The sequence below is a fragment of the Neolamprologus brichardi genome, chromosome 3 (genome assembly GCF_056152115.1).
Source record: "Neolamprologus brichardi isolate AB-2024 chromosome 3, ASM5615211v1, whole genome shotgun sequence".
Classification (NCBI taxonomy): domain Eukaryota; kingdom Metazoa; phylum Chordata; class Actinopteri; order Cichliformes; family Cichlidae; genus Neolamprologus; species Neolamprologus brichardi.
In genome coordinates, this window is record NC_142106.1 from 26,143,210 (window position 1) to 26,258,036 (window position 114,827).

The 114,827-nt window shown below is 39.6% G+C and overlaps 2 protein-coding genes across 2 annotated transcripts; both read right to left on the bottom strand.

The window, feature by feature from the left end:
- Positions 1-7,835: 7,835 nt before the first annotated feature.
- Positions 7,836-89,932, bottom strand: tnfsf10l (TNF superfamily member 10, like). The gene is made up of 7 exons (XM_006806897.2): positions 89,431-89,932; positions 56,219-56,368; positions 19,841-19,877; positions 19,634-19,741; positions 16,273-16,436; positions 15,819-15,929; positions 7,836-15,706 (listed from the first exon to the last, which is right to left on the bottom strand). The coding sequence occupies exons 1-7, from the start codon at positions 89,671-89,673 to the stop codon at positions 15,521-15,523; spliced, it is 999 nt and encodes a 332-aa protein (XP_006806960.1). The 5' UTR covers positions 89,674-89,932; the 3' UTR covers positions 7,836-15,520.
- Positions 89,933-105,519: 15,587 nt separating this feature from the next.
- Positions 105,520-111,157, bottom strand: LOC118453526 (uncharacterized). The gene is made up of 2 exons (XM_087839256.1): positions 111,127-111,157; positions 105,520-106,875 (listed from the first exon to the last, which is right to left on the bottom strand). The coding sequence occupies exon 2, from the start codon at positions 106,867-106,869 to the stop codon at positions 106,006-106,008; it is 864 nt and encodes a 287-aa protein (XP_087695382.1). The 5' UTR covers positions 106,870-106,875; positions 111,127-111,157; the 3' UTR covers positions 105,520-106,005.
- Positions 111,158-114,827: the final 3,670 nt, after the last annotated feature.

Here is a 114,827-nt window from a genome sequence, read left to right on the forward strand (position 1 = left end):
AATGTTAGCCCTGGACAGACTGGCGATCTGTCCAGGGTGTACCCCGCCTCTCCAGCCCCCCACAACCCTGATAAGGATAAGCAGAAGAGAATAAATAGATGGATGGAAATATTCAATTATAAATAAATGAGACTGAAAGAGTTTGCTACATCTTCAAAGAATGCACTCGAAGTTGACATGACATGAGTTTTAATGCTTTGATAATGGTAACATCAGTCTTTAAGTTGGTAGAACAAAAAGTAATACTGACACTCTGGGATTCAGAATAAAATACAGAAGAAGAATAGCTGTAGTTGAGTATGTTAAAAGTCTGGCATGAGTTTCATGAAGTTACACAAAAGGCTAGATTCTTGCACAAAATGGAAAATATTTTAGCCTGGGGACAAAAATTGGCTCTGCTGCTTTCAGTGACCTCAATTTAGATTCCAGTGTCCAGAGAGGAAAATTACGACAAACTGTTTAACACTGGAACAACATGCTGGATAAAAACCAACATGATTGCAACCACAGGTCTATTTTCTGGCTTTGTCACGGAGGTCATCACACGATGGCGTGACCCAAGCCCCTCAGTGATCAGGATTCCTGTATGTTATGTGTGTAGGGTTCAGTAAAACTACCTGAGAGAACAGAAACTCGTTCCACCAGTACATTTAGATCACTTCCAGAGTACGTGTTGGCCGTATGTAGGATTTCTTTTCCATTTCCCACTTCTCTGGATTCAATCAAACTTTTTTTCACCTCTTTAACCTGTGTTTTTGATCAGAAGTCTGCTCCCCGCAAGCTCTTAAAACAAAGAGGCGCCGGCTCGTGCCATCTCAACACAGCTGTTCCATTTGATAAACTATGAGCGGAAGCCTAGAGGCTACAAAATATCTGATCCGTGCATTGCTGCAAGAGACTAATTCAGCACATAAATATCAGTAAAATAACACTTTTATGGTAGCACTTGCACAAGCTGCGAACACAACCCGGGGTTAATGGTGTAAGGCATGCTTTTGTGTTGAAAATATAATCATACAGGCTCATAATTCTGAGGTGCTCCCAGTCCTCCTCAAAAGCTTCTTAAAAAAAAAGCAGCTTCATGGAGCATAAATAGTTTGACTCCTTCCTTATCAGGAAGTAAATGTTACAGAGCATTTTAATGTCTCTAAGTTGGTTCCCAAGAAGTTGAATCTGTTCATTTGGATGTTCTCAGTGGGAGAAATGTTTCATCGCTCATTCAGGTGACTTCTACAGTCTCATCAACTTTTTAGGATTTCCTTACCCGGATGATTGAGCACGCATCAAGACACTCTAAGCTGGTTGTTTTTGGTTGAGCTCAAGCTTTCTTGTTTCAGTTGCCCTTAACACTCTCATCAATGCAAAGTTTGCACAGCCAAGATAGCATGGTTGTTCGTGCCAAACTTGTTGTCAGGTGATCTGCTGGGATTTTCCCACTCAGCCATCTCAAATGTTTACAGAGAATGATCTGAAACAGAAAATGTCCAGTGAGTGGAAGTTCTCTGGGTGAAAATGTTGATTGTTGATTTTAGAGGTCAGATAAGACTAGCGAGACTACTTTGAGCCCCCAGGGCACTTTATATTCTAAGAAAAGTCCAACAATCAAACAACCCCTATGAGCAAGCATTTGGCAACAGTGGGAAAGAAAAATTCATTTTAACAGGAAGAAACCTCCAGTAGGACCAGGCTGAGGGGGGGTTGGCCGTCACAAAGGCTCATCAAAATTTGGAAAATGGAAAATTGGAAAAATGTTGCCTTGTCTGATGAGCGTCAGTTCCTGCTGCAACGTTTGGATGGTAGGGTCGGAATTTGGTGTAAACAACATGAACATTTGGATCCATCCGCCTTGGATTAAAGTTTCAAGATGATACTGTGTGGGCGATATTATCTTGGCACACTTTGGGCCTGTTAGTATGAACTGAGCATCATTTAAGCCTAGCTGAGTAATGTAGATGACCATGTCCATCCCTTTATAACCACAGCACGACATCTTATGGTGGCTTGGCCTCCGCAGTCACCAGATCTCCAATAGAGCAACTTTGGGATGTGGTGAAACAGGGGATTCACCTCGTGGATGTGGAGCCGACAAATCTACAGCAACTGTGATGCTGTCATACCAACATGGAAAAAAAATGGAGGAATGTTTCCTGCACCTTGCTGAATTGCTGAAATAAGCCACGACTAATGAAAGCACCTCTGAAGGCAAAAGGCGGTCCAACCTGATACCGATAAGGTGTAACTAATGAAGTGTCCTGTGAGATTATATAGTTTGTTCTCATAGTTATAAAAATATCAAACACATAATCTGTGTGTGAAAAAGCACTTTCTCTGATGCACACACTTTTTTTATTTTCTCATTCTCTGTGGGTAGTTTCCTGCAGCTTCCTGTGACAAACCCTTTGTGTGCCAAGGAGGGCTGCTTTAAAGGCCTTATCAAAGGCCTAATAATGTTTGTTGCTCCGATGCAGGAATAACTGCATTGTTTAGGTGCCCTGTAAGGTATTCTGATAGCACCACTCCCACTGATTCTGAAATTCCCATTTCCAATGGCCGGTAGTCAGGGCAGCGGGGTTGAAGCAGTAGTATTGTTCTTCCAAAAAAAGTGTGTGTGTGTGTCAGGTTGAACGCTTGTCTGGCCCCACTTAGTCTCTTCAGGATGTTTGGGATTTTCTGTGTGTGTCTGTGTGCATGTATAAGTTTGTGCATGTCTGCTTTCCAGCTTTATAAAACTCATTTCCTGGCTGGCTCTTAGGAAAACAGAGTGTATGTTGGGCAATAATACAGGCGACATGGAGAGAACGGCAGCGCTGCTGATATGAAGGCTGTGCTGCAGTGTTATGATGGATGTGTGTGTGTGTGAGAGAGAGAGAAGATGGAGGGAAAGCGGGTCCAGTATGAGGAGAATGCTGATATGACGATAACAGTAAGTAGGTGACTGCACAGTGCGTGTGTGTGTGCTTGTGTGCGTGTCAGGAAGGGTGGTACTCTATGGATGGGGGCAGGTTAGAAAAACCAATAGGTCTTTTGTTAACACTCCTATGCAAACACAGCAGGTCAGAGAAAAAGCCGTTTAAGTGTTTAATATGACCAATGTCTCCATTAATCAAAACGTCTGTCTGGTCTCTGGAGCTGCTTGTATGCCTGTTACTGTACTGGTAAAAGCAGTTTGTTGGTTAAAATTGGCACAAAAAGAAAGTATTTCTACAATTTCTACATTCCTGGTACAACTTAGGTAATGCTAATGCTTCAATTATACTCAGTTTTGGACACAGACAGGTGGAGACCCAACAGACATGTAGTTGTTTCTGTTATACTTCTTTGAAGTCTGCTTCTAATGTAAATTCTCCACAGATGAGTCTGTTTAAAAAAAAAAAAACGGCAGGGTCAGGTTTAAGCAGGTAGGCCTAAATCTGCACGGATCCTCTGTTCACCATCTGATAATGAAATTTACATGGCATGGCTATATGCAGACTCTAGTGGACTCATGGATATAGAAAGTATAATACTCGTCAGACAGGTAGCCAGGAACTGCTTGGTAATCAAGGATCATTAAGTCCCAATTATTATTATAAAATGAAAACCACCTCCACCTGCTTCAGTTCGGTTGTAGCCTCACCAGGTGAAATCTCATGCTCAATCTTGAAACTCTACACCAACAATGCAATAATTTATGTCTATGTTTGACTTTGAAATGCACTCTTCTGGTCAAACACGTGCTTTCCTTAGTTTCAGATTAGGTCTTTATTAGTCTTGGAGCCAGTTATCACTGATGGATCTACATGCTGTCCAAGCATGCTGAAATTACACACATTCTTAGCCCTTCTGCAGGGTAATGAAACTGAGCTTTCCTTTCATTTACCAGGATGCACACACTGTCCCTTTGTCCACACGGTCTCAGGGGGAATTTACACTACTCGTTATGCGTCTTTATGAACCAGCCGTCTTTGTTATTTAACCAGTTTCTTTTGTCTGATAAGTTTTCTACTGTGCCCACTAAAAACACACATAAAGCAAACCTCTTGAGTTAGGAGTGACTTATTTCATGTGGGTTTCCTCAGATTCAGGAAAAGAAAAATGTCTATAGTTGGCTTGAGTTGAATGGTTCTGGTTTATGCTAATAGTCTTTCAAACATCAGCAGGACGTTAAGCAAAGCAAGAGACTATGTAAACTGAACATGAAGCTCAGATGTTAATGCGGTTTCCCTCAAATGTTTTGTGTCACCGTGGCTGTCCTTGCTTCACCCTGGTGGTCTGTACAGAACCATCATGGTTTCTTTATTCATGTGGCATGCAGAGAAGATCAACAGGGAAACAGCTTCATCATCCGCCTGTCAGCAGTTTGCCTAAAATGTCCATCAGTCGTTTGAACCCATGTACAGGCAGCAGATGTTACCAACTTTAAGAGCCTCCAAAGAGCTTTAAGCATCACAAAAGTGTCCATGTGTTTGTGCTTCAGATGACAAATACCACTAAGAAAAGAGAACAGCTCTTTCTGCTTCTCATGTTCAAAAGAACTCACCGGTTACTTCGTTAACTGAAACTGGCTTGTGGTCCAAGCAAGAACCACATCTTTGGTAACTTTAAATTTACGTGGCAATTTTGAACGGAGACCTTCCTTAGTTAAGCTCCACTGCTCTGTTGATTCAGATCACAGGGCATCATCGGCATTTCCTGCATCTAAGATGAAAGAGGAAGGAATGTTGGTGTTGTCTTTTTTTTTTTCTTAAAGGTGGGGCAGTCAGAAATTAGATACTCTAAAGCCATCCCCAGAGGATAAGATGGGCATGCACAGCATAACTTCTCATCAATTAAGTAATTTTAATAAATAAATAAATATTCTGCTTAAGAATGAGCCGTCTTTTGTGATGTGCTGACATGGTACTTGTGGCCCATACAGTCCTAAAGCACCACACACAAATACACACTGATCTTATTTGGATTGGTGGATGTGTGTTTGGCTCATTGGTTCAGAGAAACAATGCTGCTGGTTATTATCTCTCTCTGACATAACACAGAAATGAATCCAAAGAAACTCATATTGAGTTTGACAGGAAGATATCCATGCAATTCTGGCCTGCTCCACATCTCTGCTGCTTCCTGCTGTTCTTCTTGTTCAAGCCGCTTCACTGGCTCAGTGATGTATGGTTTAGAAAACAGCAACGAAAATTACTCCATAACGTCAAAGAAAAATGCATTACATAAGAAACCGAAGGTACCAAAGTTCAAACCAGCACAGCACAAGACTTAGGTATTGAAGTGGCTTATGTTACATAAGGTTAGATTCTAAGGTTACAATTTTAAGTCTCTTTTCTCATGAAACAAACAAACATACCAAATACATTTTGGTATCAGTCACATGTGATATCTAACATGCCTAACAGGTACATAAAAAAGAAGGTAAGAAACAGATAAATAAAAACAATAAAAAAGCAGTTATATTAAATATTTGTATGGAGCTTTTGGGCTTTATTTCCCAGTGTTTCACCAGTGTATTTCATTGTACAACAATGTACAAAGGTCTTCAGCCATCTCTTGTCCTTAATTCTTTATATCTTACTTCCAAGCAGCCAGAGTTTCTTCTAACTTCTAACTCTGTTAAATTTTCATAAATTCTGTTTTCATGGATGCCTGGATGTTAAACTTGATTGTTACACACTCTGCGAGGCTCCTGACTACAGTATCCGTAATACTCCAACAGTCCATCAAGTGGTGCAGCTTTGTAGCTTACCAAAGTCGTACTAAAACATTTTTTGACACATTTTTGATCTTGGTGTACCACGTAAAATCAGTTCAAGGTCAGTAAGCACAATCAGAATTCATACATAAAGCGCACTGTCGACTTTTGAGAAATTTGAAGTATTTTAAGTGCAGCTTTTTGTCCAAAAAATAGGGTAATTTTCAGCCTGGAGGAATGTTCAGATTTTTCTTTTGGTTAACACTGAACTATTAATCATTTAAATATAACAGAAAACCATTTCTTGAGCTGAGAAACATCTGGCCCTTCAGTAGACCCATCTGCTGTTTGCTGAACTCTCATCAGAAATGGTCTCATTGGAAGAGTGGCTGTAAAAAAGCCGGAAGGGAAACAGGGAGAAAAGGCTGAGGTATGACGAATTACACAAGAACTGGAATGAAAATCGGTGCAATACCATCTGGAAAACATCTGATTGGCAACACCTTCATTTTTGTAGCATGACAATGATCTCAAAAACACTGTTAATGGAGTAAAAGCATACCTGAATAGAAAAATACACAATGGAATGTTATCTGTCACGGATTGGCCTCCCAAGAGCTCGGACTTCCACATTACTTAAGGGCTGTGGGATCATCTTGACGAAGAACAGAACAAAAGGCAGCCAACATCCAAAGAGTTTTGAATGTCCTTGAAGAAGCCTGGAGTACTATTCATGGAGACTGCTTCAAGAAATTACAACAATGATTGCCTAAGAGTTCAGGCTGAGCTAAAGAATAAAGGTGGTCATACCAAATATCAACTTTCACACACATTTTCCTAGTAAAATATAAGAAATAGGGGGTCGCCCAAGACGTTTGCACAATACTGTAAGATGCCATGTTAAGATACAGAAGTTTAAGTTGAAGATTTCTTTGTAAAGTAAAACCAAAATTTCCTTTGGTCATTAATTTCACTTCTGTGGCTGTATTCCACTTGATGTATCCTGCCAAAATCCAAATTACAGCTGCAGTTACAAAGTGCTCAGTTTGCACAGGATCAATATTATCAAGAGACCATCGTGAGGAAATTATGGTGGGCAATTTGTGTTGGAATTTGTACTTGACAAACTGGAGACATTTTGAATTCGCAGAGGGTTAAAATTACTGATAGAGTCAGCAGTTATTACAAATTACTGGATATCCTCAGGTAATAAAATTCCTGTGTGAACAAAGGTGAGCCTTGGTTCTGGATTAACCTTTTAACCAGTTGGACAGAGGGAGCAGTAAACGTGTTGTAATTACACTAAAATCTTGTAATTACAGTGCCAAAGAGTTTACGTCTGCAGCCGATCAAAGTGGCAGGCAAGATAGCTTTGAGAAACTGGGTCTGTTGTTTCAAGACAATCAGACAATTAACTGTAAGAGTTTTAGATCATGAATGAACAATTGGTATAGGTTGCTGGTGTTACCATTATAACACCAGCAACTTATAACATCCATACAAGACAGGATGATTCATGCTTTTGTATTTTTTTTACACCAAATTCTTACCCTACCATCTAAATGTGGCAGTAGAAATCGACCCCCATGAGACAAGGCAACGTTTTCTGTTGTCCAAATTTTGGTGAGCCTGTGTGAATTGAAGCATCAGTTTGCTGCTATTATCTTATCAGGCAGGAGTGGCACCTGCTGTGGCTTTCTGCTGCTGTAGCATGGCTGCTTTAAGTTTTTTGTGCATTCAAAGATGTTCGTCTGCATAACTTGGCCATAACGAATAGTTTTTTTGTTACCTTCCTGTCGAGTTTGGCCATTGTCCCAGCACGTTCTCACTCCTGAGCGTACATGTGTAGATTCATTCCAAACAGTTCTCACCTTTTCATTTTTTCTGATCTCGTAATGTAGAGACATGTTGGGTGCCTGGAAGCGTAATATATCGACGATTTGTCACCTAGCGTAAACTGTTACGCTTTGGGAGTGAGAACGTGTTGATTCTCCTCACCTCTGAAATCAAGAAGGCATTTTCAGAGCATTCTCTGTAAATCCTAGAGATGGTTACGTGGAAACATCCCAGCAGATCAGCCCATGTGACAGCAACAACCATGCCACATTCACTTACACAGTCACTTACATCTCTATTTAAAGCAAACAACTTGGCACTGATATTCCTGTTTGACAGTAGGCACTTTATTTGAGCACAAAATAACACAGAAGAGCATTATTTTTTAAAAGGCACAAGGCAATCAGCAGAACTTTACATGTACATTCTTCAGTTGGTATCAAATGTGATTTTAAGAAAAGCAAAAGGATATGTGTTGAACAGTATCTACATTCATAAACCGCTTTAATGGAGAACTGTTTGTTTCACTGATCCCTGTGATGAGAATCAGTTTGTAGTGTATTAACATGTCATTTTTTATAAACTAGAAGACATATATGAGCAGAAACAATCATGAACGAAAATCTCCACCTCGTGACTGTAGTGTACCAGTGACCTCATAATCTCAGATTCAGACAGTGATAGCTTCATATGCTGCAAGCCTAAGAAATCAATTCATCAATGTAGTTGATTTATCAGAGTGGGGAATTGGAAACAAGCTTTATCTAACACTAACAACACACTAGAAGCTGTTTCATAATGAAGTCTACGATTTATGTTGTATATGTGCACTTGATTCATTTCAGCTCAGTGTAAGTTGCTCTCTGTTTCACCGAGTATGTCCTCTGCTAGACTGTGTGTGTGAAGCAGAGTGGAGAAAAGGAGTGAAAACCACAGTAGACAACTTGAGGACAATACAATACGCTACTGTGACTGTAATAAAAAGTTTCCAACTAGTGCTAATCCACCTAAATTCTTTGCTTGTGATGATAGTTTGCTACAGGAACTGTAAACATTTTCATGCGCTCAGGGAGTTTTTTCTCTACTCTGACGGGCAGGAACAGAATACTATCTCTGTTATGGGTCTGTCTGATTCACAAATTCAGCCCTGCATTTTCTTCACACAGTGGGGTCTAATGCTGTTCTTGTTTGTGTTCAAAGAAATCTTGTGAGTGAGTAAATGAGTGAAGCCTCCGTGAGCCAAAAGGTGAGGTTGGGGCTAATTTACATATCTACTGAGCCATGAATAGTAAAAGTGTTGTTTACTTTCTAAAATTCTAAATGTGTAATTTGGTGGTAGAGTGGGTCACCGGAATTCAAAGCACATTCACTCTTGTAGTCTTAGTTAAGCTAGCATTGGAAAGGAAATGTGTTCATTTTTGGAAAGAACAGAATTATATGTGAGGTTTTGGACCAAAGCTTAGGCAGCCAGCTGATTATGAGATTGCTTGTTTCACATCCTTGGAAAACACAGGCATGCAGGCAAAGCATAAACAGCATTTGTTCTGCTTTTGTGCAAAACATTTAATGTTTAATTATGCAAGCGGTGCTGCTTAGTGACAACTGATATAAATCTGCATAGCGGTACACATCAAAGTCAGAAATAGAAGCAGCAATTTAAAAAAAGCACTCTGCTGTTTTCAGATGCTTGTTTGGCATATGTTCGACTTCTTGCGTAACAGTGATTGTCTTTTGTTTGTAAGATATTCAAATATGTACACAGTGTCAATCCTCTGCAGTGGGGGAAATTTGCCTGTCCTCGCCTCCTCGAGGGCTGTTTCAGTGCTTGCAATAGAATATAAATGTTTGAGTTCTGACAAGTATGCCTGTGCAGATATAAAGACATTTGGGGAATTTGGTTGTGTTTGTCCTCTTCAGTTGCTGTGTTCAATAAATTTGCCAAATAATACAAAACAGTATTTATCATTGTGTCAGTTCCCTGCAAAAAATGGCAAAAGGAAAACTAATCTGGTCCTGGTGAGTTGATAGAGTTGTTTCATGTCGGTGCCAACAGAGCACTGCCGCATATTTGCTGTGCATGTGGTACTCCACCAACATTTGGGGGTGTATTTCAAAATCTGCCAGTCACTCGAGCTGTTAAATAGACTTAAATTTGATTATTTCTTTAAGTGTCCTGCAACATGCAGCTATGTAATAAGCAACAGATGTTTCTTAGAGCTGGTGTTGAAACCAAATATAATGGCTGGGTTGCACCTGGGGAACAACTTGAACCATAGAAAATTAGCTAACTGGCAGGAACTGTGGTCAAATTATAACATATAATGGTCTCACTTGTAGTTCTGTGCAAAATCATTATGGTAACATGTTAAGATATGTAAGGTAGATGGTTGCTATGAATTTAAAATGTATGCTTCAAGTTCTTCCAAAATTTGGCTCTCAGTGTGTGTTTTATGAGAAAGGATGCATTCAGCTTGTTTATTAGTGTCCAAATGGTTTATTTTGTCGGGGAATCACGACCTCAGACCTTTAAATACAGCTACATCCTCACCGGGATCAAAACAGGAGCTTGAAGGTGGTGTTTTTCCCACCCCGTGTAAAGCCAAGACTGGAGAAGCTGTTGTGTTTGGACACCCAGTTTGTCAAACTGAAGCTGGACTCGTGAAGCACTCCCCTTTAAAATATATATCTATATTCCACAAGCCACGCTGCTTGCAAAATATAAACACAGCATGAATCTTGGATGGAAGCTCAAAACAGAGCATAACTGGAAAAGATCTCAACGCTGACTTACATGAGGTCTAGATTTTAGAGTGCCCCACGGTGATGGCTTAGTTTCTCTTTCCAGGTCTTGTAGAGAGCAAGAGATGGACAATTTGTCTGACTCGCGGTCTGGCAGTTTCAAGCGCAATGCTTTCAACTGTTGTCCAAAACCACTTTTGTGCATTTTTGTGCATAACCACACACACACACACACACAGATACACGCACAGGAAAACAGACAAGATCTGATTTCAAACTAAAAGCAATATTTTACCAAAACACATCAAAAACAGGCCTTGCTCAATAATAAAAACTGAACTACAAAGCTAAACATCGCTGGGTGGTGATGTTTTATCATTCACAATCCAACAGATTTAACCAAACACGTGTTGGATTCACAGCAGACCACACATATATTTGTACTCTTGCTATCTCACAATACGACCCTTCTAATTATCATCTGCTGGATGAGCAGCATTTACATATGATAAACTTTGGTTTTACTTTAAGTTGCCTCATCAATTTAACTTTATGCTCTCGCTTTCTCATGCACTATACTTTCAATCTTGCCAATATAATAGCAACAATTTTGTATTTAGTAAGGCTTAGAAGTAGTAATTGAGACCATAAACACATCAGCAATGTGGTAGAGTGGCTGCAGATAAGTTAAAAAGTTAGACCTTTTGCTCATTGGCCTCCATACAATCTGACTTCTTTTTGTTGCTCATCAGCCTAGTAAAATCCAATGATTTGGATTTATTTCACCCCCACCAAACACCATCTGATGTAGATGTTTTGAGTTACTTGGATGATTTGTTGTGACATTACCCCACAGTGTGCTGACAAGCTTATGTTTTATGTTTTTAAATGATAAACTTAAGCAGCATGTATCCTTATTTATACATTATCTAACAGAAAGTGAAATGCTGAGAGATGAACACACTCACTCTGCAGGGTACTACACATGAAAAACATTTTAGCTTTAGAAATCTAATTAACCAACCAGCAGGAGTAACGAGTGTGTACACAGAAATGTAATGAAATGATCTGTAAATCAAATCATAACAGAACAACTGTCCAATTACTTGCCACATATGGATCTCTGTAAATCTTTGGCTTCAGTGTAATGAATACATCTCAGAGGACAATTATTTATGGATGGAAAAGTTACTTTACATGACATAAACTTCTCAGTTATTATCTTGTGACTCTGTGACACATTGTGAAACATTTTAAATCACTAAATCACTATGTTCAGCGACCCCAACACAGCTAAATGCTGAAATGTGTTATTTTATAATCATTTCTATTAAATCTGGAGCAAATTTGTAACATTGTTTTTACCTGCAAATTGTAAAAGCTAAGTTAGCCTAGCATAGCCCAAAAAATAAACATGGAAGCCATTACCACGACTTTTCCCAATGCTCACTAATTGCTCACAAATAGCCTGTCTTCTATACTGTGAATTTAATAAAGCTGCTACTAGTAAACATTTGTTTCAATGTTTCTTCTTATCAATTCTACTGTTTCTGATACCTATGCTAATCTAAGCTAATTATCTACTAGCTATTGCCAGCTACACCCCAGTCATACAGGCCTAGAGAATGACTGCTGTGGCAGCAACAAGTAAAAGTGTGAAGTCCCCAGTATGTTATTGAGTGATTAATGGAGGTTACTGGTAGTCACTATGTGAAACTGGCTACCAAGAGGATGTTGCACCAAAAACCTTGTTAGCAGATTTCTGCTGTTGCATGAGAAACACTGACTTGTCTACAAACCCTCGCCAATTAGTCACCAAAAGACAATGAAATAAGGAAAGTACAACATGAAGACAGTTCTCCATCAAAGTAAAAGGTGCATCTTTTGAAACGCATTGATTATAGCAGCAAAGCACAACATTTACTTAGTTAACTTTCTAGATTTCTGGTTTGAATTGTATATTTTTAAGTTTTACTAAGGTTTGGAACATCTTTGCAGATAATTCTACAACTTTCCTGCAAATTATCGGCAACTTCAGTAATTTGCTAGCAACCAAAGCAATCACACAGGTTTTTGTGTCTGGCTAACAGTTTAGTTGGCAGAAAGTAAAATTTTAGCTTTACCACAAATACCTTTCCACATCAAACCAAGATACTACCAAATCTTGGTTAATGGCTGACCTACACCTAAATCACCAGATGAAAAGGTGTTTCTCTGTTTGTTTGTTTTTTTCACTCAAAAAAATAACCATTTAAACTGCAAAAGGTAGGAAAACTTTGTATATGTGGTATAGAGATTTACAGTTATAATATTATTGCACATGTTGCATAATTGTTGAAGTTACCATTTATTATTTTAACGTGAATATAACTTGACTTCACACAGGGAGCGTTAGAGCAACAGAAACATGTGCAGGTGCGTGCCACCCAGCAAAAAATTGAGCTTAAAACAGTAATTTAATGCAATATGAGATTTGCCTTTAATTTTGTGATTTGAGCAGAAAATAAACCAGCTCTGTTGCTGTGTTTTCATAGCATGCCTGTGCGCACCCTCGCTGTATGCCAGATCACTGACAATTACCAGATGGCACAGGGAGGCTAGACAGCCCAGATTAATCAGGGCATATGTCTTCACGCTGGATGTGACATTGGATGATGTGTGTGTCTACATAGCACAGGCTAGCCTGGATGTAGTGTGAGGTGATGTGTGTACTTTTTTTATGTGCACACAGAGAAAAAAGCATGTAGGGGTTGTGTCTGTGCTAGGCGGTGGATGGTTTATCTCTGCAAATATCCTCTCTCACTCGTTCCAAATCTTGGGTCTTTGTTCGCTTGACTTGGTGTGGGATCCTGTGTTTCAGATTTGTAGCATCTGAGTGTGTTTGAGAATACAGTTTCTGAACTGCTCATAATGTTTGCAATTGTTATGTGTATGCACCAGTGTTACTAAGTGACTGTCAGCCAATTTTAGTCAGCTGTTTGTGTTTCTGAACAAACAATTTCAGCACCGATGCATTAAATTAGTTTCCATACCCTATTTCTTTCACTGTCACTGACGTCTACAATAATAACATAGCTGAGGTTACATAATGAAAGTATTGTTTATCTTCCCTTAACATGGGCACAGGCTGCTTAAAAACCAGCCTTTTTGCCAAGTCAAGTGCTTTACATTTGTAGTCGTTCTCATAACCAGCAGGGGGCAAATCTCTTGTTGCAGAAACAGGTCTGATCATGTAGAAGTCAGTAGGAAAATTATCTCACATGACGTCTGACCTCAGTAAATAATGTCCTGATGAGTAAATGTTTGCAGACGCAAGCTAAAGATACCGACCACCACAATGCTAAACTCAAAGCTCGAGAATGTCCACAAACCAGTGGGTGACTGTGTATTCAAACTATCAAAATGTTCCTTTGAGTTTTTATGCTAAACCTATGTTCTTGCTTAAGGTGTGGATTTTTTGCATTCTGAGTGTCCAGATGGTGGTTAAAATGTTTAGCACCAATCATTTTTCAGCAAGTAGAAGGACAATATGTTCCACTCTAGCTAGCACAGAGAAAGCTTTTATTGGCCTTTATTTAAAACGAGTCGCCACAGCGGATGCATCCACATATTTGATTTGGCACAGATTTTTAGGCTGGATGCCCTTCCTGTTGCAACCCTCCCAGGGATCTCCACCTTCTCTGTGTTAGCTACTATACTAGAGGATTTTTCTTTTTTTAACTGAAGCATTGACATTGCTAGAGGCTTGACAGGTTTTAAACTTTCCCCAAATGCAGAAGCTAGACCAACAATTACAGTGAAAGAAAGCATAGAAAAAAGTGCTCATGTGAATGGGTGAATGAGGCAAGCTGTATGAACCGCTTTGAGTGCACTATATAAGAACCAGTCCTTTTACTAAATGCTGCAGTCGTTTTAGGTAAGTGCACAATTTGCCATGTTCAAGTTGAGCTACTACCCTGGAAAGATAATGCAATACACCAATAACTATGTTAACTCCATGTATCCAAAATGAGATTTTTATATTATGGAACCAATGATCATTGCAGTGAAAACAACAACTCCATGTAACCCAACCTAAATGTCACTTTAATCCATGCTCTCTGTGATTGTGCAACTAGACTATTTGCATGTGTTTCTGTCATCTTCTTCTCACATTGTTGCTTTGTGGTTGGTTGCATAACTGCTCCATGAACTCAAATATAATGCAGCTTCACAGGTTCGACAAGATAGATAAAATAGTTAACATGAAAAGATAAGAGAAGGAATCAAGGGAAAGAGAAAGAAGAGACATCAACCACGCAGAGTGGTCAGGCTGCATACTACCCACAGCATCTCTCTGTCCTTTAATCTTTCAGTGCCGGGCTAATTCTTATCAAGATTTCTCCCTCCTTGTTTTCACTTCTTCTTGGCTTGCAGACTCCTCTTCAAAAAGCTCTTGGCTCTTTCTACAGTTTGTCACAGAGGCAATCCTCTTCCTCCACTAAAGGTCTTTACATAAAATCCACAGTTTTAGTGTTTCGCGAGTAGGAAGTCTTTAGATTCCCCAAGTGGTTTTAAGTCCAGTCAAAGGTAAAATAAAAACGAATTACTTTTAAAATCACCACAGTCCATTGTGTAAATCTCATTCTCAGCCATACATATGTACAGAACTCCCATCGCACACTTAAAAAAGAAGTTTTTGCTTTGGTTTGATTGTTTCATTTTCTTCTGCAGCCGTTGATGTAGAGAGTAAAGTTTTTATTTTTTGTAAATTCTTCAAATCCAAACCAAGGGTTTAATTTTTTTCCCATAAAAAGGTCACTGACATATTCACACATGTAGGGTCGTGTTATATCGAGATCTAGATAGCATGGTGGACTAATTTCGGAACTTCATCTAGAAGGTTGTGATCTTATTTTTTTCCTGTGGCAAATTCCCCCTTAAGAATCAACTGTAAATCAAAGTCCTCACATTTATTTATTTTTCATAATTGCACATGTCTTTTATCTTGAAGTCTTGCTTTCTCTTAATCAAGAGAGTAGGAAAGGCAAATCCACTATCCTCCTGCAGCATTCTTCACCCATGTAGATCTTTCAAACCCCAGTTCTTCCATCCTTCAGTGCATCTGCCCAAGCAAACACTGAAGATCCAGACCTCCATCTCTTCTTCTGTCTATAGGACCATTCCCCCCCCCCCCAGTCAATGGATATTCAAAAGGCCCCAAGCTCTCCAACCCATCTGTTTATCCATCCATTGTCCCATCTCTTCTTTTTTTTCTCCAATCCTTTTCTCTCAGAGGTCCAGACGGAAGGCGCCAAAGTAGCTAGCAGATTCTTCTGCATTTACCATGGTGGGGGAAGAGACAGAGACGAAGATCTCGTCACCGGCCCTCAGTTCAAAAAGTCCTCCCTGGTAAACGGAGTGTAGGGCGTACTCAGCGTCTGGAGCCCAGCACTTGGTTCCCACACCTTTCAGGAGCTGGAAAAAAGAACAAAGAAGAGAAAATCATCCCAGTGCTAATGAAAGTGCTGAAAGGTACAAATACTTCAAGGTGATCTTTGATTGTTTTAGGAAAACAGAGATGCTGTACCTGTATGGGGCTTGGGTAGGAAGTTTTCTTGTAGACGCACTGCACCAGTTGGTGGCTGACGCTGCGCTGGTCCCCCTCATTTGCAGATGGGGATGGATAACGGAAATACACCTGGACAAAGGTGGAAATAAGTTAATGCAGTGAGCTGTTTTTTGTTTTTTCCTCTTTGACGTGCCCTTGTTTTTGACAGAAAAGCAGGTTTCCTGCAGTCTACCTTACAGGTAGACCCTACTTGTAAGGTAGACCCTACGATAATAAATCCAATCATCCAATCCAATAATAAATGTTGTAAACAACAATTAATGGTTAATAAAATTGAATATACAACAGTCACAGACACCTTTATTCGGCAGCTATCACTACAAGGTTTTGACAAACTTGTCATGTTAAAACACACAAAAATATGGCTAGCAAAGTGCCTGGAGGATCTCCTCCATCTGCATAGTTTTCTCACCTGTGAGTACAGATAGTACCTCCCATCTTGGGGCACTCGGAGCTTCCCATTAGACAGGGTCATGTTGTGCAGGTGAGCTCCTAGGCTCTGATTGGCCCATGAGCGGACCAAATGACGGCAGGACTGATGAAGACCAGGCATGGTGCTCAGGGAGGAAGAAAACCCTGTTGGCAAAGATTAAAAAAGTGTCAAGAGACAAATTCTAAACAGAAGAGGGAAGAAAAACTGTCACATGGGGATGGAAAATAAAAGGAGTGGGGAAAAACAAACCAGCTAAAGCCTAGAAATCATAGATTGGATGTAATAAAAAAAAAAAATCAATACCAGCTTTAAAAACTAAGCAAAGACACATATCAGTGAGTGTTTGCCCAAAGCTCAAAAGCAGCAGCAGCTGGCAAAATGAACCTTGAATAAATACAGTTTATGACTCCAGAGTAGTGCTTTTCTTTCTTACAGCCGCCAAAGTTGAGCAATAGTTTGCCTTTTCCCTTATAGCCCCTAAAATATTGAGAAACGTCTGAAATACTGAGTTAAAAAAGATAAAATCCTGTGATAAAAAAAGCACTTTTAATTACAGTATTATTCAAAATTTTGGTGAATGATGTTTACTTTACACAGTTGAGCCAGTTGCACCATGTCTATTGGACAATGTAGGTGATATGAATTTTCCTTCTGAGTACTCTGTAACAGGGCACTCTGAAGTGCACATTCAAACTTGTACAATGGCCACTTATAGCAGAAGTGGCGATTTAATCTTTGGTTAAGCCTGTTTCACCGGTAAGAGGCACCAGCTTGAAGCCAAAGTCCTGTAAGATGCAGGAAATACTGAATACTGCTGACTAGAACCATGTGTAGCAGTTTTCCTCATGGCAGAAATTAAACATTTAACACAAGTGATTTCTTGTGCATGCTGGCTTTATTTCCTCTGCAGCGTGTACTTGTGTGACTAGTGTGCAAATCTGAAACACTGCCATCAACAATAGAAGCTTAAGTCTATAACACTACAATGTAAATGCTGTGATTTATTAGCACATAACATTCACAGAGACCTTAACTGAATAAACTCTTCCATCTGATCCAACGCTATTTACAATCCAGAAGTGCGAAAAACTGCAGTTCCTTTAGTGGCCACTTGAGGCTTCAAAAACAAGTCAGTTTCCAAAGACTTGCATTAAAAAACATGTTTACAGCCTGATACCAAAAACTGTGCTAGCTTTTCTCTTCATAAGAACTCCATGCTGGGTCATTTTTTATTTTAGAACACATCCACCTGGATACTGAAAGGATGGGGGGTACATTCACTTTAAATGAAAAGTTTTCCCAAAAGAGCTTCACCTCTAGTCAATGAAGTGGACTGCACCATTGTGTACGTGCTGTTTTAGCAGGTACTATCCGAAAAATAATATGACTGACTGTATGGAACAAACCATCCAAGACGTGTGTTACTGACCTGTTGTCTGTGTGACAGTCGTGACAACTTGGTCTTCAAGATGCACTGAAACTGGAAAACGGTAAACGGAGATGGTGTGCCTTTAAGTACAAGTTGCATTTTTTGAAACTTGTTGGCTGCACCTCTGCAGTGCAACTTTTACTTTGAATGTAAAAGTAAATTTATTGTACAGTTTTTCAAGTTGCACTGCTGCTCAGCTAATAGTTAGCAAGTATTCGCAGACAAAGATGAAAAACAAGAAACTGAGGCAGTTTGTTACCAAACAAATCGATTGCTTGGAGGTTTTTGGTGCAGCAACTTCCGTGCAACCAATTTCCAGCCAGAAACTATCAGAAACCCTAACAGCCAGTCAGGAAAGACACAGTTGCAACTAGCAAATGGTGATGTCCAACATGGCGATAATTCACGGCATAGCTCTTAATGTCTGCAAAATGCGTGCAAGCTTATCTTCATTAACTGATACGTAAGCATGCTGTGCTTTTGCTGTGCTTCTGTCCACATAAGGTACCTTAGGGCTCGAAACAAACCAACGCAGCAGCCAAAAGGCTAACTCCGAAGCTTCAAAATGGACAGTCCAAACCCAGATGGCGAAGTCATGGTGACTACTTCAATTCTTTACACTTTCAGTTGTAATTAGTTGGGTCATAGCTTGTGTGTGCCAGCGTGAAACAGTTTTCTTCATGTGTAGGATAACTTCTCTTTCTAAGAAACACCCATCGCGGATCAAAGTTCCTCCTGTATTTCCTTATGAGAAATCCAGGCTTAATGTGTGAACCTCACCCTCTTACACACACACAGTCTTTCTAGCTCTTGCACACACACACACACAGCACATTTCTTACCCTTTGTCAGCTCAGTGGAAATAACATAAGGAAGGCTTTGCCAGATTGTGAACACCCTTCAGTTTGCACGACCGATTCAGATGAAACAATACCAAAGTCATGAAAAACACATTCCAACTTTAAATTCCATGTTTTATAACGTGTGTGATTCTGATCTGTGAAATATATAAATATCTACTTTACTGCCACATACAGCATACTGGTAGACCTCACAGACTCAGCTTAAAACTTCAGTGTTTCTTAGTAAATGCCTCGGGCACACAGGAAGTGGTACGAAAAAGAGCAGAGTAGACTTTAATGTGCTTCTAAACATGCTACACAGGAAAATGGGGAAGAAACTGTGATTTGTAACTTTAACAGATAGAATAACTTAATAATCCACCCATTCATCTTTTTTAATTGGTTATACAGATAGGACCAGTGGAAGGGCTGGAGCCAATCTCTGCTCTCATTGGGCAAAAAGTGGGGTACAGGCTGGACAGGTTGACTTCCATCACAGTTCACTACTTTTGATTAAATAAATAATCAAACGTACATGTTTTTGGTTTCTGGGAAACCAGTGTACACCAAAGAACTCAATAATAATACATTTTATTTCTTTGTGAATAATTTTAATAAACAAAGCTTTCTAAACAGGACTGTAGTGTGTGTAAATCTGAAAATAGCCACAGGGTGTGCGTGACAGTCAGGGATTGTAGCGCTACATTTCTGTGATCTAAGGAGCTTGGAAAGAAAAGCTCTAGACTTCTTTAAGTTTCTTGAAGATTTTTTATCTTTCATCCGAGAAGCTTCTTCAGATTTTTTTCTTTAGATATTTTTAAACTTCATGAGCAGCTGCTCCCAATGCTCCTCAGTGTTCCTTAGTCTAATATTCAGTCCAGATGTCTGCACCATGTAGGAACCAAAACTGTTTAGCTTATCGTTGGTTTTATCTATTCAACCCACAGTTTTGTGCATGCTCGGCACATGCAGAACATACGGCTCAGCGGCAAAACTTTCATTTTCCTCTCCGACTTCCCGAAATCTTTCGCCTAGATTAACGATGACCGCTTAAACACAGATGCCTCACCTTGAGAACTGGCGTCTCTGAGGGTCAAGTGGGCAGATGGCCTCTGGGTCACGGGGCTCATAAACTTTGACCCTGAGTTGTTGAAATTGTGAGGCATGGTTCTCGCCTCTAAGGGAGAAAGGGGATCAAAGAACATTAAAAAAGTTAGTGAGAAGGTGTGTGTCTGTCTGTGTTTGTGTGTGTGTCTGTAGACAAAGGGGTGCTCACCAGTGAAGATGCGCTTTGAGATGATGCTATCTGCCACCTAAAAGAAAATATAGAAAAACATACAAGTCAACAAAAATGTGAGAATAAAAAAAAAAAGGAATTGTTCACTTTATGCTGTTAAATTTAACATCTTAGCGTGACCTAAAAAAAAAGAATGTGCAAACTCACTGCTGGATAAAAAGTAGGTTAATGTAACATGTTGAGCTAGACTAGCTCGTTTCATCTGAGTAACGCAAATAACAAAGGATTATTCACACAGGGCTGGATAGGATACAGCTGATTCATCTAATGCCATCCACCAAAATTACCGGACATGTAAAAAGATATAAAATTGTGATATTTGTGTAAAAATCTCACATCAACTTTTGTTGATAAGTAAACTAAATCAGCAAAAATAAAGTAATTTTTAAAGTGTATTTAATTTATTTTTGTATATTTTGTATACTTTTTGTTTTTTGTCCTAAATTAAATCTCTATATACTATTTACATGTTTTAAATACATTTATTTATTTAAATGATTATATTTCTATTTTTTCCAATGCTTTTTGAAGCATAATAAAACATTAGCAATAAGCAAATAAAATATAATGGTTAACTTAATTCTCTAATGCCTGACAGGAGGTCAACTTAGGTCTGATGACTGTTGTAAATACACGAGCATAAATCAAAGTTACATGAACTTTCCATAGTGTTCCAGAGAGAGAGAAAACTGCTCATTTTAAGTTAACTACAGTACATATTAAATAACTGAGAAAACGGGATTGTAAATTGAATTATTTCAGGAAATCAGAGTATCTCCAGTCACAGCTCTACATTGCATAGCCACAGGAGCACAACATCCTTAAACTATGCACGAAATCAGTCTTTAATTAATCATTAAAGCAATTAAACAGCACCACAATAAGGTTTTGAACTTGGGAATTAATGGTCCCATAAATCACTCCCTCACAAATGTTGTCTGTAATTGGATAAAGTACAAAACACTAAGTGTATGTAAGTCAATTTAAAGATAAATGCACTGTGTTGTACTGTAAGTGTTGTCTGTCAGTCCATTTTTACAGCTTTGTAACTGTTAATAAAGATGAGCTTGTCCAGCTAAAGTGAGAGTCGAAGGTGTTATTTAACTCTGACTGTAAAGTGAATCATTAACCTGCAGTTGTTTCTTTGGGCTCCTCAGACAGCCAGAGCCAGTTTTATGGGTGTGAAGTGGCTGCAGTGGACACAGTTGTTTTGTTTGTGTCGACTGTTCTGTAATGAATTTATTGATTCTATAGTTGAGTAATATTTGTACAGCCCTAAAGCAGAAATGTGTCATGGTTGAGCTTCGTGATGTTTACGACACCGTCCCAGCTTTGATTCACATAGGGAAAAGAAAGTTTGCTAAGAGAGGAAACCTCAAGGCAACAAAGATGTAAATATTAGGTTTTTTAAGTTTAGTCGCTAAAGGTAAAAGATATTTCCTTTTTTTACAGGAAAATCTTCAGTTGACCCAAAATGCTGCACTGATAACACTAACTGGGACTAGAAAGAGAGAGCATATTTCCCCCATTTTGGCTTTGTTTTGGCTCCCTGTTTAACCCAGAATCAAGTTTAAAATATAAAGTCTTTAATAATCAGGCCCCATCTTATCTTAAAGAGCCTTCAGCTTTCAGGCCCCTCATCTGTAGAAACAGCTCCAATTTGGAGTTGGTAGACAGACTCTTTCAAGATTAAGTTTTCCGTATAGTTATGCTGGACCAGGTGACCCTGAACCATCCCTTAGTTACGCTCCTAAAGACTGAGACTGCTGGAGGATTTCCCATGATGCCATTAGCACTTCTCCTCCAATCCCTTCTTTCTTCCTTTGTACACCACTATTGCATATCATTAACTTTTGTCCCAGACTGCCTTTTGTCCTGTTTATTGCCTATGGTCTATTACCCCCTCACTCCCAAACCAGTTGCAGCAGATGGCTGCCCCTCCCTGAGCCTGGTTCTGCTTCTTCCTCCCCGCCATCGTAAAGTACTAGTGGAGCTCTCCCTCTAAGACCTTGCAGGTCTTCACGTCACAACAAAGTGCCTTGAGATGAGTGTTGCTGTGAACTGGTATAATTAATCTGAATTATTTTATCGTAGCTCAACTAACTTTACTACACTTCTCTCAGTGAGAATGAGGGAGAAGGACCTGATCCTGATGAATAATGACTACAGGAGAAAGAACATTCAGGACATTTTCATCAGCAGAGAATGTGTGGAGAGGTTTCAGACTTAGCTTAGTTTTAAAATTGGACAATACACTACATGCTCCTTTTTTCTTTCATTTTACACTCTCCTGTCTTTTTTTGCCTTCTTCCATCATCTCAACTCTAAAATACAAACTTTCCTTTTCTTCACTCAACAGCACACACGTCCCCGTCGTCCAGTCTCTGGTTTATTTCTCCTGCTCCTCTCTATCATTTATGTTCCCAGCTAGTGGCTTTTGTTTCATCCCAGGTGTAGACACAGCCAGGACCAAAATACAAACAACTGACAAATTCAAAGAAAAAAGAACAAACAGCCAAAAAAAACAAGCAGACCCTCAACAGCACAAAGTGTGTTCTAGTAAGGTGTTTGGGCACCTCGTGCTGCCAGAACAGCTTCGGTGTGCCTTGGCACTGATTTCTCAAGTTTCTGGAACATCAATCTACAAATGATATTCTTTTATTGGGTGTTTTGATGATGTGGTGGAGAGTGCTGTGAAAAGCATGGACCCAAAGATCTCCCACTGGTGTTAAACCGAGCTGAAAGGTGGTGACTTAAAGCGAAAGCATATGATTCTCATCAAACCACTCGGTGGCATTGTCATCCTGGAGTCTGCCATGAGGATACAAGTGTTTTAAACTGATCTTTCCCTCTAAGGAATCAAGAAAGCCAACCCCTAACAGAGCCACCAGACCCCACAACAGCAAGGGTCAAGGGTTTAAGTTCTTCCTTTAATTTGTCACACACACACACACAGATGTGTGTTGTCTCTCACACACACTCAGTAAATCTTCTCCTGCACACTCTCATGCTAATGCTTTCTCTACTGACTCGTGTTCCTTTTTGTTGTCTCTCCCACTTTGTAAATCAAGCTTCAGTTGCCTTTTGTGCATGAAATAGATTTCCCTCAATTTTAACTTACTTAGCGAGCTTTTAATTTATAATTCCTTTGACTTCTCTCCCCCCCTTTTGCCTCTTCTCTCTCCCTTTCCCCCCTTTCTACTACATGTCTGCCCACTCTGCCCACCTGTTGGGCTCATGTGGTCAATCTGAAGTGCCCCGAAGCTATGCACTGAGCTCCTATTGAAATAAATCTCTGCGATTAATTTGCAGAAATACCACAATATCCTGAATATGATTAATTCCATTTTTAATGGTCACCCAGCTGCCCACGTGATGTTATTCTTGGCAGCGGGATTGTTTCTCCTGCACTGAACACTCAGCTCAACCTGCAAATTGAGCATGATTGCTCTGGGGTTCAGTATGTGTGTGTGTGTGTCAGCGTGACACCACGGCTTGTGTATATCCTATGTACTCTAAGGGGGGAACACAATATAGAAAAGTGCAACTCAAAGTGTCGGCTGGTCTCGCTCGGCGTAGCGTGCCTGTCTCTGCCTAACGTTCCTTGGGTCCTGAAACCAGAAAATTACCCCCACACACACTTAAAGAGAGAAAATTGCCAACAGATTTTCTGCCCTGCATGTGGCTGCAGTTGAAGAAAGAAGGGGGGGAAAAAACAACCCAGAAAAACACAGTGTTTCAGAAGCTTTCAAGCTCTTTCAGGGCAACTCTGGAGCAACATGTTTTCATTATGTCTGCTGTCTCTGATGCTTAAGTTCTCGCTTGGGAAACTATGGGATGGCTACAGCGTGACATCAGCTACATGCATATTGCTGCACACAGGACTGGAAGGTTTCAGTGGCATCCTGAAAGATTCTGGACCAGCAGCACTTTTAAATGTGAAACCAGTGTCACTTGGAGTTATAGTGCTTTGTTTCCTTTACTGCCATTTGCCATCTGGTTTTTATTTACAACCTTCTGTATGCAGTTACATATGCTCACTGGCCACTTCATTAGGTACAAGGTGTCAACCGCTCACTAATGCATTCAGCCAATCACATGGTGGCAACTGCATGCATTTAGGTATATAGACATGGTCAATACGACCTTCAAATACCAAATAGGAAATAAAGCTGAGGAAGGAAGTAAAAATAATCGCTTATTACAACCAAGGTATTCAGAAGAGTGTCTCTAAACAGACTGCAGGTCAATCCTTGAAGCAGATGGGCTGCAGCAGCAGAAGACCACACTGGGTGCCATTGCTGTCAGCTAAGAACAGGAAACTGAGGCTACAGTTCACACAGACTTAATCATATTGGACAATATATTGGACTATTGGGGAAACATTGTCTGGTTTAGTGAGTCTCTTTCTGCAGCCACATTTGGATAGTACAGTCAGAATTCAGTATAAACGACATGAAAGCATGGATCCATCACGCCTAATAAAAACAAACCGGGGTACTAGTGGTGTAACGGTGTAGGGGATATTTTCCGACTGGGTTTTTTAACATGACAGATCTCGATCCAATAAAACACCATTGGGGTGTTGTGTGTTTTGTGTGCAAGGTGTCAAACTTGCTTGAAATAAATGGCAGGCCCTGATGTGAAAACATACAGCACATTTTAGATAAAAATGATTCCTGCGGGATTTTTCCATAAAGACATAAAACACACAACTGGCCGCGGTGAAAGTAAATTATATTCTGAGCGAGGATGATTTTTCTTGCACTGTCCAAGTCCATTGCTATGAGAGTTAAGAAACACTTGCTGAAAAATGGACTGTGAGGGAAGAAAAATGAGTTCGGACATCTTAAACATATAACGTAAAAACACATCTAAGTGTTGTTCTGCATAAGTAAACACAATAATTCCTTCAGGTGAGCCGATCGCATGAATTATACCTCAGTGGAAACTTGCATGGGTTGTTTTCAGTATGATGAATTGGTAATAAAGGGAACTTTTTTCTTTCTTTCTTCCTTTCTTTTTTTTTTGATTTTCCAACTTTCCCCTCTGGTTGCAGCTTGAAGTCATTACTCTGCCCTTTTAATGAAAGGTTAATTATGGCTAGGATCAAGAGATAATTCTAGGTAATAGGGGTTTGTTGTAGGAGTAAAACAATTTCAATTATTTAATTACACTTTTAAAAACAAATAGCTTGATTAAATTAAAAGCTGGAAGCTGCATTTGGATTACTCTGGGACACATTTTAATTGAATGAAAAACATGGAAAAGTTTTGCACAGAAAGCCATCCTGGTCTTGAATCCACGGGATATGAAAACTTCAGCATGGACACCTGTTCTTTAGCTGAGTTAAGGGCTGTTATGGCCTTAAATACAAGTACATAAAAATAATTCCTTACATTCCTAATTAGGTTTGATTGTTGCTAAAGGCCACATGTTTGATCACAGTTAGTTTGAACTGATGCTGTAATGACTGACATTGTGAAATATTACCAGCATGCTAACATGCTAAGTGTGACACTGACATGGAAGTCATTCCTGGTATGAAACTATGGAAACTATTTGAATTTGATCTGTTTTCCTAATTTGGAAGCAGACCTCCAGTGTGGGGACGTTTCCATTTCAGGCTTCACTGTTGGAACAAGAAATAAAAAGAGACTTGGACCCATCAGTATAGAAGAAGACGTATCAAGATTGTGATATGTTTTTCAAAGTTAGAACCTCTTGTAATCGTGCAAAGTAGCTGAAAGAAGATACTGATGCCTCACACCACACTGGAGGTCTCCAGCCAGCTCATTCATGGCCTGCTGCCACCTTGTAGACTTTGTTGCTCAGCCAGTTTTTGCCAATAACAATTCACAAATGGCCTTTAAAGTGTGTTTTCATGCCCATGTCCACAAACAAAGAAAAACGAATATACATGAATACTCATCAGTTTTGCATGGAGACTGTTGTGAGTGGGTACAAACATACCAGGCATGACAATGCTGGTGCTTTAAAGGTTGAGGTAGAATATTTTTATGGACATTTCATTAAAAAACAAAAATGTCAACCTGTTTGCGGCACTAGAGAAGCACTAAGTCGATTGCCTGTTTATCTTCTGAGCAATCTAGGAACCCACCTTATCTTATCTTAGCCATTTATCTGAGGATTGCTTCAGCCAATATTTTGGACCTGCGAGACCAAGACTTCCTGTTCCACCCACTGATCGCTGTTTACAAATGTAAATAAATTTACAAAAGCAACTAAACAGCAAAATGATGGTCATAGAAAATCAGACAGCTTCTAGTCTAATTTACATTTCAGCAAATAGGCTCCTTCTCATGTTTTGTATCTGCATGCAACCAAAGCCTGGTCAAACATGAGTGATATTACTGGGACTACAAACCGCAACCAGAAAGCTATAAATAGTTATTCATCCATGGGATCACAATTTTAAGTGGTGGTCATTCATTAAAAATGTCAGTTACACCAAATCATCAGATCTGCATCTATCTGTTATTTATTTTTGCCTCATGTACAGTGGGGCAAAAAAGTATTTAGTCAGCCACCGATTGTGCAAGTTCCCCCACTTAAAATGATGACAGAGGTCAGTAATTTGCACCAGAGGTACACTTCAACTGTGAGAGACAGAATGTGAAAAAAAAACAAACCATGAATTCACATGGTAGGATTTGTAAAGAATTTATTCGTAAATCAGGGTGGAAAATAAGTATTTGGTCAATAACAAAAATACAACTCAATACTTTGTAACATAACCTTTGTTGGCAATAACAGAGGTCAAACGTTTACTATAGGTCTTTACCAGGTTTGCACACACAGTAGCTGGTATTTTGGCCCATTCCTCCATGCAGATCTTCTCAAGAGCAGTGATGTTTTGGGGCTGTCGCCGAGCAACACGGACTTTCAACTCCCGCCACAGATTTTCTATGGGGTTGAGGTCTGGAGACTGGCTAGGCCACTCCAGGACTTTCAAATGCTTCTTACGGAGCCACTCCTTTGTTGCCCGGGCGGTGTGTTTTGGATCATTGTCATGTTGGAAGACCCAGCCTCGTTTCATCTTCAAAGTTCTCACTGATGGAAGGAGGTTTTGGCTCAAAATCTCACGATACTTGGCCCCATTCATTCTGTCCTTAACACGGATCAGTCATCCTGTCCCCTTGGCAGAAAAACAGCCCCATAGCATGATGTTTCCACCCCCATGCTTCACAGTAGGTATGGTGTTCTTGGGATGCAACTCAGTATTCTTCTTCCTCCAAACACGACGAGTTGAGTTTATACCAAAAAGTTCTACTTTGGTTTCATCTGACCACATGACATTCTCCCAATCCTCTGCTGTATCATCCATGTGCTCTCTGGCAAACTTCAGACGGGCCTGGACATGCACTGGCTTCAGCAGCGGAACACGTCTGGCACTGCGGGATTTGATTCCCTGCCGTTGTAGTGTGTTACTGATGGTGACCTTTGTTACTTTGGTCCCAGCTCTCTGCAGGTCATTCACCAGGTCCCCCCGTGTGGTTCTGGGATCTTTGCTCACCGTTCTCATGATCATTTTGACCCCACGGGATGAGATCTTGCGTGGAGCCCCAGATCGAGGGAGATTATCAGTGGTCTTGTATGTCTTCCATTTTCTGATGATTGCTCCCACAGTTGATTTTTTCACACCAAGCTGCTTGCCTATTGTAGATTCACTCTTCCCAGTCTGGTGCAGGTCTACAATTCTTTTCCTGGTGTCCTTCGAAAGCTCTTTGGTCTTGGCCATGGCGGAGTTTGGAGTCTGACTGGTTGAGGCTGTGGACAGGTGTCTTTTATACAGATGATGAGGTCAAACAGGTGCCATTCATACAGGTAACGAGTGGGGGACAGAAAAGCTTCTTACAGAAGACGTTACAGGTCTGTGAGAGCCAGGGATTTTCCTTGTTTGAGGTGACCAAATACTTATTTTCCACCCTGATTTACGAATAAATTCTTTACAAATCCTACCATGTGAATTCATGGTTTGTTTTTTTTTCACATTCTGTCTCTCACAGTTGAAGTGTACCTCTGGTGCAAATTACTGACCTCTGTCATCATTTTAAGTGGGGGAACTTGCACAATCGGTGGCTGACTAAATACTTTTTTGCCCCACTGTATGTCTGACACAGTATTGTTGGAGAGCAGAGAGTCATAAAGTCAGTACCGTAAATGAGGATAACACATTGGACTTCTTGCCTGGAAGTAAAATATAAAAGTCTTCACTGATGCACATCAGTTTCCTGTGAGTTACACTCCAGCCACTGAACCCCACTGGACTTTGCATTCCATGGAGCCCATCTAAAGTCTGAAGCCTGGAAAGAGTTACTGTGTGTCGGAGGTCGAGACAGTTATTTGAGTCATTCGCCACTTAAATGGCTCCCCGCAAATGACTAAAGGCCGCATTGACAACGCATTGGAGCTGCTGCATTTCAGGTGAGGTTGTTTTCTGTTTTCAGGGGTTTTATCTTCTTTACTTTTGATGTTTTACTTGGTATTTCTATGTTTTTTTGAGAACTGTTTGCATTGATTCGTTTATGGTGTATCCTGACAGTTTTTTAAATTTAGGACTCTTAACGTCTTCTAAATGATTTTTTTTCTGCCTGCTCGTCTAATAAGATGGAAAAGGCTTTTTTTAAGCTGTCTTTTCTAAACTGTTCATTCATGTCCTTGGAAATCAATCACACACAATCCTTTTAAGAGCCTCCTTCACACACATGCACACATATCCTCCACACTCACACTAATGTTTTGTTTTACAGCTTCATATGTCAAGATTAAAAATGAGAACATCAAGAAAGGCTCAAAGATAAGGCGCCAATGCTGAGAAAGGAATTCTTTACCTTTTCACCCTACTGAACTTTTTTGTGCCATGCAGGAAGAAGAATGACAGGAAAGAAAGGAACAATCAGCCAGAGATACTTAGTAGCAGTTATATAAAATTGTTCTGAGCAATAATTCTCTAGGCTTTCTAAAGGTCTTTCACTCATTTTCCATTATTGTACCTGACCATCTCTAGAGATTTTGTTTTCTTCAAGCCACTTAACATTGACCTATGAAAGGATGAATCAATGTTGTATCACAACAGACAACTTCGCGAATAACCAATTTTAAATTGTATCTTTAGGCACAGCAGCTTTAGCAGCAGCTTTACACAAAAGCACATCATTTCTTCCCATTTCTATAGTTGAAGCTAATACCACCAACAACACAGTTTGACAAAAGTACAACATAACTCACCATGGTGTCCTCAAGAAATTGGTGGAAACTGGACAAATGGAGGACAAAAGAATAAGTGTCAGGCCTAAGAAACTAGCACCTGAAAGTCATGTGCTTAAGAAACAGAAAAACCTCCAGCAAAAACCTCTATCTAACCCTTCATTCGTTCACTGAAGCCTCACCAGAAATGGTCTCAGTGGAAGGATTGGTGTTAAGAAGCCATTCCTAAAGAACAGAAATGGAGAAAGGGCTGAGGCATGGCAAATTACCAAAGAACCGGACTGAAAAGCAGTGGCAGCAGAGTGATAGATCCTAATTTGAAATGTTTGGTCCACGTTGTTTGGAAGATGTCAGGAGAGAGATAAAACCATGAGTGTCTACAGCCAACTTTGAAACATGATGGTCCACCATTGATCCACTATGCAATTTGCCTGATTGCTGATGGATTCATTTTTTAGCTTGACAATGATCCCAAACACACTCCCGATGCAGTAAAAGCATACCTGGATGGAAGAACATACGCAGTGGAACACCATCAGTCACCCTCAGTCATGGATTGACCTCCCCAGAGGCTGGACCTCAACATTTTTGAAGCAGTGTGGGGCCATTAAAAAAACAACTACTCCTAAAAAATACTTAAAGAAGTTACAAGAAAGCTGCTTCAGACAGTTCAGACTGTGCTGAGGAATAAAAACTGTCAGAGGAGGATTAAAACTGTTTCTTTCAGATAGAAGAGAAACCGAGGGGCCGCACCAAGACCCAGTATAAGCTACATATGGAGCTGGAGCTGAAAATAAGCACAATCGCTGCTCTTCAGAAGGATCATTTGCAGTCAAATGTTGTTTGGTCATTGCAAATTACAGTTTTTATGTCAGTGAAAATTAAAGAATGCCTATCAATGCATGAAACCCAGATGAAACACTAAATAATTGCCATAACTCTAACAATAATTCATCTAACCTTACCAAAGGGCTCAATAAAACCTCTTTCTCACCATGCAGTGAATGCTTTTGGGCTTATTTTCTGCAACAAGGAAGTAAGTTTTATTTGTTTGTGGCTTTACCCTTAATGAGGATTTTATCAGCCACTGTGTGATGGTGGTTTATGGTGAAAGACTACACTCCTGCCCTCATTAAGGAAACTGCTTTTGTTTCCAGTAAATCACTATGGAGGCTCTGATGTGACAAGCCTCAAAGTTCAAGTTCACTGCCAACGTGACCTTATGCGAGTGCATGTTGATTACACCCACCTGAGGGCATTTGCTGTGGTGCATCTGTAAAAGTGTACGCATTTGTGCAAATATGCATGAGCTTTAGGGAAGCCTGAAACAGCTCAAGTCCAAAAAAACCCCCGTCCAGCTGCAATAACAACAACAAATAAGCCCTGAACTTTCCTCTTTCACCCTGTTTGGAACAACAGACAGAGATAAAAATAAGTGGATTTCTTCACGTCATGCTATGTCTGGCCAAAAGCTTAAAAAAGAAAGAAATGGAGAAATCGAGGGAAAAAATGTAAGGTTACGGTACGAGGAGAGAGACAGAGAAAGAGACAAGATAGCGAGTAAATCCTTAAAAATGTCTTCTTGGAAGCTCTGCTTTCTGTCAGCACTCCGATATGGGGGGAACACTGGTCAAGAGGGAGTCCAGAAGGGTGTTCTAACTTTTAAATAATCTGCTGGATTAATTTGTCAGAATGCATATTATCTCATGCCTATAGATTAAAAAATCTACTTAATATGTCCTAATATTTCTTAATAAACTGGCAATTTTACTGGTTCAATCTATGATCCTACATTAAAGTCTCCATTCAATAATGGGAGTTAAAGTACAGAAGTAGCTGCATGCATTAAGAGTGATAAAGAGGAAACACGCAGCCTGGACATGGCAGCAGTGAAACCAGAAGCTGGCTTACTAACACCAGAGGCACACAGCTGGAATCACTGAAAATGCCACTTTAACTGAAAAGCACCCTTGCTGTTCTTTCTGGGATAAAAACTGAATCTAATGGGGAGGAGACCAAAAACTGGAGTAACTCCAATGGCCACTTGAGGCTTTCTCCTTTAGTGAGTCAATCCCAATGTAAGACTCCCTCCTTTATAACATAAATAAACAGGTTTTTTAACCTGTTTTTCTTCCCCTTATTCCCACCGAAAGGCCCCAGCAAGCTGCCCCCCCCCCCCAATGGTAACCACAATTTGGGTCTTTATGACTAAATTTCCTCATTTTGGAAATCTGTAAAGGGGAATATTACCACAACTTACATATATTAAGGCTTAAAGGGGGCGATCGTGGTTCAGGGGGTTGGGAAGCTCATCTTGTAACCGGAAGATTGCCGGTTCAATCCCCAGCTCTGTCTGTCCTGGTCATTGTGTCCTTGGGCAAAACACTTCACCTACTGGCATTGGCCACAACTGTAGCTTGCCTCCAACAGAGAGTGAATGAGTAGTGGAATTGTCTTCATTAACCCAAATTTTTCTTATGCAACAACACACATCACTTAGCAGGTCCACACAGCATGCACCTGCCGATCAAGTTAGCTAGCAAGTACTGGCCCTTCCCCAGATCCATCCTGGTGTACAAATATGGCCACATCCAGTCTGAAAAAGACAAGACTGTAACTTTCAAAACGAACAACACATAGGATGAAATATGACAAAAATCAGATGCTGGTAGGGCGAAACACCAGTGCCAAAAATCAGAAACTGGTGGGAAAAGAGGGAAACGGATCGACAATTATGGGAAATGAGAGAAGAAGAGGAATGATGGTTAAAAAAAAGGAGAAGTTGGGAAAACACAGAGGAGAGTCACAGTGGACAAGTATGGAAAAAAAAGAACAGAAGGAGAACTGAAAGGGGGGATTGAGGGGAAAAGGAGGAGAGTGAAAGAAGGACAAGTATGCACATGAAGGAGCGTTTCTTCTGCAGATTAGCAGTAGCTGCAACCCAATACTTTAATATGCTGCTCGACCCTGACAGGCCTGGACTGGCAGTATGTGTGTGCGTATGTGGTTCACTGTGTATTTCTGGAAGCTACAAACTCTTATCAGCCCTAATCTGGTCTAGGAGGCAAGTCATACCTCACTGTCTGAGTGCAATAAAAAAAAATAACATTAACCAAAGACAGAGGTGAACTACCACCATGTTTATGTACCTAAAGGCTGCCTCCTTAAAAGTGGGTAAAAGATTAATCTGTAACTCAAATGTCCTTTAAGGCAAGGTCAAAGGTGACTTTGTGACTTTGGTCTTCTTGGTAAAGCCATACTGTTCAAGACTAGCACCAGTTCCAGAGTGATAAGAACACAAATGAAAATTTTATGGTTGAATGCTTTGAAGGTGTTTCTTTTTCACATTTGCCTTAATGTATACCAAACACCTCAGTGTCAGGAGTCGGTATGCATCAGCAATGTTTTGTTTTTCTTTGACAGTCTTTCCTTTCTTAAATCTCCCTCGAGCCAAACCACAAATTTATGCTTGACAGGGTAATCTCCATGGAAAGAAATCCGACCACATTACGGGCCATGCACACATTTGAACAGATGAAGATATTTTTCACATTTGATGGCAGGATTTATACTTTTGGTTTTTTATCAGTAAATAGAGTAACCGCCAGTTTACTTGAGTTTTGGCCTTTGGATTCATTGGCTGACCTTTCGATGTTCTATATCTGCTGAAAAACTTGTAAATATTTTTTTATTTGCTTTTGTTTTTTTTGCTTAAAAATTGGTGTGGCTTTAGCGCTACAGTCGTACAGGTGTTTCCAAATCAGCAATGTTGATACAGAGTTATAACTTGAAAGCAGCTTAAACATCCCCACACACTTCTTCCTTTTGACAGTGGAGTCAAACATGGTACAATAAAGGAATAATGGGCCATAACATTAGAAATGAATCAAGGCTCAGAACAATGTTATTCTAATCCACATGAGCTCCATTTATGGTTTATTTAATGTATGGACTGTTTGGTCTGGAGTGGTGTCAGGACGGGTACTTCCAGCATCGCCACAGGAACGTTTCCAGCCAGTTGAACGAGTCCAAGTGCAGGGAAAAAGAAAAAAAGAAAGAAAGATCATTCACTGCTTTTGTTGTAGAGAAGTCAGTGGAGCCTGAACTTGCAGACCCAACATTTTAGTGGTTCCTTTGCATAATCAGATGAGAGTAGAGGAGGCAGGAAGGTTTCCATGTGCCGTATTCCACAAAACTTTCCTCTCTGTGCTTAAACTTTCTCCAGCGAATACTAGAGTCGCTCTGCATTATTCACAATCTTAAAAAAAACAAAACTTTAGGCCTCTAGTCAGCAAGCTCTACTCCCTGTAAATCCCGGTAATCCCTGACTAGTTGGCAAGTGATTGCTCGAGGCTGCTGCTAATTTCTGGGTAAAGAGAGAGCTGCACCAAAAACCTCCTTGTGACTGCACAAGCAGATTGCCACCATATGAAAAACATTCACATATCTGTAAACACTTCTTGACAAACGACCGAGCATATGATGCAAACCAGAAACTGACGCTGTCTGACTTCAAAGTAAAAGTTGGGCCTAACTGCTGAAACCCATTTCAAGAGGTGCAACTTTTACTCTGAAGTGATATGGGAAACTGTCTCTGTGTCCAGTTTGTGTTTTTTTTTCTTGTAGTTTTGCTGCTGTTTTGTTTTTGTTTAGTTTTGGCAATCGATTTCACGTTGACTGTCAGCAACCTCCAGCAACCACCCACATCTGGTCAGGGAATATATATTTTTCCCTAGTGATCGGTGGTTGCAAGGCAATCTCCAACTGGTCTCTAACCCCCTGTGACTGAGGTCTTAGGTCTGCTCCCTTTAAGCTACCTTTCTTCTGACTGGCTGCCTCTTCTCACAGCCAGAGCCATGTACCTGAGATCATTACATATGGAAACTGGTCTTATTGACCTCATAAAATCCAGTTGGAAACAGAGTGTTTACATCAGTCTGAAGCCTGAGCTTTTGGCTCACAGCCCTACCTGCACAGAAGTTGGCCTCATTATTTTAAGTTTGGTCACATTTAATAAGAGCAACCACCAATGTAACAGTACATACACAACAGCAGAGAAACCATAAGAGGTCTTCTTTAATGCATTCCTTCTTAATTAATGTTCATTATTGGCTTTAGAATTGGATGATTGACAAGATTTTCTTGGAATTCAAGGAACTCTTACTGGGAATTTTTCCAAAACCTTCCAGCCACGTGATAGCAACAATTCAAATTTCTCTTTTGATTAACGCCGTGAGATGAGGCTGAACGCTGAACGCTGTCTTAAATTTGTGTTGCTATTCAAGCATTTAAAATCCCCTTTGTTTGCCTCACTGACATTAAAACAAGAGTATGCTATAAATGCCTAAAATCTACAGTATATATCCTTTTTATATTTCTATTTAACTTGGAGCGGTAGTCCAAGGTCTCTGCATACAGTTGTCCGTCTGTGATTTACTTCCAGTGCAACCAAACAGGAGTCGTTCATTAGTTTTATCTCTGAAAAGCAGCAAGGAAAGGTTTCATGACAGGTAACACACCAGCGACCAGCTCGATGCCAGGAACTGATTACTGACCTCTTTTGCTTGGTAGTTTCCTGCCAGATAAAATGCTGTGTACAGTTGAGGAAACCATTGACTGTACACGCTTGAGAAGAAAAAACAACAAAAAAAACCAGGAGATTGGTATCACCCTTTATTGGTTTAGGAGTTTAGTTTCAGTCACATCAAGAGGACTCTGAGTTATTAGCCCTGCTGTTCTCAATAACTTTCACAATATAGTTTCACAACCAAGAACGCAAACAGGATAAAACTGTTTATACGCTAGAAATAGTGCATTATCGCTTCTTTCTTATGTGTATTTACCTTCCTATAAGTGTTTGTGTGTTTTTCTTTCTGTATTGTTCTCTCTGGCTTTGCTGCAAAAGAGCTAATCAACTGTAGGGCTGCATTCAAGGAAGCAGTTTACTCTCTTTCCTCCCTCCCTGCATCTCTTTATCTTTCTGTCAGTCACCCCGTAATCTCTCTTAAAACTTGGTTATCGCCCCTAAAAAAGCAAACATTAACACAGGCCAGAGGCGGAGTTGTCTTACAGCCTCGGTCTTCTGTTTCTCAGACTCAGTATTGTAGGTTTCATTTCATTGCAAATAGTAATTAGTAATAGTAATTGTAGGTTTCATTTCATTGCAAATAGTAATTATAAGGTATGTCATAATGAAGACAGCAGTGTCTGGGAGATCTCTGTTCTTTAATAAAGGACAAAAACAATTTTCATGCGACACGTGTTTCTGAAAAAAGCACTTTCGTTTTGTGTTCCCAATAAACGTCCCATAACATCAAATTGAGGGAATAAAACAATAAAAAAAATCTCAGCAGAACTGCAGCACGTACACAGCTAGAGTCATCAGTGCTGCTTTGTGTCATTTCCCAGCAAGAATTATAAAAAGCATTTCTGACTATGACATGATAAAGCACTAAAACAAATACCGCTGGCTCAGCAGTGACTTGTGCATGATAGTTGACCTGCACAATATCCTCATATCTCCCATTGCAACCACTTTTCTTGTTTCAGGAAGCACTTTGGGCTCCTCAGTTGGGACCAACCCATAAGGACAGTTGGTCATCACGGGAATGAGAGAAAGGAGATAAAAACATAAAAAAAAAACATTTTACAGGCCAACAAAACTAAAAACAAAGTTGCTGCAGGTGACGGAGTATGGATGCCTGAATTTGCATCACAGGTTGAATATACATCTTTAGGCACCATATCAACATCTGTGAATTCACCGTTAAATGTTTAGCTTATTTTCCTTCTAATTCTATCTTTTTTGCAACTCTGGACTGTTTTAGTGTGGCTGCTATTTTTAAATTGCTGTTTTGAACTTGTGGAGACGTCAACTTTTGCATCAAACCAACCCTCTGTGCAGAAACTGTAACTGATGTACCACCCAACAGTCACTGGCAGTTTTTGGGTGAAGAGTCCACAGTTTCTAAGGACTAAGGAGCCAATGCGCCAAGTAAGGAGTGTAAACAGGACTGTGCTTGGCCTTTTCTTTTGTTGATATTCACAGTGTTGCACACCAAGAATTCATTGCCCATGGTAATACAATATGCAGTTCTACTGCAATGTCCTGATTAGAGGGAAAATTCAGCAGAAAGACTCAAAATATTTTTTTTTCTGTTTGTCTGCTCCTCCTCTAAGTTGAGCAACCATACTTAGGGCTCGGGTACATCTTTATCTGCATACCATTTTACATTTAAAGTTTTTTTTTTGTTTAAATTAGATGTTATTGTTGTGAAATTAAAGTGATATTATAATGTTATGATACATGTGCATAAAAATGTACTTCGGGTATGATATAGTATGATGTCATTTGTTACCTCTCAATCACCACTAAAATCCCAGATCATGCAACACTGTAGCATATAGTAGTCTTACTATAATTCACTAAATCTTCTGCCCGTCTCTGTTTGTCCTTCCTTGACTCTTCCTACACAATCAACAGTTAAGCAGCCAGTTGGCTAGTTACATCTTAACCTCTGAAGGTTTATATATATGTATATATATATATATATATATATATATATATATATATATATATATATATATATATATATATATATATATATATATTAGGGGTGCAACGATACTTGTATTGATATTGAACCGTTCGATACAGTGCTTTTGGTTCGGTAAGCATATGTATCGAACAATGCAAAATTTTTAATTTATTTTATCAACTTTTCTTCTGACGATGCTGTCTGTGTTCAGAGCTCAGTGGATCTGCGTTCGACTACTCCGCCTAGGCTGCGCTGTCGAGCGCAGATCCACTGAGTGCAACGCAAGCTAGCAAGACAGAAGCTAAGCTCGTTGCAACATGGCAAATTGAACCTCCCCCACCCTCATTCAGATCTGGCGTTTGGAACTATTTTGGTCTTCATGTGAAGTATGACCCTGAAGGTAAGCGTGTCATGGACAAAAGTAAAACAGTATGTGGGATGTGCCAACAATGCTCAATTACATGGGTGGGAACTAGTGCGTTAGCGCAGTTAGCTCATTAACGTGTTGACGCCATCCAGCCCCACGCACGGGGCAATCCGCGGTAGCTCGTTAACGAAGATTTTATCTCATTTCAGATTAACGCTGACAGCACTAGTGGGAACACAACGAATATGACTGCCCATTTACATCCTAGTGCAAAGACAAGTGGAAACAGACAAAAACAACAAGCAGGCATGCTACAAACTTTACCCGAGTCATTTAGACAGCCGTTAGCACATGATTCTCCTTATGGGGACCTGATATGTTTAATATGCTGCTGAGAATATAGCCCAGAAGAAGCGTATAGTATAGCTTTTATTTTGGAAAGAGACATTTCTCCATAATAAACTCTCTTTTCCAAAGATGAGTGATTCCTCAATCAGATACAGGGCTCGCAAAATCGCTAGCCCGACGTCCTGGGGCTTTTTTCCAGTCGGGCTACCAAAATCTATCTCTGCCCTGCCCGTCGGCCTATCGTAGGAAGGAAAAATATATGTCAATGCTTTTGCATTCTTTCGGAAATGTAGCTGGGTAATTATGTCATTGGCATCGGCCACTGTCAATATGTGACATACTGAAATCGCGTTTGAATTTGCGCTTGTTTTTTGCTTTCACTTTGCAATCGCGTGAACTGTGTATAGAAAGCGACAGTACTGATTGGTGAGTGATAATAATTTGCGCACCAATTCCTCTGACATCGTCTTATCAATCGTTAGCTTACTATGCAAACATGACAAGTGAAATCTCCCGCAGCTTAAACATGTGAGAGGTTGATCGCGCAGAGAATCGCTGAGCGTTATGTTAGTGCGTGTGTAAAAGCAGCAGGATATATATTTTAGTTCTGCTGAGCCAAATAAGACAGGTCAGGGTGAAGAAGTGACAAAACGGAAAGGTTATGACAAATCAGACTATAAGGCAAAAAGAAAGTGCAGCTTTATGGTTTCATGGACAAAAGAATTTCTGTGGCTGCAATATGACGAGCTAAATAACCAGGGCTGCACATAAGTGGTCCGCAGGTGCGCATTCGCTGTCAAAATAAAAACCCGCACAAGATAAGAAGTTGCAACGCGTGTTTGCGTACATAAGATTTTCAGGAGGAGGACAGACATTTGTTTAGAACTCTTAAAGATGTCGAAGAAGCTCCTTTAAGCAATTACTGTGATGTTCCTCCACCTCCAAAGAAATGTCAGAAGGAGTCCGAACCACAAAAGAAGCGCGTATTCTCGGAAAAGTGGTTGCAGGAGGTGAGCTATATGTATATATATATATATATATACACACTACAGTAGAGCGGGGACATTACAGGCAAAACTTGCCTAGCACTCAGTTCCATATTTCACTTTATTTGTGAAGCATCTATCACCCTTAATTTTTCCCTTTTCTCAATGTGATTAATTACATCAGTTTGCCAACAGCACAAACAGACCAAACAATACTGTTACATGGGCATGCACCAGAATCTGTGCTTATCACCTGCCCTACTTTCCAGGGTGGACATTTGGACACAAAGGAAAAGATTTGACCTGCATCACGAGCACAAGGGGGGACTGATCGAGTAACAAGGCGATGACCTTGAAGTGGAGATTGGCCAAATTGAAATCAAGTAAGACTTGTGAGTTTAATACAGCTCAGATTTATATATGTAGGGTTATCAGTGAAGCATGTATGTATGAATAGTTTAGGTAAAAACTACAGGGTAACTATTCGGTAGCACTTGTAATACTGAAGGGAAGTCAGTAATGAACTGGCTTGAGATATGACATTTGGATAAAAACATTTAACATTTTTTCCAAAGTTGAAAAGTCTCAACCAGATTGTTATTGATTTCCTTCCTCAGCTGCTGCTTCAGTGTTTCTTTTAAGAATGTGTGTTTTAAAGTCTTTTGCTTTAATAATTAGACGAATTAGAACGATTGTGTGTCTTCTTTGTTGCATCTTGACTATGGCAAATATCCAAAATAAGAGCACACCATAAACACACTGACTCATCAGATGAATATCTCTCTCTAACTTGGCTCACCTCTCTGTGTTGTCCAGTGACCCCACCCATTTGCTACATCTGGCAGGTTAAAACAAAGCTCTCTGGTTAAGATGAAAACTTTTTTCTTTTAATACTGTGAAAAAAACCCCAAGCCCTTAAGCAAAATATCTCATATGAAAAAAACAAATCTGTTGGGTCTTTCCAGACTTGAAAGGTGGTGAAACTCTAACTTATTCTGTTTATCCTGCCAAAAAGGACACATTTATCAAAAGTGGCTTTAGACTTTCTTACTGTGCTGTGACTTCATTCGGGTAACATGTTACTATTTCATCTCCAATTTGCATTTATGCCAGTTTTTCCATTTTTATTTTTATGCTGATAGCAGAAAAGGCAGAGTGTGCTCCAAGAGGTCAAAACACATCTAATGAAATGCTATAAATAAAAAAAAAGATAAAAGTAAGGGGTGAAGATAATATATGATAAAACCATAGTACAAAGCAGAGAAGCCACAGAGAAGCTCTTCCTGTGACTGTTATTTCCCCTGAAGTAAACTCAATAAACAATAAACCCTCAACAAGATCATCCTTGATTGTGAGTATGAAACCATGACTTCATCAGACCCGACTCAAATGTCACATTTTTAAGGATGCAACAAAGCAGGCAGTATGTTTTAAAACAGATACTGTTTATCCCAAAAGACAAACTGTAAAATTTTTAACCAAGGCTAGAAGCCAAAGAGAGGAAACCAACCAGTTTTGATGTTCTAACAATGTTTCGTCTGTGAACGCTCCATCTACAAATATGTGTGTGTGTGTGGAGGGGCTGTTTCCCAGAGGCTTTACATCCTTATACGGGTTTATTAGAGCAACTTGCCTGTTTTACCCCCAAATTTATGTTTAAATCAGATTCTGTGAAAAAAAGCAAGATAATAAGACCACAAAAGGCGCTAAAACCTAGACATTTGTAAAAAAGTGTTGTAAAAAAGACGATTTTCGTTAACATTTAAACTTGTGAAATGGTAGATCAGGTCAGACTCTTAAGTACAAGCCTTAATGACATTCTCAGAAGTTTTGCAACTGTACAGTTTCCACATTAACTGATATGTCAGGTATAGTCCTTCTTAATTGGTGTCAATATTACAAAATAAATGTTAATTAATCGACAAGTTACCTACTTGGGTTTATCCTCCTTTTTAACTCGAAATGGGGTCATACTGTCCAAACGGAATATTGTGGTGTACTGATTAAGATGCAAAAATATCATCTGCGAGGAGAGGAAAGTGTTTAATGAGTTTATAAGGACAGGAAAGCAGGGGCAGAGAGAGAGAGGAGGGGGGGGGATGCGGCAAAGGGCCGGACTAAAATCCGGGCCGGCCGCTCACGGCCGTATGGCATGTGGTTGCCCGCTCAACGCTCTCAGCAAAACCGGCGCCCAATGAGTTTGTAAATAAAATCAGCAGAAGAGTTTTCTCATTGACTTTCACCAGGCTTTCTGAAACCACAGGAATCTTCACCTGCTACCACACTAGAAAACCACTAACTAAAGCTAGCAAGCTGGGAGCATAATAGCTCACTTGAGTTGGTCGGAATTGCTCATGCAGCCTCTTTCTGTTTAGTCTGTATTTTTCCATTTACTCAAGTCGTGACGTTTGTTTTACTCGTTCCAAGTTTCATTTTTAACCCTTCTGACTTCTATTTGCTAATTACTCTGCTTATTGGTTCTTGTAGAAAAAAAATATGCCTGCACTGGTTTTCTGCAGCCATCCAATTGTTTCAGTATCTCTCACAATGGAGAAACAGTGGAAAAGTTTGCATATACAAAAACTCTGCTGTTATGAGTTTGACATCATTGTTTTTTCAAGGTGCAGCTGTCAGAAAATGATGCCAGGAACCGATAAACTCAGACATTTTGAAACGTGTTATTAACTAGAAGGGGTTAGAGATCCCCGCTGCAGTTATCGATATTCTGCACTAAATCAGATTCTCTCTCTCTCGTTGTTTTTTTAGAAAACCTTTGAAAAAAACGAACACAACAACTTTAAAGGATATTCAGACTGGGTATATAAACAGGATTCACTGAGCCTAAACTGACTCACAGCTGTGCCATAGCCTCACCAACAAACCCGCGTCTGTTGGTTTCTGGTGAAAACCCTGCAGAGATCCACAAAATTTTTTTACGTTTTCATAGCGCTGGCCAGAGAGCAAAAAATAATACAGTATAAGCCAATACAAGAACCTGAGAGAAAGTAATACATCTGTTATGGGTTATTGGGAAGAGTGAAAAATTGATTGGAGCACCTGCACATCTTGTAAGCTTTGCTTTTTGTTAGCACCAAGTGTGCAAGGTCACTGTAGGCTATTTTTTTGGTTGTTTTTTAAGTTAAGGCATTGAAAGTTGATGTAAAATCTGTATTAAATCTATTACATGAAGTTGAAATACTTTAGGGATGTGCTATACATAAATGATGGATGCATTGGTCATGTGAGGAAAAACTTCTGCTTTGGGGAAAAAGATAACGTGAGTCTGGAATTTAGCATTTAATGGATATTTCGTGACAATATGAAAGCTTTTCTGATGCTTAAGAAACTCAGCAAATGTGAAAGCTACAGTGAGGTATTTAGGATGTGAAGATGGAGGTAAGGGGGATTTTCAGGGATTTGTTGGACAGGAACACGTCCCAAGGAATGAATGGAGAGAGAGAGGGAGGGTGGTCGACGCCAGACACAGAGGTCTTTTGTGTTTGTCTATCAGCTGGAAATCACTAACAACACAGCAGCCCACCACTCCACCCTGTGTGTGTGCTAGTGCATAAACAGTATGTCAGTGACTGACATTTGCTTTTCAATAGCCAACTGTAGAGCAGAATAAGATAAGGGAGTTTTGCTCAAAAGCCAACTTGTTCCTTTGGCATGAAACAAATCCTCAGACAAATCCAAGAGTCTGTCACTCCAGTTACATCATGCTGCCTTCAATCTCTTCATCACAGATGAAGGTCAAACAAGTGCCTTCTAATTTTTGTTTTTAAAAATATATATGTTTACATGTATTTTAAATGTTTCACATTTCAGTGAAATATGAATTAATGAAATTATGTTCTCCATGTTTCTCACAGTCAAAAAGTCCAAAGATCAAACCCAACAATGACCTCATCTTATTTCATGGAGACTAACGCTCATTCAAAAATGATTTAGCGACAGCAGTGAGCGAGATGTTCTTGCAAGATACTGAACACTGTGTGTGAGTATTTTGCAAGCCACTTTGCAACCCAGCATCAAAATCGAATCTGTTTTCATGAACAACTGCATGGCTTTCCATATTTTCTAGTGGAAGGACCGAGGAGTCCCAGAGCAGGACCATGCTACCAGATGCAAATTATAGTGTTCTTTTGAATACAGAAAACTTTATTTCTTTGGATGCAATAACCTTTGCACTAACTTATTAGAAAGTATTACTGTTTCTAGCTTGACAAGGTTGAAACAACTTACTGTGTTAGTTTCAAGTTCATATTTTTTACTGAAATATAACCGTTTTAGCATTATTCATCAGCCCAGGCTGCGCTGTCCTTAGTTGACCACATTGAGTATATTCACACACATGGACTTCATTAATATCTCCAAGGAGGAGAAACTCAAAGCAAGAATTTAGAGCAAACTGAAGGAAGAATTAAAATAGGTCCATTTGTGGGGTTTTCCCTGGTTAAAAAAAGCAAATAAAAATCCACAAATCATTACTGGGAGTTGTTTATTAAAGACAACGATGTCCCTAAAGGACACCACATGTTTGTCTCCATGGAATAACGTGAAAGTTGATCTATTTCATTTGACAGCCAAAGAAACAGTTAAGGTACTGTAAGAGCAGATGTGTTTTTGCGAGGTCTGTCATGTGTTGACCTTGGAATATAGACCAGTTATGTATTGTGACACTTTTTATGAGCAACAAGACACTACTGTTTTTTGTCGACAGTGGTACTTGGTGTTCTTTATGCCCACTGTTATAACAATGAAGCTCTTGATAAAATATAAAGTGTGATTTCAGCCTTTTTTTTCCTCAGGAACTTAAAAGGAAATACCTATTACAATTACACAAAGTATCATTTGTGCACACACTTGCTATTCTTTCCTGCTAGTGTGCTGGTAAAAAAAAAAAGGCTACGAAATGCAAGCACCTGGGTACTTGTGACGGTCAAAAAGTTGGAACACTAACCATTATCAGCCATCATTTTACATATAAAATTGAAGGCGAAGGCCCACCAACCAGTTTTCAGCCAGAAGAACGAGGACACATTGTTGATGCTGTGAGTTAGCATTAGCTAGTTAGCCTTAGTGAAGTCAATGCTATCAAGCTAGCAGGATTCTTTGTGTGACATTGGTCGTGTCCTAATTCATGGGCTGCATCCTCCTGAGGACCCGGCCTTCGCGGTCTACGTGGGCCGGGTCCTCAGAAAGTCGGGTAGGCCGGAAGTAAACGGCTGTGAAATTGGACGGTCTAGCCTTCTGATTAGCGTCACCGCTGTCTCGGTTGAGTTTAATAAACCTGGCCGTCTGCTCCTTGCTATCTAAAATATAACAGGACACTGGCGTAAATTCTCGACCGTGTCATGCTTCTGTTTAATCAGTTTTCTATTTGACGTTTAGTCAGCTGTGTAAAAATCAAGGAGGGACCCACCCGGGGGATTAATAAAGTTTTATTTTATCTAATCTAATCTAATAACTTTAATCTCAGCCAAACCGATTTACTCACGAACAAACAAAACACTGAAAAAAGCCCAACAATAACATTTTTAGGTTGTCTAAGTGACTTATATATTACGTTTAACCCGAGCAGCGAAAGTCCGCGGTGATCTGAAAATGATGTGCCGGGAGTTGTGCTGTTCTCGGCCACATCAGTGACCCTCGAGCTCCCGGCTAGCTATCGAGCTGGTGGGTAGCAGACGTCTCCGAAAACGTCGAAGCACTTTTGCAAATATGAGATTGATAAACCGAGCAGATATTTGATGTTTACACAGCTACTTTCTCGCCTGAAAATATGTTAAAAGTTTATTTTGTGACCCAGAGAGATTAGTATGAGTAATTTTAAAACTTAGTAGCGGCCGCCATTGTTGGAAACTGGAGTTTGGCTGGGCCGCGCTATGAATTCTGGGATATGGTAGGCCACGAAGGACACACCCGACCCATCCTTCAAATTCGGGGAAAAGGAGGACGCATTTGTCGGCTGCATTCGGAGGAGTCTACGAATTTGGACAGCCTTCGGCGCGTCGCTGTGACGTAATCGGTCTACAAATGCGGCCTCAGGAGGATGCAGCCCATGAATTTGGACACGACCATTATATGTATTTGACGTTATTTGGTGTTTATTCATGCTGAATTTGTCAGAAACACGATAAGGTATTTATTCTCAGCTAGCATGTGGCTAGCAACCAAATGCTAGCAGGCAAATTGCCCATTTCGAATCCTGTTGACCAACTTCCATTACATTATTTTATAAGAGTTTTCTGACTGATGCTAATTCTTAGAAGATAAAATAAAAGTCAGGGTTCTCCTCCAGCAAAATGCAGCCAAATCAGGTGCTTCAGCTTGAGGACAACAAAGTGACTGGAGGACACTAGCAAATACGTCCTTTAACTGTAAACACCAACGTTTTAACACTACACTGTCTTCATCAGAGTCCTAAAGTGAACTGGGACCATTGACTTTAATATCGGCAAAACTTATTTTAAGGACCTTTTCATCATCAAAGCCTTGCCTTGAGAACTCACAATGGTGATAAAATGTTCATGGTTAATAAATCGTGAGTCATGGGTCTGACTCTTTGATGTCTATCAGGGCTTTGTGAATTCATAACATACTGTTTATTGTTAAGTTTGACTCCACTTACTTTCCTTTATGTGTAGAGTATTATTTGAGTGCAATAAAAGAGTTATTTCAGCAAAGATTTTAAACCGTGCATTTATAAACCACAAACATCTTTCAGACACAGGGTTCGCTCAGACTTCAAGTGTCGAAAGAAGACGAGAGTGGCAGAGAATCAAAGACACACTTTTTTTCTGTTATTGGTTAATATAATTAAAGACGTTTTGGTGTGGCATAATAAAGCTGTTGAACAAGACCACATTCTTGTCTTAATAGCAGACGTCACAGTGAATAATTAAGCTTCAAAGAGTAATTTAACACTACATTGCATGGTGCACTGCTTTTTTGAAGGTTAAACCTTTGAAGCCTGCAGCTTGTCTATCCACACCCTAAACACTGATGTCAAAGCAGCTGTTCTGCATCAGCAGCCAAAAGCTAAATATTTGCTGTGACATCACCGCTTTGAGATGGGGGCAGATTTAGAGATATAACATAACAATGCTTTCACAAAGAGAGACCAACGGAGCTTTGTTTCCTAAGGAAACTGAGCTACGATTGCAAATAATACACTGGAGCGTAACGTGTCCACAGGCACAAACTATTTCATATTTGTCATCTGAAACAGTTCTGAAATTATTATTATTATTATTATTATTATTTTTATTATATAACTATGGTGTAAAAAAAGAATTAAAGAGGCGAGAAATTACTTTTTTTTACTTTTTACTTTTTTTTTTTTTATACCAAAACAGGTTCAATGTTCGTCTTAAACTGTACACATTTCATATGGTTAGGTGTGGTTTCGCTTTGATGTCATGTGTGCACACTAAACCTTATTTGAAATATCTAAGGTTGGTGTAGTGGTGTAGTTTACTTACACCCACCCAAAAAGAACAGTTCAAAGAAATCATTAAAACCCTCAAAGTATCTCAACATTCATGTCCATGAGGTGTGTGTGGAAAATTCTCACCACAACTTTCTCTATTTCTTGTTTTCACCACGTATCCAGTATCCATATGCTTCCACCTACTTGACAGTGATGGGTTCCCAGATGGGCGTTCATCTGACCTCAGCATGCTGTAAGCTCAGCAGGTAGCCTACTATTGCCAATTGGATGAATCAAATAAAGTGAATGAACAACTTCCTTTTCTTAACGCCTCACATGCTGTTGATGCTTTATGTGGCATAACCATTCCATTCTCTCCCTCATCCTTTGGGAAATTCTTGTCTATTTTCTAACACATTGAACCGTTTTTCACATTAGGCTCTGCCTGCTCCTTTAACTGGGTGTTCCTGGCACCCATTTATATGTTATAACCTCTAAAAGCTGGCTAAACTTTGTGTAAGCGCTGATATCTGCAGGTGAACATGCTGGCAAAAGATACGATTTTTGGTAATAGAAAATGTTTGCAGTTAGAGGAGTACTGGCCAGTGCTTGGCTTATGGTTGTGTGTTGATATACTCCGTGTGGAGAGCAAAAATATGAAACTTTTTTTTTAAAGTGCAAGAACACTGGCCATTGTCCAATCAGGATTCAGTTCTTCATTGGCTTTTAAAAAAATTATGTGCAAAACCTTAAATAACGACCAGCAGAGGAAGTCTTAAACTGGGATCCCCTCACCACACTGGAATCCCCGATATATTAGCTGTTGACCTAAGACATGTAATCAGCATACTAACTGATCGGTTCCCATTTTCCTGGATTACTGTAGGTCTCAATGTCTTAAACATGAAGAAAATGCTGAAACATTAAACTAAACCTTGGTTAGAATTTATCCAGACCAAGACAACTTTTTTTCATGTCAGACGACTGTTTGGCTATTTGTCCCAAACTGTGCTCCAGGGAAGGTTTCAGCATCTGTCACTTTGGTCTGGAGAAAATCTGTTTCATGATACTCAAGCCTAGTTGTACTTTGTGAACTTTGGTAACCATCAGATATTTGGTAACATTTCCATCAGCGAAGCTGTTCAACGAAGGTGGATCTGAGGAACATAAGTAAATGGGATTTCTAATGTAGTCTCCTCTTTTTGTTAACTTTTCACACATTGCTTGCATACAATGGCCAAGATGCAAAGCTAATAACAGAAGAATCTGAAGGTCATTAAATGTCTCTATGGGGGCTTTCCATCATCCCAGTTGTAAAGTTAGGGGTTTCAGATTTTCACTTTTTCTGAGACTCCCTCCATGTTGGCCAAAGATAAAGCAGCAGGTTTAGATAATAAGGTTAAATGCTCCTTTATGTGGACTTTGAGATGACAGAAAGGAAATGTAAAAACTTCTTCCTTTCCATGACAATAAGCAGCTCTGTCTCCTGATAACACCACATGAAAGCTTGTGTTAAATAGAAGCTGAGGTCATATGAGGATAGCTATGATAATGTTTCACTACAGGTCAGAAAAGTCTTAGTAAATCTGCAGCTCTACAGCTGGGTGTGGATTGACTGACTCACCCTAAATTGAAAGGTAAATCCTTTTCCTTTGCTCTGAACAATCAAGACGAGCTGGTTTTGACCCTTTGACCTATAGCAGAGAGAGCAACAACAATTCCCCCTCAAACAAAATGAACTTCTCCTCAACCCCTGTATTCATCTTTCCAGTTTCATTCACTCAGTTTTCAGAAGTTAGCAAAATAAGACAAGAAGCCAGTCTGCAAGTCAATGAAGATAAAGATAGAGTAGCGCTGAGACCATGCAGAGGTCTAATACAGTTTCCTGCTGTGTTTTGAGTTCAAACCAACCCAGTCCCTGAGCGTCATCAATCACTGCAAACTCTGAGCTGTGAACTGATGCGCTGATATCGGCAAGGTTGTTTTATGCCATGAACCATCTGGTTTCTTATTTAGATACATACACAGGTAGGCACAGTGCAATAAAAGTGTTAGACAGATATACTACAGTCAACTAAATAATTTTATCTAGAGTGAAGTGTAACTTGGTCCCCTTTCCTCGCCTCCACACAATGTGTATGTTATTAAAACCGCGCTGTGAGACATTTTATTGATTCAGGGTCAGCTTCTCTCTCTCCTCTTTCATCTGCAGAGCCCCTACGTGTTTCCTGTTTGCATCTATTCCTCTACATCTCTTCTCCCTCTCTTTTCTCTTTACTTTTTACTGCAGCTGAAGTACACATGAGGCTTCAATTGTATGAAATAGGAAAATCCATCTTCGAAAGTATTTTTGTGCAAATGTTTTTTTTCCTCCTACGACACATTGAAAAAATAAAATCAAGCAGACCTAACACATTTAAATGTGATATTAATAACAGAAAGAAACATGTTTGTTGCTACACATGAAGATGTTTTCGTGGAATCGCCGGCAACTGCTTCAGTTTTCTCTGTTTCAACGTAATTATGAAATAAATTTTTGTTTTTGCAATCTATACTCATGGATGAATACACAACACATGTTTATCTGCAGTTGGAGATGGATAGACAGTTTTAAAATTAGCTTCATGTACAATAACTCACTCTTCTCCATAATGATAAGAAGTTCAATTCAATTCAGTTTTATTTATGTAGCGCCAAATCACAACAAAAGTCGCCTCAAGGTGCTTCATAGATAAAGAGAAAACCCCAACAATCATATGACCCCCTATGAGCAAGCTCTTTGGCGACAGTGGGAAGGAAAAACTCCCTTTTAACAGGAAGAAACCTCCGGCAGAACCAGGCTCAGGGAGGGGCGGCCATCTGCTGCGACTGGTTGGGGTGAGAGAAGGAAGACAGGATAAAAGACATGCTGTGGAAGAGAGACAGAGATTAATAACAGATATGACTCAATGCAGAGAGGTCTATTAACATATAGTGAGTGAGAAAGGTGACTGGAAAGGAAAAAGGAGTAATCAGTGTGATTTTTTTAAAATAATTGTGATACACGCTACTGCCAAAAAGTAAACGGTATACAGACTGGTACTTATATAGAACCTTTCTACGCTACCTGAGCGCTCAAAGTACTTTCTACAACATGACACATTTGCCAAAGCACTTCATCTACGCTTACGCGCTTTTTTAACAACTTGGGGTATGCAGACTAGCATAGCCAAAGATTTAACCACCGACCTTCCAATTAGTAGATTGGAAGATTGTTCTCTATGGCTACACTTATCCTTCATAAAGTATATAATACTGCAACGTGTACTCACGGTCTAAGTGTTGATATATATTATACAAAGCTATGGCGGCGTCACTGTTTGCAAGCAACACAACCAGTGCAGCAACCGCAATGGACCCATGAGATTGTAATCAATGAAATGTCTTTTTGAAGAGTTGTGGTAGACAAGTGATTACAACAACCAGTAAAGTAAATATCCTTCACATTTAGTGCGTATGATGAGCTGTGCTCAAATTTACTTATGTTTCTCAGTACGTTGGTAGAGTTACATTTTTTATGGTGTTGTCTGAAATTAGTTTGCTTTTTAGTTTCCATGTTCATAGCTTCCACTTCCATTCCAATTTGAAAGTGCCAAGAAGAGTGTTGACTAAGATGGATTAGGAACACCGCAGGCAGGTTTTAAGTGTCTGCAAGTTGAAATGAACCAAGAGAAGAGGTCTAAATGGTCATGAGATTTAAAGGCAGTCAGAAGCGAAAAATGTCTGATCTCATGGTGTGCTTGTTATTTCTTTTCTCACCTGCCTGTTTTCCGTTCTTCTTCAGCCTCTCATCTATATTTTTCCCCTTCTCCATTTGTTTCTGCCTGGTTGGGTTTGTTAATGGCTTCTCGTTTTTCTTACCGGTTTCTATTTGTTACATCATCATCACATCACTCATGCACAGTTTGTAGGAGTGTGCATTTGGTCCATGCGCTCCATGGATGAGGAATCTCCACATGGAGCCAACGCATTTTATAAGGTAAACAACGAGCCAGATCTGCTTTAATGCTACTTTTTTTTTTATCGTCGCCTCTTTATTAGTTTTACATTCTTTCCTCTCAAGCTCATTCTTAATACTTTGTCCTTCTCACACTCTCTACTCATCAGTCTGTTTTTTCTTTTCTAACCAAAACGTCACGGCCAAGCCCAAGCCTATCCAACACACATAGTTCATCAGTGAATCCCATCCAAGCATCTGTTTTGGACTTGTTGGATTGTCGGTTTTGTGCCAAATCTAAGAGGCACAGAGCCATTGTGTGTGCTTGAGAGAGAGTTTGTAAAAAAAATAAGTGAATTCTCAAAATTATTAGTGAAAGGTTAGATAGCTTTTTTGCTTTCATGTGGATAACTAGAGATCTTAATTTTTTTTACCTTGGACTTGTCAAATATCTCTTTAATAATCTTTATCCAAGATTAACCATGTCCTCTTGCCATCTGCGTTTGTTTGTTAAATTATGGATTTAAATGGACATCACCCACTAACGCATTTTCACCCAAGCACAGTAATGAAAGTCAACAAAATGTCAACATGTCGCAAAAGAGTGCAGCACCAAATGGTTTTAAGTGGCTGCAGTGAGGATCCGCGATAAGCTCCTTGCTTCCAGCACCTGTTAGTTGCAAACAGCTGGTGTGCCTTACAGACACCAACAACATGCCTTATAAGTGGCTGTGGTCAGACGTGACCTATTTTTTGTCATATAGAATTGTGCTTGTTGTTTGGCAGTGACTTTTTGCTTTATTCCACTTACACAAAGACCTACTGTGGTCATCAGTTGAAAGACACATCAGGTTAAGTACACTACAGCATTTTAAGGCCAGTTTGAGAAGAATACTGCCATTAATATCATATAGGTGTAACTAGGGGTGTGACACTTACTGAGACATCTATGTAAAGCTGACAGCTCAGTAAACTTCTGTAAACACCTACTCTGTCACTACCTGTATGTTAACCAGGCTTTGGCGTGACATAAATAATAGTAGATAGCAATAATAATAGTAGCACCCGTTTAGATCTTCTTGTCTAATTTCAATACGAAGCATTTGAACTCAAACTTGTGAATACAGTAACAGAGTTGTGGTGTTGTAGCAACAGCAAGTTCCTTCTCTTTGAGGAAAGTGACTTTTCTGATGCCAACAGTGAGAGAAGGAGGAATAAACGTCTCAGTTCACACAGTTCAGTGACTGTGTGAATTGCAAAGTCTTAGCAAATCACTAGTTTAGCATGGGAAACTGACTCTGAGACTAACGGAAGAGCTCTCAGCCTCTTAATGTACTGACAGTCAGGTGATAAGTGGGTATATTTTGCCCTGTGCTACACAGATCACAACGTTCCCATCAGAGCTCTTGGCTTAACCCTGCTGTCATCTTAAACTGTCTGGCATGATGGGGTGGACGCTTGTTTTCTGAGTCACCTGTGTTGTGAAAGCTACTGATTAGCTTTAGTTTGTCTCAAGGACACAGTCTGATTGTTATATGATATTCTCGCTGTTGTAAAGCTGTCATAATTGAGAATGTATAACTGCTTTCCAGCTTCTCCATTCATCTGTTAAAAAAATGGCAACAAAACTTTGGAGTTTCATCTCTGGTTCTCCGGTCACTTCACTGGAACATTTTATAAGAAAAGGGATGGCGCCTCCTTGGTCTGCCAGCTTGATTTAACCACCATCTTGGCTTTTTCGCAAAATAGTTCCACTCTTTAAAAAGTCAATCTAGTGACGCGAGCTGAAGAAGAACAGAACGTGTTGAGTTTCAAAACCAGCTCGAAGGAATCAGTAAAAGTGGACAGGCTTCTAATGGCTTACAAATGAACTGAAGGGAAATTCCGGGGGGGTTTCAATTAGCATGATAGTACGTGTGTCTGCATGTGTGAGCATTTGTAGGGAAGTAATGAGATGTAAACACGTTTAAGTGTTTGTCACCAGCGATTGCCCGCCTGCATTTTCTCTGTTATCCACTTATGCATTGCAGAAAAACTAGACATTCCTGTTCCCGTCCACTGAGGACCACAGGGGCATGGAGCAGCACTCTCTGATTGTTTCATACAAGTAGAGCAGAGAGAGAGGAGGGGGTGAAGAGGTTAAAAAAAAAGTTAGAATGTAAGCCAGACACAAAAAGAGATTTAAAAAAAGGAAAAGAGAGTTTATGAGTGGGGGCAACAGGAACTAAGGGGACTGATGATATACTGCTGCAAGCGTCCAGACATTCAGACTGAGGGGAAAAGTCCTGTTGGCAATGTCTGCAAGACGATGACTTATATCAGTGGAGTGGGCTAGTGGGTTTATGAATGACTGTGTGTGTGTGGGTGTGAGAGCAGTGGTGGGATTCTCGAAGGGCTCTCTGGAGTCACTGGTATGTTGAAGCTGATTCAACATATGCACTGAGACGAGTGTGACGTTAATGTGTGTCAGCTGCAATTTGTTTACCTACAGCAGGGATGTTGTGTGGGTAATTGTATTGTGGTCTTACATTGGTGGTCTACATTGCTTATGCGGTGGCCAAGTTTGGACCTCTGAGCCCCAAGAAAACCACATGCCAGTCGACCACATCGACTGGCATGTGGTAAAACTACTGGACAAATACTGTGCAGTCCCCCCCCGTGTCAAGAAAACAGATCATATTCATTGGGGTATAAACATATGACTTTCGGGTGTGTCCTGGGGCATCCAATGCCAGAAGGTTAACAGCAGCTACTTTGGGCCCTGTGGTTTGAGGGTTTCGATCTTTGGCTCGTTTTGGCACAACTCAGGATGGGATCTGGGTAGTTTGTAGCAGGGTCAGCGCATCAGATCGCAGCAGGATGCATTGTACTGTGGCTTGAGACCAGTGCCATCGGGGAGTTCACTTGAAAAGTCACAGTGTAGTAGGTCTCCACCAATATTTAGGTGGGTGGTGTATGTCAAAGTAACATCTACATAGCTGTCAGTATGCAAGGTTTCCCATCTGGTCAATGTTTTGCACTTCACCCTTCAGTAGTTTTAATGCTTTAGTGTATATAAAAAAAGCATGATTCATGACACGTGTGTGGTTTTTCACAAACTAGCACATGTGAGTGCAGCAGTATTTTCTGGTATGTCACGTTAGTCTGTCGTTAGGTCGTCGTTAGGCAAAATGATGACATCATATCATATTAAGCATAATTCAATATTTTGTAAATAGAATTCATATGTTGTGAATATAAATGACAAGTTACTGCCATGAAACGAAATGATACTAAGCTTTTCTATGGTCTTTTAGGTGCATAAGCAAAGAAATTGTTAACTTTAGCCTGTTGGTTGCTAGGAAACATGATGATGTCTTAATATCTGATATAGATAAGAACCCTTAGGGGCCTAAAATGAACTTGTGTGCCAGCTTTGGTTGCTCAACTCTTGATCATGCAGGAGAAGCTTGCAGGCAAACAAACTGAGAGTTTTTTTCATCGTTAACATATAAAACTATAATTGTATAATCGCTTCTAATAAGTCAATGTCAAGGAAGACCACATTTTAAAATCTGAATATGGTTGAAAGAGATGAAGACTTCTCACAAAGTTTTATCAGTTCTATAAACAAACCCTCTAGTGCCTGAGCTGTGGGTCCAGTAAAAAAAACAAAAACAAAACAAAACACACCTTTCTTTAATCTGCAAACAAAAGAACATCATTTTACAACTTCTAAATGATGACCAGCTTTGCACAAAATCCATCAGGTATTGCACAAAATCCACAATTTTTTCAGTAACACAAGAATTTGTAACAACCCTGCATGAAGAATCTTGCCTGCAAGTCACTGCCCACATTCGTTTGACTGGTCCAAGTGCTTTAAGAGAGCAGTTTTACAGATTACAATGATAAAGGCCAAACAGGTTTAAACCAAACATTTGGCAGGCAAACACATGCACAAAAAAAAAACACATTTGCAAATCAAGCTTTTCAAATCAAGCTTGTGTTGACAAGTACAGAATTGCGTAAGATAGAGCTTACATATGGTAACATCTAGCAAAACAGCGGTGTTAGATTAGAAATGGATTAAGGCTCCAGTGGCACACCTGATGCAGTCAATTACTGACTGGTGTTGTGATGACTGCATGACTCTATAAACACCTGACAGTCTGTTGGGTCAAAGGTTCATCTCTACTAATACTATCAATAACCTTGCCACAGAATCAAAGAAAATAAGCCAAACTATAAAAAAAACATGCAGGGATGCTGACTGTTGAGCACAAACTTAGAAAAATTAGGTGTTTTACTTACAGCGCTCTCATTTCCAGTACTAATAATGATTCCCTTTCACTTAATCCATCATAAACATCTGGGTTTCCAAGACATTTATATGACTGATATGGTATTCTTTCTTTATTTTTTTGTTGAAAGGGTACACTTGACCACAAAGCCAAGACCATGAAGTAAAATTGAAAGAATGGCAAAACATCCTGCCATTTTCAGTAATAGAGAGTACAATGAACAACCAACGAGTTCCAATTAAACCACGAAAAAAGTTTAGAGTCGGAAAGCTTTCACAAGAGCCACACATACGATTGGTTTATTTAAATAATCTCTTCTGGATACAGCTATTAGGCCATTGAAACTTGTCACTCAGTAAAAGCCATTTAGCCATTTACTACACATACTGTGGACTGCTGTCAGATGCTGCTGCGGGACATTGTGTATATTTCAGACAAAAACCTTGGATGGTATCTTTACAAACTGTCCATTCCTCTTAATTCAACTCACATGTCCTATACACATATATAGTTATCTGATGATTGAGTGAGTCTCCCTTGGAGCTGAAGTTTTTTTCCATTATAATGACAAATACACCCAATTACTTCCAGCCAGAGTTCCAGTTCTGCATCAGTCGCTGCAGATGTTTCTAAATTCACTGTAACTGTGCAGATTCCTTCATGCTGAAACCAGGCTCCATCTGGTCTTTAACCCAGGGTCAGCGGAGTTGTCTGGGCTGACATCATTAGGGGCAACATTAAAGACTTTTAGTTGAGGGCTTTAAAAATTCAAATCTGGATTTCATCAGTTAACTTAATGGGATATAAAGATAATCATTCAGAAAAGTACTGGATGAGTATTAGCTGGTAAAGATGCATTTAATGTACCATCCAGTCTACAAAAAGTATATTTGCAATATTTTTTCTTGAATGAGCAATACTACATTCTAACTTTTGTTCGTTGTTGTTTTTTTTATACAAAGTACCAGACATACACAATAGCCGTTGACTAAATTAGCATTCTTGAAATCAATTTTATAACATGTTAAGTGTATCTCAAACCTTCTACTTCTGTACTTGCCCTTCTTAAGCACACGAGTGCATATTCAAAAAGATATCTAGTCTTATATTAAGCACATTAAGAGTTTCTGGATAATCAGTTCATGATCCTTATAAAGTCTGGAGTGTGCGCGTCATGTTGGTGATGTCATCAAAATGATGTTTGCTAGTTAGCTAAGTTAATGCTAACTGGCCAGCATTCAAGAGTATATTTTTTTAAATATGAACTTTTAACATATTGTGGCATTACTTGGGTTCATGCAGTTTTCATTGCAGTCTTTACCATCTGTACTCTGTACCACAATAACAGCTGTTGACAACAGAAAGGTTTCTGCAACAGTTTGTTTATTGCTTCTGGTCTTAGCTAGTGTTTGCTAACACTAGTGACTGGAACTTTATTTGAAGTGGATCTAACACTGTCAGACTTGGGCAATTAGCCAATGAACTCTCATTTGATATTAGAATTTAATCAAACTCTTTATTAAAGAAAAACTCTTACGTGGTCAGATATGGTTTGAAAAAGCTATTTGTGATAGTTTCCAGTAGGTTTTTTTTTTATATATATATTTAGGTGTTTGAAGTGACAATCAGATTTCCAGTTTCTTTCAGAATTCTTAGGAATCTGGAATTTTCTATTAGAACTTTATTGGGTTGCAGAGGGTTTTTGTAAAAGAACTAGTGTTGTGTTTGTTCAGGTGTTTGACAAATTGCAATTGCGAGATACACGCAGTAGTTAGGTTGAGTCACTGTCAAACATTGCACTTATCATTCAATCTTTTTTGATTTAAGACAACACTACTCTGCCAAAAATACATGCTACATAGCTAGTAATAGTGCAATAGTGCATAGTGCAATAGCATAATACATGCTATTGCACACAGTGCACTTTTTGGATTTGTATTAATGGAAGAATGCGAACTGAGGCAGTTTTACGTCAGTGTGTGTGAAGCTATTATTTCAAGATAATATCGGCACTGGAAAACTAATAGACCTACAATGTTGAAGGCTGTATTAAAACTAAAAACAATGCCCTAATACGAGAGGCAATTAAATCTTTTAAATCAATTTATTAAACATAATGTTTTGCTTAATAATATTGTTATTCATTTGGTTGATGTGTGGTAAATGTAATGTTCCTTTCCTTCCATCTCTTACCTTGGAGATGTAAGCTTTGATGCCTTCGGCCAGTTTGATGCAGGGTTCGCCGAAGAGCTGGGCCAGCTGATCTGGGATGTCCTGGTCCTTATCCAGAGCATTTAGTAAACTCAGGCATTTTAACTCCTCTGTCACTCCCTGACTACGCACCTGTAGGACAAACATGAGACAAAAAAAGAGAAAGTTAAACGACTGTTAAATGACAGTAATTCTTGATGCAAATTGATCCTCATGAGATGCGGAACCCAAAGATCCAGCGTATCATATAATATTTATCAGTAGCTAGAAGACAATCGTTATCACAACTGTTTTCACAATTGCTATCCCAAAATCAAGTCTTATTAATAATTTCTGATCGCTTACATGGGTCCATAAACATCCTTAAATTGATTTATTCTTTCCCTTTCCTCTTGATATTTATGCATGTCAGTTAGTCATACTCTTGTGTATCATCACTCTGTCAGCATTTTCAGAGCATCAGCTCATGTGCTGTCAGTGTCCTTGAGCACGTGTTTCTAATTTCTGCTATTTTTTCTGCAACATTATCTTGAGGCACCAAACCTTTCCGCAGGTTTTCAAGGATGTAAATAACCGATATAAGCAGGTTTAAGTACACAAAAGTCAATCAGAAGCAATAGCAACTAGGATAAAATAATAATGTGAGGATTTTTTTTAGAATTTGTGCATTTTTTTAAGTGTTTGGGGGGGGAAATGGTATTCGTCTCGGATTGATTTGTAGGCTGAGACCAAACGTAACGAGAATAGTTTGGCACAGGTGCACCACTGAAATGCAGGTACTTATGCAACAACACTTAGTAAAGGGTTTTTCCTAGTGTGAACATTTCTTAGCATGTGTGCATACATACACACATATGCAGTCTAATAAGAGACAATTGAATCAACAATTCCTCAGTGGGCAGAGGGGAAATTGTTTGATTTGCTACGCCTCCTGTTTGGCAGAGACTTCCATCCCAAATAAGAAATGTTTTCATGTAATCTTAGGCAGCATGGGTCAAATAAAACATCTTTGGGAACTGGATTGTCCACGGTGCTCTAGCTTTGGAGTTATGCACACAGATGTGTAAGTGTGTGTATCCGTGTGTGGATATCCTTCAGGGAGGTTGTCGGCATCACCATCTGAAAGCCCTGTTAATGACTCTGTAACAAGCACTGATGAGGAGAGAGAGATTACAGTCCTGCCCTCCTTCAACCCTCCTCTGTATTTTTATTAATTTCTTTCTGCTTGACCTCCATTTTCTAATGAAACCCTTTTTTCTTCCTCTGTGTTCTTTTCCATCCCCTGCCTTTTCGTTTCCCACACCAGTTCATGTTGGTGCTGGGCCACATCTCAACATTGCTGCCCAGCCCTGACAAAAGATGACTCACGTCTCTAATGACTTCACTTCTATTCAAGGACAAATCCCAATGCGTCTAATTAGACACACATGTCAGCAGTTCCAGTCGGTACACATTCCAGTTACAAGTCTATGTGTAATTTGAGGTCAATTTTGAGAGGCTCTTATTATCCATTACAGTCAAATTTATAAAATGTGCAAAGCTGACAAAGAGGTTTTCTTGACCTATCTGACCTTTGCACGACCCAAAAACCCGTGTTTCATATAAGACGGTGTCAGTAGAAACACAAGCATGAACCCGACACAGTCAGCTTTTTGGGAGAAGGACAAGAAGACAAAATATCTAATGGAAAGTTGAGTCTTCACTGGATACATTACTGTTAGGGAGAGCATTTGCAATTTGACTGTTTCTCCTGTAAAAAACAAGTCGACATCTGAAGTTATCACATAGATCTACAAGGTTTTTATTTAAGTTGTAGCTCTACAGAACAAACTCTTTCAAAGTAGCCAAATTTTGTGTAATTCAGCATTTTAAGATTATCTGTACAGCTTTTTATTTATATATTATAATACTATATGAAACTGAGCAGCCTGAAGTAGGTGCTTGTGGCTCACAGGAATTAATTTTATATGCTGGCCCTGTTATTTGAGAGTTGTACTAGTATATATATGAGGCAGAAAATAAGGAAATGCATAAAAGGTCTTCTTAAAATACCAAAAAAGTCCCACGTATTCCTAGTTTAAACCTGCAGAGGGTAAAAATGTGCAAATCCTTTAACTTAATGGCATTTAATGTTATTCTCTGCATGTGATGAGGTTAAACTTAATCGCGCACAAAATTACATACTGCTGAGTTAATTAGAGTACACGCTCATTTTAAGCGTTTTGTGAAACTTTAAGGGTCATTTGTGACTGTTGGCGTCACTCTTGAAGACTTGGCTCAAAAACGTCTTTTTTTGAGAAGTGACTTAAACTCACTCATCTATCTACTCTCTATTGTTTTTCACCATTGCGATGAGAGAAAAGGAAGCACAGCAGGGCATTTTAGATCATCCGAATACAAGCAGGATACATCCCAACAAAAACTGCTGACAGTGGAGTATGGGCAGAGACACCCCGTGCATTGCGAGGAGTGATGACAGCAGAAGTGATAGGGAGTTTCACACATGCATGAGTGGATCTGAGCTCACTCGGCACAAGAAACAGAATGAAAGTGAGTTGCGTTTCTTTCTGGCGCCTTTGCCAAAACACACTCCCTGCTTTGGTGGATCTGGTTGAAGGATTTAATTGCTATTAAGGAGTTCCTTTGTATATAAAAATAAAAGATTTTACAGACCATGCTTTGCAAGTGTGTTTGCACGCAAGCATGTGTGTCCATTAAGTTTTGACAGGGCCGGTAGGGAGTGTTTGATCTATTATGGGAAACACTCTTGTCCATGTTAGTGAAGAGATAAAGCCCATGCACATCACTGCACAGAGCTAAAAACAGGATTAGAAGTAATCTTTCTGCTCCATTAGTGGATGGAAACGAGGCCAGAGGCCAAACTGAGCTTCCAGAGAAACATTATCACAAAGTTAATGCACTTATTTGTTTCTGAATTTAAACTAATAGTAAGTTAAGTGTGGAAAAAAAACATCCTACGTCCTCTCACTGGAGAAATGATGACACCATCACTAATTAGGACTAAACCTTTGAATACTTAAAAAGACACAAATTGTAATTTGCAGTAAACTAACTGAATGTGAAATAACCTAAAGGTATTTAAATTGCACTTACAACTTACCATCAATTTACCACTGTGAATATATTTATGTACCTCCAATTATGATTGCATATGCTTTTCTTAATTTGTGATCATTTTCTTCTGATTCTGTGTCAGTTGGCACTGGGTAATTGACCCTGAATTGGGAAACTGGAAGAAGATGGATTGATGGATGGTTTTCGGTTGTACACATACAATGAAATTGCAGGACAATATGAACCATCCACTGAAGGTTTGGCTACCTCAGCTGGAATTCTGTTATGTATAAATAATAAATACCTCTCCACAGACAAATCTCTGCAGTCAGAAAAAAAAAGAAAATTGTTAACAAAATTTTAGCCACTCAGATCTAAGGGACCTTACAGAAGTCATGGGAATGCAAGCTATGATACTTTGTTTAGGGTACTTCCCCAGTGTACAGGAAAAAACAACCTGTCCGACCTGACTGATACCTACACGTTCAGGACAAACGTTAAAGGCAGCTGTGTAGAATAAAACCTTTGAAACATTGGCTAATGTTGGCTGTCTCTACAAAATTGTTCAGACACATTAGTGAAGACCAACCTGACCAATAGTGGATTGACCAGCTAGCAAACCAACATTGCTGATTTTTGCCCAATGCTGTGCAATCTGACTAAAAGATCATTGTTTGAACAAACAACCTAATGACTTCCAGTCCCAACTGAGAGATGGGTTGGCGGAACGAATTTTGTCACATTTATTTAGAGTCTTTGTGCTGTAGCTCTTATGGTTACAATGCAAAAGCTGGCTGGTGTCTGGCTTCAGCTGGGAGCCAGCACCATCACAGAGCCAAGCACAACCTTACTTTCCATGTTTGGTTCCTCTGGAGGATCTTTCCATAAATACTTAATCAAATTGTCTGATCTGTCCGTGTAAACCAAATTCTTCCGATCTGTGGTTGGGAGTTTGTCTTTCATTTACTCATTTTGAGGCCATAATATTGAAATGAACTCTTCATTTAAGCGATTGCATCAGTCATTTCCAGAACTCAAAATGTTTTTGATTTAGTAAAGCTGTTGGAAAAGCAAAGAAAATGTGAGTGTGTTGTTTTTCCTGTAGGCCTATGTGGACATGCAGGCCTCTAGAGATGGAGGAATCAGCCCCTACATCATTACCATGCCCTGAGAACATCCATCTGGAACGGCTCCACAGGTTTTTAAGCATGAGCATTATGAAGAGGTCCCTCCCCTCATCCATCCTGACTTCTCCACTGACAGCAGTTTGTCAGCCAGTTCCTGAATCCTCTTTGCCAAAACCCCTAAATTGCAAAAGTGCCTTTATTAGCTATCATTTCAGGAATAAGTTACACCCCCGTGATTCGACAAGAACAAATCAATAAGCTGGTGAGAGGTCATCCACAGCACTTGAATTACTTCTTTACAATTTGCAGAAATGTCTTCTGACAAAAACTTAATTACTTAATTCTTAAACAATGGTCTAAAGAGGGTTTCTAATCTTATTAATAGCATGTAATCTGCTTTGCAGTTTTGCTGTTATTATTTTATGAAAGCACACTTTCATTTTCTCTGAAGCCATATGATATATTTTACACAAACAGTCTTAAATTCTGGTCTTGCTGCACTTATCCCCTGAGCAAAGTATTTTCTCAGTGTATTGACATCAATCATTTATCCTTCCCTTGGCTCCTAAGCAATGAGTCCATCGGGCCCCCTCCGCAGCCCAATCCAAACCAACAAAAGCTAAAAACATTTGCAGCATGCAAAAGATTTTTGTAACTCTCAACTGTGTTGTTAAACTTAGTCAGATATAACTGTATAATGTTAGCTAGCATGTCAAAAGCAAAGAAAAATAGATATGAGAGTCCGTAGAGGTTGTTTTCCTTGGAAAGACCCCTGACAGTTGTTGCATCGCGACATATCCATTTTTTTTCTCCGCAAAACATTTGAAAACTGCGATGAAGATTAATTTTAATATATTTGGATCATAAAAGATATATTTTCTTAATCCAGGTTACATGGTGATGTAATGCACCCTCAGGCAGCCTTGCTAAGAGGACTAAGAGATGAAACACCTGGCTAAACTCTTTGGCAGAAGTTTGTAGAAAAACAGAAAAATGGGTTCATTATTATCGTCTTCCCAAAACGTACTTGCAGTGCTTTGGACCCTGTGCTTCTATTGTGATTACAGTTTGGCAGCTAACGTTAGAAAACAATTACTCTGACGACTAAAACAAACCAGCTTTAACTGTTGTTATCAGACACAACATGAACTGTGGTTTCCAGTGTCACACACTTCGTACATCAAAACCATATCAAAACTGACTTTGAAGATTTTAATGGAGCAATTAAAAAAACATTTTCCTGCTGCTTGTTTTTGTGATAAAATCGCAAGGCTGGTGATTTTTTTGAATTGTTAGTTAGTTTAGTCGAGGACATTGGGCAAAAAATAATCTACCATCAATTAAGTTGAATATACTGGAATTTTCAGTACTCTGCAAAACTTCTGAGCCACCCATCATTTCTTCATATGTCGCTTCCACAGTTTTAAAGAGAGCAATAATTCTCCAGCTTTGGTCATCATCAGGTTTTGAATCGACCATTTTCAGGCATTTTAATTTAGGTACAACCATCAGTGTATACAGCCATCTGTAAAACACAGTGGTGGCCGTGTCATGGTTCGAGGCTACATGTGGTGTTAGAGATCTTGTCTAAATTTATGGAATTGTGAATGCCAAAAAGTACCATCAGATTTGAATCCAACTTGCAATACCATCTGGAAGCTTTGGATTGGCAGCAGCCTCATTTTTCAGCATGACAGCGATCCCAAACGCACTCCTACACAAACCGACGTGGATAGAAAAACACACAATGAAACACTATCAGCCATGAATTAGCCTCCCCAGAGCCCAGACCTCAACATTATTAAACCAGTGTGGGATCATCTAAAGGCAGACAACATCCAAAGAAGAACTCTGAATCTCTTTTAGGAAGCCTGGAGAACTATTCCTGAAGACTACTTAAAGAAATTACAAGATATGTTGACTAAGAGAGTTCAGGCTGTGTTAAATAATAAAGGTAGTCATACCAAATACTGACTTTGAAGGTTGTTGGAATTATACAAGCTCTGTTTGTGTCCTATATACTGTATTTCCAAGTAATAAATCACTGCATGTATTTCCCATTTTCCAACCAAAATATAAAAAAGTGAGGGGTGGCTCAAGACTTTGGGACAGTTCTATGTATGTATGATCAGTTTAGAATTATGAGTCAAGCTAAGATTAATTGTCCTTGTGAGTCAAAAAACAAAGACACAGAAACACGGACTTTTTGCTCTGCTAAATATTGCACCACCACACCGCAGGTTAGATAATGCTCGTTCTGGTCCTGTTGACAAATTTTTGAAATGCATGACTTGTCGTACATAGACACCACTTCAGGACCCTTTGACATTGCATGTAAAACCCTCCATTCTGTCCCTCAGGCCTGTGGTTGTAGTATAGAGCAGCGGTCCCCAACCCCCGGGCCTCGGACCGGTACCGGTCTGTGAGTCGGTTGGTACCGGGCCGCGAGAGTTGAGGCTCAGGTGTGAAATGTATAGTTTTCAGGGTTTTTATCGGTTTTCAGCGTTATTTTGTTATCGTTTTTATCGTTAACTCGGTTTTCCTGGGTCTTTTCACGTGTGTTATGAATAAATCTTCTTTTTTTCGGTACCGGTACTAGTTTTATTTTGTTGTATTTATCCGCGACACCTTAAAGGCCGGTCCATGAAAATATTGTCAAGCATAAACCGGTCCGTGGCGCAAAAAAGGTTGGAGACCGCTGGTATAGAGAATATATTGGAGTATATTTTAAACCTCAGTAGATGCCCTGGGATGAGTGCACAATCCAAAATTAAAATTAGATGGCATAGTAATCATTGCTCGCATCTCATATCTAAGATTGGTAACTCAGTAGAAATGTATACTGTACTGACAACTGTATTGACATGGTGCAACTACACATTTCCCTTTAAAATGTAATAAAGTTATGCAACAACTCTGTAGCTTGACTAATATCTCTGCACACCAACATCCAAATCATATTTTTTCTTGCCAGTTTTGTGGTACAGCAGCAGACTGCTTAAAAACAAACAGACAAGAAAAAAGAAAACATTTCTTAGCCTGTCAAAAAGTTATTTTACTGCTGAACCTGAATTTGAATAATTGATGGCGAACTACTGTTCTCCAGACACAAGAGCTAAACTGGGATACACTCCCCATTGGTCTGCCCTTGGAACTGATCCTCGCTGCAACGAGTGGAAAATCGCACACATAAACACATGCATTTATGAGTGATCTATGCGCTTTTTAAGCGTGCTTAGCCAAAAGACATGTGGTCTCTCATGGCTGTCCATACTCAATTAGATGCCTGGGCTTCAGAGAGAGGCTGACAGAGCTCCTGTGATCCTGATGCCGGCTCTCTCAGGAAGTAGCAAACAATGCTTCACTGTTTCCTCCCCTGTGTGAGAGTTTTTGTGTGTGTGCATGTACATCTGTGTGTGTGTGTGTGTATGTGCAGTTGAGTGAATGTGTGTCTATGTGCATGCCCGTTTGTGTGTATGCTTGGCCCTCAGTGGGACACCAAAGGCTGAAAAGAATATCTCAGAGGGCCACTTGGAAACCAAGCTACAATTTTGTGTTTCACTGTGTATGTGTGTGTGTGGGAGTTCTTTGGCAGTCCACAACTCTCATTTTAGGGGATTAGGAAGAGGAGAAGGCAACCACGTAACTCAAATCCAGCAGGCCAGAGGTCTCAATCCAAGAGTGTGTGTGTCTGTGTGTGTGCATTGCAAGATGAACGGCTAACGTAGAGGAAGACAGAGAGCAGGGTGAAATAACCACTGAGGCCTCACTCACAGTGGCACTGCGCATAAATCACTTCATCCAAAAACAGCGGCAGGGAGACACACGAGTGCGGGAGTCAAATAAAACATACTGAGTGTGCAACACGGTGGAACGAGCTTCATCATGTTTAGCTACACCCCAGCCCGTGGCTGTGGGAGGGAAGAGTCTAGTTTTTAGGTAGCAATCTACACGGTATCACTACAAATTACCATCAAATCGATCCGTGTCTTTAGGCAGAAGGAGAATCAGTAGCAACAATACACAAGAAGATAGTAACTTGGAAAAAAATGCCTTTCACTGGTTCATTAAACTGTATGTGAAATTTGAAAACCATTCCTGAATGCCTCTGAAGGAAATGCTCTGAAGCAGAAGTGAACCAAGGCTCCTACAATAACCTTCGGGGTATGGTTGCTTGCCCAAACAGGTGAGGTATAGAGGCAGAGCCCGTCCTGCTCATCCAGTATTAGCAATCTGCTGATGTATAGATACATATAAATATTAAAAAGTAAAGAAAATATGGAAAATGCCCTTTAGCCATTTTATGGGTGCTGATGTTACACAGTTTGTCCACTGTTGGCAACACGTGTTACAACATGTAATACGACCATGCTTTTAAAAAATAAACTTGGTTTAGTCTTACAAGTCATGGCCATTATAAATGCCAAGACTGATATATTGGCGAATAGCTAGTTTCAGCTGATATATCGGTTGGGCTCTAATTGACAATGCTTCCATCAATCATTTTATTGCCACTCACAAAAATGTCTAAACAATCATTTCACATTAGATAAAAGAAAATATTCTTTTTTTTTAATCATATAAAATGCCAGAGGGAACGTTTTGAGTGAAACTGTGCATTCGGTTATTATTTAACTGACGCACATTCAAAATGTTTGAACAGTAAATTTATCAACTTTAAAAATGTGACAGTATTATGGAAGTACAGTCAAGAGAAAATCATCAATAAAAGCTAATCCACTCTAATCATTTCCTGGACTAGACATGTATGCTATCCAACTCACATGCTACGTATATAGTTTTCCATTTTTATTTTCCACAAATAGACAGAGGGGACACGTGTTTTCTGGGATTTTTAGTAATTATATACTATATGTGGGTGTTTCATTCTTAATACTTCCAAATCTCTTTTATGTCACTTCACAGTGTAGCCTGTATCCTGTTTTGGCAGTATTAAGATACGCTATGATTTCGTCTTGCTGAATAGCTAACTATACAAAAAGCCGTTTCCACAGCTAGGTAGAACATCAAGAAAGAAATGGCCGGAGCTTATCACAGCTGTGAAATCTGTTTCTACCTCATCCAAACTGTTTCTATCAACTGCAACCACAGCTGTTTGGCAAACTGGAAGTAATGGATATATCACTTTCCACTGTTTGGTTTATGCAAAGGAAAATGAAATAAGCCTTGAATACAAACAGCTAAACAAGAAAACCATACCACACTGAATAAAGTTAAATGAAACAGCAGGTCAGTCACGCACACGAAAATCCAAAACATGAGAAACTAAAGGACATCTGTAAATGCTGCAAAAAACAGGCAACATGTTTTAGCTTTAGCAGCTTTTCATACTTCAGAGCTGTGATTAGCACGTATGTTTCTGGAGGTTCTGACACCTTCAGTAAAGTACACGTTTAACTAATTTAGAGAAAGTCTATACAGTCATAAACACTGGAGTATTGTAGGCGTTGTGGTGATTTATTACTTTGGCACTTAAGCAACACCCAGCTCACTGTAAAGATGAGCCTTTGGCAAAAGAGTCTGACTCTTCATCCACTACTCACTTTCCTTTGTTAAGTAAAAGGCCCAGAGCAATCGTTAAAAGCTGCAGTGAATGTAGTCATGTGTTTGCATCGGTGTACAAGCTTCTGGTTATTTGTGCATGGGTGGGAATGAGCAGTTTCATATTTAACAGATACGTTTGAGACGGTTTTCAGTCTAAAGGCATGCGTGTCTGCAGGTTTATGAGCACACTGTGTGCAAGCTTCACTATCTGCTGTATCTGGCAGGCAGCCAGGGTGGTGCTGACACTGATTTATTCGACAGCGTTGTCCGTTACACGTTTAATGGCCGGCCATTTTTTTAGCAATCCATCACGTTAAACCAGGATCTTTTTGCTAAGGAGCTCTTGATTGCCAATAAGGCACAAATGGTATTTACAAGGGAAAATAAAAATATAGGCTGCTTTCATTGTAAATAGTGAAGTAACTGTGAGTTTCTACCTCACTCCAATGTGCGGGCCAAGTTTTTGTCTGGAGAGAAAAGGCTGACACTCCCCCACATGAGGCCTGCCAGATTGCAGCACAAAATACAAAACAGCTTCCAGGGGAGTATTTTGAAAACTCGAGCCAAAGACACAATCATTAGAGCACCGGGGAGCAGAAACCACCATTTTTAACATGGGTTCATGCGACCACATGAGTCCCAGCTGGGCCTCACATGCCAACATCAGTTTGCTTCAGGAGGGTAACCAACCCAGGAAAGTCTTGGAGAAATGCCAACATTTTTAAAGAAGATAAACTGAAAAAAGTGTGCATCAACATGCAACTACATTTGCAATCATCATTTAAAATTCTGAATATTGGTGGCATAAGATTTATTTCCAATCAATCCAAATTACAACAACATCTTAAAGACTCTAAAACATTATAGAAAGAAACCCAACGACACAGCAATCCACTATGAGTAACGGTTTGGCAACGATCGATGGAGTAAACAGGAAAAAGAAAAACCTCAGGCTGAACTAACTTCAGGGAAGGCAGCTATCTTCTTTCGTCCTTCAGGTCCCACTGTGACCAAAAGAACTTGATTCACTGTTTATCAGAAAACATGAGGAAGTCTCAGTTCTGGCATAGAAGTGATTAAAAACCACGAAAACCAATCCTCTTCCCCATCTCGGTGACTCGCTTGTTTTGCAGTGACATGCCAGTCATTATTTGGGAGTCAGTGTTTGGTCTTTGCAAATTTCCCCCAGACAGCAGGAGGTGCCTTAAAATGTAAAGATGAGCTGGCTCTGTCAAGGTCGAGACCATATTTTTCAAAATAATTTTTTTGATGACATGAATAAACAGAAGAAGAGTTCAAATAACAAGATCGCCACTCATGCCCTGTGATAAGGAAATATTGCCATTTCACACCGCATTTTCGGTGCCATTTAGCTGACCCCGTCGCCCTAGTGCAGCACTGAAAGCGCTTTCATTATGAGCCGCAAATACTATGTATTATCGGTTTAACGGATCACACGGCTTTGCCTAAATTTCTTCTGCATTAAATTTCAATCACACTGTTGCCATAATCTTCCCCAATTTAGAACAACCTTTGCTTCACTGTGACGTCTCTCTGACTCTGATCTTTCTGAAGTTCGATTTCTGCTCATTTGCCTTTAATGAGTATGTATTTAGCCGCTAGCTCCTACACAAAAAGCTCCACTGATTGCAGCCAAAAGGGCAATTTTATAAATTAATCAGGGAGGTCCTGAAAAATCTTGATTTTTAATCACAATCAAAGAACAAGTCAGGCTCTGTGAGAATAACAGTGAGCCTTCAAAGACAAGTTAAGAGTACACAGATGCATGTGACATGAGTTTAACAGAGTCCTGCATGGTTTTAGATGCAGACACTGGATATGAAAATGATTAAGAAGCACCGATTGATTTGTCTTTTGTCTAAAAAAATGTCACAAAAAGCTATGAAAAGTTATTGAATCTTGTGGCAGAGTTACTATGTGAACTGAAATATCATGATCGCTGTTGGGTATTGGGTAAAAATGCCAAAAAACAAAATGTTGAATCGTCAAATATTCAGGCACAGTGCTACTTATTCAGAAAGGAACTTCGGACAATGTCACTCAGGTTACATCAGTGTCCAAAATCTGCTCCAGATGTGTCCTCACTACTGGAAACACTTGTTTGTCTGCTCTGTCACTGAATTCACACAGTGACCTTTTCTTTTCTTACGTGGGACTTCACACAGATTTTGTACTAAGAAGCTGATTGTTTAAAGACTGTGTTATGTCCAGTTAAACTGGTTCTCAAATACATCAAGTAATGTCAAGAACATTTCAGGGCTACATTGCATGTGTATAATTGCTTCAGAAGATGTTACTACAGGTGCTGCAGTGCTTTGCAATGCACAGCACAGTCATTGCCTCACAGCAAGACTATTCTGGGTTCACGGGTGGCTGTGTTTTGCCAGTGCACCCTGTAGCCATGCAGTTTCTCCAGGTTCCCTTTGAATTTGACCATGAGAAACATGTGGTTTTCTCTCTGTCTATACGTACCCCGCTGACGCCCAAGACAGACTCCAGCTGCCCACAGTTTCTCCAGAATAAAAGCAGGTATAGCACGGATGGATATCTCGCTACATTCAAACAATGAGTGTTTTATTGCAGCGTTTCCTGGTGAGAAAAGATACTCAGCCGCAGCCAGATCCACTCAGGAACTAGATCATTTCCTCCAAATCAAGACAAATTGAAGGTAACCATGTGCGAACATGACTTTAACAAAAGACAGCACACATGTTCAGAGAAACTTCACCTAATCTGATTTGATCTGATTCAAGAGATGAATTACACCAATAAAAGCCCATAAATACACAATTGAACAAGCCCGTCTCCCACTGTTAAGTCAAAGGTTTCTCTTTGAGCTTTAAATCACAAAGAGTCTGGATTTTATACATGCTTGGAAGATGTCAATAAGGCTATAGCTGCTTTTTTCTTAATTCTATCCAGAAGACAGGCTGCTTCTGCTTGCAGGCATTAATCACATCAGTAGCAGGCAGTTACTTCCTTCTGCTCTTATTGGTTTCTCGTATGTGTGTTTGGATGACTTATCTGTTCTGTTTATCTAGGAAGTATGTTTTTTGAGGCCTTTGACATATTTATTGATCATTAGTTTACCTGCCGGCTACAATACAAATGTATGCATGCATCTCTGTGCATTCGGGCGTATGCATTCATGCACGCCTTTCCCTGCCGATATGCGTGACAGTGTACGCAACCCCCATCGAGAACGCAGAACGCCACTCCCAGCTTTAGCGTGTGGAACTATGACCTTTCTTTGTCAGCTTTGCTGTTTTGGAGTACCTCCAGTTTAAATAAAGTTTAAAGACATACAAAAGCAGGGCGGACCTGCATGCTGTTCTTCTGGCTGTGTCCCCTTTTTCTTTTTTAACTTCCTTGTTAGTAAAACAATTGAGAATATTGCTGTTTAACTAAAAAAAGAAAGAAAGAGCTGTTAAGATTAGTTGTGATGAGGACACAGGGCCTATTGTAATGCAAGGCTATGGTTATGCGAGCTGCGTTATCTAAGTTGGTTTTGCTGCTTGATTTGGTTACAAGGGTTAAGTTTCTGTTTCCTCATCATCTTTCCGAGAAGAAAGAAAGGGGAAAAGACATTATGACAAAAGCAAAGCCGAGGAAGAGAAGAGATCAGGACTTTCTGGTTCAGGCACCTGTGTACAAATGACAACAGAAATACTTACAGTAAATGTGTTAATTATGCCTGGTATGAAAACTCCAGAATAAGAGAGTCGAGTCTCAGCGAAAGCAAAACTATGTTTATTCTGATCAGCATGGAGATTCTCGTAAAGGATTTGCTGCATTTCAGCACACGCTAGAAAACGGTGTATACAAGACAAGTTAGCACCTGTGCTATTTAAACCTAATTTAAACCTGATACTTCACAATTTAAGTCCTGTCAGTAAATTACAGAAATACAAATACTTTTAAAATCCCTTTAATAGTGCATAAAGCACTTAATGCTCCGGCCCCTTGGCATATGTCCATCTAACTCACAATTTAAAATCCAATCTGGGCTCTCAGGTCATCGAGTGGATTATTTTATTTTTCCTGTGGAACAACTTTCCTGCTGACTATAATCTAGTGTTTCAAAAGCAACATTAAACTGTTGGTTCGAAGGTTTGAAGATTTTTTTGTTTGTTGGTTGGTTTTTGTTGTCTTTTAACGTAATGAGCTTTGCGTTCGAAGATGTACTATAAAGATGATTTTCATTCTGTTTTCTAAACAGTTCATGTATATTGATCTGTTTAGACTCATGATCACCTTCACACAGTCTGTGTAGATATTTGAACATACCAGCTGACATGTCTGTACTGGTTGTGGGGACAACCAGTTTCAATCAGACAAACAGCTGGATATCATTAGCAGCCCACATGTATACTTTTACCTGAAGTAACCCTAAACTGTTTAGCTGTAGTTCTTCCAAAGAACCACTTAACATTTCTGTTGTATGCTGTAAAACCCAAATTACAGATTAGATGTTATACTACTGTACTGTCCCATCATGAATCATACTTGGGAAAAATCAAAGTGAACAGAATGGTAAAACTGTGCGCAATACGACCAGTTAAAAGCAGCTGTTAGACCAAATAATACACAGCAAGTGTGGGGAAAATGTCACTATGGGAGCCAGAGTGGGTCAGAATGCTGCTGTGGGGTCCTGTAGATGCTTCTGGGTGGGCAAGTCCACCATGTGTGGGCAAGGGTGTTAAGTTAAATGTGTTTTTGTGTAGAGGTGCTGAGCAAGTAAGATTCAAGAGGAGTCTATGCAAGTGTTACTATAATGGTACAAATTGTAGTTGATGTGTTTTCTCTACTGATGTCCAGGCGGCTCCACAAGAAGGAAAAAGCATGGAAAGTCTGAGTTAACTTAGGGTTTGGTGTTAGAAGTGCCTTTTCTTTTCATATAGCCCTAATTCTCAAAATTAATTAAATAATAGTAGAGAGAAAAAGTGGCACTACATTTGTTTCCATGGCTATTTTAATTAAAATTATTTAGGATCAGACAACTTTTACCAACCCTCCGAAAAACATTATTAGCCCTTGAAGAACAAATGAGGAACAAATTAGCAACAGCAAGTCTTTCGGTATTATTTACAGAAAAACAATTAATCAGTGATTAAGGAAGTGTACGTATCTAATATTTATCACATAAGCAGGAGTAAAATCATTTAAGGCTTTAAATGCAAACAGTATCACTTTATACTGGATTCTGTTGTCCACGGAGAGAAAGTAGGGCTACTAACACGGAAGTAATGTGACCTCTCTTATAGAACAAATTGTATTACAAACTTTAGTAAATTCATCTACACTTTCTTACTTACGTGTTGCTGATTGGTCCTAATCTAAACCTTTAGTTTCACTAAAAAGGTAACTATTCTTGTAATATACAATAACCCCAAGAAGCCCTTCTTGCTATGTTTTTAGTTTGTATTTGTGTTAGCAGTTGTTCTTTAGTTACTTGGTACTTAATGAATACTTCCTCATCAGTAAGCAAGTTTTTGTGTCCCTTCTTTTAATGACTTTGAAAACGTCTCAACTGAATTCCTGGTGGTAAAAATGCATTGCCACCATTTCTGTGTTTTTGTTTTCATGCATAGATGAGTGCCTGCCTACGAAGCTACTGTTCAGACATGAGTAGCTGTTAGTGTTACCAGCCGCCACAATAAACACACAGTTGACCTCACAGACCGCTCTGGCTACACTGTCATATACAAAACTCTACTACTTGGATGGTGCAGTTTGTTTGTGTGTCCTTATAATGTTGTGGAGACATAAATGTGTTTGCGATACCACACTGTGGACACTTTTGGGGACAGAAAGCAAATTGGCACACCTAAAACATTTCTTTCCAGTAACATTTTACACTTAGCAGCATATTAAAGAACTATAAAAGACTCTTTCACAAGTGGTTGTTCATTAACAACTTGGCAACTTACCTAAATTTGTTTGTAAAGCAACCTCTGAGAATAAGAATATTTGCAGTTATTTAAACCTTGACAGAAGAATTCCCAAAGTAAATTCTCCCCTGCAGAGAACAGTTTAAACATTTGCTAGATGTAACATTATAGCACTGGATAACTGAGTAAATCTTGTCTGCTTTATTTCCCTGCTTGCTAGGTCAAAGGCCATCAGGAGCTGTCACTACAACCATGACTGACCTCAGGCTGCAGATCCTTGAAATATACTCAGATTTCTTTCTCAAGAGCTTTCATGATTTCACTAAAAGTGCAGTACATTTGCAGTTTGCTTCCAAGAGCACAGCTCTGACACGTTCTCTTCAGAATTTCTTTTCAACATGTTGTTCATTTTAGCCGTGAACTGAATCAGCCTGGCATTATTAGATAAAACCAGACCACTTGAGATCTTTTGCATGACTTGCAATTCAAAGCTTCACCAGCGTGGCACTACTTAAAACCTATTCCGCGGCTGCTATTTGTCAATGCGCTCCAATTCCTCCATTCAGTTAAAGCCAATCATTGTGTATTTGTGCAGTCTGTTGAGAAACATCTTGAACACCTCATGAGAAGATTAAAGCTGCCAACTCGAGAATTTGCCAACTCCCAAAACCTGTTCGACATGTGAACTGATGGGATTCTTTGCTACTATTATGCTGCTTCCTGGAATCCAAAGCAAGATGGTGAAGTTACTCCAGCTCTTGCTGACAACTAAAAACCTTCCTTTACATGAAAAGATGAGGGTTGGAAGTTAAACTTATAAGTGAGGACTAGACTGTTAAAGATATAGGCAATCTTCTTATGATTAATCTCTATGCCAATGGTAGATTTCTGGTTTTATTTGCATTCTGTCTGTGGTCCCAGTACATATCTGTTAGTAGTGACCAGTTACGCATTGGTTGCATGCAGGTAACAGTCCCTATGGAGAAATGCATCCACTTTCATAAACAGTGACAACAACACAAAACAGGAAGTTTTAGTCCAGATATTTTCTGGTGAAACTGGAAGTACCAAAAGGTTCCTTGAGGCAAATGGGTGTCCAAGATAAACTCCCTCTGCTATCACCACCCTGAGGTGAATTTAAGTCAAACGCTGGAACAGAAATAGGATGTAGTACAATGCACTTTGTTGTTGTCCTTAATTTCCCCTTAGGTTGAATAGTAACACTTACAGACACTCTTACTGTTGCCTATGCAGCTCTACCAGCTCAATATTTGAGTAAGTCTGTTATGTCAATTACTGCTTTCATCCTGATAACCTTTAAGAAAAACTGGGTAAAACTACAAATCTTGACTTCTTGGAGAAGCAAAAACAGCCCCTTTGTGTTGGCTACAAGGGTCTTCAGTATAAAAATAGGCTGTTTAAATCCTTTAAACCATTATCAAGTTATAAATCTAGAGGTTTCTTGGCGTTCCCTCCTGTTCACAATATTTTGGAAGACCCAGTTCTACATTGGTCTTGTTTTCATAATATTCAGGCAAGATCTCCCCTACAAGAAGCCAAGACATCCATGTAGCTATTTTTGGAAACAAGTCTTTTTTGTCCAAACAAGTGCAGCATGTTAATGTTTCTTTCCGCCTCTGGAAAGTCTGGGAAATTTGATTAAGGCACTGAAAATAAGGTCAATGAAACCTTAAATGAAAGCACTGAATCGCAATCTTTTTAAATGCATGTCAGAGGAATGTTTCAGTTCTTGTATTCTGATGACCCTGCTTCACATCTTGATATAGATCTGATTTGTTCATCCAAAGTCCCATTTCTTTGAAAGCTAAAAGGTCAGTGTTAAGGGTGCTCTAATTTAGCAATCAAACCAAGATCTGTTTTCCAAAATTTCCTTTCTTCCAGCTTTTAACAGACAAAAATATCTACCCGCACTGACAACATTAGTTACAAGTCAAGGCCCGAAGGGAAACCGGCTGCCTGACAGGTTCATGATTTCACTTCTTTTCCAAGAGGTTTATATATTGAGGGTTTTTCGTCCAGCAGCTGCAGACAAAGCCAAATCAGCGCTCAGAGGTTGATTCATTGATTCATGGATGGCCTGTCCAAGAATTTTAGAGGTTTCTAATGAAGTAGTGTTATTTTGTGAAACACGAAGCTGGAAAAAAATATGTTTTGGTTTATAGCTCAGTGAGGCGCTAAGGAAGTGGGACAGCAGCGATAATATTTTTGTGGTTTCTTGATCTGAAAAAGCAATGATGATAGGTTACGATGGGCTCTGATCACCAGCCAAAACCACAGTATTCCTTACAGTCAGTGACAGACTGGGGGAAAACAAAAGGATGGACAACGCTGTGGTTTAGGGAGGTAACTGTTTTTAGAAGTGGGACCTGAGCGGCTGGAGAAATTTGGAAATGATTAGAAGACAAAGTGCAGAAAGGAGTTCAGTGGTTGTTTAATTGGTAAAGGAATGAGAGCTGACAGAAGATCAGGCTGGCCTTATTACTCAGCTCAGAAACAAAATGTTGATATGAGAGGGAGAATAAGTGTGTGTATGTGTGTGTTTGACAAAGAGAGAGGAAGGAAAAGACTGGATTTAGAAAGACTTTATGCAATGACTAAAAAGGGTCTCCTCTTTATGCCAGGAGAGATATATCTGCCAATTCCCAAGGACAGATCATGTAAAAGCAGCTAAGAACTTCCCATCTAATGAACCAAGGGCTAATCAGCTAGCACACAGTCTGGGAACCCATCGACTATCATTACATGGCCTAGCCTCTGGGGATGATGTCCAATATTTCAAGGGTGTAAGTTAGGCTAGCGGTTATCCAGTCCAAGACTTCCTGCTCAATGATGAAAATGAAAAAAGTGAATAAAAAAGACTGCTTTCCTCCATAAAGCCTGCTCAAACTTACAGTAAATGAAAACCAGAAAGCTCCCGGTACTTAAAATCTGTCCCTTTTGAACACAACATGCAAAGAAACAACACATGTCAATATGAAACCTGATTTCACTTCAAGTGACTTCAGTTGTTGCTTTGCCTTTTTCAATTTATCATCTCTCAAGGGAAGGACGAGCAGAAAGGCCTTTTTAGGTGAGCGCCTCATTCTTGGGAAAGTTTGTTGTTTTTGCTTGATTTTTTTTTTTAATTTGCTGATCAGTCACTTAATGATTTCTCCCCACAGAACTGAATCCATGGAGTTTCTGATATGACACATTTTATAGCACAACGTGTACAATAAACATTTGCAGGGTTTTCAAAAACAAAGGTGCATTGTTCTGTCGTAGTCTTTTTATTCTCCATGTATTGTTCCTATTACTACTTTTCCTTATTTAAAAAGAAGTAGTGATATAAGGTTTCCATTTGTCTGTATTTCTGTTTTGCCCCTTTGAAGACTGCTTTCTTGTGCTTTTACTTCCATTCTTTGTTTTTTTCCAGCTTTCATTATTGTCCAGTTAAGTTGTCTGCTTCTTATTTACCGTTCCGTTTATGTTTGTTTTTTGTTTTTTTGTATATACAATACACTCACATGTGACAGTGACTTCATTTTTACATTGCCATTACTTTCATCCTTCAGAAACCCTTTTACCATTACCAAAATTACTCATCCTATACAACCACTCCAATACCATATGCTGTGGTTTGGTCTCTTTTGATGACACATGTATAGAAAATAATGGAAAGGCTTTAGTTACCATGTGATGGAAGCCATATGGATCTTTACAGTGAAGACTAGAAATGAGAGGAGAGCCACTTTTTGTAGAAGGCAAATGCAATTTGTTTACATCACAATAAAATTCACGTGTTTCTTGGCAACTCCAAGACTCGTAAAAAACTCTGCAGAGGTATCTGTGTATCACCTGGCTAATTTTGCACAGGCATTGTTTTGGTGGTTATTATAGCTTTGAGGGGGGTCTCTGTTAATGTACAACATTTGTATAATTTAATAAGCTTCTACTAAAATAAAATGGTCTTTAATCTAAAGCCAAAAACGTGGTTTCTCTTAGAGGACTTCTAATAAAACAATTGTAGGGGTTTGTTGTTGCTGTTGTTGTTGTTTTGGGGGTTTGATATAAGTACTGCCTGTTATCAGGCATCAATAATTAATACAAAAACTCATGTGAATATATAAATTTAGTAAACCGAAAGCTAATGCTGTAGTTAAGCTGAGATTCTTAAAAACTGAAACAGGTTTATAAACATGAGCAGCAAGGATGACAGTTATGAGATAGCTCTGTTAGGAGCATCAATGCCCTCAAATCTCATGAGCAACATTTATCAGCACTTTATAGCCATGTTGACCGAGCAAACAATGTGATAACACACAGTACTGCACCAGCTGTTGGCACGCGCACACACACACACACACAGCTGTAGCCACAGCCTAATGAGCCTCCCAGTGTGGGAACACAAATATCCTCTTTTTAAGTGTCAAGCTGTCAACCCAAGGTCGTGTGTGTCTGAGTGTGGTGGGTCTCTGTATCTGTACTCAATCAGATAGCATAATGTATAGCAGCAGACTCCTGTCCTGCTCCCTTTGAACTTACTAATAATCTCTGCGGCACATCACTCTCCTAGTAATCATTTGCCTCTTTTAGCACAACTCCTTCCTCGTTTTAGTTATTTTAATTTAGAGACACTTTTTTTACCACATTTTTTGGTGAAGAAACCAGGCATCCACCTGTGCTTTAGAAGTTTTACAATTTAAGATCACAGTGATTTTAAGGAGCATGGCCACATGTAGTGAAACCAGACTCATCAGTGAGAAGCGGGAAAGACTGGAAGTATAAATGAAAACCATAAACTTGTTAAACGAACCCAAAAACACAATTTTGTGCTGCTTCATGGCAATAATTAGCAGGTTGACACATTAATGATATTGGAAATTGTGCTGGTTCTACTTAAAGATTTCACAGTTGAACGATAAAATATTTTGAAATTATGCCTGTGAAGGTTCTCAGTCATCCAGGTCATCGTAGTCTAAGGAGCTTGGAATGAAAAGCGTCTGGACTTGTTTAAGTTGCTTGAAGACGTTTCACCTCTCATCCAAGAAGCTTTTTCAGTTCTAAGGGTCAAATGGTGGAGAGTCCCAGATTTAACTCCCACTGGGTTTAAATCTGGGACTCTCCACCATTTATATAAGGCAGTACGGTGATTACAAAAAAAAAGTCTTGTCACAGTATAACTAATCTTCAGCTTTGAATCTTTTTGAATGAATCTTTGGATTTGTTGTCATTTCTGTATAACGTGAGCTCCAGCAGACGGCTTTACTTAGCCTAGCTTAGCAGAATAACCATGAACTGGGAATAAGCTACTCTAAAACCAGAAAACCAAATCCAGTTTGGATTCGGGAGACAGACACTATCTCTACTTTTAAGATTAGGCTTCAAATGTTCTTTTTTGGTAAAGCATATAGTTAGGGCTGGACCAGGTGACCCTGAATCCTCTCTTAGTTATGCTGCAATAGGTGTAGCCTGCTGGAGGATTCCCATGATGCATTGAGTTTTTCTTTTTCACGTTTCTCACTCTGTGTTAATAGACCTCTCTGCATTGAATCGTACTTGTTGTTAATCTCTGTCTCTCTTCCCTCTGTCTTTATCCTGTCTTCCTTCTCTCACCGCAAACCGGTCTCGCAGATGGCCGCCCCTCCCTGAGCCTGGTTCTGCTGGAGGTTTCTTCCTGTTAAAAGGGAGTTTTTCGCCAAAGTGCTTGCTCATAGGGGGTCATACGATTGTTGGGTTTTTCTCTGTATGTATTATTGTAGGTCTCCCTTCCAATATAAAACAACTTGAGGCGGCTGTTGTTGTGATTTGGTGGTGTATAAATTTAATTTAATTTAATTAAAACCTCAAGCACACAGGCCACAAGGGAAAAATGTTTGCTGGATAGTTTCTAGTGTGAAATTTGGCACAAAATGGTAGACCTTAAATACGACTGTTTTGGTCACTAGCAGGTTGCCAGTAGTTTGCATGGCATTGCAGACTTTTCTGTAAACATTCACCAACTACTCCACGCAAAACTGTGCCACACAGAGTAAGTAAGAGTTGTGCCTTGCTGTTGAAACCAACACATTTCATAAGGTGCAGCTTTGACTTTGGAGGTGAACGTTCTACGGTTCTGTATCAGGTTTTAATACTGTGTTTGTAGGCATGTCGGCATCTTCCATCTCAACCTGTGTGACTGTAGCAGTCTGTTGGAACACAGATTTTTCCCCACTGGTTGGAGGTTCCCAGGGGGCTCGCCAGCTGGCCTCTAGGCCCGTGACTGATGCTTAAATCACTCACAAAGTTGAAAGAAAAAAAAAAAAAAAACATGCTTTTTGGCACAATAACAGGAATTTAAAAATCTAACTTGCTATTTGAAGTTGCACAGGAATTTCAAATTCCAAAAAAAAGGGAAAAAAGAATTATGTACATTATGCTGTGCTAAACTTTGGCCTCCGTGTTTATCTTGAAAGCTTAAACCCAGAGTTTGACAGTATCACATTCATACTTTCTGTATCCTTGGACAAACACTCTACCTTTAATATCAAAAATGAGATGCTTTAAATGGCAATATTCTCACTGGGCAACAGCAAAAATAACCCTGGAGTTTTTTTGGTAAAATTCATAGCTTAACTTGTGTTTACAATGTGGATGTCAAGGAAGTGTGCCTATCTTTTTTGTTTCTGTGTATATACTGCTTCACGGTAGGTTAACGGTTTTAAATATTCAAATCAAATCCTCCTCTGTCACTACTCTTCGTCTTTCAACTCTCAGGTCCAATTTCTCTTCTTGCCTCCCTCTATCTTCCTGCAATCCTTGCTTTCTTTTTCATCCTGCTCCAACTGACCTGGCCATGAAAACATTGAGTGCACATCCAGGCACAGACGCCACACTGTGTTCCATGGACATGTCTCCACAAGTCTCCCAATTTGTGTGTGTGTGTGTGTGTGTGTGTGTGTGTGTGATATAAACAGCAGAGGCATCACCTTTTTTCTCTTAAAGCTTCTCTCTCATGGGATCAAAAAAGACAAAAATATTTTATGATCATGGTATCTTATTAAGTCCAACCAACTCTTGACAGAAAAAAGCCAGAACTGTTTATTTGCTCCAGCCAACACGTCTGATTTGTATTTGTCAAGAGGTTATTTAACAGACGTCACTGGGACCTTGTCATTTTAATTTAAGTCGCGTAGACACGAGGTTATAAGCAACGCCAACTGCATTCGTCTTCCACCTTCTTGAAGTAATCATGTGCATGCAAGCCTCTTCTTTCCTCATTCTCTCGCTCGTTTTATGTTTTACACCACTGTAAACACCTTACGTAACTTTGGAGATGTGCCCAGGCTCTGTTTAGATGCACGCACACACGCACACCAGCTGCCAAAGAATCACTTAACTTGCAATTCGCATAAAAGGCAAAAAGAAAACCTCTGCTTGTGTCACTCTTGAAAAATCCATCCCACCCTTGAGTCCTGAAACTGACTGTAACTCGATTCCCCGATGTGGACCTGAAGCATAGCACACGGAGGGAGCAGGAGGTGAAAAGAGAGAGAGGGAGATTTGTGTATTCTGGCAGTGGAGCCTGGTGTAGGGTGGTTAGTTACTAGTAGCTTTGAATTAAATCTAAATATTTGCAGTGACAGATTAGATTTTTCTCAAAACTGTCATGAACATGCAAGTGTGTGCAAAAGAGAAGTTAAAGCTTGAATGTCAGTCTCTCTCGCTGTCCGTCACACACACACACACACACACACACACACACACACACACACACACACACACACACACACTATTGCCCACACATTGACACCTAACCCCCTGTTATGCACACGTGCTGCACCCCCTCTGCACATGCATGTATTTCCATTCTCGTTAGGGCAACCACTGGTTCTTTAATGGTAACTTTAACCTTGGCCTTCACCAATAAAACCTAATCCAGTGTGAAAGGCTGGGGTAAATATACGGCTGATTTATGTACCAGTGAAACAACTGGCTCATCTTATTCAATCCTGTGATCCGAGTTTGCGTCAGAAAGGCCTTGGCAAGAACGTCCCAGGCCACACAGGGAGGCAACGGGACTTTTTCTTGTCTAGTGAAGTGCTTTTTGAAACAAGTTGCCAAACAAACCACGTTGATTGGTTGCACTTGAAGAGCCACAGGCATCTTTGATGGGATGTTATTTGTGAATTAAATGGCCTACCCCTGTGCAGAGCTCTGCAAGAAGTCAGATATCCAGCAGTCCAGCAGTGTGAGCTGTAGACAGCAATCAAACACAGCGGAGCCCATATTAAAACAACTCTAAAATTGAAGGGACATTAAGTTCTTGCTACCAGATTCCCGATTTAATTTTGGTGCAATGTTAAACTGGTCAATTTGTCCAGTCTGCTCCTTCTACTTTCACTGTGTTATAAAGAAAACTTTTACGGCTGTTAAATTGAGAAATTTTTCTTTGAGACAGGCTGGGAGAAATGTATATTTTTTAATCAATTTAAAAGATGGGAACAGCTACTTTGGCATTACTGATTGGTTTGTTCTGTTGTGGGATAAAAAAAAAAAAATTTCAAGCACAGCAGTGGCTTACAAAATGAACATTAATAAAGATTTGGACCTAATGGCTGAGATCATAAATTTGCTAGAAAAATGTTTACTCAGGTGATAAATCAAGTGAAAAGTAGGGTCATTTTCCCATGGATTTCTACAGAATTTGCCTTCTTTGGAGTTGCCCCCTGCTGGCCATCAAAAAGAATGCAGGTTTAAAGCATTTTAACAATAGCATCAAAAACCAAGACAGGTTTGTATCACTGTCACTTCTTTGTAAAATACCAACAAACACATCACCAACATTCAAGTTTCATGTTATAGAAATAAAGAGAAATAAAAACTTAAATCACTGTTTAAAACTAAAAATGATTTATTAGACAAATAAGAAAATTAATTCACATTTTTATACCTAATTCTAAGCCGACACACTGGACTTCTCTGATAAACAGAAATCAATTAAGTATAAGATTCAACCAATAAAATTATATACAGTGGGGCAAAAAAGTATTTAGTCAGCCACCGATTGTGCAAGTTCCCCCACTTAAAATGATGACAGAGGTCAGTAATTTGCACCAGAGGTACACTTCAACTGTGAGAGACAGAATGTGAAAAAAAAATCCATGAATTCACATGGTAGGATTTGTAAAGAATTTATTCGTAAATCAGGGTGGAAAATAAGTATTTGGTCACCTCAAACAAGGAAAATCCCTGGCTCTCACAGACCTGTAACGTCTTCTGTAAGAAGCTTTTCTGTCCCCCACTCGTTACCTGTATGAATGGCACCTGTTTGACCTCATCATCTGTATAAAAGACACCTGTCCACAGCCTCAACCAGTCAGACTCCAAACTCCGCCATGGCCAAGACCAAAGAGCTTTCGAAGGACACCAGGAAAAGAATTGTAGACCTGCACCAGACTGGGAAGAGTGAATCTACAATAGGCAAGCAGCTTGGTGTGAAAAAATCAACTGTGGGAGCAATCATCAGAAAATGGAAGACATACAGGACCACTGATAATCTCCCTCGATCTGGGGCTCCACGCAAGATCTCATCCCGTGGGGTCAAAATGATCATGAGAACGGTGAGCAAAGATCCCAGAACCACACGGGGGGACCTGGTGAATGACCTGCAGAGAGCTGGGACCAAAGTAACAAAGGTCACCATCAGTAACACACTACAACGGCAGGGAATCAAATCCCGCAGTGCCAGACGTGTTCCGCTGCTGAAGCCAGTGCATGTCCAGGCCCGTCTGAAGTTTGCCAGAGAGCACATGGATGATACAGCAGAGGATTGGGAGAATGTCATGTGGTCAGATGAAACCAAAGTAGAACTTTTTGGTATAAACTCAACTCGTCGTGTTTGGAGGAAGAAGAATACTGAGTTGCATCCCAAGAACACCATACCTACTGTGAAGCATGGGGGTGGAAACATCATGCTATGGGGCTGTTTTTCTGCCAAGGGGACAGGACGACTGATCCGTGTTAAGGACAGAATGAATGGGGCCAAGTATCGTGAGATTTTGAGCCAAAACCTCCTTCCATCAGTGAGAACTTTGAAGATGAAACGAGGCATGGTCTTCCAACATGACAATGATCCAAAACACACCGCCTGGGCAACAAAGGAGTGGCTCCGTAAGAAGCATTTGAAAGTCCTGGAGTGGCCTAGCCAGTCTCCAGACCTCAACCCCATAGAAAATCTGTGGCGGGAGTTGAAAGTCCGTGTTGCTCGGCGACAGCCCCAAAACATCACTGCTCTTGAGAAGATCTGCATGGAGGAATGGGCCAAAATACCAGCTACTGTGTGTGCAAACCTGGTAAAGACCTATAGTAAACGTTTGACCTCTGTTATTGCCAACAAAGGTTATGTTACAAAGTATTGAGTTGTATTTTTGTTATTGACCAAATACTTATTTTCCACCCTGATTTACGAATAAATTCTTTACAAATCCTACCATGTGAATTCATGGATTTTTTTTTCACATTCTGTCTCTCACAGTTGAAGTGTACCTCTGGTGCAAATTACTGACCTCTGTCATCATTTTAAGTGGGGGAACTTGCACAATCGGTGGCTGACTAAATACTTTTTTGCCCCACTGTATATATATATATATATATATATATATATATATATATATTAGGGGTGCAACGATACTCGTATCGATATCGAACCGTTCGATACAGTGCTTTCGGTTCGGTACGCATATGTATCGAACGATACAACATTTTTAATTTATTTTATCAACTTTCCTTCTGACGATGCTGTCTGTGTTGAGCGCTCAGTGGATCTGCGCTCGACAGTGCAGCCTAGGCGGAGTAGTCGAACACAGATTCACTGAGCGCAGGGCAAGCTAGCTAGACAGAAGTTAAGCTCGTTGCAACATGGCAAATTGAACCTCCCCCACCCTCATTCAGATCTGGCGTTTGGAACTATTTTGGTTTTCATGTGACGTATGACCCTGAAGGTAAGCGTGTCATGGACAAAAGTAAAACAGTATGTTGGATGTGCCAGCAATGCTCAATTGGTGGGAACTAGTGTGTTAGCGCAGTTAGCTCGTTAATGTGTTGACGTCTTCCAGCCCCACTCATGAGGCGATCCGCGGTAGCTCGTTAACGGAGATTTGCCGTGTTGTGACCTTAACGTCATTTCAGATTAACGCTGACAGCACTAGTGGGAACACAACCAATATGACTGCACATTTACTCCGACATCATCCTAGTGCAAAGACAAGTGGAAGCAGACAAAAACAAGCACGCATGCTACAAACTTTACCCGAGTCATTTAGACAGCCGTTAGCACATGATTCTCCTTATGGGGACCTGATATGTTTAATATGCTGCTGAGAATATAGCCCAGAAGAAGCGTATAGTATAGCTTTTATTTTGGAAAGAGACATTTCTCCATAATAAACTCTCTTTTCCAAAGATGAGTGATTCCTCAATCAGATACAGGGCTCGCAAAATCGCTAGCCCGACGTCCTGGGGCTTTTTTCCAGTCGGGCTACCAAAATCTATCTCTGCCCTGCCCGTCGGCCTATCGTAGGAAGGAAAAATATATGTCAATGCTTTTGCATTCTTTCGGAAATGTAGCTGGGTAATTATGTCATTGGCATCGGCCACTGTCAATATGTGACATACTGAAATCGCGTTTGAATTTGCGCTTGTTTTTTGCTTTCACTTTGCAATCGCGTGAACTGTGTATAGAAAGCGACAGCACTGATTGGTGAGTGATGATAATTTGCGCACCAATTCCTCTGACATCGTCTTATCAATCGTTAGCTTACTATGCAAACATGACAAGTGAAATCTCCTGCAGCTTAAACATGTGAGAGGTTGATCGCAGAGAATCGCTGAGCGTTATGTTAGTGCGTGTGTAAAAGCAGCAAGATATATATTTTAGTTCTGCTGAGCCAAATAAGACAGGTCAGGGTGAAGAAGTGACAAAACGGAAAGGTTATGACAAATCAGACTATAAGGCAAAAAGAAAGTGCAGCTTTATGGTTTCATGGACAAAAGAATTTCTGTGGCTGCAATATGACGAGCTAAATAACCAGGGCTGCACATAAGTGGTCCGCAGGTGCGCATTCGCTGTCAAAATAAAAACCCGCACAAGATAAGAAGTTGCAACGCGTGTTTGCGTACATAAGATTTTAAGGAGGAGGACAGACATTTGTTTAGAACTCTTAAAGATGTCGAAGAAGCTCCTTTAAGCAATTACTGTGATGTTCCTCCACCTCCAAAGAAATGTCGGAAGGAGTCCGAACCACAAAAGAAGCACGTATTCTCGGAAAAGTGGTTGCAGGAGGTGAGCTGGCTTCAAACAAATGATGAACGCACAGAGATGTGGTGCAGAATGTGCCGTGAAAATTTAATAAATGACAAATTAATAAAAAGGCATGAACATTTTTTTGTATCGAAAAAATATCGAACCGTGACACCAAAGTATCGAACCGAACCGAACCGTGAATTTTGTTGTATCGTTGCACCCCTAATATATATATATATATATATGTATATATATGTATATATATATGTGTGTGTATATATATACATATATATACATAATTTTAGTAGTAATATATAAACTTACTACTATTTTTTCTCTTGCGTTTTTGTAAAACAGTAAATTTGAACATTTGTGGAAAACAAAAATACTTATATTTTTGCATTAAAAATATGAATTTTGATTCCAAAGTTTGTGAATACTGGTGAATTAAAAAAAAAAGACTTTTAGTAATTAGCAACAGTGTTAATTTAGGGCACCACTCTTACACTGGGTGGTGGTCTAATAAATGTGTGGAGCACTACAGTTTCTGATTAACTTCCTGTAAATATGACAAGTCCATCACCTGCAGTTTTATAACGGTTCCCCATGCTGAATATCTCAAACAAGTCGATCTAAGAACAAAAATGAACAGATTGCTTTTAAATTTAGCCGTTCCCTCAAAAACATCTGAGCGGGTGTTTGTTTGCATTGTGACTTCAAGATGTCAAACAGCTCAGCTCAGAAGCCAGCTTCTTGGCTTGGCTTCTGCTTTGACCTTTAACCTATAAAGTAACCTAACACTAATCTCTAATCAAAAATGTAAAGTAATTCTACACCTGAAACCAAAACTGTGAAGGGTACGCTGTAGGCCATGGATTTTTCAGTATTTTTAAGATTTTTTCTTCCTGAGCTTGGAACCCATCTTTTCATAACACAGATAAAATCATGAGAACACATACATAAAAAGACACGCTTAAATCGCACAAATACAGATTACAAAAAGTGCTGATCTTTGGGGGTGAACAGGCCACACACACACACCCTAACAACCGTCCACAATAAGTAAAAACGACATCTGTGTAAATCCGGCCACACACACACACACACAGACACACACACACCGGCTCTATTGTTGCATGTAAGGGTGAGTCAGACCCTATCAGTGAACCCAAACAATAACAAAGTGGACCAGTGAAGTTTAAGGAATGGAATGCCAGTCAGTCAAACACAAATGCACAGATAACGCCAAAAAGCCCCAAATTTTACACAAATTTACAGAAATGGCATGAGAACCCACAGTCTTACAGGATGCGGATCTGGAGGCTTGTGTGTGATAAAAGAAGTTTCCTTACAAAAATATGAGACTTGTAATTCACTGCATCGTAGCAAGCACAGCTTAATCTAATCTCTACCGCTTTCTCGGAAGTGAAGATTTTAACTTCAGAAAGTCATTAAAAGATGTCCAACATATCTCATAAATTACTTGTTGTAAAAAAAAGTAATTTCCTCATTTTAAGAAGAACCCACTAGTAGTTTTTGTGAAGTTCTTTAGAACCAAGTCTTCAGTACGTCATCCTGATCACTAACTTTTATCTCTTGACTGGATGAAACACAGATGATTTTGCTGTTAAAAAATGTATCACATCACATCACATTTTGGGTTATTTAGACCAAAATACTAAATTTTGGTCATAAGTGGGCCTGATATTCACTTATGAGGACATTATACTGCTACTTTTCTTTCAAAATTTTAAATGAATATCCTAATACGTGGCTCTTATTTTTCCTAAAAACAAAAATAAGGTAAAAAAAAAAAATCTGGTAATTCTTTGTTTTTACATTCATCGGGCCCCAATACGCCCAAATATCAAAGAGAAATTTAAAATGCATGCTGTGGAAGAGTTCGGGTCTTAGGAGGTTAATGTAATTTGTAGAGCAGGTGAAGCTCAGTTAGCCACCCATCAATCCATCTATTTTCTCCTATTTATCCCACTCACAGTCATAAGCAGCTGGCGTTTATCCCAGCTGTCATAGGGTGAGAGGTGTGGTACACCGTGGACAGGCTGACAGTCTATCATGTAGCTATCATGGAGTAACTGGTAAACATTCACACCTATGGGCAATTCCACATTATCAGGCAATCTAACAAGCATGTCCTTTGGACTCCAGACACAGGTACAATTCCACACAGGCAGGGCCCAGCGGGCTGGTGGAGTCAACCCTCGGACTAGAGCCTGACCGATATAGGAATTCTAAAAGTGATACTGATACTTGGTGAGTTAAAAAATCGGATATATTGGCAGATATTTTTTTTCTTTCCGATACATGAAACAAACAGATTTACATAAAATTTCATACATACATTTCAAACATATTGTAAACAAGTTAGAAAGGGCCCTCTGGTGGACATACTATGGTTGAAGGGATGTCTCTTCTATTTCTTAAATATTCATTTATTAACAGTTATAAATGCAGAAACAGCTATGTCTGCTGGACTCTTCCCAGGACCTTCTTCCTCTGAGGTGACAGTACTAACCATAACACCAACAAATACAAACAAAGGCTTAAAAGCCAGTTTCTCAAATAATATGCAAATTTTTTCTTGATTAACACACTAATAGGTTGTTAAAAACCAAAGTCGCATAAACTGAGAAAATTCTGATAAAAGACATTTGGTCTTATTTATTTATTTAATCACATCATTTGGTAATCAAAGAAATGTTCATTAGAACTAAATATCTCAAATGTTTTAAGTTCTTTAAGCTCTTTGTCACACCACCTCTGGACACTTAGCAAGCCACTGTCATTGTCCACTGTCACTGGTAAATGGTGATTGACTGATATTACTCATACTGGCCAATATTGAGGTTTGAATGATGTATCGGCCCAGACGAGTACTGTGGCATTCTAACCAATCACTGAACAGGCTTTTTTAGTGTTTATGTCTTTACATGTTAACTCTTTAGGATGTGACTCTGCTAAAAGAGTTTCTCCTTCTAAGAAATGCTGCTTATTTCAAAGTAACGCTCCCAACATTCAGAGAACATGTATATTTATGCCTGATGCGATTCACTGCGTGCTTGATCCAGCAGCAAAGGACACAAAACGAAGAGCGGGCGCGCGACACACCCATGAGCTCAGAAGCTTCGGTGTTTACGTGTGTCTGTTTGCTTGTATGTGAATGCCACAGCTGTGAGGCAGCGCCGGAGAATTCCTCTTTGTACGATGGTTATTGTTGCAAACATCTTTTGTCTTAAAACAACCAGCACAGGCATGGGGTGTAACTCTGTTGCAATTCAAAGAAGGGCCTGTTTCCAGAATAGCTGGCCTTCGCATGAGAACCGGGGGATTCCCCACATGCAATTCATTTAGTCTCTGTCCAGTATCATCTCTAAACTATTCCTTGTGCGATTTCCTGCTACCTCTGACATGTCAAACAAAAAAAAGTTTAAAAGAAAAGACTAGAATCAAGTGAACTGCTTATAAAATATCCTTTTAAACCCATAACAAGATTCTCTATCTTGACATTAAAAGTCAATAAATCCTCATTATGGTAAATTGCTAAATTTCTGATACAGGATTGTTACTTTTATGCCAAGTGAGTCTAAGTTGTCTAAGTACAGATCAGGTCACAGCATTAAAACCACCTGTCTAATAGTGTATAGGTCCCGTTGCTAATGTTAAGACAATGTCATGTGTTTGAAGTGAGTACCTTGCCCCACAGGGTATCCTTGTCTTTTTAATGTCTCTACACCCACTTTTATTAGCGACTGGTATTAAACTTTTCACTAAAATGAAATAAAAGCTGGACTCTCTGACTTGATGGGGACAAACAATAAAATACATGGTTTTATAATGGTTTTATGTTTTCACATGATGTCATCTTTGAACCACAGATAGGACCATTTCAGTCCTGCCAAACTTCTCTGACTCTCTTTGTCACTTTGAATGCAAACCTGCAATATCATGATTGAAAAAAGTGGCCATGAAGCATATCCAATGCAAAATGTCATTTTTCTTCTTCCATGAGTCACATGCTTACAGCTGTTGATCTCATATAGACATGGACACAGCGCACCACTGTTGCAGATTTCATGCACCATCGGGATCATACATCAGTTTCCTTCATCCCTGCAGACCAATATATGTGTACATCCCACTGCAGTGTATCAGAAATCACAGGCAACGCTTCTCAACACATTTCCTTAATGCCAAAAATAAACTTCTGCTGTTTAACTAGCAGTTCTGACTGATAAGCCTATCTCACCCGTATTTTATGCCCCCTCTTACACTCATGCACCATCAGCAATGACTCTAATTGTCATCGTGTACTTTCCCCTGCTGGGACCCAATGAGCAGCAGCTCACTGACGCCACTTGTGTTCCTCTAAGGAGCACATGTGCAACAGAACAAGTCGCTGTAGTAGCGTTTTATTGATTACTAGACGCGTAAATAAAACCGAACCCAGTGGAAGAGGAGCCCACATCCACACATGCACCAGCGACGTCCATATTTCTGCACACATCTGTAACTCACTTAAAAGCATTCTTGCCCTACAGCTTCTCTCCACTTGCCGCCCTAACCAAATGGCTCCAATGTGTGTGTGTGTGTGTTTTGTTTTTGTTGTTTTTTTACACACGCAGGTAAGCTCGTGTATTTCCGTCTACCTTGACTGCTTGTAAATTCCGCGTTCCGTTGTTTAACAAGTCCGATCAGGCAAATCTGCCTTCCGAGCGCCCGGCAAGTCAAACTCCCGGGGCGAACTTTACTCATAAACCTCATTCCAGAAATAAATGAAGAAAAAAAATGTGTAAACCCGCTTAACTCTATAATAAATAAATAAATAAACCAGCAAAAATGCTCCCATAACATTTCTTAATCACCTGCAGCAGCTCTGCTGTCGAATGCCTTGTTTCCCTCGACTTTTTGTGACTGTTATTATTATTTACTTATTTATTTTGCAATAATCCAAATACTGTGCACAGATTTTGGTGTGTGTGTGTGTTTGTGTATGTTTTTTCAGCCTTGCAACATTATTCAGAGTGTGCATGTGACGCTGAGCTGTGAATTTGAACGCACATTGGATCTGTTTCTTGGAAGTTCCGAGCCCAGCGAGGACCTCTCTCGAGAGGCTCTCCGATAAATCGGCCCAACACAGGAACCACATGTGGCTCCAAATACAAACAAACAAAAGAGGGGAAAAGGTTAAAGTGAGTGGAAAACAGCTCTCACCTGTGATATCGACATATTCAGGTAGACAAAGAGTCCCGTGGTCGAAGCAATCTGCAACACCACCACCACTATCACCACCATAGCCACCCACATCTTGGACGGCGTTTCCCGGCGCGCTGCCGCGTTCGGCCCGCCTGCCGGGACCATCATGTAGGTGGTTGATTCGCTGCTCACCGATCTGAAATAATCCTGTTGCTGTGCGCTCGGAGTGGCCATGGCATTCCCGACGCATGAGTGAACCATTAAAACCAAGGGAGCAGCGAAACGACAATAGCCTCCACAGACCTGAGCGACTGACCGAAAATTAGAGCAAAATTAGATTTCCATGAGACGGCAGCTGCCAGCGCAGCTTCTCACTCGGAGCTCAGCTCAGCGGGAGACGGAAAGGGAGGACAAGAGAGGAGAGGAGCGCGGGCAAGAGAGGAGAAAGACCTGAAAGTTAAAGTTCGGATGTGTCCATGTCCGCTCAGCGCTCAGCTGCCGTTTAAAGCGGGGCTGGAGCCGCAAAAGGAGGCAGAGAGCACAGCGGAGAGGGGCTGGTTTAACCTCTTCATCACCCTGGAGCTGTGGAGGAATTCGCTCTCTCTCTCTCGCTCTCTCTCTCCCATGCACTGTTCTTTCAGTTTCAGCGCGGACTCTGCTGCCAAATGTTTCAAAAACACAAACTAAAACAGAGAGACTAACTTCAACTTCAAGGGTTCATTATTTCCTTAAATTTACTGTTTCTTACTGATTTGTTTTTTAATCTACCTTTTAACATTCACACACACATCATTTTTTAATTTCTGTCCATATGTAACATGTACTGTGTGCAGGTCTCAGCCCCTGGGGGACTCCCATGATGCATTCACTGAGAGTTTCTCCTTCAGTCACCTTTTTTCACTCACTATGTGTTTATACACCTCTGCATTTAATCATTAGTTATTATTAATCTCTGGCTCTCTTCCACAGCATGTTTTTGTCCTGTCTTCCTCTCTTAATCCTAACCAGTCGAGGTAGATGGACGCTCCTTCCTGAGTGTGGTACTGCTGGAGGTTTCTTCCTGTTAAAAGTGAATTTTTCCAATCCACCATTGCCAAAGCTTTGCTCATAGGTGGGAAATGATCGTAGGGGTTTTCTCTGTTTTCTTTATATTATTGTAGGGCCTTTATGTTGTTGTGATTTTGGGGCTGTATAAATAAAACATGAATTGAATACTGTGTCTAATGATGTATCAGAAGAATACAAGATGTTTACACTGATGTCTTTCAGTATGCTATACAAGGTGACAGATGATAGATAACTCAACCTGTAGCTGGTACATATAAGTAGCTTCCTGTTTCATCTAGAGGACCAGGACACCTACCAATACAATGCTGGAGCCCATAAATGAATAAATAAATAAATAAATAAATAAATAAATAAAAAGTTTTTGGACATATCAAAAAACGAGTCAGCTGGGTTAGTAACCTGCACTCAAACTGTATGGCGTACATTGCACACAGACAGACAGTTGCTTAATGGTGTTGGAATCCACAGCCACACAACTGAAGCAACATGACAACATAATAACACATGAGGTAATAATAATAACAACAACAATAATTATTATTATTAGCATTGTCATCCTACAATCAGTAAATAAATCAGACATGAAGACTTTTGGTTTCACACTCTCCCACATTTAATTGGTGTAGTAGTAACAGGATTAAGGCAACATAGTTTGTTTAATTCTTTATTTTATTATATTCCACTGTATTGTAAATGATAGTTGACATTATCTTGTTATATTAGTTTAAGTTGCGTTTCTTATTATTTCCCTGCGTTAGCTGCCTGCTGGTCTGGTTGTTCCTGGTTTGATGAGGAGGAGGCGGTAGGCGAAGCTGCTTAAAGTTCAGATGTGAATTTGCAAAGTTGATTTAAACCACCTGTCACAGATTGAGTTGTGTTGCCCTGGGTTTGGTTATTGTTCCTCCACTATGCATTTTAAATATCCTGTCTACTGGTGGAAGAGTGCGTTTGAGTAATGCTGTTTTTAGTTTGGTGTGATGCGATTTATGTCTTTAAATAGCTTAAAATTATATCAAAAATTGTATTTTTAATATAATTTCAAAGTAACATAAAACACACTTTTTGGCCTGTGCATTTTTACCTGTGTGTGCTTTGACTGTGTGTAAAGTACAACTAAAACAACACATTTCAACTCATCAAAAGTGGATCACAAATGGTGTGCTGTGAGGAAAGGTGTGCCCTGGTCTTTTGTTATGAAGATCCTGTGATTAAAAAAAACATTTTGACAGCAACGGGGAGATTGATGATCAGAACACTTTATTTTGCCGTGTGGAGCAAACCACAAAAACCACTGGTGGACTGGTGACTCATCTCCGAAAGATTTTTTTAAAAAGCAGGCTGTCAATAGGAGCTCCTGCAAAAGTCTACCTGCCTTTTGGCTTCAGCTGGATTGTTTTGTGTTAATGCCAACACCGTGTCAAAGGCTTAAGAGGTACTTAGGCAACAAACATCGGTCGCAGCAGATGGCCGCCCCTCCCTGAGCCTGGTTCTGCCGGAGGTTTCTTCCTGTTAAAAGGGAGTTTTTCCTTCCCACTGTCGCCAAAGTGCTTGCTCATAGGGGGTCATATGATTGTTGGGCTTTTCTCTGTATCTATGAAGCGCCTTGAGGCGACTTTTGTTGTGATTTGACGCTATATAAATAAAATTGAATTGAATTGAATTGAAATTGAAACATCTCTTCTGAAAGTAAGTAGGATTACTTCTATAGAGTGAGTATAGAGTGAGCCAGATTCTATAAAAAGGCAGTGAAAGGAGAAGCTGAGTACCATAGTCTATTAAAAAAAATCACAATAAAACACGTGTTAAGATTACTGTGGAAGCTTGTTTCCATAACTGCAAAAATAAAAAATAAAGATTATATCTATATATATTTTATTTTCCTGCTGTTGTGGAAACAAGCATCCATGTATACTCCACATATTTACCAATCCATTTTGATTTATTAACTCAAACATATGAGAAATAACTTGAAATTTCAAAAATAACTTGAACTATAAGTAAAGTAACATAAACAAGATTCCATAGCTTATAGGCCGGTTTACAAGCACCATTATGCCCGGTGAGTGTGCCCTTCCAGGTGGCTGGCCACACCCAAGGATGATGACACACACTTTTAGCTGATCAGCCTCATTGGGGGGAGCTACTTAGCAGTGTGGCTCAGCTCCCCTGGACGCTGGATCGTTGCATGAGAGTTCCCGTCAGTTTACCGGCAAGTCAGTCTGAGTGTAAGCTTGTCGCTGTGAGAGTGTTCATACGTCTGCCTCTGTGATTTATCTCAGGAGGACTGCGAAAATGAGAGGGCAGCGAGCACGGGGTGAACGGTCACTAGGGAGAAGACAGGGAGTCGGGGAATAAAGGGATTTATTGTTGTTGTATATAATTTACTTCACTGTATATAAACTCACAGCTTTCATCACACAAAGTCTAGTGTTTGGGTCCTACTTCCCCACATCCCCACGGTCTGCCATCGCAGTCCGTGACACTATGAGCAAGGTATTGGCAACAGTGGGAAGGAAAAGCTCCCTTTTAACAGGAAGAAACCTCCAGAAGAACTAGGATTGGGAAGGGCATCCATCCGTCTCAACTGGTTGAGTGTGAGGAAGACTTGACAAAGATGCTGTGGAAGAGAGCCAGACATTAATATATACTAGTATTTAAATGCAGAGTAGCACAAAAGTGAAGTGACATTCAACACAGGCTAAAACTAATATTTGTTTCAGGCTGTAAACATGTTTACTTACCTCTCCTGTAAAGTTCTTCACTTTAACATGGAAGTCTCGAGTCAGCCTATTGTGGCCGTTGGATCTTGTTGCCTTAAATACGCAGTCTTTCTAATGATCTCATGAAGGTTCTCTGCTTGGTGAGATCTGGAAAGACCAATCAGATTGCTGTTTACAAAAACCTTTCAATAATCACACACACACAACTGAATCTTGTGGTTCCAACTTCTCAAACCTGAATTTTTGCCCATTACTTAGTCTTCACTAATAAATATGCTGAAACAGATTGATGAAATAATGTTTTTCCTTTTCTGTCTTGTAATCTTTGTATTCTCTGAGCGGCTGTCTGAGCCACATTTGTGGGCATGTCTGTGGTCTGTTCTAAAGCTTTACCCTGTCTGAGAGCAAATATTTACCCAACGCCCCCCAGTTTATCTGTGCAGCCACAATTAAATATTTTAACATCAGTTTCCAAAAACATCACAAAGCAGCATTTGGGTCTTTTCAGAGACGTGACCTTTGGGGATGATTTTATTAGGGTCTGCAGTCAAAATGTTGCATAAAGACTCCATCCTGCTTTAAATCACCAATGTCTTGGTTGTCTTTCTTATTGTCTTTGGAAATAAAATCATGATTTAGCGCATATCTAAAGCTTTAGTGGACAGTCAGTCAGAAACAGTGTTTGCAGTTCAGCTCTAAACAACGCCCTTTGCACACTGCCACAAACAGCTGCGCGTGTCTGTTCAGCATCAGAGCTGTTTATCAATGATGGGAGGCAATGAGTTGACAAAGGAGGCAACCTTGGGTTGCTGCCAGTTGGAGAGCAACACTTCTGTTTTTAAAACTTTAGTCTGAAGAAAAACTGAAACATTTTCAAGACTGGCCTCCGAGGATGTTTAAGCCAGAGAAATCATGAGGCACTTCCCCGTGTGTTTCGTTTTTCTTTCAGTTTTGTTGCATTGAAGAATAGGCGATACTTTTATGCGTGAAACTCTGTAGCAGTACAATCTGAGAGCGTTTACTGCTCTCAATGCCACTTTTTCTGGGAAAAGCCTTTTGAAGATTGGAAGTTGTTGTGGTGTGATACAGAAGTGCCAGAGGTTTTAGAACCAGATGCAAAAGCTATTCATTCCAACTGGGACATCTTGCTGGGACTTGAAAAGCTCAGTGTTCACGAAGACTGTGATGTACTCCGCAGCTGAGACCTAATCAAATTTGAAATGAAAGACATAAAAACACAGATGGTGAAAGAAGAGCCAGATTCTTTCCATGTCCATAAAAATGGTTGTTATGACGGAGGGGACACTGTTTTGGGTTTAAAAGTTAACCCCTGGTGGGCTGATTCTGCCACCACTGTGGGAGGTGTCTTTGACTGGATGATGTTTCAGCACTGCAAGGTCATGGGTTTGACCCCACATGTTAGCAAAGCGGATAATACACAGCACCTGCACTGATACACATGCAAGTCTCGGACAAGTTGTAAGTGTTGAGATGTGCAAGTGATCCAGCCTGAAAACAATGTGGCTGGCATGCAGTACAATCAGTGTAGAATGGATGTTTTCAAATCACTTAAAATCCAAGTTAAATTTTGCCAGAAAGGTCAAGAAAAACTGTCCATAACTGTCAGTTAGGGCAATAAAGTGGTAATGTCCCTTATTGTTCTCTAATATCTGCTTAATGTTTAAACTTTTGCAATACTAACATTAAAAAAAAAACAACTAATACTGGGACTTTGTAACAGTTACAAAACAATATATAATCATTTTACCTTCTAAAAATATCTTCATTAAATTTGGTAGCAACTCTGACATAACGTCATGATGCATTAAGGTGGACTTAACTGTTTCCAGAGAAAGGCGATCTGGACCTCCTTGTCTCAACTCACTTTTGCATTCATTTTTTAATAGTGACCCTTGGGAGCATTTCATGCAGCCTGCAAGCATGACAAGGAAAGAATGGGCTGCTGTATGTATCCTTCCACAGTTCATGTGATTCTATGATGTATATTCAGAGAACAAGAAAGCATTTCTCTTTAGTTTCAGGTTATTCTTTCTAAGTGATCACAAAAGACTACAGCTTGATCAAAACTGAATGTCTGCTCCTTCAGATGAAACTTTAAATAATGTTACATATTTAGAAAACTCCTTAGCTCTGATTTGTTCACAATTGTCATTCATGTAAGCAGGTTAGATTACACTCAGCAGTAACCTCAAAACACTTGAAAGCGCACCTTCAAACAAACAGTTTGTGTGGAATCAAGGTGAGTCCAGACTGCTGCACCTTCCTGACCCTGCTGGAGGTTTTGTCCTGTTAAAAGGGAGTTTTCACTTCACACTGTCGCCAAAGCGCTTGCTCATATGATTATTGGGGTTTTCTCTGTTTTTCTTTGTATTATTGTAGGGTCTTTACCTTACAATATCAAACGCCTTGAGGCACTTATTGTTGTGTTTTGGTTAATAAAATAAAATTGAAAGTTGGGCTCTTTATGTGTGAAGTTTGCATGCTATCCCTGTGCCTTCATGGGTTTATGCAGTTCAAACACTCGCATGTTAGATTAACCGGTGATTCGAAATAGATGCAAATGTCTGATTGTCTGTAGTATCCACATGACTGACTCATGACCTGTTCAGGACCTCTTGCCCTATGGAAACTGGGATGGACTCCAGGCCACTGTTGGACAAGTCAGCAAGAAAATTGATATATGTTTATTCAATTTGGAAAAAAGAGGAACAAAGTGCCAACTTTCCAAACAGCTGGAGTATTTTCACAACCAGATGGTCAGAGGAAAAGAAAAAGAAAAGTATTTAAGCATCAGTGGATACCATGCTAAATTATCTGTTGTTTTTTCAAATATGGCAGTACATTTTTCTGATGAAAAGCTGCAAAACTTACCAACATCAAAGCTCAAAAGAGAAAAATAAGGTAAAAAAAAAAAAGATTAGCCCTGCATTCTCATCAGAGCATGTGTCCAACGTACACTTCACTCTGATTTATGAATGCTGAGCCAGTTTTACCCTCGTAAAATAGAATAATCTGTACATTGCACAGGTTTTTGCAGGCTATTTTGGCAGTGAAGAGAAATAGGCTTCAGACCTGCTTCAATTGTATTTTGAGATTTTAGTTTTTCAGTTTTTTTGGCTGTTTTAAGAAATTCAATTCAGCACACAATTCGGTGGTTTAAGACTTTAACACACAACTTAATGGAAGTTGAATAAAAGACACCACTTTCCCAGTGAGTCAACGCAGTGAAACCAGTAGTACAGCAAGTCAGTGTATAAAGTTCTCCTGCTGATGCACAATCAGATCAATGTAGGTCTCGACAAACAGCTTTACGGGTGTTTTTTTAAAAAAAAAACAAATCCATTTAATCTAAACTGACATTATGTGAAATGATAGAATAACTTAAACCCACTTAAACCCAGATACTGAAAACAAATGTTACGATTTTCATACAGTGTTTTTGATCAGGATTAAATCAGAAGACATGGTGTTCTTATTTAAAACAAAAAGTACCATCCACATGGCTACGCTGTGCGGTCCTGGCATTGGGCTGAAATAAAATCAAAGAAGATCAAGTGGAGGACTGGTGAAAAAGGTCTTTGAGTAGTCAGGTACTTTAAGTGTATAAAATGGGTTATGTTCACTGCGGCTCAACTGGGACACTTCTGATGAGTTCTTTGGCAACAAGGCGTCAAATTGCACATCGTTGTGCGTGAAGATATGTGCACCGCCGCTGACAGTGAACTGCTCTTTTTTTTAGAAGAAGTCCAGAAGTAGCAGCATGGTGTAGACCTCATCAAGGTTCAAGGAGAACAGAAACATCGCAGAGTCCCCATTATGCCACTATTTTATCCCTCAAATTCAGACTGCTGCTGGGGTTTGTAATGTGGGTACATGATGAGCTACTGAGCTTTTAAAGGCTGAGGAAGTTTTATTCATTTAGAAATCAAAAGAACACCCATCCCTCTTTCTATCTCTCTCCCACTTTCTTTTTCTCTCTGCGTTTCACACTTTGTTAGATTTTCTTAAATGCACACAGTGGCCTTGAAACAAATTAATTAAAAACTTAGCAGAACAATTGAAAACTGATGTGAATGAGGACAAAAAGAATCATTAAGATGACCAAACAGCTGATTTCACAGACGACGCACTTCTATGTATGTGTGTGTTTTTAAATGTTTTCAAAAAGCATTTGATCTACAACTGCACATAAAGTCTTTTTTTTATTATTTTGAATGGCATCTTTCATTTATTAAGGAGCAAAGGGAGAAACGCAGCTGGCAAAACTTTGGTGATGCAAGAAACACTTAAAATCCTCTAAGAGATTTTCATGAAAGTGCCATTGAAAATTGAAAATACTCCATAAATCTAAAAATCTGATTATTAAAGATATAAAATATTTGAATTATTGCAATTTTGTTTTCCTTTTCTTAATTTTAAAATTGGAGAAAAAAACATGGCTACGCCCTTTCGACACTAGAGTCCAAACTGCATCGAATTTGCAGATGACACCACGATCATTGGTTGCATTTCAGATGGAGACAAGTGTGGTTACAGAGCAGAGATGAGAGCCCTGACATCATGGTGTTGGGACAACAACCTGCTGCTCAACATCAGAGAGGCCAAAGAGCTCATTGCAGATTACAGCAAACTGCAGGGTGGAGAGCACACCCTCATTCACATCGACAGGACAGGGTTGGAGAGAATCAGATGCTTCAGGTTTCTGGCGTCAACATCAGCGAGGACCTGAGCTGGTCACATTACATGGATTTGATTACAAAAGCAGCGAAACAGCTCTGCTTCCTGCGATGACTGAAGAGGTTTGGCATGGACTCTAGAATACTCACCAACTTCTATTGATGCACCATCAAGAGATTTCTGTCTGGTTATATCACGACCTGGTACGGCACTTGTAATGCTCTGGAACACAAAGCTTTATGGAGGGTGGTCAGATCAGCACACAGATCAGCAGTTTTCCTTTTCTACGTGCAATATTGAGAAACCTCAGAGACCAAGAATTTTAAGGGTTTCTGCTTATGAAATCATATTTATCACATAGAAAGCAATGTGTGTGTACTGAAGGCATCAAATGCTCATTTATTGCTTTAAATTTAATTTGTGACAGTTACAAATAAATGTTATCTAATTATACTTGGCCTTAATGATCACAAACTATCTGAAACAAGCAGCTGAATTATTACTTGCACATATACAGACCTCATTATTTGAAACTTCTCTGTTGTGTGGCTTGATTTTGAGAAATCTTTCTTGATTTATGAATATATTGAGTATTTGGTGTTAAATCTTACGAACTCATTGGTGATTTTCTTTCATAAGAAATGTGATAACAGTGTAAAACCCCAAGTTTTTCCTAGTTTTCCCCAAAATGCTTATCTTGGTGTCCTCTTTTTTCTTTTTTTTAATTTAATTCAGGGTTCATATGCGCAATGGCTTTACCTTCCACAGACTGAGACAGCTGCAGCAATTTATTTACTACTAGGGTATACAGAACCCCCCTGCTATGCCTCCTATGTGTATCATTACACTTCTTCTCTTTTCCATCTCTCCCCTCTCCACCCCTCTTGTCTTTCTGGCAGCCAACCACCTGACAACACAAGCATTTCTCCAGATGTGTGTGTTTCCTCTGACACCACAGCTGTCCACCCAGCCCTGCAGCTTATCTATGCGCCTGTGCGTCAGTGTGTATATTTGTGAGTGTGTTGGTCAGTTAGCGTCCCGTGGTAGGAAAACACAATGGTCATCAGCAGTGGGAGTTAAAAGTTCAGAGTAAGCATTCCATGACATATTATGTATCAGAGCTGAGGGACTATCACATACTGCTGTAGCCAAGCCAGCGTGTGTGTATTGTGCTCTCTTTGAATGTGTTTGCACCTTAAGTCAGCAAGTATGCTTTGCACCTTTTAGGTCCAAAATCTTCAATTTCAGTTTTTTAAAGGCCAAAATTTTTGTTTTCATGACCGAATACATCCCTAGTGGCTGATTAAAGGAGCCCGATAATGTCCATTTCTGTAACTGTTCAACATCACAGAAAGATTAGCCAGCTGTGTGGAGGTGAGAGGAGTTTATTGTTGATGTGCTTGAATGATATATCACCAAGGCAACAAGGCCAAGAGACTTTAGTCGTAGCTGTGTCAGGCATATAAAGTTGACATTAAGGCAACAAAATATGCTAAAAGGTTTAATCTACCTTAGTCATCTCAGGAGGACTTTAGATCTCTGTGGAGTGGGGACACAGCAATAAAATTCTTCACAATTTTCATTGGCCTGGGCAGACAGAACCCTCACATTACAAACCAAGAAAGGTTACCTCAGCTTGCCCAGTTCCAACCTTCATAACAAAACATGGACATACCCACGACACTGATGGATGATGCAGATTTCAAAAGCTTGTAATTAAGCAGAGGAAAAACCTGCTTCCAGAAACTGTAGCCAGCTGTGGCCACAATATTGCAGTAGTTTAAATGCATACAAACAGGGTTTATAAGAGAGTGCTGTTTGACATGCAGGGAAAGAGCTTTGGTAGGTTTTAATCGATGCCTATTTTTAAATGGGTAAGGACTAGGGCTGGGCTATATCATACCGTTCACGGTAATACCGGTGTAATGTTGGGCGATGATAAGAAAATGAAATATCGCGATAGAATATGGGTAAAACGCGCATGCGCTGTGCCTTTGTTTACATACGCACATGGTAGCCACGCAGAATGAGAAGAGCGAAAGTGGATCGTTGAATGAAACAGATGAACCAGAATTAGTTTGTAAAAATGCTGCAACTTCAGTGGTGTGGAACTGGTTTAGCTTTCGTCCGTCAGATACACAACAAAGCACAATTTTTGGTAGAGCATGCTAGTAGGCCGTCGTTATTACCGTGTTGTTTGGAAAATACTGCACACTTAAAATCACCTTTGATTTTTCTGAAAATCGACAGTGCCCTTTATAATCCCGTGTGCTTTATGTATGAATTCTGGTTGTGTTTACTGACCTCGAAACGATTTTACGTACACGGCGCTCGAAAACCTGTCAACTGTTTTAGTGCGACTTTGCTAAGCTACGAACCCGCACCGCTTGATCAGTGTTGCCAACTCCCCAGTAAGAAAAATCGCTATTGGCTGTCCTAAAAGTCGCTAGAAGTCGCTAAATGACGTCATTGCCTAATTTGCATAATTGGTCATGCTAATATAATTGTAACCTACGTTGTTGGAGAGAGAAATAACATCGTGGAAGAGACATAAAGTGAGTAAAAAAACGTCCTAAATGCATTTAGAGTTTATTTAGAACTACGAATTAAATTTATTTTAGCAATAATTGTTTTTTTGTAATGTCTCAATTCCAACCCCGCTCCTTTATCCGGGCTTGGACCAGCAAAAGTGACCTGAAATAGGCACTCTGGTGGAGTTACTTTGTGTGTGTGTGTGTTTGTTTTAAACCTGATCCACAAAACAGCATAACAGTAAAAGAAGAACTGACTGCGTTACAGTCAGTGCGGGAGCAGCGGCTTCGCTCACGCGCGATTCATTTGCAGTTCGGATGCACAGGTGTGAACATCTCCTGCCCTGATAGCAGTTGGGGGAGGACTATCCTCCACCTGTGAGCGCTTTGGCACGGGCGAGGTGCCCACGGCAGCACCGCTGCTTGTTGAGAGTAAGAGCGATACACGCTTTCATGTCAAAAAGACGTCATAAATAAGTCTCCAATAACACCAGAAAAAGTCGCCAGATTTGTCGCTAGTCGCTTTTTAGAAAAAAAGTCGCTAAGGGGGTCTGAAAACTCGCTAAATATAGCGACAAAGTCGCTAAGTTGGCAACACTGCGCTTGATGGATTGTCGGAGCATTACGGCTATCGTAGGCGGAGCCTCGCGGAGTGATACGTACGGTGCTTCAACATAATATCACGGTATTGTGTGCGTATAACCTTTTTTTAAGTTTTGTGGATATTATACATGGTTATGCTGAGGATATGTCGGTCAGTTTCCACTGGAAATGCCTTTTGGTGAAACTGTCAGCAAGGAATTTGCATTTGCACTGTTACGTTTTTATATAACTTGCACATTAAAAAAAACAGCTGCTTGTTTAAGTGAAAATACATTGATGGTTGTTTTTTTGGTTTTTTTGCACTAATAAAGTTGTGGAGTTGTAAAGTATTTTGTCTAGTGTCATTTATATCGTCAGTCATATCGTTATCGCAAATTTTCAAATGTGTATCGTGATAAATATTTTTGGTCATATCGCCCTGCTCTAGTAAGCACTGCTGTTTTGCTTGCCCTGACAAAAAAATCTGTAACTCATACCAAAAACATTTTCTTTGGAAGATAAAAATACAGAGTATAGCATCATGTCTGAGAGGAAATTCCAGGAGACAGGCATTTACTCTATGAGTGTTGGACAGGCCTGTAGAAGCCCCTTGACCCATTAGCAGGACAAGTATCTGCTCCTTTGTGCAAGAAGGAACAGGATGAGCACTGCCAGAGCCCTACAAAATGACCTCCAGTAGGCCAATGGTGAGAATGCCTCTGACCAAAACAGGAACACGAGAGTGTCTGAGGGCCTGTCATCCTCTGTTGCTCACTGCTTGGCACCACGGAGCCCATTTGACATTTGCTATTGAATACTAAAATTGTCAGGTCCAACACTGGCACCCTGTGCATTTCACAGATGAGATTCTACAGCTCTAGGCAACTGCACCGTGACTGCCATCAGTTATCTGGATGACCCAGATAGTTGATTCTGGGACAGTAAAGAATGAACTTTGATTTTTTGATTTGATTTTTTTGTACCTTGATGACTGACATGTTTAAAGACAAATTTTTGGACCCATTGTCAGACCCTACAGTGGTTGGTCTCGGATTCCTCCAGATGCACGACTATGTACATTTACAGACTGACATTTTACCAGAAATGAAAGTTACAACAGATAATTAATTTTTTAATGTATAATAGTGATGCATTCATTAGTCTTTTCAGAACTTTTATTTATGATATGAGACTGAAACAGTAAGGTATGCTTGTGGTTCAGTTGTGCTCTGGAGGTTGCTTTGCCTTCATTTCGCCACCAAATGTTGTTCTTTGCCTCAAAACTTTGGATCTTTTTTGCCAAAAACAGAAGTAAAGCTTTAAACTTTTGAGACTTTAGGTGCCCATCGCTGGTTAAAAAATACCCCTTCACAGGAAAAAATGTTTTCTACTGTTATGATTTCTGGACAAAAGGCCCCAAATGTAGGACTCACAAAACAGACTTGAAGAATGACACAAAAAAAAGGACTTTAAGAAAGTTCAGTACAGGGGACCAAGAAAGTCACATTCCAAGTCTTTACAAACACATATAGCACACAAAGCATACCAAAATGTGCTTTCACACTTGCCAAAACATCACACTGAGACCTTGGAGGCGGTGGTCTCTATAGGGGTCCGAACAATGGTGTGAATGTTATCCGACCCCAATCCAAGCTAACTACTGTATGTTACAAGCCTAGAATGCTTTGTATTCTCACTGGTGTAAGCTATTAAAGATGTGTAATAATCTGTAAAGGCTAGCAGCTAGCCATGAAATAAATGTAAGTTCTCTGTGTTTTCCAATAGCCCAGAACACAGCACCGTCTTCCACTATTTACTTTTGTTGCTCCTGCCCCAGACACATCTGGCCAATTAGCAGGCTGAACATTCTCACGTGGTTTGCAGAGCTGCATTTTAGTTTGCTTGGAGTTCACTTTGACTTTTCTTTGCGTGAAAACACCCAACCTGACAAAACTGAGGCTGAGAGTGGAGACACCTGGGAAACTAGACACGGCTGCATTAAATAAAGTGATGAGACAAGGGAAATATAACTAAAATAAAGATCTTTGAGACAAAGGATTATCAAAATAAAACAGCAAGTAACATAACAAGGAAACAACACAGAGATGATGACTTAAAAGAAGATATTCTGGAGGATAAATTAATAAATATAATAATAAATAATGTCAAAACATAGTAATTCTTCTAAGTAGACTCTGAATACTAGAGTGAAAGGACACCTCCAGAGTCACAAACAGCTTCTTCCCGTAGGCCATTAAGACTATTAACAAACACTAACCCCCACACCCTACGGCTGCCCACCCACCTCACTAATCTGAGGCATAGTCTGAGTAACCCTCATCACTCAGGCCACTCACACACAGACTCCACTCAGACCAAGGCTTTTCTTTTCTTTGTATATATTTCTCTTGTTTTGTATCTATCCCTCTTCATCATATATATTTATTCTGGTTGCTATTAATTCCTGCTGTCTACTATTTATATTTTATTCTAGCACAGTTGGTGTGGAGCACTCACATTGTCATTGTACATGTACAATGACAATGTGTTCCATTCTCTTAAGTAACTCCATAACTAAAACTCCATTATTACCAGAAAATCAACAAACGAACCCAACAAAACACAAGGATCATGACATCTGTAGAATAATGTATAAGTTGGGAGTGAGACCTCTCTCACTGTTGAGACAACATGGCACTGATGGAAAAAGGACACCTCGTGCATGTCTGAGAGAGGGCATTGTATTTGAAAATAAGAGCAGACTATGACTTGCCAGGAATGAGGACGTGCTGGTTTTCAAATATTTCCATCGTCACAGAAGCGACTGACTGCCTTCTTACTAGTGTTGCCTGAAAATGATAAAAGCATTAAGTCTTAAGTCTGCTGTATGTTAGCAACTTGTGCTCAAACTCTTTGTTAATATGTTTATATGTCATCCAGATAAGTCTGTAAGTCTTAACATACAGACCTAATTGGGGGTTTTTTAGTGGAAAGAGAGAAATATGCTTCATATCATCTGCACACGTTTAGGTTGTTTATTTTATGGTGGGGTTTTTGTGTGCGTGTTTTGTGTTTGTGCAAAATAAAAGAGAGGGCGGAAGGGGGTCTGAGTCTGTTTGTGTGTCCCACTTACCTAGTTTCTTGAATCAAAAAAGTGTGTGAACTCAAACAGCGGTGACTAAGAGGAACAATAAAACTCTTTATTCAAAACAGCACTTTAAAAGTTCAGCAAAGATTTTCTTGCAGTAAATTTGTCGATGTCCAACTGTGTTTAAGTAGTTACTTATTTAAAAAGAAAACAGAGTTTTTATGCGATTCCAGGATCGCATTAGTGTTTGGGTAAGACCTGTGGCGCCCTGTTTTTTTTTTCTTTTTGTACTTCCAAGATCTGACTTCAACGACTAAGTGAGTATGAAAACGAGCTTTCTTTGAGCCAGAACACAAATTTGTCCAAAATGCCAGTATCGTTGCTCAGTGTACGGGCTGAATGAGTCATGCTGGATACATAAAGATTTTGAGGGTGATTACAAAGAAAGCTAACCAAACAATTTGCCAATGTTATGTCTGATTATAATCCAGTGTGATACAAGTTCATCTACAAAACATCTGCTGTCCAGTTTCATCTTCTGTTACAGCTATAGCAGTCTGCTAGTCGTTGTACTCTGCATTATATTTAGCAGGGCTTTCCTTTTTGGCAGGACCTGACCATAGAAGCAAAATCAAACAAAACAAAATAATTTTACTGACAGGTGACCACCATTTAAAAGTAAATGATTTCCTAAATGGAAAACAAAATAAATTCTAGTTGTTGTCATGTCCCAAGTAGGTCAGCACTGCTGAGCTCATGCTGAAAAATGCTGAAATTTCTTTACTGTGCTGCCATCCAAAGGACAAATGTGGTCATTGCTACTGGAGCCAAGTATTGTTTTGTAAGAAAGAAATAAAAGTCAGATCCAGTGCACTTTAATCCATCATGAAATGTAACAGTTACTTATCATCCAGCAGTTTTGAGGATACAGAAATGCCACTTAACCTCAATGACAAGTTCATTTCTGAACAAGAAACACAAACGAATACACAGTTGAACTCATAATAATATGTTATCATTAATAAATAGCATTAATATAATATTACAATTAAATGCAAATGAATCATATTTTCTCCTGTAACAAATAAAATTCCCAAATCTTGGAGTAAGATAATGTGTGTTGCCTACTTTAGAGGAAATAACAGTAACAGACCCCACAGACTATATATAAATGATAGATTTAGCTTCTATGTCTACAGAGTGACCAACGGAGAAGTACTGGCTTGGTAATGGGTAGGACTATGGACTTGCTGAGGATTGTAGTCAAAAGCTGCACAGAAAGGATATATATAGACCAACTCTAAAAATAGTCCACAATCCACAGTGTTTTGGTAGCTTAGAGAACTCAAAGTGGCAGGCATCTTCTCTCCCTGTGCTGCAGAACAGAATGGTTTGTCATGTCATCGTGTCGCGAAGGAGGACAGAAGTATATGCTAGAGATAGTCTATCTAGCTACCTTGCTTTTACCTGCATTCTTTCTGATGCCCAACAGGGGGCGATTACTCAGGTTTCTAAAAAGCCTTCTGCTATTATCGAAGTACTTCCATACTCTCTGATGTCACTGAATACCTGGTAACTTTTTGAGGCTCAGTTGCTAGTTTTACATCATAGTGTACAGAGTATGAAATTCCTTTGTAAATTTGTCATCATTATTTGAGTCAGAAAGGTGGATAAACCAGGAAATGCTAATTGGTTAATGACTTGTTACTCATAAGCTGTTAACCAATAAGTGGTTCACTTTTCGTGTCTGACTTAAAAACACTAAGATAGCTACAAAAGACAATTAAACTGATTGTGTTATGGTGGCTATGTCCACCTTATATATATATATAGTCCATGGACTGAGCTTGTGTGTGCATATATATAGGCTATTCATCATACCTGACTCCATGAATCACTTTAAATCCTAGATAAGCACTTTAGCTTCATCAATGGAGGAGGTGATAATGGTTTCAGCCAGCTGTTGGGCCAGTAGGTTAAGATCACTGTCATGTGACATCTGTTCTCTTTTTTTGGCAGCCAGAACCCACTTAGTAATATCACATGACAGAGCCTGTGCAAAAGTCTCTATAGTTGGTTCATGCAGAGGTGCTACTTCGAAACTGCCTCTCCCCAAATCATCTGTAGACAGCGACTGCATGAGATGCTCCATCAGTTCAACATGAGGGTCGTTGATCAAAGCGTCTCCGTTGTCCTCCTTGTCCTTTGGCGTTGGTGGAGGAGGCGAGGGTAGGAAAACCTTTGCCAGGCCTCCTTTTAGCTTACGGGCGAAGCTGCTTCTGCTCCTCTCCAGCTCTGGGAGAAGAGGCGTGGTCGGTGGGGCGTCGGGGTAGTCGAGGGATCCAACAGCAGGAAGCCCTGACTGGGATAGAGGTGGATGGCAAGGCTGGGTAGAGGTCTGGTGTTCTTGGTCTCTTCTAGATTTATCCTCAAAACACTGCCGTTCCCCCTTGTTGTTCTCCATCTCTATTTCAGCACCCTCCATGTGGTCCTTTAAGTTTCTTCCTCTACACACTTCACTCAGAGCGATCTCAATCACTGCGGATGCTAGCGCCTCAGCTAGCATTTCGTGCTCTTGGTTATAAATGGACTCCTCAGGTTCTACTGTTTCCTTTTGGCTAAAAACTGATCGAAGTATGTGCTCTGACATGTTTTGGGCAAACTCCCCGAGAGCCTCTGTGTTTAGGGGGCTTGTTTTGAGGCCTTCGGGAATACCAGGGTCTTGTGGAGGGGGCTCTGGCATCCTCGAATCTGCACTTTCTGTCTTCATTGGATCCTGTGTGGATAAAAACAATAATCTCTGTGAAAGTGCAGGGAATATTGATTTTCCTGCAGCTTCTTTTCAGCTACAGAAGGTAATGTAAAGCAAAGAAAAATAACCTCTGGTTTGGACTGCTTGTTTGGAAAATTAGTTTATTTTTGCACTTTTATTTGAATATTGCTTGCCAGCGTGCTCAGTGTAAGCTAAGTACAATGTCAATATTTCCCTTGGTGTATGCTTTCTCCTTTCATCCCCCAAAGAAACATTTTTTTTTTATCCCTCGGCTGTTTCAGATTAGACAAGAAATAAAATGAGATTACAAGAATGCTACAAGTACAAGAAAAATCAAACAAGAAAGTCTAGCAAGGAGAGCATAGAGAAAGAATAACGAGACAGAAATAATAGAGGAAGTCCCCTTGCAGAATGAGATGGAAAGTAAGATTGAGGCCTCAACCACAGCCTGTCACCATATGAGCTGTCAGCCAGCAGGATGTGACAACCAGGAAGTTCGGTTTGCTATTAGATTAGCACGAAACACTCTGTTGGTCTCAAGTAGCACCAACTCGCCCGACAGCTGATGCACAGTTTGTACAGAAATGGAGAAAGGTTTGTTACCCGGAGAGCAAATGATGATAACTTTTGACAGGCATAATAATTTTCTAGAAGGTCTTTGTTTTTCAAGTCCAGCTTCATTCTGAGGCTCCGAGTGTGCAGTGTTGATATTAAATAGCATAAAATTTCCTACAGCTGCCACTGCTCTAAAGAGTCAGATTGAATAAATTTCAGGCAGCCTGTTTTGTTCTACTAATTCCTCTTATGTTAAATTAATAGTTTGATATTGTAAAAGACACTAAGCCTTTCTTTATTTCCTCTTTTTGAGCGTTCAATGAGAAGATAATTACCAACAACATCCAACAACATCCAAACACTGTGGTGGTAATAAAAATCTGCCTGGCACCATCTCTAAAGCTTACTCATTAACTTTATGTGTTGTTTGTTTAAATCGCTCAAAATATGAAAATTAAGAACAGCATGCTCCATTTTTTTTCATGGGGGTTATAGGGGAATGTTTTTCTTTCTTATTTGTCTGGCTGCGAGCAGATGAATTATTGATCTTCTGATGTAATTCTTGGCAAAATGTGGCCTTGTACATAAACATTACTCATGACATTTGAGAGCACAAACAGGCTTGTGTAATGGGATTTGCCCTTATTGTTAAAGTTATATCTTAAACATACCTTACTATTAGTATGCTTCTTGACTCAAAAACTACAAAAACAATGTGACACATTGTGAGATGTGTGTCACCACAGTGTGTCAGTTAGAGTAGTAGGCCTATGACCACATGGTGTGAAATTCTGGTTAACTTAATAGGTGTTAAGCTGCATCCATATAGGGAGCAACCACAGCAACGTTGTGACCAGACACCAGAGAAAGTCAATGAATTTCAGTACTTATGGGTGAAAAAAACTGCTGACAATGTAAGGTAGGCGGAGATACACTTTTTTTAACTTCAAGACGAGCGATTGAAGCAATTACCAACAGGAGCATAGGACATTGATGACTGGCCTATGATTGGACAGTAAATACACTGAACTGAAGTGAAGCTTGAAATGACCACTAGCAACAAACTGTCAGCTTCAAAGGGATGTGAGATGTGCGAATTGCTCCCTGTGTGCATGCAGCTTTATTAGTATTAGTGTAACTTTGGCTGACTAATTAATTACTTCCATCAAATTGTTTCATCTAAAATACTGGGGGGATAACACCTTTTAACTACTTCTTACTGAGTACTAGTTAGGTTGTGTTTCAAGGTATGTTTAGGCTAGCATAGAAATATAAAAAGACACACTCTTATTTAAAATGCATCTTATTTTAATACTTGCTAGTTGCCCTGCGACAGACTGGCGACCTGTCCAGGGTGTACCCCGCCTCTCGCCCTATGACAGCTGGGATAGGCTCCAGCATCCCCCGCGACCCTGAAAAGGATAAGCGGAAGCGAATGGATGGGTGGATTGATAGTCGCTAAGTATTCCTTTTGACTCAGAAATTACAAAGCAGATTAAACTGCTTTCGGTATAGCTTGGTCTAACTAGATTACAAAGACATTAATACCTTCAAACAGCAGTTATAGCCACTGAAAATAATATCTTCTATCAGTCCATGCTCTGTGTTAATTTGGTTGTTTATTGGGACTAGAACACAGATGAGACGAGCTTATTTAAGGTCTCACTTGTAGGCCTGGATACTGGTTGGTAACTCTGTGGCAACCTATGGTTGCTATGGGAAAATGTGTAATCTCAGTTGGCAAATTGTTAATGGGAGTCTCTGGATGACATCGACTGTAAAGAGGGTGCTGCACTTGACACCTGCTTTTGTTTGCTTTGGTAGCTCAAAAGTTTCTGCAGTTTACACGTAAGATGACTTTTCTGCAAACACAAGACAGACTTAGAAACTAGCTCTGTGAGCTGTAGTGAAACTTGAAAAAGCGCAATGGAAACCAGAAATGATGAACATTCACCTTGAAAATAACATTTGTGCCTTACCAGTGTAACAATCACATTTCAAAATATGAAAAGTTTCTGGTTCATGACATACTTTTTGCTGTTTAACTACAGCCTTGGGAATAGTTTGCAAGTGTTTGCAGACCTGTTGACTTCTTTCACATAAACTACCGATGACTGTGATAACCTCCAGCAACTAATTACCAACCAGTCTCAGAATACTTATTTCTTTCAAATGGTTGTTTTCAGATGGTAACCAACAGATCTATAGACCTGTATTTTAAGTATGTCTTCTCTCTCACAAAGCCCACAGTGTGTTATGGAATTTGTTAGCGCTTGTTAATGCTATGCTAACATAATTGCAATCAAATGTTCCCATCTAAACTACTGAAAATAATACATTGTAACCATTCTTCAAGAGGTACTAATTCTGGTGTTTTTTGGCAGAGACTTTGTTGTTGTTTTAGTTTGCTCTCTGAATGAGGAACTACAAACAGATTAGGCAAGATGGAAGACAAAAATAAAGAGAGGGGGCTAACGATATAGTTACTCCTCTCAACACAGCTTTACTTTGCTAGTACATAAATGCATTAATGGCATAAAACTGTATTTTCTAAACTACTAAAAATAAGAATTTTGAACCAATCCTCGGTTCTAGTTGAATTGTAATTATGAGACAGAAATGTGGAACCAAAATTAGTACCGTGAACGACTTCCTTAACTTTAGTCTCATCACAGTTTCTGTGTTATTACTAGCTTACGATCTCTGAATCTGGCTGTGAATGTCAGAAGAATTGGCATTATTGGCCTTCTAGGCTGGCTGGTTCAGTTGCAGCTTTTAGAGGATCGTTTACCTCTTGAATGTAAATATAAATTAAAAACAATAATTTTCTCCTTCCCATTGTTTTCTTCATGTAGCCACAATGTAAAATGATTTTTTACTTTACTGGCATACATGTTGCACATTTAATATGGTGTGTCACACCATTATCTTGTCATTACCCATTAATTTGACCACCATCCTCTGTTCAAAATGGACAGAGCCCAAAGATGAGGTTGAGACTGGGAATGAAGTGCAGATGTGGAGTAAATTGCAGCTAAAACAAGAAATGTTTTTCTTTTGGCAATATGACTTGGACCTCTACATAGAGACAGGAATATTTAGGCCTGTGATCAGAGGATGTTCCCTTGCTTCTTTCTGTGTTACACAATCTTGTGAGTCCCTAATTTGATTACACTAACACACCTCACCTACTCTCTCTAGCGCCCACGCTAACAGCACAAAGGCAGGTCAGAGATGCAAATTACTTGTTAAAAAAAAGAGCCGATGCCTACAATGACCTTTTGTTTAACCTTTATTTCTTCCTCTTCCAGTTTCAGTGTTACAATCCAAAGTTTGTTCTTTTGCTTTGTATCCTGTCTCAACCTATCTTGGATTAGGTTGAGTCTTTGAAAGCTCAAGGACATCCGTACAAATAAGGATTTACAAATTTACTCATGCAACTAGACCTCTGCCCAAACAGAACCAGAATCAACTCACTGTGTACAATTTCTGAAGTATGGCAGCTCAAAATGGCCAGCTTCTGATTTTTAAAGGTATATGGCAAGACTCAGGAGGAATGTTGAAGGCAGATTTCATACGATTAAAAGTAAAAGTTACATGCCTCAAAAGTTACGTAATACAGAACTGTATAAAAATAGAAATAAACAAGATGCAGTAAATAACAGGCAACTTAAACTGCCTACATTTAGAGAAACTTACCAGCTAGGAGAAGAGTGACAGTTGACGCTTTAATGCAGCCAGTGCAAATGAGTTTACAAGGAAGTGGTTTGACAAAGAAGTTCAGAAGTTTTACTCACTTCCTGTGTGTCTGTGTGTGTGTGTGTGTGTGTGTGTGTGTGTGTGTGTGTGTGAGAGAGAGAGAGAGAGAGAGAGAGAGAGAGAGAGTGAGAGAGAGAGAGAGATACTCACTGAAACAACAAAAAATGACACATTCATGGGCATTAGATGAACCTAATTGGGTCTGATATAAAATTCTGTCAGCTTAATCCTCTTCCTTTGTTCATGAGTTAAAACAGAAGAGGATCAAATGAAGGGCAGAGGAGGAGAGGTTATGAAGGAGGTAAAGCATTCCAGATGCTCGCCATTTACTCTTTTAAAAATACAGTACTCTTATTTACAGTTTGGTGCACCGCAACGGTCAAACAATTTTATGTATGAAAGGAAAACTCACCATGTTGTGCTCATTTGCGGGCTTGTATTTATTTTGTTCTTTGTCTAGAAGGTTTACACACTCGCATGTTCAGAAAACACATTACATTGCTGCAATATCTTTTTCTAAATCCTGTGTTTAAAATGCTTACAAATGTTGATGACTTTGCTTAAACCTTTGTTTAAAAAATGAAAATAAAAACCTTTATTAATAATTATAGATGGGTCTGAAACGTGTAGCCAAAACAAAAGTGCCTGCATTCTTTTCAATGGCCTCAAAGGGAGCAATGGCTGTGGTTACAACAGCACTTTTGGTCTTATAGACATAAGTGGACTAGTTCTAAAACACTCAAAGCAGTTTTTACTACAAGTGTTATTCACCCAATCACACAATGCTAAAAAAAATCTATGTCTGAGTGCTTTCTAACATTGACACACTGCGATGGATGCATCAGGGCAACTTGGGGTTCAGCATCTTGCCCAAGGATGCTTTAGCATGTGCACTAAAGGAGTCAGAAATTGATCCACCGACCTTCTGATTGATAGGCTAGCTTCTCGACCGCCTGACTTACATCTACCCTGAAAAAAGAAGATAAGGAAAAGTCTGGGCAAACAGCAGATAAAAGGCACCGATGATTTTACTGGTGATGGAAAAATTCAGAGCCTTTTTGTGAAGCTAATCTGTAACAAATAAAAATCCAGACACTTTAGCCTTAAAAATATCACTTTGATTAAATAGCTTGCACATACTGGTGAATTACCTATTAGAGAAACATATAAATGCTGTTAATTTTTAATGTATAAACATTACATTGGGGGGTAGTCTAATAAATGTGTTGTGTATATGATAAATATTAGTTGGAGACGTGAGGAAACCATCCATTTTATAATGAGCAATAAGTACTGCAATATTTTCCATTGCATAGAAAGAACATGACAAATCATAAAAAGAGGGTCCAAGTGCATGAATTTATACATCCAACCACTGGAACTGAGCCCACAGTCTGATCACTTTTGAATAATATTATGTGATATATTACCTCCATGACCCTGAATTTAACATTGAAACTCCACTCTTTTCTTTGCAGCTCTAACCAATTCCTCAGAATCATACAAACTACTCCTCCAAGCTCCGATGGAAGCAATCTGGAAGACTTTTCGTCTTGGAAGGAGGACAGCATGGAGAGGAGATGAAATAAAAACGGCGTTGTGAGATGATATCTCTCTGTAGACTTCATTAGATACCAAATTCCACGTTTGAACTGCAGGTCTTGCTGCTTTAGTGTGTCCTGTTCAAATAAACTGAAAGCATGGGGGAAAATGTTTAAACGGGTGAAGCCGAGGGACTTTGCCTTTTTAAAAATTTTGTTGAATCTGCTCTCTTGTGTGCTTGGCTTTGGCGTTGAAATGAAAACCGAGGAATGTTTGTTCAGTTTGGTGGTGATGATGGCGTCCGGAGATATGTAATGATGTGATCAGAGGGTGGATTTGAGGATGACGTGGCTGAGGTCCCCTGGTTAGAAATGAGTTTATTTTGTTCTCCTAGATACACTTTATGGCCTCAATTCCCATTATTCAGAAAAGAATCATAGATGACATCCTCCCAACTCCTGGCGTGTTGGTGGATGTTAGCTGCCAGCTTCTCCCACTGTCCATCCTGAACCCATTTAATCCACAGTCCTGTGACTCTATTACCCATGCTGTTACTGCAGTAACGCTGTGTTGTGAGCCCCAGAAGGCCCTCTGTGCTCTTTCCCCTCCAATCCAGGAAATACTTTTCTCTGCGTCAGTGAGGTCATTGCTCAATACAATGTTTAAATAAATTTAAAGGGTCATTTTGATCTTGTGTGGCTGCCCATTTTAAAATCATACAAATGCCAGAGGTGTCTGACACACAGAAAATCTGAAAACCTGAAAAATATAAGAGGGGAAAAGAACATTTATAGGACTGCTCTGTAGCTATAAGCTGCCAAAACCTGTTAGTGTTACACAACCAGTTTTAGTTAGATACAGAAATGTTACAATTTTGCACAGTGTTTCTGAACAAGTTCATGTTTGTCTTTTAAACCACAGAAACAGATTCCTGAAGAGCACCGGGCCAGACTATGTGGAACACAATGTCAGTGACTCTATAATGCAGTCAGTTCAAAGCTTCTCTCTCACAGGATGCAAATTCAGACAGCTGTCGAGTTTTAAACGAAAACTATTTTTGTACTAAAACTAAACCAATCTTCTTCTTCTTCTTTCAGCAGCTTTCTTTAGGGGTCACCACAACAGATCATCTGTATTCATCTCACCCTATCAATAGCATGCTCCTCTGTCAAACCAGTCCTCTGCATTTACTCCTTCTCTACATCCATTAATCTCCTCTGTGGTCTTCCTCTTTTTCTCGTGCCTGGCAGCTCCATCTTCAACATCCTTTGGCCAGTATATCCACTGCCCCCCTCTGCACATCTCCAAACCATTTCAGCCTAGCCTCTAGTCTCCATCTTGAGCTGTCACTCTGACATAGTTATTTCAAATCATGTCCATTCTGGTAACTCCCAGTTTAAATCTTAACATATTTAGCACTGCCACCTCGGACCCATACATCATTCATGGACAATAAAGATTTATAGGTTTCTACTTATTTAACAACACTTCTACTTTTCTTTCATGACTTAGTCTATTTGTAAGTTTAGATTTCATGTTTGCCTTCCAACACATCAAAATTTAACACTGGCCTTAATCTGTTATGGTAAATGGACTGGTTCTTATATAGGCTATCCTACTTTCAAAGCACTTTATTCAACATGCCTCATTTACTCATTTACACTCATTCATACAAATTCTTCTGCTTTAGTGCTTTCTCTCTAATAGTTATACATATTCATATTCCAATGAAGGGATAAAAGAGCAACATAGTGTTCAGTATACTTCCTGATTCACAGCTACCCCAGCAGTATTATAGTAGAAAGATGTTTTCAATTAAAACAAATATTGAATATTAAATGGTATGTGTGTGTGTATATATGTATGTTGAATATATGCACTAGCGTACAAATTCAAGATCAAATTCAACGTAATAAAGACCATGGTTAGGAAAAGCGTGCTCCAACCATATGAATGTCAATAAAATGCAAGCCTCGACGCTTAAAACTCCTATTGGTTGCTTGATGGTTTGAAAATAGCGAAAGCTCCTCCTTTGGGGTTTGCTTGATATTTTCAAAAAGATTTGGGTGGCGCAGAAGTTGTAGCTGTTTAAACTCATG

Bases quoted from the DNA above. Each gene is read 5' to 3' on its own strand.
- LOC118453526 (XM_087839256.1), bottom strand. From the start codon at position 106,869: ATGAAGACAGAAAGTGCAGATTCGAGGATGCCAGAGCCCCCTCCACAA.
- tnfsf10l (XM_006806897.2), bottom strand. From the start codon at position 89,673: ATGGTTCACTCATGCGTCGGGAATGCCATGGCCACTCCGAGCGCACAG. The intron at 19,742-19,840 runs GTGAGCACCCCT...TTTCTCCCTTAG, and splicing joins CTCAAAGCGCATCTTCACTG to AGGCGAGAACCATGCCTCAC. The intron at 15,930-16,272 runs GTGAGAAAACTA...ACCTTTGTCCAG, and splicing joins GGTACTATCTGTACTCACAG to GTGTATTTCCGTTATCCATC.